A 144,179-nucleotide genomic window follows, 5' to 3' on the forward strand; every position below is an offset into this window, starting at 1 on the left:
ACGAGGAAGAAAAGGCTTAGGGAGTTATCTATTTGTATAGATTTACCCTCTATTTAATGAATAGACATTTCTTTCTCATGTTGGCCTTTATATTTCCCCGTCTCCTGCCGAAATCTTGCCTTGAATATCAAAGTATTAATGATAAAACTCATCACTTAACTTTACATTCCTCGCCGAATAATAATCTTGTAGAAATATTGTGAAGATGCATTTCGGGAAGATGCATTAATCTTCTCCACTACTTCATTTATTGCAAAGTCCGCAAGTTTCCCTTCTGCGAAGTTCAAACGTTTTCTTGCTTTTGTATACCATTCACTGTTTCCAATGAATCGGAAATACATCCATTATTTTAATGGCGGTGTGACAATTGGAGGTATCTCTGCATCAGGTGCTCGCTTCCACATGTTTCCATGTGGCATCCCTCCGACCTTTGATCTTGCTTTCTGCGGATTTCGAAGCGTCATATCGATCTAGGTCGTCGGTTGTCCTTAGCCTTCAACCGTCGTCTTAATAACTGAGGCTATTTAAAGCCTTCGTGGGTACTCTCCATCTATCCTGCCTTCTGCAAGTTAGATTTGCTAAAGTGTTAAAGCGACCTTTCGTCCTTCGGCCTGCTTCTGTATTCCTCGTACTCCAACAATAGCTCTATCAACTTCTGAACAAGTGAGTTTCTTGATTACTCATCTCTTTCCCCACTTCCCCCCTGAGTAAACTGCACAGTAGTTATACTTGGGGTTTAGTTATTTGGTTTTGTCGGAAGTGATAAAAAACTAGGGTTTTCCCTCTTGTTGTTGTCGTTTATTTCTGTACTGATACGGCTCGTTTGTTTGCATAGTGGCTCCCAAGATCAACCCGAACTTTATCAGAGCAAAATCTTGCAAGAAAATCGTTCCGTCGGTGGTGGTTAGGGCCAGTGCGGTGGTTTCAGCTAGTGAATCCTCCAAGCGTAAGGCGACTACTGCCGGTGAATCTTCAAGTCAGATTCCCATAGTTTCTATTGATGCCGTCCCTGCTCCTCCTTTGCCCGAAGTGATCGCTCGTCTTTCCCAGGAAGATCTTGATCACTCCATTGCCGATGGTGCTGCCGACGCCCCTGCTGGTGAGACTGTTGGTGCACCCCCGAAAGAGACTCTTCGGGCATCTGAGGCAACTATGTTGGCGTCTGATGAAGGTGTGGTCCCAGCAGGTGCTGCTCCTATTTCCAACTCCAGTGCTTGTTTGGCATCCTCCTCCTCTCCTTCCGAGTTGGAGGATTTTGCCACTAGGAAGCGCCGTCGGGTGACAAGTGATGCAGCTCATCCTTCTCTTGGTGTAGCTCATCCTTCTCATCCTTCGCCTGAATTAGTGTCAAACGAGTTTGACAGAGCGTTGGAATGGTGTACTGCTGCTCGAATGACTTCTGAGAGCGCAGTTCTTTCCAAACTTCCAGATGAAGTCTTTACGAAGTCACTGGTGATGTAAGTCTTTCTTCATTATCCTCTGATTCTGAAAAATTACTTTCTGCTCCTCGTTAACTCGGAAGTTGTTTGCGGGAGTCTTCTTTGGTAACTTCCACAACCAAGTGGAAGCGGTTACTAGGCTCGATGAGGTTGAGCAATGAAGTTTCTAGGCTTTGGGAAATCTCCGAAGCTAAAGATGTTGAGATTGCTCGCCTTCGGAATCTAGCTTGGGAGGTGGCAGGAGAAAAAAATTCGATGATTGGTCGTCTTCGGTTGGACTTGGATGATGCCGGGGAGAAGATCCGGCGACTGGAGCGAACAGTTGGAAAGTCGGGAGCCAAAGGATCTGAAACGTTACCGAAAGGCAAGCTGTCGTTCCTTTGCCCGAATCCCTTCCAACCGATGTTCGCAGAGCCTGCGTCTTCAAGTATTTACACAAGGTAAGCCTTTTGTTGATATGCTGAATGCTTATAACTTGCGAGTGTACCGGGATGGTGAGAATGAAGTATGGGAATCAATATTAAGGAAGGATCCTCATTTTGATACGACTCCCTACGGTCTTGTTTGCCATCCTGAAGTATTTACCGACACTGGGTATTCCTCCTCCCGACTGGACCAAGGATAAGATTGATCCTCCACCTTTCGATCCAGATATTATGCATTATCTGGAAGATTCTCCTGTTTATTCTCCCCTGGAAGAAGTCAATTATGACGAGCTTGTTCTGAATGCGAGTTTGGCCGAGGACCATGATTCTCCTGGACAAGCTGGACAAAGAGTATGAAATTGCGGAGGATTTTATGCATACCGAAATATTTTTGTAATCCTCACTTCTTCTCTTCTTTTCCTTGAATCCCCACCAATGGTTGACTCATATGTTTGTTCTAGCAAAGTCGCGTCGATCTTGTATAACTTCTTAACAGTCACATATGATGACTTTCTTTTTTGACCAAAGATTGTATCCAGCTCTTGTAATTGTTTTGATACTGGCCTCTTTGGATCTTTTGAAGAAATAAGAAATTAACTTTATCTTAAACTTTGCTAGCCACTTGAATCGTTGTTGCATTAGGTCTTAGTTGTTTGAAACAATGCCTTTACTTAAGGATTTCCGGAGAAATACAATAAGTCTGAGAAGGAACTCACTCGGGTTTTAAACCGATGCCTTTACTTAAGGATTTCCGGAGAAATACAATAAGTCTGAGAAGGAACTCACTCGGGTTTTAAACCGATGCCTTTAGTTAAGGATAATTCAAAAATTCAATAAGTCTTGAAGGAACTTACTCGGGTTTCAAACCGACGCCTTGCAAAAGGAACTCACTCGAATTTTCATCCGATGCCTCGACTTAAGAAAGTCCAAAAAATTTCCATAAGTGTTGAAGGACCCACACGAATTTTCATCCGATGCCTTATAGTTGGATCTTGTTCTTGAATGTGGTGTATGATGCCCCCCAATCAAAAGATAGTTTGTTGAAAGCCAAAAATTGCATTGATTGAGTTGAAAATGATTACATCGCGAACAAAATTGAAATCATCCTCAAGGATAAAACTTTTTGAGATGCCTAGCATTCCACGAACGATCCAACTCTTTCTGGGTGTTGATGTTCTTCAGCCTGTAAGCTCCTGAACCGACCGGTTTCACAACCATATAAGGTCCTTCCCAGGAAGGGTCCAATTTTCTTTGGTGATGCGGGTCGGAAGCTAGGGTCTTTCTCAACACCAAATCTCCGGCTAAGTACCGACGATTCTTCACTCGAGTATTATAATGAGACGCTATCCTTCTTTGATAATGTTGAGTTCGTGCTATAGCCTTTGCCCGAACTTCGTCCAACAAATCAAGACTATCAAGCAGTCCTTGTTCATTTGCTTTTTCCTCGAACTCACAATCCCATAATGTCCCCACCATTATCTCCACTGGTGCTAATGCTTCGGATCCATATGCCAACCTGAATGGAGTTTCTCCTGTGGGTGTTCGAACCGTAGTTCTATAAGCCCACAGTACATTATGAAGTTCTTCGACCCAAGAAGCTTTGTCAGCTTCGAGTCTTCTCTTTATTCCTTCCAGTAGCGTTCGGTTAGTAACCTCTACCTGTCCATTGCTTTGGGGATATGTGATAACTCTATGAAATAGAGTTAAGATTTATAACTTTTATACTTGAGATGGCTTGATTTAGGAGTATTTTGTCTTTGTTTTAGTGATAGTATTCATTAGGTGTTGTTTTATTTAGTCTCAATATGTTGCATTTTGTTTAGTTCATTTTTGTCACATTGCATGAATTTCCCTTCTTTTTATGGATGAATTTGACTGTTTCTCTTTCTCTTGAACATGTAGGTGAAGATTCATAAAGAACATGTCCTCTAACTTTGTTGTAGAGTTGTTGCTGCATTGCTACAACAACAGAGCAGAATATTCTCAGATCCAATTCAAATGGAATTGACCAAAAAGGGCTAACTTAAGTGACTAAATTCTTGTAAATACATGATGGTTTTCAGCCCTTGATCTCAGGAGGAAGGTTCTAATCCTATGGCCAGAATCTAACCTAATGATTGAAGACATTTATGGAAGAAAGAGAAGAGAGGCAAGGAGGAGAAAAGGGGAGATTCGACCAAGGGAGAATAGAGACTTGGCTGAGAGGAAGGAGGTAGAGAACGAATGCTGGAGCTCTTGTGGAAGCAAGGAGCTGCTGGAGTTGCTGATTTGTTGAAGAAGAAAGCTGGAGCTCATGTGGAAGCATTGAAGCCTTAGTTTATTCTTGTTTTTATAACTATATCTTCTTATATTCTAGTCTCATGTCAACTATACTTGGTTTTATGCATTTGAATTCTGTTATGGGCTAAATCTTAGCTGTGTTGGGATGATAGTAGTACCTAAACTTGAATTTTGATATGTAACTAATCATGTGTTCTTTAGTTTTATTGCAATCCACTTTATTGTTAATGAATTCAGCATGTTATATTGACTAATTTCAGTTCTTGAATGAATGTTATGATTTCATTAATTGGAAAATTAATGAAGTCTAGGTGTTTGTTGAATTGTGTGAGTTAGCATCATCTTTAATTAGGTTGTGTTAATTAGTAGGTTGGGTAGGAATACCCAATTACCTCACATTACCATTGATTGGATTGGGTTTAAATTGCATTCTTAATTCAATTCTTCATAGGAATATGCTGATGTTGATTTAGGATGCTAGCTTATGTGTATTGGAAAATACCATATTGCCATTCATTCCAAGTTCTTGATTTATCTTGGGGTTGTAGTATTGCTTTAGTATTTGTGTTTTAAAATTCAGGGGAAGGGAAACTTGATTCCTAACACACTTGTCACTCATTAAGTTTCTTCCATTGCTCAAATCTACATTTTAGTTCCTTAGTTTTCTTTACCTGTCATTTGGTCAATTAGTTAGACAAACACCAATCAACCTTGTTAATTTCATTTAAATCAATTTTATTTTTACATTGAAAGTTAAGGATATAATTCTCCGTGGGATCGATACTTTACTTATCATTTATTACTTGATTGCGATACGTATACTTGCGTGGTATCTCAAAGTTAAGCAACAAGTTTTTGGCGCCGTTGCCGGGGAATTTTGTCTTTAATAATTAGTGTAGAAGTAAGTTTTAGTTATCTACTGAAATTTCTTTACTTTGATATTAGTTTTCTTTTATTCTCAGGTGCTTTTACCCTTGTATGAACACGCTGCCTGATCAAGAGTTGGCACCCTTTTACATCGAAATAGAAAGGACATTTCGAGCTAGAAGAAGGGAGCAGAGAGGTTTAGCAGCAGGTCAAACAATGGCTGAAGCAATGAGATATGGGTTGAATAATAATGAGAATAATATGGCAGCTGAGGGTGATGATAGAGATAGGGCCATTAGAGGATATGTTGTCCCAAGGTTGCATGAGCTGAATCCAAGTATAGTAAGGCCAGAAATTCAAGCATTATATTTTGAGCTTAAACCTGTGATGTTCCAAATGCTTCAGACTATAGGACAGTTCAGTGGGATGCCAACAGAAGATCCTCATCTCCATCTTAGACTCTTCATGGAAGTAAGTGACTCTTTCAAGATACCGGGAGCAACTGAAGAAGCTTTGAGATTGAAGCTATTCCCTTACGCATTGCGGGATAGAGCAAGAGCATGGTTGAACTCCTTACCTCCACAATCAGTAGCCACATGGAATGATTTAGTAGAGAAGTTCTTGATGAAGTACTTCCTCGCATCAAAGAATGCCAAGTTCGAAATGATATCCATTGGTTTTCAACAATTGGATGGTGAATCTTTGTATGAGGCATGGGAAAGATTTAAGGAGCTCTTGCGTAAATGTCCTCACCATGGTATTCCTCATTGGATTCAAATGGAGACTTTCTACTATGGTTTAAGTGGACAAACTCGATCCATAGTGGATGCATCAGCAAATGGGGCTATATTGGCAAAGTCTTACAATGAAGCTTATGAGATCTTGGAGAGAATGGCCAACAACAACTACCAATGGCCAGCTGAGAGAGGTGTTGCAAATAAGAGAGTGGCAGGGATTTGTGAGTTAGATGCGAGGATGACTTTAACTTCACAAGTGTCATCCCTAACTAGTGTGTTAAAATCCGTAAACTTGCCTACAGCTGTACAAACTCAACAACATACAGCAATCTCGTGTACATATTGTGGTGGGGAGCATGTCTTTGATAGCTGTCCATCTAACCCAGAATTAGCTTACTATGATGGTAATTTCAGCAATGCCAATAACCCATATGCCAACACCTATAATCTTGGTTGGAGGCAGCACCCTAACTACTCTTGGAATGCTCAAGGACAGAATGCAAGCCCATCTTCCATCCTGCTTCGACCTCATCCACTTCCAAGTGCTCAACAGCAAGTGAACATTCAACCTATGGAACCCTCTTCATCAATAGAGCTTTTATTGAAGGAGTATATGGCAAGGAATGATGCAATGATTCAAAGTCAAGCATCTTCATTGAGAAATTTGGAGAATCAAGTTGGACAGCTGGCTAGTGCTTTAAGTAATCGATCTCAAGGATCATTGCCATGTGATACAGAAAATCCTAGATCTCCAGATGCAATAGAAGAATGCTTTGTTGTGGATGTCCTTGAAGAGCTGGTTTCCGAAGAGTTGGAGACAGAGTGTATTAAAAACCCACTAGAGCTTTCATTGGCAATAGAAATTGAACAAGTGGATGATGAAGCAAGTAGATATATGGATTTGTTAGAGGCAAGACCAGCTAAGGCATTGAGTGGGAGTAGATTTGAGTCTCTTGTATTATCTGAGCTTGAAACTAAAGCCCCTAAACCATCAATTGAAGAGCCACCTATGTTAGAGTTCACACCTCTTTCAAAACACTCTCAGTATGCCCATTTGGATGCAACCAAAACATTCCATGTTTTTGTTTCAGCACTACTAACAAAGGAGCAAGAAGATATGCTACTTGAAGTGCTGACGAAGTGTAGAAGAGCAATGGGATGGAGTATAGTAGAGATCAATGGGATCAGTCCTTCAGTATTAAAGCTTAAAATTTGGTTGGAGGAATGTTGCAACAGGTACATGAAGCATCAAAGGAGTTTGAGTCCAATTATGGAAGGTGCACAAGAAGAAATCATTAAATGGCCTTGGGAACTAGAGCATGCAGTGGATCAAGCATTATTGGGGAGCACCATTGGAGTGGGACAAATCTTCAATCATCCTTCAAGAGGCTTAAAAAGAAGGGAGGTCACTTAGATTTCATTATTTTTAGTTTAATTGTGTGCTAGTAGTTCATTAGGGGTTTAATAAAGTCATGGGTAGTTCATAATGTGTGATGAAAAAAAAAAAAAAAAAAGCACTGACAGATAATTTGCTGACAGGTGTCTTTGATGTGCAGGGAGTGTGGGGAACAAACAGAGAGTGCTTGGGTGTTTTGCCAAACGTATCATTAATTCAAACTGCTGAACATAGCATGTTTCAATATCCAACAAATTTCACTATCTTTGTTGTAGCGATGTAGCCACAATCCTACTACAAAGTTTTGATCCTCAACTACGGGTCTTGCATGTTATGTTAACACATTACATTCTCTGTTGAAACTTACATTCTGTGTTCGTTGCTATAGCAAAGCTACAACAACGATTAAACCACTCACCCGACTCGGTATCATCTCAAACCCAACCAACCCATCAAAAATACACTTCAAACTTCTATCAGACCATGCTGAACCCATACTGATTCGAACCAATTTCATTTTTTTTTAAAACCCTTCTAAACCAATACCAACCCAAACCCATAAAACCTCTCATTTCAAACCAAAATCAACGAAACACTCAGCTCACTTCGTCGACTCTCACGGCTCCATCGTCTCCTCCACTGCAACTCATCCTCCTCTTCTCTTCCATTTTCTGTTTTTCAAAGATTTTCACACCTCCATTTACCTACATTCACCCACCAAAGCAATCTTCTTCTTCACCGATAGCCCATCTTTCACAAAAACCCTAACTTTTTCCCCCATTCCATCCTCGAATCACTTCTCAGAGGACTACCGGTGCCGTACTGGGTTTCGGGCATGTTTTTGTGGTATTTCGACCTTCCATCTTCCCTACACCACATCAGCTAAGTGTTCTCCCCATTTCTTTTCTTTCATTCTATATTTTTGAACTTTCTGATTTGCTGTGTTTTTGTTGAATGTTCAATTTGTGGTTTGTGGGTTATGTGTTTGTTCGTATGCTGTCTTGGTGTCTGTTTTCGTTAGGGTATATGCAAAGTTTTTCATTTGTTTTAGGTGTTGTTTTGGAGATACCATCACTCGCACACACCAACACAGAATTTCTGGGTCATCATTACCCTATGCTCATCTCCTCTGTTTTTGTTATTTGTTTGTTCTTGCTATTTGTCTGATTAGTTGTAGTTAATTGTTTGTTATTTGTTTGCTTCTTTTTTTTTTTGTTTTCTACTTGTATAGTGTCTATGTTTTTGTTTGATATGGTCTGTTTTAGCATCTGTTGATTAGTTGTTTTTTTTTTATCTTCTATTGTTTTTGTTTTTGTTTAGTCTGTTTTTGTTTTTGTTTAGTTTGTTAGTGTTTTTGTTTGAATTCCATATTGGTTGTTAGGGGCCCACCTTGTGCATTCCCTTCGAAATGGCCCCTCAGAAGAAGAGCAGAACAGACCCTAGTTCTAGTGCTTCAATGGATGAAGATGCAGCTGCTGCAGCTACTGCTGATGATGAGTTCCATTCCTTAGATGATGATGATGAGGCCTAGCTTATTCAGGGAAGTTCTCTCTCTTCTTTTACTTAGTTTTCTTTTGATTCCCTTACTTTCTTTTCCTTTCTTTCGCTGTGAGGACACTGCTCCTCTTTAGTTTGGGGGTAAGCTTTGCAATTTTCCAATAATTGCATATGTGATCTTTATGATTATGGATGCTCCTAGTTGCTTAGTTTTCGTCGGCTTTCTTTTTGTTGTTTGTCCGGTTTTAGAGTAGCTGTTTTGGGTAGATGTTTTGTGTAGTTAATCTGGCTTTTCATGAAATTTGGATGGTTGTTAAGGAATGTGAATGTCAGTGCCTCTTACTCTGATTTTGTTGGAAATCTTAGCACAATTCTGCTATAATGATCTGATGTCTGCATTTACTCATGTCTGTGATGCCATATTATTGATGCACCAAGTGATATTTCAAGCTCTGGAGAACCTGGGGAAAGTTGGATCAATGTGAGAGTTTTAGGATTTTAGAATTGGTTAAATGAGAACTTCAAGACTTACACATTAGGGATCCCCATTTGGCTATTTCCAAGAACTTTGTACATTGTGAATATTGATTGAGGTTTGACCCATTCCCTTCCCCAAAAGAATAATGCTCCGCTGATTTGGGTTGCCTAGTAACCAGGAATATGCATGTAACCCATGTGTATTTTTGACGTCAACAGTGGCCTAAAATATGAGCATGAAAAATAAAAAAATATAAAAATATAAAAAAAAAAAAGAGAGAGAAAGAAAAAGAGAATAATGTTCCGCTGTTTTGGGCAACCTAGTAACCAGGAATATGCATGTAACCCATGTGTATTTTTGACGTCAACAGTGGCCCGAAATATGAGCATGCAAGGCATTCTTGTTTGTGATCTTGTTGAGTAACCGGGTATCTTCATCACAAATGAGCGATATTCGCGTAAAAAGGCAAGATGACAACATAAAAAAAAATATAAAAAAATAAAAAAATAAAAAAATTTCATAAATAATAAGTTTGGGGGTCAAATGCTCAAAAGAGTATGAAACAAGTTCTTGGGGTTGTAAAAAGATATGGATTCCTAATTAGTGGAGAGGTAATCATTTGGTCAACATATTAGATCAATGAACTAAACTTGATGACCATGATTCAGCTATACTAGGGTGATCTGGGGCAAGATCCTTAACTTTCACACACACACTTGAGAGCATCCTGATGAGTAAAGTATCACATCTAAGTGTTATTGGCCAGATGTGTTGGATTTGAAAATTTAGAAAAAGATTGAGAGGCAACTTCTGTCTAACACTCATCCTATTGCATGCTTAAGCCAGGTTATTTGCTTTTCTTTTCTTTTGATTTCCTCATGCTTTCATTAGTAGTTAGTTGTTGTTTTCATTTGTCTTTATTGCTCGAGGTCAAGCAATGTCTTAAGTTTGGGGGTGTGATAACTCTATGAAATAGAGTTAAGATTTATAACTTTTATACTTGAGATGGCTTGATTTAGGAGTATTTTGTCTTTGTTTTAGTGATAGTATTCATTAGGTGTTGTTTTATTTAGTCTCAATATGTTGCATTTTGTTTAGTTCATTTTTGTCACATTGCATGAATTTCCCTTCTTTTTATGGATGAATTTGACTGTTTCTCTTTCTCTTGAACATGTAGGTGAAGATTCATAAAGAACATGTCCTCTAACTTTGTTGTAGAGTTGTTGCTGCATTGCTACAACAACGGAGCAGAATATTCTCAGATCCAATTCAAATGGAATTGACCAAAAAGGGCTAACTTAAGTGACTAAATTCTTGTAAATACATGATGGTTTTCAGCCCTTGATCTCAGGAGGAAGGTTCTAATCCTATGGCCAGAATCTAACCTAATGATTGAAGACAATATGCCACTGAGGACATACGATGCTCGATCATATATGTTCCACAGAATTGCTCAAATTGTGGACAGTCGAATTGAGTACCATGGTCAGTGACAATAATCTTTGGAATCCCAAAGTGATATATGATTGATTCAAGCACAAATTTCTCCACTTTTTCTCAAGAATTGCCACACCGGTACTCGGCTTCTACCCATTTTGTGAAGTAATCAATTGCTACTATCAGATATTCCCGTCCGCCTGATGCCTTGGTGAATTTGCCCATGATATCAATTCCCCACATCGCAAAGGGAATGGGATTTAGAATTGAAGTCATAGTTTCCACCAGGTGCTTCGATACTGTAGCATGAATTTGACAGTTACCACATCGACGAACGTATTCCATAGCAGCCTCTTGGACCTTAGGCCAATATAACCCAAGTCTCAGAATTTTGTGAGCCAGGGCCCGTCCACCCATGTGAGCTCCACAAATTCCTTCATGAACCTCAGCCAAAGCTGATTTTGCTCCTTCGGGGCCTATACATCTCATAAGGGGTCCAGCATAAGATCTTTTGTATAGTCTCCCATTCTTAATGACAAATCTAGCTGATCGAATCTTGATCAACCTTGCCTCTATTGGATCCTCAGGTAATTTGTCATCCCTTAGGTACTCGATTATCGGATCCATCCAACAACGTTCTGCTTCAATATAAGAAATTTCTTTCTCATGATAACTTGGAAAAGTTATCTCTTCAATGTAGACCGAAGGGTCTAGATTCTTTTCCTTGGCATTGGCTAGTCGGGATAGCTCATCTACCACTGAATTTTCATTCCTCGAAATCTGAGATATCTTCAAATTCCAAAATTGGTTTTGAAATGCCTACACTATCTCTTGATATTTCTGCAAGCGTGGTTCTTTAATACCATACTCCCCCTGGACTTGGTTGACTATAAGTTGAGAGTCACTATAAATAGTAACATCTGCAATAGATAATGCTTTTGACAACCGAAGTCCCGCTATCGAGCCTCATATTCCCGCTTCGTTATTACTTGCTTCAAATGCGAATCTCAAAGCATATCGAATAATAAATCCTGCTGGACTTTTTAATAGAATTCCAGCTCCTGCTCCATCTTTATTACTCGAACCATCCACATATACCTCCCAAGTGGTTGGTATAATGGGATCCTCAATGGTGGGTTCCACCGGTGCGGTAGTTTCTACTATAAAGTCGGCTAATGCCCGAGCCTTGATTGCGGTTTCGGGCTTAAAGCTCACTTGGAACTCGCCGAGTTCAACCGACCAGGACACCATCCTTCCAGACAAATCAGGTTGTTAAGAACTTTACTAAGAGGAAAAGTAGTAAATACCTCAATTGGATGAGCCTGAAAATATGGCCTTGGCTTCCTGGCGGCCATCATGAGAGCCAGAGCCTGCTTCTCAATCTGTGAATATCTTGTCTCCGCATCTAGCAACACGTGGCTTACATAGTAAATCGGCCACTGTTTTTTATCTTTTTCACGAACAAGTACTGCACTGACCGCCGAAAGGGACGTCGCTAGATATAGCTGTAATATTTCCCCCTTCTCTGGTCTGGACAGAGTGTCCAAACTTAGGTACCTAGGATTCTCCCCTAGATCTACAGCTCTGCTAGAGCCAGTGGTGACCACACTGGGAGGTGAACCCTCCCCTGGTAGACTATATCCCTTGCTTAACTCCACTTTGGAGCCGGTAAAATACACCAATCAGTATATACAAGAAAATCAATTCACAATACTAATATCCAATTCTGAAAAAAAAGATTATACTAATCAAGCATTAATTAATCAAACTTTGTTTGCTAATAACATACAATATTCAGCAGCATTTATTCAATCAAATTGTTAACACAAGAGGCCAATACAAACCAAATAAAATGCCAATATTAACAACTGAATATAATAATGCAATTTATATATGAATTTCTAGCAATAATTATAAACAATGATTAATTAAGCATTAACCATATCAAAACTACTTCTCATACATAGGTTAACCTATTACAATTAAAAAAAACAAGTCATTCATAAAAGCCGAATGTATACAGACGTGGTATAAGGCAGCAGAAGCATATTTATATGATTTGAAAATTAAATTGCAATAACCTATATACCGTATGAGATCAAAGCATCAAATTATATGTAAAGAACATACATAAACCTAATTTGATATCATCTAAACACCTCTCACATGGCTCTGATGCCAATCTGTGATCGCCAATTGGTGTTAGACCATGCATTTTACCCTAATCTAAGCAAGAAGAAGACAAGAGAGATTGATTACGGAGTTCGGTTCTTTCGAACCTACATCTTTGGGACTCTAGATAGAATCCGATCCACTATGATTGTAAACAATTACAGATATCAGGGGAAAACGAAATGTACTGGAGTAATCGTATATGGCAACCATTTGAGTTCAAACCTCCATCGAGTCTCCCTCTCACTATGCTGAACAAAAGCCCTCTAGAATCTCCTCAAAGAACAGATTATAGAAGGAGATTCAACCAACAAGAGATAATCCAATCTTCACCGAATCACCCTCAAGAAAGCCATCGAGTGTTCTCCTTCCTTTGTTGAGCACTTTCTCTTTAGAGCGCCTTAAAGTTCACCCAAGAATGAAGATCAAAGATGAAGAACAATGATGAACCATCGCCATAGCCAGAATCGCCAAAGAGCTCAGAAAACCCAAATTGCAGAAACCCCGAATCTTGTTTTGCATACGAATGAATTGAACCAGCCAAAAAGCCTCATTTACAAGCAAGTGAACCAGCCGGTTCAATAGAAAACCAACTTAACACATGAAATACCCAGATTACTCCTTACACTGCGTTTGTTTGCTAGAATAAAGGTGGGGTGGAAAAATTCTTGAAAAAAGCAAACTTTTTCTAAAAGTGTATATTGTTTGGTTGCTTGGGGTGGGAAAGTGAGAGACAAGATTTCTTGAATCAAGGAAACTTGTTTGGTGAGGTGGCAGCCCAATTTTTCCATCCCAAGGCTTTTTAAAATCTCATAAATTTGGTGGAATTTTGTGAAAAAGTTTGGAAAAGTAAAAAGTGGGATTCACCATTATCAATTTTCTACAAAATTCTTTCTTTTTCTTTTATTTATTTTTTATCCTATTACATATGGGACCCACATGTTTGTTTTTTTTTTTTCCTTTTCCTCTCGAATTCATTTTGCAAACAAATGCAGCCCAAAAGAATAATAAAAGGAGAATGATAAAAATCTGAAACGAAATCTATCGATTGTCCACCCCATTGATGGATCACAGCACGAATCCATTTGCACGTCGTATTAACTCCCATACCTTGTTATGGTGTCAGACTATCAGTGTATCACACATCCTTTCCTTTGTCTTTCGCGTTTTAAACTATTAAAGCAGAGATTCTATACATGTAATGGCGGGACTTTATACTTGTAATGGCAGGCTCTTGCATGGACTGCTATAGTGAAAGCCGTTTCATCTTCGAGTAGATAAAAGTTCGCACCTGTATGTCTAATTGTGTTTTGTGCATAAGAATGAGGTGGGAGAAGTTGGAAGTGAGCCAGAGATCAACAGGAATTCCTCCGGAACAGAGTGGATCTATGGGTCTCCCGATTGAGTTCGTCGGGCCTGGAAGAAGATGGGGACATTCATGCAATGCTATTCATGGAGGGAAGCTGCTCTATGTTTTCGGTGGATACGGCCCGGATACCTGTCAGACCAACGAGGTTCACATTTTTGATACTGGTCAGTGTTGGAAATTTCAAAGCTGTATTGATTTTATCGTTTGTTTAACCTGTGATCTGTGCATTTTAGTTCTGAAACGGTAAAGGCTTGAGAGTTAAAGAGTAACAACGCCAGCCTTTTTTTGAAGGCTAGGTAGTTGTGAAATTTTAGAATAGAAGGATTCTCTTTGCTTCTTGTTGGTAGTACTATTTCTGTCTATTCAGAGTTTTATTTTTGGATTTTAGTGGGGTTCTTGTTGCCTTCATCTTCTTCAGGTGCCTTTTTTTTCGTTTTTTTTGTAATCTGTTTTGTCTTGCTGAGTTTCTGCTCAGTTACTACCAAATTTTCTGCTGAAGGGTTGCCCCTCTTTCCTCATGGAGGATAAAGGATCTTTGCATCTTCTGTTTTTGTTTCTTTCAGTGCCATTATGCTTGCCCATTTGGAGCTTCTTTTCTGTGTGCTGGCTGTTTTGTTTATCTCTTGTTTTTTGTTTGTTTGTTGTTGTTCTTGTTCTTGCCATTCTAACTTCTACATTTCCACAACATGCAGTCAAGCAGATATGGATTAGGCCAAATATGAAAGGCACACCTCCATCTCCCAGGGACAGTCACAGCTGTACAACCGTTGGGGACAACCTATTTGTATTTGGGGGTACTGATGGGAAGAATCCCCTCAAGGATTTGTTCATCTTAGATACTTGTAAGCTCTTTCTCAAAAGCAAGTTCCTGTACTACATTTGTATTGATGTAAAAATTTTAGGTTGGTTATAGAACCAGTGTTCACATAAACCCATAGAACAAAATTCGCTCGAAACTTGCGAAATTTCAACCAAAATTTCCCATTTTGGAAATCTCGAATGAAAAACTAAGGGACCGAAAAAAATCCAAGTTTTGATAAAAACCGTTGAAATTTTGTCGAAACTTGGTTCAACCTAGCTAGACCAGCTGGTTCATGAGAAAAAAAATTCCCAAATTTCGTGGGAAACATGGGAAATTTCGTAGAAATTTGAGAAATTTTTCAGAAAACCGGAAAATTTCGTGCAATCTGGGAAATTTCGTGGAAACCTGAGACTTCCTACGAGTTTTGTAGCTTTCCCAATTTTCAATTTTTTTTTTAATTCTTTCATGTTTCCCCAAATACCATGACAAATACCCCCTCCATGAGGACTTCCCTATCCAAATTGCGTATTCCCTCAGACTAGTTATCTTAGGCATGTTGATGACCAGACTTATAAAGTTGCAGTTGTCTATTACCTTGACAACCATAGGCATAAAATGTCATGTGATGTCTATGTTCGTTGGTTAGAGGAGAGGATGTTACATGCATAGTACTACTCAACTCACAAGATGGATCCACTGAAACACTCATTTTGGCACTGAGTTGTCCTTTCCTTTTATTGTCGGCTACTTTGTATTTGATGTTTTGTAGTTAGAGATTATATATTGAATGTTATGTACTTAAGTAGTTAAGTTTATAGTGTACTTATCAGACAACTCTTCATTGATGTTATGTACATTGAATGACATATCTACATTGATTTTTTTAGCAAAATGCAGCCAATGTGTTTTTTATACTCTAATTAGCTTAAATGCAGAGTCCCTCCCTAAAATACTCCCTAAAACCTATCGAAACTTGATGTCGAAACTTGCACAAAAAAGTCCTCAGTTTCCTCGAAATTTCCTAGTTTTCCATCTAGGTTTCCCATTTTCACCTGGTTGAAACTTGAATTTCCCTCGAATATTTTTCTATGCTGATAAACCATTATTTACGATTGATTTAAAAAGAAGAAGAAAATATTGACATATCGACTGGATAACTGGTAAATGTTTAAGCAGCTTATTTATATTTCATGTTCAATTGTAAATAAGTCTTGCAAATCATTTGTGTCTTTTCTTTGTTAATGTTCAATTTGATGGATGAAGTTGTGTTTGCTATTTGTATATAAAATAATTAGTTTCTTCACCATCTATTTTATTTATCATAATTGAGACTGAATGAGTTCTAGTATTCTTGTAGCTACCAATACGTGGACATGTCCAATTTTAAATGGAGAAGGGCCACCACCACGGGAAGGACATAGTGCGGCACTTGTTGGGAAACGGCTCTTCATATTTGGAGGCTGTGGCAAATCGTGGCAGAGTTCCTATGAAGTATATTATAATGATCTGTACATATTGGATACAGGTAAACTTATGTACGACAATCATTCTTCACACTTAATATGCTGAGTTCAATATTTTTGTGCTTTACGTTAAAAAACCAGCTAGTGCAGCTGGTAAGGACCTAGGCATGTTGCTGCAGATATGCTGCCATGGACCAACCCAAACACAATTGGGTGTCAAACCAAGATGAACTTTGTCCAATTTGAGTCATGGGTCAGTTAGAATTTTAGGAAAATATGTTATTTAGGGAAATAGTGTATTTGTTTATTTTATTGTGCTTATTTTATAAGTTAGATTCTTAGGATATTTGCTTTCTAACTACTTTTAGTTTCTTAATTTGAATTATTTCTTAGTTAGATAGATGGTGTTCTTTTAGGAGTCTTTTAATATCTCCTTTATATGTGGTGTAATCCTCCATTATAAAAGACAGATTGGAGATATGAATTGAGTTTATGACTTGGAGAGCCGGTGAGACTATGTTGCATGTGTACTCTTCTTCTCCACCTCCTTTCTAATGCAATTTCCCATTCCCCTTTCTTGTTATTTTTCATTCCTACTTTTTATGAAGGCCACCATGGCAGATCACTGGTAGCGTCTGCACTGATTTGGTATCATAGCCAAAGGAATCGAATAGCAGAAAATAGAAATAGGAAGAGGAAGACAGGAAGGAAGAAGAGAAGAAGCAGCCAGAAGAGATGCTGTATTGTATTGCATTAAGGTAGGTACAAGGCAGCCTTATAAAGGTCAAGAATACCAAAAAGAGAAGATCAAAGGAGGCAGTCCTTGGGATCTCGGGAATATTCTCTTAACACTCTCCCCTTTTCTCTCTCTCTCTCTCTCTCTCTCTCTCTCTCTTCTCTTCTCTTCTTCTTCTTCTTATTAGTGTTCTTCTCCCTCTTCCCCTTACTTCAAGTCTGATTCTTCTCAGATTGTCTTCTTCTCCCTTATCTTCTTTATTCTTCTTTCTCCTTCCCCATTAGTAACTCACACAGTGGAGCTTCCTGAATGGACATGGTTCACATTCTAAACTAGATAAAGACTGAAAAATCGGATCTAACTTCTTTAAACTTTCCAAGGATGGGTGACCAAGGTGGCAATGGATTTGATGAGGAGAAGTAACACTGGCACAGACAGCAGCAGACTTGGTATTCTCAAGTAAATACTACCCCCCTGACTCACGTCCCTTACCAATCGTCCTCTTCATTGCAAGATCCTGAAAAATATAAGAATCAGGGTAAGAAGTTACTGACCAATTAAAAGTTTTGGTAAGCTCACTTACAGAAATGAGATTAATGCTAAATTAGGAAGGTAGAGAGCTGATGTCAGGGACAAGATTTTGTTGGGTTGCACTGTACCAATGCCTTGAACTTTCACTAAAGACCCATTGGCTGATGTAACAACTGGAAGTAGATGGGGATAAGGATGAGACAATACCTGGTACTTCAGATGTATTATCAGAGGCCCCGGAATCTATATAATGCAGGGAAGGGAAGCAGCAGTGAGACAGGCAAAGGGAAGTAGCGGAGAGACAGGCAATCACATTACTTGACTAAAACAGAGTAGCAGTGGAAGAAGTAGGCTGTGAAATCTGAAATTGATTGTGCGAAGCTAGTTACTTCCTCGGTCATGATACCATCTTCCTCTCAGAAGTGTTAGACTGTCTTGGAGTATCAGTACTAGTCATTGAACAGCTGCTGCCTAGATTTCTCATGTAACATATACTCATATAGCATAATTTCTGAATATGACCTGGCTTACCACAATGGTGACACATGGGCAGCCCCTAGACAATCCAAACTAGTAAACCACCCTGTAGTTTTGTGCTGGTTCTAACCTCTTCCTATCCTATGGCCACCACCACAGCCAAAATTACCACCACGACCTCCACCATTCCCACCATTGGTGTTATTATTCCCATTTTGTAACCAAAGGGCTGAAGCTAGAGAGCTAGAGACTAACTCCAACTTGGACTCTTAAATAAAATTATAAACTAACTAACTTGATTGAAATTAAATGAAGAACTATTTGAACTTGAATTAAAAGGCCTAAATTGGATTATGATTTTATAATTAAGCCCTTCAAGGAGTCCATCCTGGGGTTTACCCAAAAAATAGGAGGAGTCCATCCTGGGTTTACTAAGAAACTGGGCAGAACCATACTAACCCTGCCCTGCTGAAATTACTCTTTGCGCTGCTTGGCAGCAAGCCTAGGGATTCCCTTGGGGCTTGGCCTTCCACCTAGGGTAGGTTTTGGGACCTACATCAACTCTTCCCTTCTTGATAACATTCATCTCTGAAGAATGGGTGAATATCACATACTTTTTTATACATATCTGGCTCAAGTCTCTTGTGCATGAATCCACATGCTTTAACTCCTAGGCTTATCCATCCATTTGACAAAGAAACAATGGTAACTTTGTCCAATTTGATAGTCTTATGCATGTCATAGAAGTTCCTTTGTGGCATCTTCATTGGGGGCTTTCAATTGGGGCAGATGCAAGATATGCTTAGAATCTCTTTCATCAGTATGATACCCTGTATAGAGTTAAAGATCAGCCATATTCAAGTTATTGCTGATGCCTATATTAGAGGGCAGCTCTAATGCATAGGTCTATGCTCCAATATATTCTCTTGGAGTGGACCTTGCTATTAACACTTGGTTGGTGTCTTTCTGGAATAACTCTCAACACCATTATGTCTCTAGGCTTGAACTGAAAAAAACCTTCTGTGCTTTTTTGCGTTAGGCTTGTAAACTTCAATATCGAGTGCTATCTGTCTTCTGAGATCTGCATGAACCTTTGGTTACCTAATTTGAATTAGTTCTTGCTAAGAGAAATGGTGTTCTTTTAGGAGTCGTTTAATATCCTTCATATGTGGTGTAATCCCCATTATAAAATACAGATTGGAGATAATGAATTGAGTTTATGGCTTAGGGAGCCGGTGAGATTGTGTTGCATGTGCACTCTTCTTCATCGCCTCCTTTCTAATGCGATTTCCTCTATCCCTTTCTTCTCATTTTTCTTCCCTACTTTTTGTTAAGTCCATGGCAGAAACTCCTAGGGTTTGCACTAACTTGGTATCATAGCCAAATGATCTGTCAATCAAATAGCAGAAAATAGAAACAGGAAGAGGAAGAGAGGTAGAGAAGAAGAGAAGCAGCAACCAGAAGAGAGGCTGTGTGGTATTGCATTGAGGTGGATACATGGCAGCCTTATAAAGGTCAAAAATACCAAAAATTGAAGATCCAAGGAGTGCAATCCTTGGGATCTCAACGAATCTTCCCTAACACTCCCCCCTTCTGTCTCTGTCCTCTTTTCTTTATCTTCTTACTAGTGTTCTTCTCCCTCTTCCCCTTCTTCAAGTTTGGTTCTTCTCAGATATCCCCTTCTTTCACCTATCCTCTTTATTCTTCTTTCTCCTTCTATTGTGTCCCCCATTAGTAGCTCACACGGTGGAGCTTCCCGATCTGACATTACTCCCATTCTAAACTAGATAAAGACTGAAAAGTGGGATCTAACTTCTTTAAACATTCCAAGGATAGGTGACCAAGGGCCAAGGCGGCAATGAATTTGATGGGGAGAAGCAACACTGGTCCATACAACAGAAGCCTTAGTATTCTCAAGCAAATGCAACCCTCCTGACTCACGTCCTTTACCAATCGTCCTCGTCGTAGCAAGATCCTGAAAAATATAAGAATCGGGGTAAGAAGTTACTGAACAATTAAAAGTATTGGTAAGCTTACTTACAGACATGAGATTAAATGGAAAATTAGGAAGGTAGAGAACTGATGTCAGGGACAAGATTTGGTTTGGTTGCACTGTACGTCTGTACCAGTGCCTTGCACTTTCACTAAAGACCCATTGGCTCATGTAACACTGGAAGTAGATGGGGACAAGGATGAGAAAATACATGGTACTTCAGAGGTATTAATAGAGGCCCCAGAATCTATAATCCAGGGAGGGGAAGTAGCAAAGAGAGAGGCAATTGCATTACTTGACTGTACCAGAGTAGTGGTGGAAGAAGTAGGCTGTGAAATCTGAAATTGATTCTACCAAGCAAGTTCTTCCTGGGTCATGTATAGTGTCATCCTCTCAGAAGTGTTAAGACTGTCTTGGAGTATCAGTACTAGTCATTGAATTGGCATACTGCTGCTGCCAGGTTTCCCATGTAAGATATAGCATAGTTTCTGAATATGACCTGGCTTACCACAACTGTGAACAAGGCTTCATGTCACATCCACCCAGCCGGTACCCTACTTGGCATACCCGGGTATGTGATCCACAGTTCAAGGATCAAGCATCGAGGGACCATGCCTCCCACATACGTGATAACACAATCATGAACAATAATAATCAAGGTAAAAGCAAATAAATAAAATATATCATGAATAAGATACGAACAGATAATCAGAGTGCGGAATAAAATGTTACCAAATGTATAAGTGTAATCAAAAGAAAGAGTTAGTGAGCGGAAGTCACTCCCTCAGTGGCAGCGGAAAAGTAGTAAAAAATCAAGTTAAGTTACAATCCAACATCTAAAGAGTAACTCAGTGAAAGTTAATTACATATCCCAGTGTTTAACAAAATCCAGGGGGTGGGGGACTAGACTAGGGTTTCCTCTACTCTAATAAGCACATCTTCATAAGTGTGGACGAAGAAAGCCCAACACGGCCGCTCCCTCACCACTGTGGGGCTAACCCTGGTACGCAATGTAATCCTCCTCGGCACCATAACCCTGATCTTCATAGTAGCTACCACCCTGAGGGTAGTATGTGGAATCATAGTCCGTCTTGTAGGTCGCACCATCGGAGTCTTCAACACCTGTGGGATAATCTAACAAACATTTGCACAAAAGGAATGAGTTCGAGAGAACTCAGCAAGGCAATAAATCCTTAATAGATAAACCATATGAAACAAGTCATAACATGATGCAATATGGCATGAAACACATGATGCAAGTATGATTCTAACTCTATGTATGCTGGTCTCTATGGTAGACATGCTTCAAGTCATAGCACCATACTTCTTTGGGTAGGTCGCACTCACACCCTTAACCATTTAAGATATCTTGGGTTACCGGTTGGTAATGGGTCCTGCATCCCTCTCGGACAGTCCATGGCTGGGGTTTCGGTCACCGCTCTCTCACATCACCATTTGGTCTAAGTATTGGCGCATGTCAAGGTAAAGCCTAACCCAATGCAAGTCATCTACTCAGTCATATCAAGTTAGATCCGGATACATCCATTCCTCCTCAACCATTTAAGATATCTTGGATTCCTTTCCGGTATCCTTCACATTAGAGTCAGCGTATTTCCTCTTAGACTATGGACTCATCAACCCTATTGGTTATCCACAAATAGTAGACGGGAAGCTCTCCCGTCCCCTCACGGATCATTTCACCGGTATTGAGTGTCCGTGAGCCCAAGTCTAGCCGTTTGCAACCCTACCAATAAATGGCTCCCACAATGTGATTCATGACCTCTCACGGATCATTTCACCGGTCTTGAGTGCCCACAAATCCCCATTGCTACCACGGGTCGTTCGGTCTTAATACCCTTCCGATTCGGGTCTGACACGACAAGGACATCCTAGTCATACTATTAGACAATCCTATGTATGTCATCCAATAATCCAGGAAAGTGTCGATGGGCACCTTCGGAGAACATTCCATACTATTCCCTCCGATGTCCAAGGACAAAAGCATCAATAGGACACTCCCAATCCCAAATTATACTTATCCAAACACATTCTTCATATCATCTTATCATATCCAAATGATACATCATCATAGAGAAAATAACTCATCACATCGCATAATCAAGTGTATAAATAAATAACAAGAATTAAAAGACATAATAAATGGGAGTAATTAAACATGTTGCTACTGTTACAAGATACCTACAGTAGTCATATGATGTCTAAATACAACTAATGAGTTAAGCCTATTAAGTTGTTAACATCAGTGTATAAATCATATAGTCTATGTTATAAGGGTATAACCGTCCTTACCTTACATTGTGATGATGATGATCCAAAATTCACACAAGGATGATCCAATGATGGTAATAAGACCCTAAAGAAACATAAATGAAAGATTAGAGAAGAAATCGGGAAAATCAGAGGTCGAACGGGTCAAAACGGCTAAGGTTACAGTTCAGCAGCATGTTTGGTCGATGGGATCGACCAAGGAGGATCGACCAAGACAGTCTCGGGCTGCATATTGGATTTTGGGGATTTTGGTCCGAAATCAGTCTTCTGGGGCTTGGATCGATCCGATACTTGGAGGGATGGTTAATAACAGTATATGAACACTACAAATCAAGAAATTAACACAATCTAAAGGTCTAATTAGAAAGCCCCAAATTGGACTGCTAAGTTCTATAGACAAGAATCAAAGCATGGATTGAAATCAAATGCATTTGCATTGGAAATGCATGAATTAGCTAGGGGAACTAATAGGAATTGGGTTAGAATCATATGTTAGCAATAAACATAGTCATAGCACACTATATACTTCAGTTTAGGACAAGAATGCATGAAGTTAAGAGGAGAATCAAAAGAATGCATATGCAAGGCTTGAAATGAGAGCATAGCATCAATGGACATGGGAGGGGATCATAGGTTAAGCAAGAGTGAACACTTGGAGTGATGGTTGCAAGGTTGCAGCATCAACTCCAAGGTTTCAATAGCAATAAAAGGAATAGAAAAGAATATAATAAAATAGAGAGTGAGAGTGATGAATCATACCTTGTAGTTGGTGATGGAGACAAAGAACAATGATTGACAATGTTTTGGGTGGAATCTTCTTCACCAATGTCAAGGAGGAGCTTTGGGGAACCTTCTCCACGTTCTCAGGTGTGGTAATGATTAGAATAGGGCTCAAAACACGAGGCTAGCATAAATAGGGTAGGGAATATTTTCGAAAGGAATCATTAACTTGAGTTTGGGAAGCTTTGGTCGATGCTCCTTGGTTTATGGCATCGTCCAAAGAGGATCGACCAAACAAGTTTCAGCAGAAAAATCAGTAATAGTTCAGCAACTTCAGATAGGGATTCGGAGAGCTATATGGGGTCAAATTGAGTGGGGTTTTCTTCTACAAGTCAATCAAGAAGTCTAGTTTCGGGAAATACCTTCGGATTGTACACGGGAGTCCATTAGGTACTTCAACTAATTCACCCTTCTTCGATGCGCAGATTCTCACGATGCGCAGATTCTCACTAAACATTGACAATGTACTCAAGTAAGGGGTATCATCGTCAATGTCCATGGGCTCGGACTCCGACACAAAATCATCAATCAATAGGGTCCACAAGGACAATTTCCATCACTTCGGGACATGGATCCACCCTAAGGGAAAGGTCGGACATGACCTCCTAAGGCCTTTAAAGATAGCAACATTGAAATCAAGGTCCGACTTCAAGGTCTAACATTGAACAAGCCTTTCTTTAATCCAAAACAAATAGGGTGTCCTGCCAGGTTTGGGCTGGATTTCACACTTCACCCCTGGCCAAAACCCTGGAGTGGGCCCCGAGGTCACTCCAAAGTGGCACACCAAGGGCTGGCCAAACCCTCGTAAAGGGGTAGTTTGGTCCATTCCAGCCCTAGTTACTTGCTGGATTTAATTTTTGAATTTTAGTTCTTGTTTTCAAAAGAGTCTTGATTAGTTAGGAGTCTTGTTTGATTTAGAGGTGAGTTCTTGAGTCCCTAGGAGTTTTCTTTAAAGGACTCTTGTAGTCTTTATTTAAAGGAAGAGTTCTTACAAGAAGAGTTTCTTTTCTTATTGATTGTTGGAGTCTTAAGAGTCTTAGGAGGAATCTATTCCCAAGGAGATTCTATTAGATGTTTGTCTCTATTTGGATGGCTGGGATTAATTGTAAGGGAGATCTTAAACTACAAAGGAATCTTACTTAGGTTGGAGTCTTTAGTAGGCTATAACTAAGCCTAGTCTTTCATTGTATTTTTGAAGTCTGATTATTTAAAAAATAATTGATTAAGGAGAGTGGCCTTGTTGAGGGGGCCATGGTTGAGTCAAGAATTGAGAGTCTTCTTCAAAGATTAGCACCTTCTTCAAGCTCTAGCACTCTTCTTCCAGTCTCCGGCAATTTCAAGAAACTACAGCAGCCTATAAGTCAGTACAGCAAGACCCCACCCCTCCCCTACCCTCCTAGACTGATCGCACCTACCCCAGCCCCCTTCCTTTCTTGCGCAGGCCCTAAAATCCCCTCCCTTCCTATCACAGCCCCTCCCTAGCCCTTCCCTCACCCCCACAGGCCTTCCCCAACCCTTTGCCTACCTTCCGACACCCTCCCTCTCCCTTTCTTTCCCTTTCGGCCCCTCTCCTTCTTTACTGACTTTTGGCATATCTGAAACAATAAAGGGGGAAAGAAGAAGAAAGAAAAAAAAAAAAAAAAAAAAAAAGAAAAGAAAAGGAAAGAAAAGAAAGAAAGGAGGAAAGAAAGAAAGAATAAGAATGAGAGTTCAAGATTCCCGTAGATCTTTCCCTCCCTCACAGATCAAACCCATAGTCATCCCAAAATGATCCTTAAGTCTCTCCAAACCCAACCGCAGATTTCCTTGGGTACTTTTTTTTGTTGAGTTTAGGTTTCCCCTAATTAATCAATCCATGCTACTTTGTTAAAACCCTAGCCCATCCCACATTTCATTGTTAACCAAATTCGACAACCCATTTAGTTTTGTTAAACTAAATCTTACCCAAACCTTCCCACAATAATTTTAGGAGCATCCTTGGTAGCTTAGATCATCGCATTGACTTTTGGAGATTAGTTGCTAAAAGATTCTTGGTAAATCCTAAATTTTAGGGAATTTCTCCAAGAAACCATAACCCTAAAGTTGGGTTTATATCAATACAGAGCCAGGTTGCTAGCAAGCCCTAGTATTGCTATGGATGAGCTATGAATCACCAGATAGTCGGAGCAAATTCTCAAAACCCAACAAGACATGTTAGTGTAGTTGCAAGATTTGAACATAAGGGTGACTAATTTGGAGCAAGCTAGGATTGGAGATTCCATACAGACATAGAAAAAAATTTGAGGGAAACTCAAGTTTCGACTAGGTGAAAATGGGAAACCTAGGTGGGAAACTGTGAAATTTTGAGGAAACTTAGGACTTTTTTGTGCAAGTTTCGACATGAAGTTTGACAGGTTTTAGGGACTATATTAGGGTGGGACTCTACATTTAAGCTAATTAGAGTATAAAGAATACATTGACTATATTTTGCTAAAAAAGTCAATGTAGATATGTCATTCAATGTACATAAAATCAATGTAGAGTTGTCTGAGAAGTACACTATAAACTTAACTACTTAAGTACATAACATTCAATATATAATTTATAACTTCAAAACATCAAATACAAAGTAAATGACAATAAAAGGAAAGTACAACTCAGTGCCAAGAGGAGTGCCTCGATGGATCCATTTTATAAGTCAAGTAGTACTATGCCTATAACATCCCCTCTTCTAACCAACGAACATAGACATCCCATGACATTTTATGCCTATAGTTGTCAAGGTAATTGACAACTGTAACTGTTGTAATGTGAGGAATTGCTCCTCTAAAAGTATATTATTCACAAGACTCCAATAGGGTATTTATAGTTACAACCTAGTTAAGCCCTATACTAAGTAGGAAAAGGAAATATAAAACAAATAGAAATAAAACTCTAGACTTATTAGGAAACATAATCCTATTCTAATTAGGAAACCTCAATCTATGTATCAACACTCCCCTTAAAGTTTGAGCATAGATATTTGTCATGCCTAACTTGCTCATAATGTAATTGAATATCTTCGTGCTCAAGCTCTTTGTGAGTGCATCAGCTCGTTGCTCGTTTGAAGTAATAAAGGTGATATGGATCAGCCCAGCCTCAAGCTTCTCTTTGATGAAATGTCTGTCAATCTCCACATGCTTAGTCCTATCATGTTGTACAGGGTTATGAGCTATGCTGATTGCTGACTTACTATCTGAGTATAATTGTATAGGAACCTCCAAATCTGTCCTAATTTCTTGAAGCAGCCCTTTAAGCCATAGTACCTCACAAATGCCTTGAGCAATCGCCCTAAATTCGGCCTCGGCACTGGACCGCGCAACTACAGCCTGTTTCTTGCTTCTCCAAGTCATAAGGTTACCTCCCACATATACACAATACCCAGAGGTAGGCCTCCTATCATCTAGACATCCTGCCCAATTTGCATCTATATATGCCTCAATCTTCAAATGTCTATGAGCTGAAATTAAAATTCCTTTTCCTAGAGTAGTCTTCAAGTATTTCAAGATTCGATATACTGCATCCAAATGTGAGGAATAGGGATCATGCATATACTGGCTAACAAGACTAACTGCAAATGTGATGTCAGATCTAGTGTGAGATAGATAGATCAACTTTCCCACTAATTTTTGATACCTTATCTTATCAACTGGTTCTCCTTCCTTTGCCTTCAAGTGTAGGGTAGGCTCAATAGGAGTCTCAGCAGGCTTATATCCTAGCATTCCAGTTTCCTCAAGAAGATCCAATGTATACTTCCTCTGGGATAGAGATACACCGCTAGTAGAATATGCCAATTCTAAACCTAGGAAATATCTTAGTTTTCCCATATCTTTGATCTCAAATTCAGTTCCCAAAAAAGTCTTTAATGCTGAAATCTCATCCTCACTGTTGTCTGTGATCACAATGTCATTCACATACTAAAAGTATAGTAGTGTGGCAACCATCTCTTTTAATAAACAAAGTGTGGTCTGCATTGCTCTGCTTATAGCCATTAGATATCATTGCCTTATGGAACCTTCCAAACCACGCTCTTGGAGATTGCTTCAACCCATATAAAGCCCTCTTTAACTTGCACACTTTCCTGTAAGTCTCTGTAGTAGAATACCCGGGTGGTATATCCATATATACCTCTTCTTGGAGTTCTCCATGCAAAAAGGCATTCTTCACATCTAATTGTTGTAAACTCCACCTTTTATTAATTGCACATGAAATAATAGTACGAACTATGTTCATCTTGGCAACAGGGGCAAATGTCTCCTGGTAGTCAATGCCATAAGTCTGAGTGAAACCTTTGGCCACCAATCTTGCCTTGTACCTTTCAACAGTTCCATCTACCTTGTACTTGATCACAAACACCCATTTGCACCTAACAGTCTGCTTTCCTATGGGCAAAGTCACCAAGTCCCATGTTTTGTTTTTTTTCCAAAGCTTGTATTTCCTCATCCGTAGCTTCTTTCCAGTTTGAGTGAGATAATGCCTCTTGCCAAGTGTTAGGAATAGAAGTAAAGGACAAAGAGGAAATAAAACATTGAAATTCTGGAGATAGAGACTGATATGAAACATAATTGGAAATAGGATGTTTGGTGCAAGTTCGTGGCTGCTTTCTCACTGTAATTGGTAAGTCCAAAGTAGGATTAGAAGAAGGGTCAAAGACAGACTCACCTGGAGGAACGGATTGTTCAGGGCTAGGAACCAAAGCTTTTGACGGGCTTGGTTCAGAAGGGGTCACTTGTTTTTTTTTGATAGGTCTTTAGGGGTCTAGTCTCCCCCTGTATATCATCCACCAGCTGTTCTTGTCCGGTGATTCCATCTTCCAAAGGAGGATCATTTGCAGGAATCTCAAGAGAAATATCAAAAGGAGGAATCAACATTGGAACCTCTTCACTAAAACTCTCCCCCTGAAGAGGTGTAGGGGGAAAAAAGGAATTTGTTCTTGAAACACAACATCCATAGAGACGAAAAAACGACGAGAACTAGGATGATAACACTTATACCCCTTTTGTGTAGGAGGAGGATAACCCAAGAAAATGCACTTTAACCCATGGGGATCTAACTTTCCATGAACATGGTGGTTCCGGACAAAGGCAACACATCCAAAAACCTTAGATGAGACTATAAGACTGTTGTACCTAAAAGAACCTTAAAGGGATAGCGTTGGTCTAAGACTCGGGAAGGCATTCGGTTAATTAGATATATCGCAGTAAGAATGGCTTCACCCCAAAACTGAAGAGGCACATGCATAGAAAACATGAGGGAACATGCTACCTCAAGTAGATGTCTATTCTTGCGTTCGGCAACCCCATTTTGAGGTGGAGTGTCGACGCAACTAGTTTGGTGTATGATGCCATGGTTTGTTAAGTAAGAAGGGAATGCGCCACCCAAGTACTCAGTTCCATTATCCGTACGAAGGATTTTGACTGTCACCCCAAATTGAATCCTAATCATATTATGAAAATTTTGAAAGCTCGAGAAAACGTCACTTTTTTGGTGAAGTAAACCCATGTGGTCCTTGTACAACAGTCAATAAAGGTAACAAACCATCTATGACCAGATACAGACACGGTCCGAGAAGGACCCCACACATCAGAGTGAATGACTGAAAAAGGAATTTTACTATGATTATCTGAAATAAGGTAAACATGCCTGGTCTGTTCGGCCAAAATACATGCCTCACAATAGAAATCATTCAAATTGCACATTTTAATCAGATCAGGAAATAATTTGGACAAAATAGGTAAAGGAACGTGGCCAAGACGACTATGCCACTATAACAAGGTAAAATGTGCAGGGGAGGTGGAATTAGAGACCGTAAAAAGAGCTGATGGGGATCCATCCATTAAGTAGAGCCCCCCTTTCTGTCTACCACTGCCAATCGTAAGCCTTGTTTCCAAGTCCTGAAACACACAATGAGAAGGAAAGAAAGTTATTTTGCAGTTCATATCACGAGTAAGGCTACTAATAGATAAAATATTAGCCGAAAACTTTGGAACATGCATGACATTAGATAAGGTAAGAGAAGGCGAACAGATAATAGATCCTTTCCCAAAGATAGGGGAGACAGACCCATCAGCCGTTCGAACATCATGAGCAATAGGGACAGATGAATAAGTATGAAACAAAGTAGATGAGCTTGTCATATGGTCGGTTGCCCCAGAGTCAATTACCCAAGAGAGATAAGTCAAATTGACATTGTGACAATCAAAAATACCTGTGGAGATTTGTGGATCAACAGAGGGATCAATGACAGAGGCTATACTCATATTGGAAGTCGGTACTGGAGAAGATGAGTCAAGTCTGGACATCAATTGGCGAAGGTGCTGGAGCTCATTTGAGGAAAGAGGTGTTGGAGTACTTAGGGTGTCAGAACTGGCTTGATTTGCAGATGTTTGATTGCTGCCCTTGATTCCATTTCTACCTCCATGGGAATTTGTTGGACGTCCATGCAACTTCCAACACTTGTCCTTTGTATGATGTTCTTTTCCACAATACTCACACTTTACTGGAGGGCGAAAATTGCCAGAACTAGATTTATTATTGCCATAACCAGCCACCAATGCAGATCTATCAGATGTTTGAGTGTGTACCATAGCTGTCCTTCGACTGTCCTCGATATCTACCATGGCATAAGCTTGAGCCAGAGAAGGGAAAGGCTCTCTAGAAAGGACCTGTGCGCGAATTTGATCAAATTCTATATTCAATCCTGCCAAAAAATTATAAACTCTCTGTTTATCTTCCCATTGTTGATAGGCAATAGCATGATTAGCATCTTCAGCATTCTTCGGTGTAAACTTTCCATAGAAATCTAAAGTCTGGTAATATCCTTGAAGAGTGTTATAGTACTGAGAAAGAGGAAGGTCCTTCTGCTGTAACTGATTGATTTTCCGTCTAAGTTCAAAGCATTGTGCATTATTCCCAACTCTGGAGTATGTATCTTTAGTAACTTTCCAAATAGTTGCCGCATTAGGAAGGAGGAGATAATTCTCTGCTATGCTAGATTCAATGGAGTTGATGAGAAAACCCATGACCAAGCATTCATTTGTATACCACTTGGAAAGTTGCAGACCAGGTGTGGAAGGTTTTGTAGAAGTCCCATCAAGATGGCCAGTAAGACCACGAGCACCAACAGCGAGGGAAACTGAACGAGACCATCTAAGATAATTTGTCCCATTAAGTTTCACAGTGGTTATCTGAAGCGAAGAAAACTCACGATCCTTATGAATAGAAGACATGGGAGACTCTTCAGATGTACTAGACTCCTTAGACAAAATTTTCCTAGACATACACTTAATCACTCAATATACATTTCCAGGATACCCGAAAAGAAAACAAACACGTGAATAACGATTTCAAAAAAAATTTCTACAGCACCTTTGTAAGATGAAAACAAAACTTTGCTCTGATACCATGTTGTAATGTGAGAAGTTGCTTCTTTAAAAATATATTATTTACAAGACCCCAATAGGGTATTTATAGTTACAACCTAGTTAAGCCCTATACTAAGTAGGAAAAGGAAATATAAAACAAATAGAAATAAAACTCTAGACTTATTAGGAAACATAATCCTATTCTAATTAGGAAACCTCAGTCCATGTTTTCAACAGTAACTTTATAAGTTTGGTCATCAACATGCCTAAGATAACCAGTCTGAGGAAATACGCAATTTGGATAGGGAAGTCCTGATGGAGGGGGTATTTGGGGAAACATGAAAGAAACAAAAAAATTGAAAATATGGGAAAGCTACAAACATGCAGGAAAAAGTCCCAGGTTTCCACGAAATTTCCCAAGTTTTCACGAAATTTCCTAGGTTTCCATGAAATTTCCCAGGTTTCCACGAAATTTCCCTGGTTTCCCACAAAATTTGGGAATTTTTTCTTCTCATGAACCAGCTGGTCTAGCTAGGTTGAACCAAGTTCGACAGGTTACGAGGTTTCGAGGTTTCGACACGTTTCGACAAAATTTCGACAGTTATGATCGAAGCTTGGGATTTTTTTTCCCGGTCCCCTAGTTTTTCGTTTCGAGGTTCCCAACGAAATTTCGCAAGTTTCAATGGAATTTTGTTCTATGCATATAGACACCACCACCTCCGGCACCAGTGCCTAGACTCAATTCACAGGTGTACGTACCCCATAGAGAAGAGAAATCAGTGGCACAAGGAGGTGTAGAGATGATGGAGAAGCTGAACATTATCCACCCAAGATTTTCTAGAGATAGAAACGAGCATACCAGAAAATACAGTTATGATAATCCCATGTATGACCATTATGATGTAGAAGAGGGACAACAAAGAAGGGCCCAAGGAGCACAAGCATCACTGGAGGACTATTTGAGGTACTATTTCAATGAAGGGAAAGACCAGAGAAGAGGCGTAGACCAGCATAAGGTCAAACTGGAGCAGAAAGAGTTCAATGGATCCCTAGATCCACAAGTTTTCTATGATTGGAGAGCAGCCTTGGATGACTACTTTGACTGCCATAATCTTTTAGAGGATAGAAAAATGCAGCTAGCCAAAACTGAGTTGGTTGGAGCTGCTAGAGATTGGTGGAGCACCATGGAGAGATAGCCGTACTATGAAAGCTAAGAACCTACCACTTGGAACCAGATGTAGAAAGAGCTCACTAAAAGGTACCTTCCGGAAGACTGCAAAGCCACACTACAGGAACAGTTCCACATGTTGGAGCAAGGTACCACTGTAGGTGCCTACATTCAACAATTCGACTCCTTAGCATCCAGGACAGGCACCAGAGAAAGCAAGCTCCAGACCGTGACTTTTGTTTATTTGATCTGTGTGAAATCCAAACTGATGTTTCCTGTTTGGCATCCAGTATGCATTTGGTAATGTTTCCTTTCTGGAAGACCAGTTCGTGTAAAACTGTTTTACATGTTTCTGTAATGAGACATGAGAGTCCATTCTTTGTTTGGAAATGGGTGTTTGATAAACCCTTCTAGAAATATTCGCAACTAGGACCACAGTATGGAAATTTCAGTTTTTGAGCAAGGGCATTGGGTAGGAGAACAAGGTAAAGGGGTTTGCGAGCAAGGGTAGGGTGGGGTGGTCTTTGAGAGACTTCCATCATTGGGACCATTCTATCGAGTTTCTGTCTCCCAACAGAACATGTCTTGCATATTCTGTAAATTCATCACTCAGACCAGATTTCTCACCAGTTGGTTCTCAAAGAACAAAATAATGAACCATTTTAACTAACACCTACCACCCCTTATTTTGTTCTCCGAGAATAAAAGAATGCCATAATTGTTCTCCAAGATTGTTACCACACGCATCCTCATGTTCCATGTGCTGTTCTTGAATAGAGTTGATCTGCAAAACAAGACCATATTACTGACCCCAATTTTTTGAATAGTTGACCTTATATTCCGTATGTTGTTGCTCTTTTTCATTCATATTGGTTTCAATTATTTTGGAGAAACAAAATCACCTAATATTAGATAACAATTGATGCTGATATGGTTATCCTCGAAAGCAACTTTCCAGCATTAGCTTTCTTTCTCATTCTTAATTTTTCTGATTCCAGTTTTCCTGTTAATCTGCAGAGAATTTAGTATGGCAGAAGGCTGTAACATCTGGAAATCCTCCTTCTGCACGAGATAGTCATACTTGTTCATTTTGGAAGAATAAAATAATAGTTATTGGTGGTGAAGATTCATCTGACTATTATCTGTCTGATGTGCATCTCCTTGATACAGGTGCTCACCTTTATGCCCTTTTCAGGTCAATATTGGTGATAAAATGTATAATTCATTTGTTAAGTTTTTTTTAGTGCTTACCTAATGGAACAGAGAGCTGTATGATTCAGGCACTTTATCTTCTACTAAGTTTAATTGTCAGTACTGTGTTTCAACAGATACTAGTTTAATTGTCATTACTGTGTTTCAACAGATACTCTTGTTTGGAGAGAACTAAGCACTTCAGGGCATATGTTACCTCCTCGCGCTGGCCATTCAACTGTTGCTCTTGGGAGAAACTTGTTTGTTTTTGGAGGATTTACTGATGCTCGAAATTTGTATGATGACCTTCATATGGTTAATGTGGGTATGTACTCATGACCAACTGCAATTCTCTTAGAACTAAAGTTGGGCATCACTATGGAAGTTTATTTACTTGTTACAACACATGAATTTGAGGGTAATGATCTATTTAGCAAACTTCATTTAGTTGGGATAAAGCTGGATTGTTGTTCTTGTTAGGAGATGCTAACTTGCCTAAGCCTTCATTTTTTTAAAACACATAATTCATGTGGATTCTATTTTCTAGACTCTGGGGGTAGCTGACTATACACTCCCCCTATCCATATCTTGGATACCTAAATCGGTAGCTAGGCCTATAAGCCCCGTATGGTGTAGACCCACACTCATCTTGCCTTCGAAGCTCATGGATCCCATCGAGTCTGCCAATCTAGCCACGTCAGCATCTGTTTGGCTTGGTGGGTGGAAATGGCCACAGGGCCCTATGGACTTTGGAGTAACCCCTAGACGTGGAGCCCCTGGTGATGTGAACTCGATTTTAGGGTTAAGGTTTCTTGGATGAATTCCCTAAAATTAAGGGTTTGCCCAAAATCTTCTGGCAACTAGTTCTAAAATCCTATGGGAGGGTTTTGGATTTACTTTGAGGTGGTTCAAAATTTATGGATAACTTATGGGTGGTTTTGGATGTTTGCGGATGTCTAAAAAAATTATGGGAGGATGCTAGATACAAGTGAGGATTTAGCTAAGTTGAAAGGGGTTGGTATTGAGATGGTTCGGGTTTTATCAAATCCCTGTGGGATGGTTTTTGGGATATCCAGAATCACCCAAGGGTTGAAAGAGAATAGTGGGGATCTATCTTGGGAAGATAAGGGTTTAATAGAATTAGTTGGGAATGGTTAGGGAAGGTTTTAGGGATAATGGAAAAGGGTTGGATCTATGGTGGGAGGTTTCATGTATTTATTGGATGCTAGGGCAAAATTTTCAATTCTTTTTTCTCTCTTTCTTTTCTTCTTTTTCGTTTCTGTTTTCCTGATCTTCTGCAAGTCAGAAAGAAAGAGGGGGCCAAGAGGGAAAAGAGAAAAATGGAGGAGCTGCATGGTAGAGGAGGTGTGGGGGAGCGGCTGAGGTGTGTCGCAGGGGGTAGGGGAGGTGATCTAGGGTGCTGGCGGGGGGGGGGGGGGGAGAAGGGATTAGGGGCTGCGATGCAGGGGGTGGGGTTTCCTAGCTAGCACGAGAGGGAGAAAGGGAAGGGGAGGGCTGTGATGGCTTTGGGAAGAAGGAGAAGGGGCTGGGGTGTATGTACTTGTAGGCTTCTGGAAGTAGAAGAAAGCTGCTGATCAAGATGCTGCAATTGAAGGCAAGAATACTTGAAAATCCACCGTGGCCCTCCCAAGAAGGACACGACCCAATTTCCCACAAGAGTTCTCAATTCTTTATTCAATGGAGATTAATCTTTACAATGATACGTTGGTTTATTTATAGCCTGACATCAAAAGAAGGAATCTAACTCTAATTGCGAGACTCTATTTGGACTCAATTAAAACTTAGAAACCAACTTAACTAGGGTTTCCTTCATAAGTTAGGATACCCTTTTACAACTAAATAACAACCACACAATTCAAAAAAACTCTTCTTAAAATAAAAGACCTAATTATATCTAAGATTCCTACTTTAAAGAAAGACTCGTTAGGACTTAAGAACTCCCTACCAACTCAAACTGAAACTTCCAAAAAAACCCGGACTCTGAAAATTAAAATTAAATTCCAGCAACTAATCTGGCTAAAATTGACCAAATACCCCTTTTAGAGGGTTTGGCCAGCCCTAGAGTGGTCTCAGGGCCCACTTTAGGGTTTCGGCTAGGGGTGAACCCTTGGTCCCATCACCTGATCCTATGATGAGGTATGCTGCCATGGTGCTCATCCTAGGTGGTATTGATGAACTGATGTAAACATAGGGACCCTTCTTGTCCGAAACTCTAAGTGGGGCCCTTAGGAAGGATCTAAAAAGCCTCTATAAAGTGGCTGAACCCTACAGGAGGGGTATTTTGGATGTTTTAGGCCGTAATTTACTTCTGAATTTAATTTAGGATTTATTTCAGAATTTTGTCAAGTCAGTTTGAGTCTAGTTAGGATTTCATTTGAGTATTTTACCTTAAGTTGAAGTTGTTTGAATTAGTATAGTTAGTAGTTGAGATAAGGGTCCTTTGTCTTATCTGACAAGAGTTTGCATAAGAGTCTAGTTTGAGTTGTAATTGGATCTCATTACTTAAGGAGATCCCAGTTTGAAGATTAATAAAATTGTTGAGTTGAGGATTGAGGTTCCCTTATTGGGTTGGCCTCGGTCGAGGGTTTGAGTCAAAATTCTGTCTTATTCAACATTCCAGCAATTTGAAGTCTTCAACAACAACCTTCAAGCCATATTTAAGCAATCAAGTAAGTTAGAGAAACATCCGGACCCCATTCCAGCCCCTCCCTCTCTGTCTGCAACCTTTCCCCACCCCTCCCCTTAGCCCGCGCAACATTAGGAGGCCCTCCCATCTCCACCGTAACTCCCCTGCCCCCATCCCCCTCAGTTAGGCCTTGACTACCTTGCCTACCCCATCACATACATCCCTTGTCCCTTCCCCCATTGTTTCCCGCCTACCCTAGCCATTCCCTAGTAGTTGCAGCCTCCCCCATCTCCTCCTCCTTCCTTGCGACACCAGATCCTAACCCCATTAGGATTCCCTGTTTCCCAGCCCCTAAATGCACCATTCTACTCTCATTAGAATCGTAGAAGCCTCTAGGTATCAGTCCTAACACTAGTTTCCCAAAAGCAGCCCTGTTTTCTGGGTTTTAGAATTTCTGCACTTTATCTTCTCCAAAATCTGCAGAATTTTGAGAAATTCTAGAAAAATCTTAAACACCTAAATTTCAGCCCCTACAATCTCAGAAACAGTTTCTGAACTGCAGAATAGTCACTTCATTAGTTCTGAACTGCAGGACAGCAACCCATTCCCAACTCCTAACCCTGGCTGAAACAGTCCTAACCCTAATTCTGAGTTTGAGTTCAAATCTCAATTCTGAGTTTTGAGATCCAATGTGATTCAGGTCTGAAATGCATTCTCCACAGTCTTGAATTGCTTTAGAAACCCTAGAAATTGCTCTACCTATTGCTGGAATTTCCTGGGCAGCCAGATTTTAGGGAAATTTAAGATTTATCCCTAACCCCAGATGTGTGGTTACATCTTGAACTATCTCCCCGGTGAATCTAATGGGGCTCCGCTGTGTTTCTGGTGGTGGAACCGCCATATGCTCTGGAAGTCCTGGACCACCACCACCACCACCATCATCATCATCATCATCATCATCAGCAACAACACTCTTAGCATCGTCACCACCATCCTCACATCACCACCACCATCATCATCCCTCTCCTTAGTCTGATTAGGAGGCTTGGTTTCATCCAGATCCTGTGCGTATGTGGAAGGCACAACCTCATTGTTGCGTGCGGGTGTCGTCCAATCCTTGGGAATGATACCAGCTGCCTCTTGTGCATGTACCCGATCGTTGTTAGCCATGAACTCATTGATGTCAATGCCCACCTACTGAGCAATATGTGGGTTAGGCCTCTCTCCAGGCAGGTCCAATACTGGCTTACCCTTGTCCCTTAGCTAATTGATGAGGGGGTCCTCATCATCCGAGTCCACCTGGAAGATATCCAAGAGATTGATGGTCTCTTGCTTCCCATCACCCTCCACCTAGCGCTGTACATGCTACATCTCTAATCTCATGTTGTAGTGGATGAATACATGGTCATTTAGGCATTGAGATCCCAATCTGTTTTGCTTATTTGAGTGGATCAAGGAAAAGGTGCTCCAATTCCTTTCACATCTAGATGTGGAGCAAGCCTGGGAGCATAGAAGAAATTTCGGTCGAAATTTTTCGACAATTTCAACCGAAATGCCTGCATTTTTGAAGACTGAAACGAAATTCCAATGATATCGGAAAAGTTATAAGTTTAGACTGAAATTTCAGAGATTTCGACCATCTCGACCAAAATTTCTACCATTTTAACATTCCAACTTGTTTTTCCTCGGTTTTTGTTGATTTTTATCCCATTTTCACCTAATTTCCACGACTCCTTTGCCTTCAAGCATGTCTTTTGCTCATCTTGTGCCTCCAAACACCTCCTAAGCCACAACAATTACAAATGAAACTTTTTCAGCAATAGAATGTGAAGCATGAGCCATACCCAACAGTTCCAAACTTCCCCTTTTTTAATTTTTGTTTTGTTCATGCCTTAAATGATCTTGTATTGCCTTGAAATTAATATATGTTTAGCCTAGGACTATGATCTATGATTGTGTTTTGTTAAACTTATTCTTTTATTATTTGTTACCATTTTTTCATTTTCTGATTTTAATATTTATTTTCTAAATCATGTATTTTTATTTTATGTATATATGATATATGGGCTTCAACTTAATATATGTAAGACACCATCACTTGGTCTAGTTGGTCATTTTATTTTGTTGACTTGTTGTATATGTAACCTTTCTATCAAACAAACAATTCATGTATCTTGATGATTTTATACTTGCATGCAATACATTTTGTACTTGTCGGAACCAGTCATTTTTTAGTGTACCTGAATGATTAATTTTCAATGGGTTTTTTTTTGGCAAAATACTAGTTCCATTGTATTTATTATGCTTTAAATAGGCAGGAGACAAGAAATTAGATGAAATGGACGACATATAAGGCCCGAAACCTAGGGTCGAAATTTAAAAAAAAATCATATGTTTCGACCGTAATTTCGGCCTTTTCTTGGGTTGAAATCTTGGTTTCGACCGAAATTTTTTCCTTGCTTGGGAGAGGACTTGATTGCCACTCTTTGAGGTTCTTTGCACTCCCACCATAGAGAACCCACTACTCAGCCGCATTATGACAAAAACATTAAGTTATTACTTAATAGATAATGTAATTTGTAAAATGTAATAATTCTATGGAGGGATGAAATCCAAGGAAGATGGGATGTGAGTGGTACCAAATCTTCCCTTTTTTGGACACTTTTAAGGTTTTGGGTATGGGATGGGTGGTTTTGATAGGCCATGGGATTCTCTGATTAGGTTTATTTTGAGTTGTTTTATGGCTTAGGGAAGGTTTGGGTTAACAAAGACCTTGATGGGTTGAGAAGGAAGTAGTTGTAGGGTTTTATCAAATTGGGATGGGCTGGGAAAGAGTTCAAAAATTAAAGGAATAGGATTAGGGATGCTGGCAGCAAGGGTAGGGAACATTTCTTGGCCAACCTTTCTTTATTCTTTTCTTCTTTTTTTTGTTTGAGCAGGAATTTAAGGGTTGTTCTGGGAGTTTGAAGGTGAGGGAGTGACTGGAGATGCTGGTCGAAGGGTTGAGGAATTGATTTATGGTGGTTCCTGGACTGGGGAATAAGGACAGCAAGGATCTTGAAGATTTCTTGATCTAAATTGCAGAATCTTGCTGCTGCAGGGTAGAGGGGGAAAAGGAGAAGAGAAAGAAGTTAGGGTAGGGGCTGGAGAGGGGTTAATACTTACTGGATTTCAGTTTCTTGATGGAGGAATAGGCTGGGATTACTTGCTGATCAGATCACAGGCTCCGGGAGCTTTCTTGGACTACCACAGGATCCTTCTCAAAAGGACCCTGCTTGATACCTCCTTGGCTGTAAACTCTTCATTCTTTTTTTCATCAATAACTGACTTTGTACAGTTGTAGGCATGAGAATTTATAGCCTTTACAAGATTCAAAAATAAGACCAACTTCTAAAAGACCTAACTTATTCTTGGACCCCTACGTAGACTAGACAACCACAACTGAATTAAAAGATTAATTGGGGGTTCTCTAACTGATTAGTAACCCAACAAAAATACATAACCAAATAAAAGAAGAAAAATCCCGAAAGAGGCAAAAATACCCCTAGGGGCTGCGTGCCGCTAGCCTCTTGCGACTTCTGTTGGAGGCCCTTTTGTTGTTCACATCAATTCTCCTTGGCTTGGAAATATTGATCCTTGATGAATGGGTGAAAGCCATGTATCTCTCGTATAAATCATGATCGATCTCTGTGAAGTTATCCGTATGAATCAATGTGCTCTCACTAGTGGCCTTGCCTTTCCACTTGACTAAGAGCGCATGGTATCAGGGTCTTTCGCATGGTTTTGAGTATGTAATCTAGTACTTGCTTGATAGTTTCTTGTTCAGGAATGGTGGGTTGGTGCAGTCGCAGCATATGCTTAATGTCTCCCTCATCTGAATGATGCCCCATGTGCAGATATAGATCTGCTACATTAAAGATATTGTTAATGCCCATGTTGGGTGGTAACTCTAGGACGTAGGCATTGGGCCCACAAGAGTGAGTACTTTGTAGGGCTCCATCTTCTTGAGGTGAAGCTTAGTATTCACCCGGTTGGATACCTCTCTGGATGAATGCGAATCATCACCATGTCTCCTGGCTTTAACTCTATGGCTGGCCTTTGTTGGTCTGCCTGGGTTTTGTATATTTTTTTGTTTTAAGGGCTTTCTTCCTACTGATGTCTGCATGTACCTCCGTGATGTGCTGTAGGAACTCATCTACTTCTATGCTTATCTGGTTTCAGCTGGTAGGGTTGTTAGATCAATTGGCCTTTGTGGTTGGATACCTAATAAAGCTTCGAAGGAAGTCTTCCTGCAGTCTGATTGACTAACTTGTTGTAGGCAAACTTTGCAATCAGCTGGTAGGGGTGTTAGATCAATTGGCCTCTATGGTTGGATGCCTAATAAAGCTTCGAAGCAAGGTGGGAGATCTCGCTATCGTGAGATAGCGAGACTAGATGGGATGCGAGACTTGAGAGATGGGAGATCTCGACTTGAGATCTCACCAATATTTCGGCGAGATCTTGCTGATGGTGCTTTTTCCACTTGCTTAGGGGCTTTTTAAAAGCCCCTATCTCGCTCGAGAGAGGCATATCTCGCCTCTCTCACTGCAAGGCCATTTTTGGCTGGAAAACTCAAATTTTGGCCGGAATTTGTTGGGGATTCAACATAGCAACATCATCAACTCATCTACAACAGAAGATTCAAGCATATTTCAAATGATTCAAGCCTGCTTCAAGTGATCTTCAACAAATGTAAGATTTTCCCCCAAATTTGATTTTTTTCAAAATTCAAATAGAAGGTTCTACAATGGGTTTATGAGTGTGGTATAAATATATGTTGATGATCAAGCTTTGATCTACATTTTCATGGAAAAAATTTTAATTTTCTGTTATTAATTTTTTTTTGAATTTTCGTATTTAAAAAATATATTATCTAAAAAATTAAAATTAAAAATTATAAATAAATACTTATGATATGAATGTGATTATTACTTATGTTAAACTACGTTTAGAGGGCTACAATCCCATGTATTAATATTTTGATTATCATGCTTGTTGTATTTATTTTTATATATTTAAATAATTAAATAAAAAATTATGAAAAATAATATTTTATTAAAAAATAATCTTTTAATTTTTTTAAATTTTTTTTATTTAAATGATGCTTATATTATGTAGTTTATTTTAAAAATACAAACATATCTGTTTGAGCATTGTATATATGTTATCTTAGAACAAAGTGTGTGTTTTGTTGTTTTATAAATTGTTTTTACATAAAATAATTATAAAAAATAATATGTTATTAAAAATTTATCTGTTTTTTTTTTTTTTTTAATGATGCTCATGTTATGTAGCTTATTTTAAAAATACAAACATGTTTATTTGAGCATTGTATATATGTTATCTTAGAACAAAGTGTGTAGGAAAGGTATAGAGAATGTAGGAAAGACCTTCATATGGTATTTATTGACCTAGAAAAAGCTTATGATAGAGTCCCTAGAGCGTTAATTTGGCAAGTGCTAGAGAAAAGAAATGTTGCAAGTAAATATGTAGATATAGTTAAGGATATGTATGATGGTTCGGTGACTAGTGTTAGAACAGTGGGGGGGACAAAGTAATGAATTCCCGATAACAGTTGGGCTACATCAAGGGTCAACTTTAAGCCCATATCTTTTTGCACTAGTAATGGATGAATTAACCAAAGACATTCAAGATGAGGTCCCCTGGTGTATGCTTTTTGCGGATGATATTTTGTTGATTGATGAGACCCAAGTGGGGATTAATACCAAATTAAAATCATGGAGAGTAGCTTTGGAATCAAAAGGCTTTAAACTTAGTAGATCGAAGACAGAATATCTAGTTTGTAACTTTAGTCATGATCGGGCAGATGATGAGGTGGTGATACTTGACGATAAAGAGATTTCTCAGAGTGATTGTTTTAGGTACCTAGGTTCAATCATAAGTAAAAGAGGTGATTTAGAGGATGAGGTTTCCCAAAGAATTAAAATAGGGTGGATAAAGTGGAGAGGTGCGTCCGGGGTGTTATGTGATCGGCATATTCCATTAAAGCTTAAAGGAAAATTTTATAGGATTGTTGTTCGACCAGCTATGATGTACGGTGCAGAGTGTTGGACTGTTAAAAAGAATCATATAGATAAACTCAGTGTAGCAGAAATGAGGATGCTAAGATGGATGAGTGGCAAAAGTAGGATGGATAATATAAGAAACGATCATATTAGAGTTGGTCTGGGAGTTGCTCCCATAAGTGATAAGCTTAGAGAAAGTCGTTTGAGGTGGCACGACCACGTTCAACGGAGACCTATAAATAACCCTGTACGGAGAAGTGATATAATCCATATTGAAGGAACTAGAAGAGCTAGGGGTAGACCTAAGATAATCTTAGGGGAAGTGGTGAGAAAGGATATGTATAGCTTAGGCCTTGTTTCTAGCATTGCCTCGAACAGAATTGATTGGAGGGTAAGAATCCATGTAGCCAACCCCATTTTGTTAGGACAAGGCTTATTGTTGTTGTTGTTGTTGTTAGAACAAAGTGTGTGTTTTGTTGTTTTATAAATTGTTTTTACATGTTTTTATGTATCTAAAAATTATTCTAATGATTATTTGGGAACATTCATGTATGTATTTCAGACTTTCAGTGCTGTACATTTGAATCTTAAATGGTAACAAGTGGGAGTGGCGGCATTGGTAGTGGGACTCAGGACATTGCTTGGCAACATGGGGATCCCCTGATTGCTGACAAGAAAAAATCCCGATGCAAGTATTGCCTCAAGATTTTGAATTCTGGTGGTTCAACCAGATTAAAGCAACATTTGGCTGGTGGCTACAAAGATGTTTCCAAGTGTCCCAAGGTTCCTTATGAAGTGCAAAAAGCAATTGCAGCAACTTTAAAGGGAGGGAAACAAAAAAAGGACAAGATGGCACAAAGCAAAGGGAATTTGAGGATACAGTGCTATCTAGACCTTTTATTGATGTTGATGAGGAGTCAAGCGACAATGAAGAGAGGAGGAGGGTTATGGGTGTTGAGTCACAGCTGAGTGGAGATAGATGAAGGCAGCAATGGAAGCTAGCAGACAATCCTTACATGTTGAGAATGTGAGGCAATATGAATAGACAAGGGGAGCAGGTGGTTCAGGGTTAAGGGCATCCATGCCACCTAGACATAGTTTTCAGGGAACTGAGAGGACCGAAAGGAGGAGGAAGACTAAACATTATGATTCCACATTTGACCAAGACCCCTCCCTCTTCAAGCATCAAGATATCTATCAAAGAAGCATTCCATATATGTTTGTTGGAGGTAAAGAAGGCAGTAGGGAGGAGGAAGCTAGGTTGGCAATCAGCAAATTCATGCTCTACAACAACATTGCAGCCTATGCAGCCAAAACACCATACTATCAGGGGATGATCAATGCAGTTGCTAGGGTAGGTGTAGGGGTTAAAGGCCCAACAGCTTGAGAAGTAATGAATAAATATTTACCAAAGGTAAAGCAGGACGTGGATGAATACATTGGTTAATTAAAGGAAAAATGGAGTATATATGGTGTTACTGTGATGGCTGATGGATGGACTGGTCCTACTAGACAGTCCAACATTAATTTTATGGCAAGCTGCAATGGAAAGACATCCTTCCTTAAGTTAGTGGATGCCTCAGATAAAATCAAAGATGTTGACTACCTTTATAAGCTTCTTAGGGAGGTATTCCTCGAGGTAGGGCCAAAGAATGTTATCCAAATTGTCACAGATAATGGTGCTAACTTAAAAAAAGCTGGTGAAATGTTGATGAGGAAGAAGAGCAGCAGGATCCACCTCTTTTGGACACCATGTGCAGCACATTCGATTAATCTTATGTTGAAGGACTTGGGGAAAAGAAAGTCAATCAATACTGTGGTTGAGAGGGTTAGAAGGGTAAGTAATTTTATTTATAACCATGGTTATGTGCTGAAGATGATGAGGAACCACTGTAAGGGTGATCTAGTCAAACCTGGATTGACTAGATTCGCCACCAACTATGTAGCTCGAAAAGCTTCCAAAAGAAAGTGGTGGGTCTACGGCACATGTTTGCAAGTGAGGAGTGGTTTAATTGGTGTGGATCTAGCCATCCTGATGTAGTACTAGCCCAACAAACCATTGTTGATGATTCCTTTTGGAGGCAGTTGAATAGGACAGTGGGCATTAAAGAGCCTATTGTGTTTGTTTTAAGGATGGTGGATTTGGAGAAGAAGCCCACAATGCCCCACATATATGCTGCCCTCGAGCAAATGAAAGAGTTGGTTGGAGCTGCTGCCCCTAGCTCCTTCAAATCCTATGAGAGGATCATCGATAATATATGGGAGATGCACTTGATGCATCCTTTGGACTTGGTTGGTGAGTCACTTTAAGTCTTTAAGTTTTTGTTGTATACTTTAATTTAGATTCTTAATTTGTTATAAGTTATAAGTTTATTAAGTTATAAGTTATAATTTATAAACAAGTAAACAACCAAATCACTAAGTCACTAACCAAATTTTTTATTTCCACAATGCAAGCTTACTACCTCAACCCAAAGTACCATTACAAGAACGATCTGGGGCTTGATGTAAAGTTGATGAATGCGGTGCAAGACGTGGTGGAGAAGCTTGTGTCAAATCTCGTCATACAAGGGACAATTAATGGAGAGGTGAGAACTTATTCAATTGTCACTTCAACTTCTTGCATTAGTGCATTAAGCATATACATAATAGAATAATTGAAGAATTGGTGTACAGATCAGGGAGTTTAGGGATGCCTCTGGGAGTTTTGGAAAGCCTTTTGTAGTTGCAACTAGGCAAAAAAATGATCCTGGTAAATAGGCCATTACTATAAGTCATTAAGTCTGTAACTCTATAAATGATAACTGATAAGTTATATAAATATAAAGATTTACTTGCCTAATGCATTCTTATTTTTGGTTATGCAGTTGACTGGTGGGTGCTATATGAAACTACTGTGCCAAATCTCAAGGACATAGCTATTAAAGTACTCTCACAGACTTGCTCATCCTCTAGTTGCGAGAGGAGTTGGAGCACCTTCTCGCTCATCCATAGTAAGGTACGGAACAGATTGGGGAGTAAGAGGCTAGAGGACTTAGTGTATGTGCATTACAACATGAGATTGAGAGTAGGGCACATACAAGATGATATAGATGATGACAATCGTGAACCGATTGAGTTGACTGATATATTCCACGAGCCCCCCCGCAGAAGATGAGGAAGATGATGTCATATATCAGTGGGTTAGGAATTGAGGTGGCCCAGTGCTGGATGGGCCAGGAGGGCAGCCGGATCCTACCACTGCTGCTGTTATGGGCCCAGATGCTGTGGCTGAGCACGTGTCTTCTGATGAGGGTCAGGCTGTTGTAGCAGCATTAGAAGGACCAACTGTACCATTTATGGAGCCACCTGGTCGACTTGAAACAACTGAGGTGACAACTAGTAGTGGGGATTCAGTTGATGCCAATGATACCAGAGGGCCAAGTGGCCCAAGTCAGCCATCAAGTTATGGAGGCAGTCAGGTTGGTCGTGTTTCTGGTGGAAGTCAGCGTCAACCAAGGGAGTCACCTCCACTAGGTCCGAGTCATCCGACACATGCGAACCACAGTTCCCCTATCTCTCGGACTTATGCTAGGAGTAGGAAGAGCATATCAAACCAGGGGCAGGGGCAAACGAATGATGATGTGAGCATGCATGATCTTGAATTGAACATGGGAAGCATGAGCCTAGATCATGGTCACAGTGATTCACAACAGCAGAGTTTGGACAGTTGGCAGTCATCGGGGTTCCAATACGGGGATCACAGCACCGGGTCAGATTACAGTGGGTATTCTTCTTATGGAGGTCATGCTATTCCTCAAGACATTGCACTTGGAAAGTACACATATGGGAGTGAAGGTGGATTGTTAACTGAGTGGTTAGAAACCCCTACCCACATACTCAACAACAATATGAACAACAACAACAAGAATGGCACTTTCACCCACCCACGATTGACGGTTATCTCAGAGTGCTATTCCTCCAGTATTCTGAAATGGAGACATATCAGTTCCATATAAACCGATATGTGACATACTACAGTGATGGGTTGACTTGGGAGTCATATGGCCATTGTTTAGAATCAATTGATGCAGAATGTTGAGTGATACTCTTAGTCTTGTAAGCATGGTGGGAGATCTCGCGAGATCTCGGCGAGATCTCGCGAGATATCTCGTTTTTCCACCTTGGCGAGACGAGATGGAGGTCGAGATCTGCGAGTTGGGATATCTCGCTCGAGATCTCGCCATATCTCGCCATATCTCGCCATATCTCGCTCTGGATCTCGCTGGAACTCTCAATTTTTGCCTTTTTTTTTGTGGATTTTGGCTGATTTTCATTTGCAACTACTCTTAGCACATCTACAACAAGGAAGATCAATCATTCCCTACTTGTCTTATGAATTTATGATTTAATGACTTATATAGAACTTCTAATGGTTGTATAATTATTTTATTCTTGAAAATTGAGATTGTGATACTCATATGGATGGAATTTTGATAACATTGAAGTTAGTTGATGCATTTGATATACTTGCTTTTCATTTATATGCTTTAAAAGTTCTATATTACATGTTGTATAACATTGCATTCCCTAATCCTATTACATTTCGGTTTCACACTATGGGTAGACTTAGAAATCATACATAGGGTTGTTTCTGACAAATCCAAGGCCACCAACATGTTCAAAAGGCCTTAAATAAGCTAAATACCAAGTTTCAACCCAATTGGGACCCTAAAACCCACCGAGATGGGCCACCGAGTTGACGCCAAAAAATTGTATATCTCGACCGAGATGGTTGAGATCTCTCTTTTTCAAGGTGGCGAGATCTCTCTCGAGAGCGAGATCTTCTACCATGCTTGTAAGTTGTAAGTTGTAATCTTCTAATCTTGTTACTCTTGTCTCTTGTGATCTTGTCAGTCTTGTGACTTGTGATTGTGAACTTATGGATTATGATTTATGACTTGCTAAAAGTTTAAAACTTCTTAATTCTTATGGTTGTAAAATTTTGAAGACATTTAACAATTTATTACTTTGATAGTTTGAACTTTGATCACTTATTGACTTGAATACTTGATGTGTAATGTTATCGTATTTGATACTTGATAGTTGATAACTTGAATTACTTGATATCTTTACATTACATGTTGTCCAACCTTGCATTTCACAGAATTTCGGTTTTACACATAGGGTCGACTTAGGGTTATTTTCTCACAAAACTAAGGCCACCAATGTGTTCAAAAGGCCTTAAATAGGCTAAATACCAAGTTTCAGCCCAACCGGGGCCCTAAAACCCACCGAGATTACACCCATTTTTTGGTAGATCTTGACCGAGATCTCGCCTTTTCTTAGTGGCGAGATCTCGCTCGAGAGCGAGATCTCCCACCATGCTTCGAAGGGAGTCTTCCCGCAGTTTGATTGACTAAGTTGTTGTAGGCAAACTTTGCAATGTCTAAGATTGTAGGCCAGGTCTTTTCAATCTCTAACAGGTTCCCTTAGCAAGTTTCTGAGAATTCTGTTTACCGCTTCAATCTACGTGTTTAGGGATGAAATGCTGCTGAAAATAATAACTTGGTGTTGTCATCAACCATAGTCTTCGAGAAGTAACTTATGAATTTGACATCTCTATCAGATACAATGGTACTGCGTAAACCATGGATCCGTACTATCTCCTTGAAGAATAATTTAGCTATATGCTTGGCATCATAAGTCTGTTGTTAAGTGGGCCATCTTGGTAAACCGATCCACCGCTACGAATATAGAGTCAAACTTTCCTTGGGCAAAGGGTAGCCTACGAACAAAGTCCATGCTGAGATCTTTCCAAGGTTGATGGGGTATTGGCAAAGGAGAGTAGAGATATGTATTCTGTAAAGTCCCGTTTGCAAGTTAACATACCTGACATCTGCTGATGACCATCACTACATCTCTGCGTATACGAAGCTGGTAGTACCTATGCATTACTTGTGCAGCAGTCCTTGCGACTCCAATGTGTCCTCCAAGTCCTCCTCCATGTAATTCTCTGATGAGATGCTGTTGAAGGGAGCTATTTGGGATGTAGATCTGAGTCCCTCGAAACAGAAACCCTTCAACCGTAGAGTATTGGGGATGTTGCCCTCCCTGTGTTATCTCTGCGTAGATGGTGCTGAAATCCTTATCTACTGGTTACCTCAGAATAATTTGCTGAATCCTAGAGGCTTCTGGGGACATCACTGTTATAGCTAGTACGTTCCGACTGTGGGCATTGGCAACTTTATTTTTCTTCCCTGCCTTATGTTGTAGATTGAAAGTAAACCCTTAAAGAGATCTCGCCCACTTTGCATGTTTATGGCTGATGGCCTTTGTGTATGGAGATGCTTAAGGGCTTTATGATCAGAATAGAGCACAAATTCTCTCCCTAGTAAGTAGTGTTGCTAGTGTTTTAGGACTCGAACAATTTCATACTACTCTAGGTCATAAGTGGAGTACCTGGCTTTAGCTTCGCTTAATTTCTCACTATAGAAAGCTATAGGGTGACCTTGCTGCATTAGAACTCCAATCCTGATTTGAGAGGCATCAGTGGCAACCTCAAATACCTGGTCGAAATTTGGCAACTTAAGGGTGGGGTCCTTGGTCATTTGTTTCTTGATAATTTGAAGACTCTGGTTGCTGCTGGGGTGCGTTCGAGTTCCCTTTGGGATGTTTTAGCGTAGCCTGTGAATGAAGCCATAATAGTGCTGAAATCTTTGATGAACCTTCGGTAAACGGATGCAAGGCCATTAAAACTTTGAACTTCTATGATGCTTTTAGGGAGGGGCCATTCTTTTATGTAACACACCTTTTCTGGATCAGCTTCAACTCCTTTGGCTGAGATGATGAATCCTAGGAAGATGGCTTTTGGCATCATGAAGGTACACTTCTACAAATTTAGGTACAATTGTTCTCTCTTCAAGATCTCCAAGATTTGCATTAGGTGGTTGTGCTTAACATGTTCTTCTGGTTCTTTGTGGTAAACCAAGATATCATCAAAGTAAACAACCAAGAACTTTCCTAGGAAGGGTTTGAGTACGTAAGTGCACCAAGACATCCTGATCTTCCCCATGACCTTCAACATAAGGTCGATACAATGGGCTGCACAGGGTGTCCAAAAGACACTGTAATCCGTAGAATGCATCATTATCTCACTGGCCTTTTTCAAGTTAAAGCTGTTGTCTGTCACGATCTGCACCACATTCTTTGGCCCCACCTCCTCTACCACCTCCTGCAGGAGCCTATAGATGTACTTGTGGTCTCTCACCTGACTGAATGCATCCACAGATCTCAAGAAGATGGTCTTCCTATCACAATACACTGTAAAGTTGATGATGAACTTTTTAGTCGGACTGGTCCATCCATCACACGTTATGGTGACCCATACGTCTCCTAGAAGGGCCTCATCCTTGCAGTTTAAGCCTCTGGCTCCTCCTTCTGCTATGTGATATACTTGTTCATCACCTCATGAGGGATGGGCTGAGGTAACTACGACTTGCCTATGCGGTCGTATCAATCATGGATTGATAATAGGGCCCTTGTGCTGTGTTGGTTGGAATGGTGTTGAAGAGCATTCATTTAGCCTCTGCTTCCTTCACCTCTCCCTCTATGTTCTTCCTTACTCCTGAGATCTTGGGCTGCTTCACTCCCTTCTTGCTAAAAACATCCGAATCCTACTCTAGCATCAGATCCTATCACCGTGCAAAATCTGCTGAGGGAGAAGGAGCACCCCTCTGACTCTGTTACCTCCTAAACATGCCAATTACACCACCTGACCCAGATGGTTTAGCTGTTGTAGTTCTAGAGGGACCAGCTTCTGCATTGCCTCTGGCCCTCTCCTGCTCCTAATGCAGCAATGCCTTGTAGTCTGCTGTCACCTGCCTCAACTCCCTGGCCTCATCCACTCTATGGACATTGACGGGATCAACGTCGTCCTCGTCGGAATCATAATCAACGAGGTATACAGAAGACCCCTCACACTCATCTAGTGCTCTGACCATTCTCTGCCTTCTTCCCTGCCCCCTTTTCCAACTCTTTGATTGTTTTTACAACATCTGCTGAAACATTGTTGCACACGACAACATCCTTTGAATTGTTAGTGAGGTGTGCCTTAAACCTACTGATGCAACCTCCCATCAACTTTTGACTGCAGAAGTTTACATTGTCTTTGCCTTATTAGTGTCAATATGCAGCACTGCCATGCAGGTTCTCCCCTCATATTGGGAGCAGCCTCCTACCCTTGCTCTCTACCCTTATCAATTTGTGAGCCACCCTCCCAGTGCATTTGTGATGCTGGTCGCCTCTGTTCCAAGACCTGATCACTGTTGCATACACAAAATGATTGCATTAGTCATTGAACAACATCAAATTAATATTTTTCAGACAAAGAAACAATCATGTACCTAGCTAGTAATTTTTCCCTTGCCCTTTTTTTTTTAAATATAAAATGATTTTCTTAAATTTTTCTGACAATAAAATTGACTGCCAATAGAAGAACCGACAATGAAACTAAATGGACAATACTTCGAAAAGACATAGAGAGCCATTTCATATTTTTCTATGATTTTCAAAACCTTTTCCCTACTTCCTCTATTTTTCCATAATTATTTATAATTTTATAAATATTTTATTAAGTTTTAAAAATAAAATAATTATTTATTGGGTGAAAAAATATTTTGACTCCCTGAGATTGTAGATCGGCCCAAGGAGAAGGAGTTCAACATGTATTTGTTCTATACCCATATATGACATATATTGTGTATATTTTTTTTACATTTTTTTTTATTTAGGTAAAATTGAAAAATAAAAAGATAATCCACTTTGTGAATTTTTTTTTTTGACACTGTGAGTTTCATAGATTGACCCATGGTGGTCAACATATATTATTTTCATGCCCATCCAACAACTTTCTAACATGCATTTTGAAAAAAATCTAGTTTAGGGAAGAATAGTATACTTCATAGATGAAAAACTCCAAGATTTGATTGAAACGATGCTCGATTCACCCAATGCACGCTTTTGTTGGCAAGATCCATGCAAGAACACTCGGAAAACGACGAAGATTGACTCCAAAATAAAAAAATTGCACTTGGGAGCACAAGATCACCCAAAACAGTCTCTGTCGAAATTTCGCTTGAAGTGGGGAATTTTTTTGACGAAATGAGCCTTTTATAGTGAATTTTGGTTGGAATTCTTGGGAGATTTTGTAAATATCACGAAATGATGTTGCATGTTCTCATATCATTCCTAGTTTTCGGTACTAACTGAAATGGCGAGATCTTAGGGAAATTTCACTGAAATCTCGCGAAATTTAGTACTAAGATTCAGAGAATAAGTGATTTGGGTTTGCAAAACTAGATTGAAAGTTTACATATTCCATATGGGACTAGGACTATGGTTCTCCATGTGACTCATGGAAATGATTACAACCTAGTGATTGGGTATGCATAACTTGATTGGAAGTTTAGGAAGCATGAACATAGATTCTCCTTGTGAGCATGAGCCTTGTCATACATCTTAGGGGTACTATGACTATACTTATGGTGAGCAGAGTAGTCATTCTGAATATAATGTCTATCGTCAATTCAGGATGCTGCAAACACAGTATGGCCATCTCTATGCAACACATCTTCTGAATCTGATTATTAATGTGAGCAAATTCCGAGCATTGGGTTGAGAGGAGGTTTGTCAAGTGATCACTTTGTATCCCTATACCTGTCTATTCAAGACTTTGGTGGTGGTACAATGGATTTGATGAGGATGACACATAGTTGTGTATGTGGACATGTATGATTAATTCAGGATGACACATAGTTGCGTATGTGGACAGGTATGTGGACATGTATGATTAATTCAGGATACCTACCTGGTGCCCACATAGAATATCTTGTTTCAAATGCTGAATGATGTACTCAGTTTCTGCAAATTCCACCTCCTTGTAAGCAAATCAACTGAAGATCAATAAAATTAAAGACTTCAAGTCATGGGAAGCATAGCCCACGACATGGATTGAGTGTTTAAGTCATTACTAGTATACATCTATGATCAAGGGTAAGATGAAGAGTCATTAGAAAAAATAAATGGCAACCGTTAGGAAAAGAAATCTTAAACAGGAAGAAAAAATCATGGATTTTTGAAGAATAGAGAGATATCGATTTGTATTTCCGCATGTTAACGTCTACTTTAAAAACATAGACCTATTTATTAATTGCTACAAATTTAAATAAAAGTTTATTACTAATTAATTAATTGAATAGGCAAACAGACATATTTACCTCATAAAATAACAAAATTTCTTGTTTATGTTAGCTTTAGAGGTACAGATAGTCCTAACACAATGGTGTAATTTGTCCAATTACTCAGTATGATTATACTAACAATATGATTATAATAATTCTTCTCTTTGATAATATTTTAGATAATATTATTATTCATGGTCAACATGAATTCTCTAAGCTTAAACGTAAGGGAATTCTCCGTTTCTATCAGCTCTTTGATTTGTTTGATAGAAACAGATTTTCGTTTTGGCCATCAGGCCATTAGACCTTCAGTTGCAGTTCTTACCAATAAATTGAGTTGTGGAAAGTTTGGTTCTTTGTCTAATAATACAAGGATAACAACTTTGTCCATATAGTCACCAACAAAATTTAGAGGAATGATTGATACTTGAATCACTTTTGGAGGCAAAACACATAGCAAAGTTGATCAAGGATATTGGGAAGGCCAATTGGCTTATCTTCATCCGAAACCTTGATTTCCTAAATCAGGAAATCTGTAATTGGTTTCTGCAGCTCACCCTTCAATAACTGCAATTCTTTTACCATAATTGTTTAAAAACTCAACCATTTAAGGAGTACAGTGCATGGACTTGTCATCCTAGTACTCATGAAACTCACAAAGAAGAAAATTACTCAATTTCTTTGGTGTTATCCAACAATTTGAATATATAAAGTCATTGATTCAAATAAATTTGTCAAATTCTTGAGCGTCTTGTTAAGCTAAGTATTTTTTTAATTCAGTTTTGCATTGATCTTCTTGACAATGTAAGAGATGTATTTAGCAATGCTCGATGGCTGAATCTCAACCAATTTCTGAGCTAAAATAGGAATTCTAAAATTAAACTTATCAATCTTGGAAAGAAGAGGATGTGATGCAAATAGCCTTGACTCCTCCTTCCTTGCTTCCTTCCTCATATGATTCATCGCCTTCTTGGTTTATAGAAATAAACAAGGCCGATGTTCACATCATCTGCAGCTACTTTCTCAAGCAGACCTCCTGGTGCCTTACTAGCCTTAGTTACAACAGCTCAGATTCTCTCACCAGTCCTGTCATTCTGTCAACTTGTTGAGATATGCTAATAGATTCACATTTTGGAAAATCAAGAGTTGCAGATAAGACATTGAGTATTATACTCTCCTTTGGAGTTATATTCTTCATAACAGTGTTAGAAAAGTATTCATATATTTCCTCTGGTAAACTTGTAATACCACGTAAATGGAAGCAAAAATAAGTGCAATCACATACTCTGATAAGATCCTTATAATATCTTGGAAAATTAATACAAAGTTGCAAGAATTAACAAGATAGACTCTGGTTTCTATGGTGCCAATCACCCCCACACCTCACAGCGGTGTCCCTCAGCCTACGGCTGCCTAAGAAAGCTCTCATAAAATATTCCATACCTCTCCACTCAATTGTCCCTCTATTTATTACCTTCAAGTAACCCTAATTCTCTCTCTCTCCTCCACATGGCCTCATCCTAGGGCCCTAACACTACCGGCCCCTCGAAAATCACCTTGTCCTCAAGGTGATAGAAAATATGAGGTGTGGTCTTCATGCTTCACAGCACATGCTTGCCACATAAATACTGGGTTTGGAAGATTCGAGCGTTTCTACCGCACGAGCAACCTCTCCAATACAGATTTGCGAAAAGATGGGAGAAATAGCATCAAAGCTTGGTGCGATACACTGGGTTTGGAAGATTCTGTCGTTGGCAATGAAACCAACGCCCAATGCGAGGCTGCAACTCCCTTGACGCCGCCTACTATCTGTTGCGATTTCGAGAGGTTGAAGATGAGGATTTCTCCATTTTGTGGTTCGGTTAGGCCTTGGTTCGGTAAGTGCTTGGTTCGAAGTAATCTTAGATGTGGGTCGTGGTCTAATTGGGTTATTTGGGTCCAAGTGGATAATGAGATATATTGGGTATTGTTGGGAGGAAATGGGCCAGGCCCATAGTGGATCTTTGAATCGGTGGGGTTCACACACTTAAACCCATGAGTAAAAAAATATAACCTGGGTGTTGGGTTAACAAAATGGGCTGAGCTTAATAGAATGAGCTGGGCCCATAGTGTTGCTTGTAGGTTGGTTAAACCTAACCACTTGAAATCAGGGGCTTAGAAATTTGGGTTAATGCAATAGAATGGGCTTGGGTTTAATGGAATAGGTTGGGCCCATGGGGGTTTCTTGGGGAAACTGACGGCCCAATCTTTGAACTTAGTTTTCTTTGGGCCTAAGTTTGATCCTTTGCATACCTTGGTTGGGCCGAATGGATAAGAATTTTGGCTCTTAATATGTGAACCAAATCCATAAATCGGTTTGAGTTGAGTCGAACCAAATCCAAAAACCCTAAAACTCCATCGTCTTCTTCCTTTCCTGCGAGACTCATCCACACCGGCTGCAATTTCCAGAATAAGACTTGCGATCAACAACTTGTAGTGACCTTCCTCTTTTACCGTCGATTGAGATTCTTCCTTCCCTTCTTGAGTTGTTTCCAGAAAATATTTCGCAATCATAACCCTCAATCCGAATAGGGAAACCGATCCTTGAAGATCTTCCCATGTAGGAAACTTGCCCCATAACCGCAACTCTGTCACACACGAATTCTGCAGAAAATCAAGTTGTCTCTGCTCTAATGGTGCCGACAATTCTTCTTCCATAGCTATTGCCATCACCCATGGGGGTTTCGCAGGAGATCGTGCTACCCAACTGTTGTTATCTATCTACAGACTGTGTTTCTCCCATGGTGGTTCTGTTAAGAACTCAACTGATGCCTCATCGCTGTTGATTCCCTAGGTCTGAATTGCTTTGATGGTGTTTACAACGTCAATTACTTCAACGTTTTCAGTAAACTTTAGAGGTTCAGCAGGCAATCATAGGTCTCCTTGTGCGTTAACCTTTTTTAGTTTCACACGATTAGAAGCCCTTCCAATCTTCTCACCTCCATTGAAACTGAGTTTCAAAGCTTCTTTGAAACTCGCCCAATCCAGTACTGACCACTCCCTCTGGTAGAGCCACTCAAGGGCTTCTCCTTCCAGATGTTGGAGAGCCACACCTAGCCACTGTTCTTACTCGATCTGGTTCTCCCAGCAGAGCAAAAGAACCTTTAAAATCCATCTCTGCACGTCTCCTTCACCAGAAAATGAAGGCAGTGCCATCACCTCCCTAGATCGTGAATGCTCTGATGCCAGTTGATAAGATCCTTATAATATCTTGGAAAATTAATACAAAGTTGCAAGAATTAACAAGATAGACTCTGGTTTCTATGGTGCCAGTCACCCCCACACCTCACAGCGGTGTCCCTCAGCCTACGGCTGCCTAAGAAAGCTCTTATAAAATATTCTATACCTCTCCACTCAATTGTCCCTCTATTTATTACCTTCAAGTAACCCTAATTCTCTCTCTCTCCTCCACATGGCCTCATCCTAGGGCCCTAACATACTCCCATTATTTTGAAAAAGGGAAATGTCAAATAGGAGAATCTTATAGCCATTAGAGTCAACCAAATTCCATAGGCACCTCTAGGTGGTTGCAAGTATGAAAGAAAACAGCATTTTTGAAAGATTGAAGGAACAAAAAAGAAAAAATCAAGCATCACAATTATTCTCATATTGAACAAAAATACACTAACCAGGAGTGTCAATAACATTGATGATCTTATCGAACAAAAATATACTCACCAGGCGTGTCAATAACATTGATGACCTGGCCATCACTCATTACGGTTGTTTGCAGTTCACAAGAGCTTGTAACTCCAGCAGGGCTTCTCATCGACTTGAATGCCGTACTTCCCAGAATGCTATTGCCCGTTGCACTTTTCCCATTGCCGGTGCATTCAACTAAAACAACTGTTTTAATCTCGTTAACCAGGACAATCAACTCCCAGTCATCATCTACCAAACCTCCACCCATTGTTTCCACAACAGAATGCCTGAAACAAAAAACATTCTTATCAACACAAAAAGGTGAAAAATATAAAAAGATTGAAATATGCCATTAAAGATTCATAACCGAACACAGTTGATTATTTTTTGCTCAATTAATGTAAGAGTATGAGAGATGTTATTACCAGAGCTTGCTGTCTCTTCTGTTGCAGAGTTGCTATATGTAGCTAAGTTTGTTTCATCCATCTGGACTGTTGTGGAAATTCTAACAGCAACTCTACAACTGGGTACAACTGGGTTTGAGTGGTTCTCCAATCTCATTATGAGGGGAACTATTTTCCAAATTACTTCGACTCTTGGGAGGCTGATGCACGCAAGAGATTCAAGAACACTGGACTTCTAAGATGATTGATTGCCAAGTATGGCAATTGTTGGAAGCTGAATGCCTTCTTGCATGACATTCAAGTGCTGAAAATTTTCAACCACGTACATCAAGTAGTGGCCTTATTTTGTCATCATAGGTTGTCACAAGTGGTGCTCGTGACATTGCCATGATTGAATCTCCCTTCAGTGGAGAGACTTGACAACTGAATTTGAAATTAGCAAACTTATCTTGCAGAGAACACAGAGAATCTGTAATGTTTTGATTTTGCTTCATTGGGCCATTGTGTGAAGAAACGGGAGGGATGAAAGAGATAAATGTAGCTGTGAGTTTATATATAGGATCGGAATGTCTCGTAGCCTGTAAGCGATTATTTGGTGTCTACAGAAAGGCATTAAGTGTGACCTAAATACGAAGTAGCAAAATGCCTAAATTTGTAGAAATTCACAGCTTTAATGGGTGAAGTTCAGTTATCAAGGAATCCCTTAGGCTCCCAAACGCAATAACTGTCATTGAGAAAAACAATCTGAATCTGAAGGATAAATTCATCAATATCTTACCTTTATGACTCAGCTTTCTTTATTTTCAATTAGATTGTATGGGGGGGGGTTTTAGTGGGAATATTGTGTTTTCTTTTAAAGGTAAACAATTATGTAGTGTATTGTTACATATATATTAATTAAATTCAATTGGTTAATGGATTGAGGTCGGTATTCCTAAGTGGGGGGTATTTTTTTCATCCTAAATCGTAAATAATAACAATTGATTCAATTCTAATACTCTTCACATTATGGGTTCTCTTTAGTGGAAATACAATGGTTTTTTTGGGAAGCTGAACAATCACTTCTCGTATCAATGGTATAGAAAAATCAGAAGGGGAGAAATTGAGAATTGAGAATTAAATTAATTCAAATAATTTCAAGAATTTTAATTGACTATTGTAGACACTATTTATTACTAACACAAAGGTCTAATTGATTGAATACAGAGGGGTATTGGAAGAAAACAAAATGTAGCCATGTCTCTTGAGTTCGTACTTTATAATAGTAGTATGATTTATTTATTTATTTATAATAAACCAAAATAGAATTATATAAGGAATATGACTTCTTAGTCTTGTTTAATTAAGCTTAACAAGAAACCCACTTAGATTAGGGCACTAATAAGTAGACACTTGAAGCAACTGGGAAACCATGACAAGAGGACTCTTCCTATCATGTTACATCATAATATCTGTTAGGGCCCTAGGATGATGCCATGTGGAGGAGAGAGAGTATTAGGGTTAGTTGAGGAGTGATAAATAGAAGGGAAATTGATGAGAGAGGGATCGAATATGATGGGAGTGATTTTGGGCAGCCGTAGGCTGAGGGGCACCTCTGGGTGTGGGGGTGACTGGCACCATTAAAACCAATTTATCAGTGTTATTTCTGGTATTTTTGTATTGATTTTGGGAGGTATTAGAAGGATCTTATCAACTAGCATCAGAGCTATAATGATGCTGGGAGGTGAAATGGCTTTGTCTCTGTTTTCTGGTGATGGAAAGGCGCAAGAATGGTTAAATGAAGTCGAATGTTTTTGCAAGCAACATCAAATGGCGTTGGAGTATTGGCTCATAATAGCTCTTCAGCATTTGGAAGGAGACACGATGGATTGGGTTTATGCAAGGTCTTGGCCAGTGTTTGAGTGGGTGAGTTTCAGAGAAGCCCTGCAAACTAGGTTTGGCGACGGCCAAATGACAGAGGGCAGTGTGATTTTGGACGACTACCAGGAAGGAACCATGGAGGCTAATGGGGTGGTGGAAATGGGAGTCCAGGCAAAAACGATTGAAAGACCGCCAAGTGAAATCACTGGAAACGATCGGTTGATTACCACGGTGGTTCCATGTCAAACTGAGAGGAGAGAGAAGAAGCAAATGAGAGTTTTGGGTATCGATGCCTACTGGATTAATGTTGGGGCAGCGAGGAATCTTGCCGTTGAATCGAAGGAGAGCTTAGTCGCTGCCGGTGGGAAACTTCAGGTGGCAGTTAGGGTTGCAGCAAATCGTCGAATAAGGAGAAGAGAAGGAGAAGGAGGCTCTTTCTTTCGAACCGCCTCTCAACCGGTTCATCGGTTTGGTTCGAGCTCAAAAAACCTAGAACCTCTTAAGCCCAGGTGGACCGATTACAAAGAGTGGGCCGCTAGACCCCCAAAGAAACCCCGTTGGGTCAAGCCCTCTCCATTAAACCCCAGCCCATCTTATTTCATCAACCAAATATCCAACCCATATTCCTTAATCCACCATTTTAAGTGCTTAGGCCTAACCCATTTAAAAGACCCACCATGGGCCCAACCTATTTCCTTAACCCAAAGCCCAATCCATTTCTTTTAACCCATGGTTTTAAGTATTTGGACCCCACCTCTTTTCCCCATCACTCATGGGCGTAGCCCATTTCATATTCCCAAAACCCAAGCCTTCTCAGCATTACCTTAAACCCAAATAACTCAAACGGATCAAGACCCACACCCAAACCAGCCTGAACCAAGAACTTACCAGAAAATGGTCCAACCGAACCAACAAGTTGGGGAACCATCGTCTTCAACCTTGCCGAATCAAGACGGACAGCAGGCGGCGGCAATGGATGTGCAGCGTTGTGATGGGCGTTAGTTTCGCTGTTGGCGACAGCAATTTGAAGACCAAGTGGGTGCGATTTGCTCCAACGACATTTGCACTGGAATTTCGGCCGGAGAAAACCACTGCTTGGCAACGTTCCCTCGGTTTTTCGCTGCAAGTGAAGACTCAACCCCAAATTTTCCATCACCTTGAGGACAAGGTGATTTTCGAGGGGCCGGTAGGGTTAGGGCCCTAGGATGATGCCATGTGGAGGAGAGAGAGTATTAGGGTTAGTTGAGGAGTGATAAATAAAAGGGAAATTGATGAGAGAGCGGATTGAATATGATGGGAGTGATTTTGGGCAGCCGTAGGCTGAGGGGCACCTCTGGGTGTGGGGGTGACTGGCACCATTAAAACCAGTTTATCAGTGTTATTTCTGGTATTTTTGTATTGATTTTGGGAGGTATTAGAAGGATCTTATCAATATCTCATAGCTCTAACAAAAATAGATAATAATCAGGTGAAAAAATATTTCGATTCCGGGATACTATAGATCGGCCTATGGAGTTCAACACATATTTATTCCATCAGTATATGGTCATCTATCACATATTTCCTTTACGTTTTATAGGTAAGAAAATACATTTTCCAAATAAAAGATTAAAAAGTAATACGTTTTGCAAATTTTTTTCTTCTAGATGGTGAGTTCGTAGATTGGCCCACGTTGTTCAACATATATTAATTTCATCATTATTGAACAAGTTTTGAACATTCATTTTCAAAAATACTAGTTTATAGAAGAATGGGTTACCTCACATAGGATTAAATGCTTCAATCTTGCTGTTGGAAGGCTTAATCTATGTCAATCACATGTTAACCGCTGGTGTTGTTGCATTTGCCCCTTGATGTGAGCAAGATCTAGTTCAAAATTGGGTTAAATCACATAATCCCCTTCCAGTCCTGGATTCGGTGCAATGCATATTTCTGATCACTATTATTAATTTTTTGGAAGTTCATCTTAAAGTCTGCATCTTGTAAGTATATGTTGATGCTGGCATATGTATAATCTTTTCTGCATTCTTTTCATGATAAATTATTCAACATTCAGGTTTCATTTGTTTAATGTGAAGTTATTCTGATTCCTATGTTGAGTAGTATAGGTTGCCAATGTTCTTAATGATAATAATTAGTTTTGTCTTTCTTTGTTTAACATTCAATTAGATACTGGAGTTTGGACCAATGTGATGGCTTCTGGACTGGGGCCTACTGCCAGATTTTCTGTCGCTGGAGATTGTGTGGATCAACGGAAGGGTATTCTTGTGTTTATAGGTGGATGCAACCAGGATCTTGAGGCCCTGGATGATATTTATTATTTGCACACAGGTGTGTCATTTCCTACATATTGGTCTCTAGTCTTGTTATTCATCTGAACTGAATCTTGAATTATGCGCTACTATTGCATCTATCAATAGAAATGTCGGTGGAAAATGGGCATCATGGACCAAGTCAAGAAAAGCTCTCTCTGAAGAAAGAATTGAAAAGGAAGTGCCAAGAACATTTCCCAGCAAGCCAGCTGATCAGTGATAAAAATCTTACCCAACAAGGGACAATACCTGATATGCATCGACCTATGCCTGTACCAATGTTGATGCCAATGCAAATGCGAGCACCAGTGTCAATTTATGGTCAAGCAAGTAAGCTGATTCACTCATATCATATTCTGTCTTTTTAACATTACAACCTTTTCAAAGTGCTTTCTTTTTCAATGTTTTGGGTTTGAGGTGGGGGGTATCTTGATTCTTGACACCACTGGCTGGCAATAATGTTTCTACTTTAACACTTCAATTGGATTTTTCCTGTATGTATTATTATTGGAAGTTTTTGTGAATTTGAACTGTACAATTTGGTCTTTTGGGATGTGACTTGTGTCTAAAAAGTTCGAAACACTAATGTGGTGGCTGATTGTTAGGAAACGGAAAATATGTAGAGAGAATGGAGTTGAAGAAGAAAAGAATTTGAGAGGCCTCACATTAATTGTAATGAACTCAAAGCAGTCTAATAAATAGAACAACTACAAGAACCTGGGCTGACTAGGAAACCAATGAGAAACATGAAGTCCAAAAAGAACTTGAAAAAAAGCCCCCAAACCATCTCAGGATTTAGCACAAGGCGCTAATCTCGAGACTTGGTTGTCTTCCCTTTTTATAAACAAATAGGCTAATTACTCTCTGGTACGAACATGACTTGGAGACATTACTGTGGTGTACATGCTGGTATGACCACTATCACTGTCTAGCTCATCATGCAGTTCATTCAACATATGCAAAATGGACAGTCATATAAATGTGTCATGCTATGCATGTCCTAGGCAAGCAAGTACTAGCATCACAATATGACATGAATGCATGACCAAAGGAACAATATAAGATCCATTACACATGGAAACCTAAACTCTCACTCACCACAAGTTATACATATCGTGTTAGGCCCACAAAACCACTGTTTGGGTCTCTCAATCACAACCCAAAGCTGTCTAGGATCTTTGTACACTAAATTGAGGTTTTAAGCTTACTGCTGTTAATGACATCCCATATGCAGCACTGTTTCATTGCTTGTACAGGGTCTACACCTTAGTTTTTGGGTCACCAATGGACTGAATAAACTGATTGTAGCATGATACATAATAATTCCAGACCTAGGGTTTCCAATGAAGGTCTCAATTTGGGGCTGTAAGCCCAATTCTTCAATTCTGAATTTTCTAAGGGTCATAGAGCCTTCTACAATTGGGCCTTTTACTCCTAGCAGCAAATGCCCCTGTTTTAGACTCAATTTCATACAATATAATTCTTTTTCCTCTTTTTATTTCTTTGATCAAATCCCAAATAGGAAATAGGATATTGAAGTATGCAAGGACTCTTTTTTCCATTAGGACTCTCTCAATAATATCTTTGTAGATTTGATTGATAATTTATAATCTCAGCCGTAGATCAAAAATTTGCTTATTTATCTCTAAAATATTTTGGAGTTGGCCCATAATCACATCTCTAGCCCATCATGCTCCAGATCAGGCCCATTTTTGCATTTGAGAATTTGAACGGATCTCTTGACGTGTAAAATTGCATGATTTATACCCAATACTCCAAATATTTGCTTAAATCTTGAAAGTCCTAAAATCTGCAAAAACAACATAAAACCCAAGGTAGCTCCACTCTAAGTGTGTAAAACGCATGCTTTATGCCCTAAGATTTCACACATAAATGTGCTCATCAATAGCAGCTGATTCAAGGTTGTGGGTAGGGTAATTCTTCTCATATTCCTTAAACTAGCGAGAGGCATAGACTACTACCTTATCACTTTGCATCAGAACACATCCTAAACCTTGTCTCGAATTATTAGAATACACTACTCCCATCAGTGCCATCAGGTAGAGTTAAGCCTGATGCTATCAGCCTGTCACTAACCTTTGTTTCAGTTCTTGGAAACTCTTCAGTTTTTGCATTCCTCAGTCCACCCAAATTTCACATTCTTTCTTGTAAGTCTTGTCAATGGTGCAGCTATATGGGAGGAATTCTCAATAGATCTTTTATAATATCTTAATAATCCTATGAAGCTTTTGACTTTATGGACATTCCTAGGAGTCTCCCAGCTTTGACTTTTCCTGGATTAACTTGAATTCCTTCCTTAGATACAACATGTCCTAAGAAAACTACTTAATGGAGCCAAGATACGCACTTGCTGAATTTGGCATATAATTGCTTCTCCGTTAATCTTGGCAGTACAAATCTTAAATGTTGCTTGTGTTCTTCTCTACTTCCGAATAGATCAAAATATCATCGATGAAAACTACCCCAAACTTATCAAGGACATCCTGGAATACTCTATTCATCAAATCCATAATGCTACAGGTGCTTTAGTCATCCAAATGGCATCACTAGAAATTCATAATGCCCATATCTAGTTCTAAATGCTGTCTTATTAATGTCACTCCTGGATTTTCAACTGATGATAACCCATCTGATGGAAACTGTTGGGCAATGCTGTGTCAGTATTGCCACATTAGCCTCCATTAGTTTTGATGATAACAAACATGAATTATTTATGGATATATTGAGTTGTGTATATTCATTTCAATATGAGAGCAAGTGGACCAAATCCAACTCAACGTTGATGCCAAACCCAATTCTAGGTCGAGACCAAGCCAAGATGGACATGAAGTTTAAGTCTAGATGAGCATGAAGAATGGAGTACAAGAAGATTTAATAACATCAACTCAAGCTTAAGCAATAAGACTTAGCAAATAAGGACTTAGGACACCTCCGTGCATATGTAAATGTAATTGCACTCATTTGCATCAAACCCTCGTGCATCATGTCATTAGATTGACGTAGGACATGTTAGGAGAGTGTATGAGGACATAGGATTGGTTAGAAGACCTTAAAAACCCTTAAAGTCCTATTTTGTGCCTTTTGTGTTGTAGAAGGAGCTTCGTCTAGCCCCAGATGGACATCCGTTTGGGCACAGAAGCTCAGATGGAGATTCGTTTGACCAGACAGCGATCCATCTGAGCTCTAACGGCTATTTTTAATGGCTATATTTTAATCAGACGACGATCTGTCTGGGCCAAAATTTTCCCGTTTTCTATCGGTTGGGGGTTGGGCTAAGGCATTTAAAGGCCATCTGTAGAAGCCCAATTCACCCCATTTGAAAGTAAGAATCTTGCCAATTGATCATCTACTCCCCAAATACTCTCAAGCTTTCAAATTGTAAGAATTGAATTGTATTTGCTTTTCACCTTTACTCCTTCCTTGAAGAACATACCAAGGCGTTTAAGCAAGCTTGAGGTGATAGAAGGCTATTGAAAGGTCATTGGTGGCGCATATCATTTCTATTTGGGCATACAACTCTCATTGCCTCACCCTCACACAAGGGGTAAAGTGTCACACCCCTTGTTAGGTAATATTTTTCAATCTATTGTATTTGGTTTTTTTCAATTCTAATGTCTAGGTAGACTAGAATTGGTTGAGAGTGCTCTTGCCCATGAACAAAGATTGTAGAGTGTGCTCTTGCCCGTGAACAAAGATTGTAGAGTGTGCTCTTGCCCGTGAACAAAGATTGTAGAGTGTGTTCGTGCCCATGAACAAAGATTATAGAGGGTGCTCATGCTTGTGAACAAAGATTGTAAAAGGGTGCTCCTGCCCCTTAACAAAGATTGTAAGGGTTTGATTCTCTACCCTTCGTATTGAAAGAGAATCATTAGTGGAATTCTCTTTTGAGGCCAAGAGAGTAGTGGTCATAGACTTGTAAAATCAATCCACTATAAAATCTTTGTGTTGTGGATTGTGTGTTTGCAAATTTGTTTGAGTTCAATTTATTTTGCTTAGTTATATTTAAATTTGCTTACTTAATCTTGTATTTGTAATCAAACCGAAAAATTGTTAAATTCACTAGTTGCAACCTATTCACCCCCCTCTAGGTTGCATTAACATAAACCAATGATAGAATGCGTGGGGAATTAGATCTTCCCAATCGTGGACACTTTTACGGTTTTGGAGTTGGATTGGGTGGATTTAGTAGGCCATGGGAATCTCAAATGGGCTAAATTTTGATGGTCTAAGGGATCAGGGGAGGTTTTGAAATTACCAAAACCCTAATGGGTTGAGGAGGAAATAATTGCAGGGTAGGCTCAAATTGGTATGGGTTGGGAATTCTCAGACAACTTCCTAATCTTTTCTCAATTCTTTCTTTTCTTTCTTTTCTTTCTTTGTTACCTTTTCTCTTTTTCTTCTTCCCTTCTTTCTTTCTCTTTTCTTCTTTTTTCTTTAGTGCACTGTCTCTCGTCATCTTTCTCCAACGCTGTTTCTTGTTTAACAACCATCCACCTAGTGGACCAAGACCAAATAGATTTTGGTAAGAAATCATACACATAGACAACACAACTTTAAACTAGAAATGCCCATGGCCTACCAGATTCCCCTACTCTTGATTCCATATAAAAAAAGGTTATAGAATATCATTACCAGTATTGGACCATAGATCATGGAAGCCCTTATCCTTTCTATTGTGATAAACCTAATAAGGGGTGTTTGAATGTTGACTCTTATAGGCCTCTGACCATGGCCCTATTGTTTTGTAGTTGGTACAAATCCATTTCTGATTGGGCTTGAAATCGCAAGCAAAGAAGGGATGAGAATCATGAGATCAAGAAGAAATTGGGTGTAGAAGAGGGAGGGATTTCTATGTCAGGTGCAGATTGGGCATAGGGCAGTAGTTGAGCTGGTGATCTGGCAAAAAAGAAGATGGGTGAAGGGGTGTTCCTTCACCCACCTCAATCAGTTTAGGGGTGGTGCTTTTGGGTTTCAACTTTCAACTAAAAGTAGGTAATTTCCGGTCTCTATCATTTTCGGAAAATGCAGTTAGTTTTTTTTTTTTTTTTTTTGAAAATACTTAACAGTTATCCAAGCACTTGATAATGAAAATTAACCATAGGGAGGTTATTGTCAGGTATTCTAGATAAAAGGGTAGGTACTTGTTATATGTCTGGTTTGAGATCTTGGTCTCGACCTAGATCTTGAATGGCCAAAATACCTAGATCTGGTAATTTTTCCAGGTGTAACTCGAGTGAACTCGAGGGCCATCTTGGTGGGTTTTTGGGGTCAAGTTGGGTTGGAATTTGGTGTTAGCCTAATTTAGCTTTCTAAACACATTGGTGGCTTTAAATTTGTGAGAAAATAAGTTTATAACGTGAGTTCCAACTCGACCCTAAATTTGAAACTGAAATGCTGAAATATTGAACATGTAGATTTATAAAACATGAAATACAGAATTATTATTTGATATAACTGAAAATATAAGGTCTAAAGTTAAATGATACATCAAACATATCTAATTGTTCACAATTCCACATATGACATTAGTCACATTACAACATCGGTGTACTAATAAGTTACCACGAGTACTAGTTAAAATGTACTATCTAAGTCACCAACTAGCTTTTCTAACATAAATTATAAACATGTTCAAAACATAAGTTTTTTCATGAAACTTTAGTTTTCGTTTTCTACAAACAAAATTTTTTAAATACTAAAATTCAAAAAATAAATTAATAATAAAGAATAATTTTGGTTTTATGAAATTGTATATTGGGGAAAGATGTTCAACACACATTTAATCCACATTCAAAAACCTAATGTAGAACATAGTCTTTTAAAAAAAATGAAATTTGGGAAGAAAACTCACTTTGCTTGAAGAATGGCTTCAAAATCACATAATCCTTCTTGATTACTTGTAGATGAGCTAAATGGAGGGTTGATGCAGTCTAGGGGATGATTCAAGCACTTTTATGGCGAAAAATCAGCCAAAAGTTAAAAACGGCAAAAGCATGGAAGAAGTCGAGTAGAGAGGGTTGAGTTGAGACGAGCCAAAATTTTCTATTTAGAATTGACTGGCTTGACTGAGATATTGTGTTTTCGACATTTCGCAAGCCAAGTCATCTTGAGGTCCCTTGAAAACTGAGATCTCAATGGGGATCTTGGCGAGTTTTGACAAGAGTTCAAACCATGGTTATATATGTCAACTACCAGGGGAGGTACTTGTCATTTATCCTAGTTTTGGCAAAAAATGGATTTCTTGCAAAGTGAAAATTTTTAAAAAATAGGATTAATAATTGTTTAAAGTGATTTTGTTGTTGATATGGAGAAAATATGATCGAATTGGTTCATTCTTGGTTCGACCCTCGACTCCGGTCGAGACGAAGGGAATCGACTCGCTTCCGAGGGAGCCGGGTTCAGGAGGTAGCTTGCTGAGGAAGAAAACTAAATCAGCCACAAGCACGCCCTAATCCGATACTTTTGGAGTAGGTTAATTAACCTAATGACGGCTAGCAGAATTCGACGGCTGTCACTCATCACTATCATATGGATAACCTTCAGATAACAGTTGGGTTATCCTAGGAGTCCTCTACTAGTCCAAACTAGTAGAAGTCTATCACTTAACGGATCTATCTGTTAAGATCCAACGACTATCCGAAGAAGGCTCAAATACATCCAACGAAGAAGATTCGAAGGTACACTCTATATAAGACATTACCTCCCCACAAAAGAGAGGATGGACGAAAACACTCAGATGCTTGCTATCTGAATCGTATTCTTGTTATTCATTCCTTAGCTCTGTGCTCTAGCAGAGCCGTTTGTGATTAAGTTCATCAACTGACTTAGCCTTCGGAGGTGGACTCCCCGATCCTAGCGGTCGGGCCACATCTGACGCTTTATTTTGCAGGTCATTCTCAGGAGATCTAAGGGCTGAGCAGATTTTGGACGCATCAGTTGAATATTGGAATTGGATGCTCTACAGCGTCGGAGAGTCATTTTATTTTATTTTCACCAATTAATTACATTATTTTATCTTACAAAATCTATAAAATATTAAAAAAATAGGAAATATGAAATATCAAGGAAAAGCAACCCATTTGCTGGAATACTTTTAAACGCATGTACTGTATATCAAAATTCAAATAGTGTCAAATGCATCACTTGATTGTACTAATCAATATTGGAAATTGTTAACAATTTGTGTAGAAATTCTTTTTATTAAGAAAATATATACTAAGGTTATGGGATTCTTTTGATTTAGTTATTTTATTGTTTCAGCAGCTAGACATTATGTTTAATACATATTAATACATTACTTTTCTATTAAGACTGTGAAGGTAGAAGTGTTGATGTGCAACACGTATTGTGGTGAGCTAGTGTGGCATAATGGAGACCTAATATATGCTGATAAAAAGAATTTCAGGGAAGATGCTCGATTCGGGAGGAGCCACTAGATTGAGCGAAATTTGTCTTGTTACCATAGTGATGTTGCAAAATGCACCAGCTATTGCAAAGCTGTCAAGTGCAGGAAGCTTAAAGACGGATGAGATGGAATGGAAGCATCAAGACTTTAATGAGGTAGTGATTCAGAGGGTACCAGTGGAGGTGTATGCAGCTGTCTCTGATGTTGATTTTAGACCTACATAGGAATTCCAATCAGGGGCTGATTAAGACAATTCAGCAAGTTGCTAACCGACAATTTTTCCATTTTTATAGTTTAACACAAAGTGAGTATGCCAGAGGAGTTGGAGGATTAGGGTCACTGCGATAGAGCGTGGAAGTGAGATGAAAAAGCATAGACATGGAGATTGGCAGAATCAACTTTTGATAGGAGAGTCCTTTAAATCCTCCATTTCTTCTATCATAGCTTTCTTCCACTAAGGATGATTGGTGGTAAAGATGGTCAAGCATGAGATGCTTTTGGCAAACTTATTGTTGTACTTTAACTTCCCATCTAATGTATCTTTGGGAAAATATTATCAAGCATTCTTGGTGCCATTGAAGCGCTGGCCCACCCTTTGAGAGTTGATGAATGCGTTCTTGCTAAAGGAGAAGGATGAGTTGGATGATTACATTTATACATTGAAGCCGTTAGAAAATAGACTTTAATGAGCCAAAAAACAGTGCAGAAATAAGAACAGAGAAGAAGAAGTGAGAGGAACCATAGCAAGACCTGCGATCGCAGCTAACCTTTATTTATAGCCTTCAATACTACAACTTGAGAGACAAGAAAGTTGTCCTCTGAAAAGCAAATAAAAAAATACAATCTGTGGAGCTAGCATTCTGATAGAACCCTACTAAAACTTCCCAAAATCCATACAAAAATGCAAGAAATAACAAGATAACACTGGTTTCTATGGTGCCAGTCCCCCCCCCCCCCCCAACCTCACGGTGTTCCTCAGCCTATGGCTGCCCACAAGACTCTCCAAACATTCGATGCCCTCTCCTCACTCTTCTCCCTCTATTTATTATCTCAACTAACCCTAACTAACCTTCATTCCACTTGGCCTCATCCTAGGGTCCTAACAACTGCCGGCCTCTCGAAAATCACCTTGTCCTCAAGGTGATGGAAATTTTGAAGAAGTTATAGCCCTCTGCTTGCTTGCCACAAAACTAGGCCATTGCAGTCCCTCACAAGAAATATATCAGACACTAAAGACGCATATGTTTGCCACATTTATTTTTCATCGCTATGTGGAGCAGCAAGAATATCACCACGATCAGCCAAAAGACTTCGCCGATTGATCCCTTGACGAGCATTGTCTAGCAATAGTATGGTACTTACGCAATTCTGATATCCCATTCCTAAACAAATCATCAGAGGAAATCCGCTGCTTTTGCAACGCAGAAATTTTCTTTTTTTTAAAAGATTTTCAATCTGTAGTCCCATGCAGAGTTTGTTGTGAAGATTGGCAATCCAAATCGCATTAGCACCCACTTCGTAGAAAATATGTCCTCTGGTTTCATACTGCCTCCCAATCGTTGCCGCTGCGATTCGTGACGCTGCAATCCAGGGTTTGGAGGTTGAAAAAGAGGTTAGGGTTGAGTAAATAGATCGTTTCCATAAATGCCCCTGTTTATGGTGTATGGCTAATGGGCTATTTGGTTTTTGGACCCTTATTTGCTTGGGTACTAAAGCAATTGGTAGATTGGGCCTGAAAATATAACACCTGATGGGCTGCTGCCAAGCATCTTTAACTTGGCTTCTTGAGGCCCACATTTTGAATTTTGAATTTTGAATTCGGGGCATGTTATTCAATTCGGCCCAGCTTAATAGGTCCTAATGCTTCTTTTTTTTCCTTTGGTCCACAGCCCATGGATTTGGTCCACAGTCCATGGGTTTATTACACAGAAATAAATAGCCAAAAATGGAAATGAGAGGAAGTGGGTTTTGGGTTAATGAAATAGGCCAGGCCCATGAGAGATAGTTAAATGGGGTAAGGTCCAAATACTTAAAACCTTGGGTTAAGATAAATGGGCTGGGTAATGGTTTGATGGAAGGGGTTTGGTTTTGGGTCATGAAACCGTAATGGGCCCAAATTAATTTTTTTGAATGGGCTAGGTCCAAACACTTAAAAGTGTGGATGAAGGTATATAGGTTGGTTATTGGGCTAATGGAATAAAATGGGTTGGGGTTTAAAGAAATAGGTTGGGCCCAAGAAGGTTTCTTTGGGAACCAAGCGGCCCAATCTTTAAACTTGGTTCGTGTGGGCCCTAAATGTGAGAATGGGCGAACCTGAGTTGGGCCAAAGTTATGGCTCTTAATGAATGAACCAAACCCACGAACCGATTTGAGGTGAACCGAACCAATTCGAAAAACCCTAACCTCCATCGTCTTCCCCTACGAACAGAATCAGCCGCCGTCGGAGTCCTCCAAGCCTCGGTCCTCGAATCTTCTCGAGGCTTTGGATATGGCAGCCATACTCGTGTGCATCAATCCGGTAGGCATGATACCTAAAACTCTATGCTCTCTCCGGGCAGGAACCACCGAGTAATCGACCGATGCGCATGTCACTGGTGTCTCCACGGTTTGGTCCCTAGTTCCACCACTCCAAGCATCCCTAAGTTCATCCGGTTGTTGTCCAAAATGAGTTACGCGCGAAGAAATCAAGCAAGGCCTGAAACCCCCAACAAACACCGGCCAACCGAAACCACTAACCCACCAAAGCCGAGAGCATCCAGCCAATATTACACCAATTTGGTGTGCGAAAATTGGACATATAACCACCAGCTCCATCACGAAAAAGTGAAAAGCATTCACCTCCCAAATCACAGCTGATGCCAACGATAAAACCCTACTAATACTTCCCAAAATCCATACAAGAATGCAAGAAATAACAAGATAACACTGGTTTCTATGGTGCCAGACACCCCCCCACACCTCACGGTGTTCCTCAGCCTACAGCTGCCCACAAGACTCTCCAAACATTCGATGCCCTCTCCTCACTCTTCTCCCTCTATTTATTATCTCAACTAACCCTAACTAACCTTCATTCCACCTGGCCTCATCCTAGGGTCCTAACACATTCTAACTCCTAAGATCTGCCCAAAGTAGAAACTATAGAAAAGGAAAGTCCCAAATTAGTAAAACAGAATTAGAAAGTATACTTTCCAAAACTCCTAAACCTTGTTCACCAAGTCTCCTACACCAAAAATAGAAGGTAATGCAACACATCCCTTAGAAGAATGCTCATAAGTAAGTTAAGCACCAAGGCGGTGCTTTTGCACATTCTTCAACAGTCGCCCTCAAGCTGGAGCAGCAAGTCTCTTATGCCCAACTTCCAACAAATAGTTTGAAAACTTGGCTTACAAAGCTTTAGTGAACAAATCCACTAGCTGGTCAGTTGAAATCACAAAGGGAGTCTCAATAATTTTCTTCTTGACTGCATCATAAACAAAGTGATAGTCCACCTCTATATGCTTTGTCCTCTCATGGAACAATGGATTACTGATAACATAGGTTGTAGCATGGTTATCACAAAACATTTTCGTAAGCGCAGTAATTGGAAATCCCATTTCCCCCCATAGGGAACGAAACCACATCAGCTTGGCAACTGTGTGAGCAATGGCTCTACACTTTGCTTCAGCACTAGATCGGGCAATAGTAGATTACTTTTTATTCCTCCAAGTCACAAGATTTACACCAAGGAAAGTGCAATAACCTATTGTAGACCGCTGATCAGTTGTAGACCCTCACCAATCAACATCAGAAAAAGCCACCGAATCCATACTCTAATTTGGCTGACAAATCAGTCCTTTCCAGGCACACTCTTAAGATGCCAAAGTACTGTCATTGCAGCATCCCAATGGGCCTTTCTAGGAGACTGCATAGACTAGCTTTACAAACCAACATAATAAGAGATATTAGGACAAGTAACGGTAAATAAGCTTCCCGATAAGACTCTTGTAACGATGGACATCCTCTAGCAAGTCACCATCGTCCACTCCTAACTTCAGCTAATGGTCCATGGGAATATCAGTAGGTTTAGCAAGCATACCAGTATATGTCAAAAGATCCAACACATACTTTCTTTGTGACAACTAACTCCTCATTTACTACATACTACCTCAATTCTCAAGAAATACTTTCGATCACCAAGTCTTTGGCTTGGAAAGACTTCTGTAAGTATGCCTTGATTGTATCGATAGCCCCAATATCACTCCTGAAAGAATAATGTCATCAACGTAAATTGCCATAATGATAACACCACCATCCTTTCATCTGACAAAGATAGAGTGATCAGAATAACATTGAACAAATCAAAGGACTCCACAGTCTTGCTAATTTTCTCAAACCAAGCCCATGGAGATTGTTTAAGCCCATATATGGCTTTATAAAGCCTACAAACATGAATATTGTCTTCCCCCGAGCGACATAACTTGGAGATTGTTCCATATAAACCACTTCATTGAGGTCACCATGTAAGAAGGCATTATTTATGTCAAGTTGAAATAGAGGTCAATCATAATTAACAGCTAAAGAAATCAACACACAGACATAATTAAGTCTAGCCATAGGAGAAAAAGTCTCAAAGTCGTCAAATCGTACGTTTGCGTATAGCCCTTAGCTAGTGGTGAGACTTGAGCCGTTCAACCGTACTGTTAGAATGATATTTAGCAGTATACACCCATCGACAATGGATCACATCTTTTTTAGGAGGCAAGTTTACCAAAGACCATGTATGACGAGATTGTAAAGCATCCATTTCCACAGCCATGGCAGCTTTTCAGCCAAGGTTTTTAAGGGCCTCATTATTACGGGTTGGAATACAAAATGGTAGATAGAGAAAGCACAAGATAACGGAAGTTGGGAGGTAAATGTGAAACAAATACATAATTAGAAACATGATAAACATTGTTTGAATGCAAAGTGCAAGTACGGGTACCTTTCCTCAAAGCAATCGGTAAGTCATCTGAAGTAGGAGTGGGATCTCCACTAGAAGAATCTGTTGGTAGAAAGGGTGAAGAGAGAGCTTCTGTGGGACCAACTTCAACCTTCGTTGGATTAGAACTGCCAGTATCAACAAGACTAACCATACTATCCACAATATGCTCCGCTAACTTATGTCACCTGTAGAGGGCACTATCGTTCGAAGGAACAAGAGAGGGAATGGGAGGAGCATAATTCGAAACATGGTTTTCATTAGATAAAGATGGACTAGTGTAATGTAGGGTGTCCTATAAAAAGGTCATATCAACCCTTACAAATTGTTTCCGATGAACAAGGTCATAACACTGAAAACCTTTTTGAGTACAAGAGTACCCTAGGAAAATACATTTAATAGGTCTAGGAGAAAGTTTGTCCATAGTATGTGGTATGTAACAAAACAAACACAACAAAAAAATTTGGGTGGAACTAAAAACGGTTCTCTATTTGGAAAAACAATTAAAAAAGGGGACTTTTCAAAAAGTAAAGTTATAGGCATTTGGTTAATTAAATGATCAACAATTAAAACTGCATCACACCAGTAACTCTTAAGAACATTCATCTGAATTAATAGAGCAAATGCAACTTCCAAGAGATGGTGATTCTTGCGTTCAACTACTCTATTTGTTGGGAGAGTGAATGAATAATTGGCTTAATGAATCGTTCCAAGAGAGTCATAAAAATTGGATATCTCATTTTGTACATATTCTAAAGCATTATCTGATCCAAAGACTTTTAACTGTAAGAGAAAAATTGAGTTATTATTTCATGAAGAGAAATTTTAACTATAGGCAAGAACTCAGTTCAATCCTTTAAAAGATGCAACCATGTAAGAAGTGAAAAATCATCCACAAAAGCAACAAAATACCGAAACCCATGCCTATTACTAACTCTACAAGGATCCTAAATATCTGAAAACAAAGACTCACTGTGATGGATAGAATGTGGAGGATAGGTGGCATAGTGGTGCTTCCCCAACTCGCACACCTCACAATTTAACCTAGACATTGATTTCAAAAAAGGAAATAATATTATTAATCTAGCTAAGGAAAGATAACAACAGTGCCAGTGGAAGGCATCTACACCATCATCAGAAAGAGCTGCAGTAGTGGCAGTATAGGCCAGATAGTAGAGACCATTCCTTTCACACCCTCCACCAATTGTCTTCCTAATGTGAAGGTCCTAAAAAATAAAAGAATTAGAGGTAAAATTTTTAGAGTAATTAAAAGCTTTAGCTAACTAGCTAACGTATAACAAATTAAAAGGAAAATTAGCAACATGAAGTACGGATGACAAAGTAAGGGGAGGTGTGGGGGAAACACTTCGAAAGCCTAGAATAGATGTAGATTTTTTTGAAACCTTCTTCCTCGTAGCCCATTTGGATTCTATACGTATTTTATTGTCATTGGTAGCTAACTTAGGGTGGCCTCTTCATCAGTTAGATGTAAAAAATGCCTTTTGGTTTGAAGATTTGGCTGAAGAGGTGCATATGGAGCAACCTCCTGGGTTTGTTGCTTAGGAGGGGAATTCTACTAAAGTAGGTTGACTACACAAGTCAATTTATGGACTGAAACAGTCCCCAAGAGCATGGTTTGAAGATTTAGTTAAGTACTATCTCAAGTGGGATTTTCCTAGTGTTATTCGGATTATTCTGTCTTTGTAAGAAAGTCAAAGTATGGGATTGTGTTATTAATTGTTTATGTGATATAATTGTTTCTGGTGGTGATAATGCAAGCATTGATGAAGTAAAGAAATTTATGAGTATCTGATTCCAGATAAAGGACTTGTGGCATTTGCAATATTTCTAGGAATTGAAATTCTGTAGAGCATTCGGGATCAGCCTTTCCCAACGGAAGTATGTGTTGGACTTGTTGACTGAAACTGGTATGCTTGGGCATAAGCCTGTGATACACCCATGGTCCCTCATCTCAAACTCACCAAGGATGGAGGAGAGGATTTTGCGAACCTTTAGAGATATAGACAGTTGGGGGAAAGCTTATATATCTTACTGTGACTCGCCCAAATTTTTTGTATGCCATATGGGTTGTTAGCCAGTTCATGCACTCACCTAAGAAGCCTCACTGGGATGTCGTGATGTGTATCTTATAGTATTTGAAGAAGGTTCCAAGAAAAGGGTTTGTGTATTAGAGGAATGCAAATCTAAAGTTGTGTGCCTATTCAGATGTAGATTGGGTAAGGGAAAGATAATAGAGATCCACGTTTGGTTATTGTACTTTCCTAGGAGGGAATTTGGTTACTTGGAGGAGCAAGAAGCAAGTCGGAGTCGCCAGATCCAGTGCTGAGGCAGAGTATTTGTGCTATGGCTCATATAGTGTCAATTTTTTTCTGGGTCAAGTCCTTTTTGAAGGAAGTTGGTATTGAAGTTGAAGAGCCAGTTGGGATGTTTTGTGATAATCAGGGAGTGATCTATATTGCTAGTAATCTAGTGTTTCAGGAGACGACCAGACACATTGAGGTTGATTTGCATTTTGTGTGAGACGTTATCATGAGAGGAGTCATTGCTACACCCTATGTTGCTTCTGCTGAAAAAGTGGGAGACATCTTCACTAAGTCCTTACCTGGTCCAACTTTTGTGGAAGGATGCCGCAAGTTGGGAGTTGGTGATCGACACTCTCCAGCTTGGGGGGGGGGGTGTTGTGATTCATGTGTGATAGAAAAGGAAAGTGGAATCGTGGAGATCAAGCTGTGTATGAGTCTTGGAGAACAAGCTATTATTGAATAAGAAAGTTTAGGTGGTATATAAAACTAGAAAGAGTTGATTTTGTTACAGAGTTTCTAACAGATTTAGTCTCATATTGTCTTTCCTTTTTGGAAACAGATTTAGGACTTTAGAAGGTTGGTTTTATTCTTGGAATATATCTAAATTAGTAAGATGGATTTTCCATCAGTTTTTGGTCTACTTTTAGGGTTGTAATTTTCTATTATAAATAAAGGCTCTTGAGGGTAGAGACAACTCTGCCTTCTCTTCTCTTCTGGTTCTTCTGCGGCTGCGCTTCAGTGGAAAGTGCTGGTTTTCTTACACCAGCAAATTGGGTATGAATGCACCAACTTGAGGGTTAGTGTCGTGATTCTAAGTGAAGGTTAGAATTGTCTCTAGGATGCTATTTTGTAATAATCCCGCAACGGGAATTTCATTTCTTTCTGTACTCTTTTATTATTATAAATAAAGACTGACTGTGTCTCTCACTCTCTCTGACACAAGTCAGAAGTTCTCGAATCATTGAACAAATTCTCATCTTATCCGTAAAAGACTGAAGGAACATTCATTGGCAGAATTACATTAGTCGGTATATAGTCATACACATAATCAGTATCAACCACCAATTTGATTGTTGCTTCCACAATTAGGAGGGATTTTGTCACCACCAATAAGAGGTGTCTTGTCAGAGCCATTTTGGATTAGGTGTTTCCTTTTCCTAGTCATTGGCCATGTCTTATATTGTAAGTTAAATACCTTGAGCTTGTTAAAATTGAATTCTTGGTTACTGTATAAGATAGGTTATTGACAAATAAAGACAACAACCAAAATAGGCAGGGAAAGAAACACACAACAGTAAATAAATTTATAAGAGGAAATCACCTGTTTAGGAAAAACCTTAAATACACATTCAGTGAAGACAACTGCAACTTGAGTTGATGTATACATGAATGCACTTTCTTTTTTTTTTGGATACGAGGTTCATTCGGGCCAGCTTCCGCGCATCATGATTTCATCGTCAAGGGAGCTTTTATATAATTAATGCCGCCAAATTGGTGCGAACCCAAGACCTCCCCTAAGGAGGTTGGGCCTTTAACCGCTTTACTAACCCATCATTGGCATACATGAATGCACTTTCCTTAAGGTAGTTGCGCACACCTATTGTGCATAGCTGGTGACCTTGCGATCTCACTTCTAAGATACAATTACTCCCAGTCTCTGATGGCTGGCACTCAAAACAATTCTTCTCGCAGAGAGTGACTTAAGATAATAACATCATTAGGAAGGAATGAAAAGAAAAGAAGTTTTTCTATTTTAAGACCATTTCTTTGGTGAACAAGTAACAGAACACACTCTAGTTTTTCAGAATCTCACACTCACAATGTCCATTTTTTGAAATAGGAACTGATACAGAAACAATATACTTCCAACGCCCATTCCGTTCAGGAATCTATAGGCGCATGAATTTAGTTGGGCTGTACAAGTACCTGTTTTTATCAGTGCTTCTCTATGTGGAGGTATGTGGGTTGGGCGGTGCTAGTTCGACTTGAATCTGAAATTCAAATTCAGATTACTAAAAAATTAATAATTGACCCTTAAACCCACACCTGTACGTGAACTAGGCTAGATCTGTCACAACCAAGGATCAAAGTCTTGGTTTCGACCAGGCCAAAAACCAAGATGAGTCGGTTTCGACTGAAATTTTGGTGGAAAATTGGAACATTTCGACCCAAGTTTCAGAAGCAGGTTTTGACTCTTATATGATATGTTTTACACCTGATTTCTTGCCTCCTACCTACTTAAAAGCATAATGAACACAATGGAACTCGTGCTTTGCTAAAAAAACCACTGAAAAGTTGTCATTCAAGTATACTTACAGATTAAAGGTTCTGAGAAATACAAACTTTGTAAAATCGGACAATACAATTGGACGAATTGTATTGCATACATGAATTGTTTGATGGAAAATTACATATACAATAACCAAGAAAGAAAATCCCAGGCTTTATTTCCAAGTTGAGCCTAGTTGGAAGGGGTGGATCCATCCTTTGTTTATAGTAGTGCTCTGAATACTAGATGAAAGCTTTCCATGACATGTTATGCCTAGAATCGTCCAGAAACTGATTCATTGTGTTTATATAGGTGAGATCATCAACATAGTGTAGATATCTCATCCTTGGAAGTGTGTTACAAGGGAAAATACTCTGTACGACACCCGTTCAAGCCATCAACAAAGCAAAAATAAAGACCATTTAAGCCATCAATGAAGCAAAAGTCAAAAAATGGGAATTTTGCAACAAACTTTGCAAGAATCTTCCAATATCCCTGAAGGAGCAAATGGTGTGATTATAGGCAAAGGAGTTACTGATTTACGGTGAAAAAGAGGTTGAAATCACAAATACCAACAAAAAAATGGTTTGGGGTCAAAGCTCAACGGGCGAAATCTGGTGGAAGCTGTCGAAACTAGTGACATCTTGTAGGTTTTGAGGTTTTAAGCTGTCGTCTCTTTTATTAAGAAACCTTTTGTTGATTTCGACCGAAATTTATTCAATGTTCAGACCCCACCTTCAATGGGTTGGGTTCCTGTGTGTGACTCGATGTCACATGACATTAACATTCCCTTGGACCATCGATGTAGTACCATAACCATACAATCAAACCATAGCATATAATCATAGGCAAAGAAATTGAGAAATAAGATATTCAAATACTATATATAAATACAGGAGTTTGATGTTATTACGTAGTGTGAAATTCGAAATTTCGGAATCCTTTTTATTTTATTTTATTATATTTTATTATTAATTTTTTATTTATAATTTTGACCCTTAATTTTGGTTGGTTTTTGGGGTTACTCTACATTTGTACCCTTGTTTTTGGTGTCCAGGCTAATTAGAGGCCAATAAATACACCGGGAGTGTTATTTTTGCTTAAAACCTAACCCAAAGTGGTGCTCTTGATCAACAAATGCAGCTATATGTGGGCAAAACTGAAAGTTTGATCATAAATTTTAACCAATGTAAATATGGATATGATGCAAGAAAACTACGATATTCATTAAAATGCAACAAAAAAGACAACTAAAATTTGATATATAAGTAATCAGGTACAAGTGTAGAAGTCAGTAGTACAAGGTTAAAACAGTATAAGTGTGTAACATAACAGTTGATGAATGAATTATGAATTACAAATTTACAATACACATCACACCTATAAATATCCTAATGATAGTTGGTATGCGTGGTGACTCCATCGTCTCAACCCCGTAGCCTGCCCCCGTGAACGGAGGACATACTCAGCCCATGTCATCGAACCCATATAGTGCTCCATATGGTCAGACAACGGCCTTCTGTAGGTAGCATTATCCTCATAAAATAGCCAACCCATCTTAAAGAAAGTGTCATAAGGGTAAAGATTGCCACAATGAAATTTTGGAAATTCCACTAAAATTTCATCTGAAATTTAGACTTTTTTGTTTCACCTAAGGTTCAGTTTCAGTGGGGGACTGAGATATTGCTAAAATTTTAAACTATGATTACAAATACCTATATTGTCTAATTTAAAGAAAAATTCATTAAACTACAAATCCAGAATAATAAATAAGAATGTTCCTATCTAAATAAAGGCAGCATCCTAATTGACCAGTTGTGATCCATATGAACATGCATAGCATGCACACAACATATCGTGCCCATCATCTCCCTAGTTGTTAGCTACCTCTCCGCCATTGCCCTTGTATCCATAAGCCTCTTACTCCATAGAGGCATCTAAGAAGAGAAAATATGCACAGGTAAGTTCCACTAAACTAATGAATAATTACAGTCCTATATGCCAAGACATATTATGCAATATTAACTTATGCGAGCTAACATTTACTTGTCACATATACAATGTTAGGAACCAACGCCTTATAAATTCGGCTTCACTTTAGGGCTAACCCCATCTTATAAACCCTATTGAACCACCAGTTCAGTAATGATGTATTATTGTTGGATGTGGTCCTCACAAGTTCGGCCTATGCTTTGAAAATCCACAACCAACAGGATAAGTGTTCTCTCACTAATACTCACCTCTTGACCATCACATGTTAACCAACTCCTTTGCCTTGGCTATGGCCGTGACATGGGGATATACCTAGCCATGCAATGGTGATCTACTCATTATGCTATTTCAACTACGGGACACTAGCCTGCACATCGGCCTTTGCTTTGGGCTAGCACCTCCGAGAACCCTACTATAGTACCTTAGGACCCCTCACTGTGTCGGCTTTCACTTGGAATGTCCCTTGGTAGCTCACATCACTTAATTCACTCAGCACCTTCCATCATTCATATCACTCATAGCTAACACAATGATGGGGACATCACAGCACACCCACCCATCACTCGTTACTACTAGAGGTGGAGGCGAAGGAACCTTTCTATTTGGTTCGGCTACTAGAAAGGGTCATCTAGACCCTTAGGATCGTGGTCCACGCCACGTCTTTTTTATTTTATTTATTTATTAGTATTAGTAGTCATTGGGATTTTATTTTATTGAATGGGGTAGATTAGGAAAGTTTCTATTTCAGTTGGTATTTGAGTTATTCTCTTTTCTTTATTTCGTAAGGCTTTTTTAGGAAACCCATTGTACTTTATAACCAAGCATCAAGGAATCATGGGATTATGATGAATTAAAAAAGAAAAAAAAGGCTTCAATGGCTACTCTCTCTCTCTCTCTCTCTCTCTCTCTCTCTTTCTCTCGTGGCGGAACTGCTTCTCTCCTCTCTCTCACAAGCAAGTCCTCTTCTCCCTTGTGATTCCTTGAGTCTGAGAAAACCCAACATTCTTTTCCTTTATCCAGTCAGCATTCTTCTTCCTTGCATTCTCCTTTCCTTCTTCCTTCTTTTACATTTCTTTTCTACCTAGAACTAACTTGCGGTAAAATATCGCCGAGACTTGGCGATATTTTTCCGTTTCGCTGTACGGTGACACGAAATACATGCCTAAAATGACATTTTCTAAACGTCGCTGGAAAATCAGGCAAATTGGCGAAATACCGGCAAATCGCCCAAACTTCGCAGAACTTGCAAGGAACAACAATGACTTCTCCTCTTCTGAGTTGCAGACTTGCAGATCGCTCTCTTCCGTTAGATTTTTCCTTGGAACCCTTTTGATTGTCAACATCTCAACAAAATTGGAAGCAAACCCAGAATATGGAAACGTAAAGAGCTAAAAAAAAGGGTAGCTTAAGGAACGTAAAGAAAAGATTTGGTTAGTAAATCTCCTGTTTGTGACGAGGTTGAAGATTGAGGAAATCGACGAGGGAGTAAGGTTGAAGAGAGCAAGATAACTACTGCTGGTAAGAAATAGGAGATCAGAAGGACTACCGTCTTCGGAAGGTAAAGCACTCTTCCACCGTTAGGGGATGGGATTTGTTTTTCCACCACTAGATGATTCCACTCCTGAATTTTCTGCACTTGCGACAACACTTTCACCTCTTGTTAGTGTTGGAGATCCCACCAGAGTGTTCCAAGAACGGCCGTGATTACCAATTCTTTGATTCTTCTTCTCCTTCCTCTTGTGCCTTTCTTTCTCTTATCATCTGTTTCTCTCTTATTGTGAACCACCATTTGCCGCTGCGAACATTCTTCTCTTTGTACTCCGTTCATCCTTATTGCTAGCGAAACCCCATTCTGTTGTTGACGAAATACCGTCGACATATTGGGGTTTTGCCAGAAGGCGAAACCCTGACACCAGGCGATATTTCGTACATTGGGTAGAAGTAATCTGCCTAACCGCCTCTTCTTCTTTAGTCAGCTCTTTCTTTTTTCTCATAAACCACCTACAGAAGAATTGTTTTTATGTTATCCTATTTTTCTTTCTAAGCCTATGTTCTGTCTCCTCTTTTCCTGCGCACCTCATGGCAGTCCTGCTGCTTCCGCTTCCTTTTTTTTCTGTTCCTATCGACAGTCCGCCCTGCTGTCTCTTCTTGTTTCTTCTTTCTTTCTGCATCCTTTCTTCTCATATCCTGGCCCTCTACTTTTTTCTGTCAAGAATATTATTAGCAGAATTGTTTTCTGCAATTTTTGGAGTTTTTTTCATGGCGCCCACTTAAGTTGGGCCTAAATTCTTACTGCCCACTTAAGTGTGGAATATATCAAACTGACCACTTTTTACTTTTTTTTTTCAAAATATCAAGTTACACACTGTTAACTTTTTGTTAACTTTGAAATTGAAATGACCATTTTGCCCATGGAGTGAAGCCTCCTTCCTGCGGAACTGGATTGTTGATATCGACAACTAACTGAAGAAGACAAAAGATGTCTAAGTTTTGATTTTTACGAAACCTCAATTTTTTCAAATTTACAAAAAAACTCCCTGGGCAAAATTACTTTTTTGAGGAGATTCGTTTCGACTTTTTCAATTCCCAAAGTTTGTACTCTGCATTTAAGAGGTAAAGCTAGAGTTGGTACAAAGAAGTGAATTATCTGGAATACTTCGATCAGCGCAGACCTAGACAGGATTCAAGCTCTGCCTGATTCTATTTCAAATTGGCCAACTGGACTAATATGATTCAGACGACTTGTGGAAGTTCTGGAATTTCAGGCACTAAAACTGATTTGGGGATCTAATAAACTCTCCCTCCTCTCTGGTTCTGCCTGTCAATTCCTTGGTGGTGCCAGTCTTGTTATTTCCTGTCCCCCAAAAAACAAGCAGAACAATTAAAGAGGCTCCTTTCAGTAAGCCTTTCTGGGGTGCTCAAGTACAGTAACCAAGAAATTCAGCACCAATATAATACAAGGTAGGCCCTAGAATGTGGAGATGAAGACTGCCTTGATAGTCCTTAACAGTAGAGTACAAACCCTAGAAATTGAAAAGAGACGAAAACAAGTCTCCTCAGAAAAGTAATTTTGCCCATTTTTTTTTTGTAAATTTGAAAAAAAAAATGAAGTGAGGTTTGGTAAAAATCAAAAGTTGTATTTTCCTTCGCCGCATGGGCAAAATGGTCATTTCAATTTCAAAGTTGACAGTGGCTAACTTGATATTTTGAAAAAAAGTCAAAAGTGGGTAATTTGATATATTTCCCACTTAAGTGGCTGTCAAGAATTTAGGCCCAACTTAAGTGGGTGCCCATGAAAAAAAAAAACTCCAATTTTTATTCTTCTAATCCCTGCTTACCTTGTTTCTCCTCACCTTTCTCCTTTAGATTAATTCACCTCACTATTTTGTTAAACTATTATTTGAGGCTGCTGGTTATATGCTTTGTTATTAATTCCTTTTGGTGCTTGGATAGATGTTAGTGTTAGTTGGGTTGGAATTAGATTTCAGAGATTGAATATAATACTTAATCCCTCATTGAATTAAAGGTCAATTGTATGAAGCTCTATTCCCCCTTGTCTAGTTTTGTGGATTGAATAGATAAATCTAATTTGTTCTTCCCTAAGCCTAAGTTTTATCTTGCATGTTATTTATATATTTTTTTGTGCTGAAATTTTAATTCCGTTGTTCTCTTAGTGTGAATTCAATTTTGTGATGTGCAATGTGAAATCCAGCCCAAACCTAGCCAGGACACCCTGTCTGTTTTGGGTGAAGAAAGGTTTGTTTAATGTTTGACTTTGAAGTTGGACCTTGATTCCAGTATTACTATCCTTGAAAGTTTGAGGAAGTCATGTCAGACCTTTCCCTTAGGGTTGATCCAATGTCACAAAGTGAAGGAAGTGGTCTTTGTGGGCCCCCTCAGTAGAAGATATGGGGTCTGATCCAGAACCCATGGAGTTTGTTGATGATGCTCCATACTTAGAAGCATTGTCAGTGTTTGGTAAGAACTGCACCTTGATGATTAGGAGCTTAGTTGATGGACCTAAGACCCATTTGGACATGGTTTGAAGGTGCCCCTATGTGCTAGGAAGGTTGTATGTTGTGTTGGGAGAAGCCCATGAGGTTTGGACTTGAGTTGGGCCTCCAATTCCCTGTCTGGGCCTTGCTGACCAGCTTGGTCGACTGGTTGGTCGATTGGGCCAATCGACCAACAGGTCCAGCAATCTAAGAAAATCCTCTGTTTAGGGTTTTTCACTTTCTATTCAAGTAAACTTCATGTTTCTTAGTATCCTCTGCCTCCACAACTCTCAGAGAACGTGGGAAGACTCTCTCAAAGCCTTCCTTGGTGAATTCGAAGAACCCTAGCAAGATCTAAAAGTTCCTTCTCTCTTGTTCATCTACAAGGTTGGTATTCTACCTCTTTCTTCTCTGATCTCTTCTCTCTACTGTTCTAGTTCATTGTCTTGATTGTGGAGAAGGTGTACACTACTGTAACCATGGTGGGAGATCTCGCGAGATATCTCATTTTTTTGGCTTGGCGAGACGAGATGGAGGTCGAGAGCAGCGAGTTGGGATATCTCGCTCGAGATCTCGCTATATCTCACTATATCTCGCAATATCTCACCATATCTCTCCCTGGATCTCGCTGGAACTCTCAATTTTTTCCTTTTTTTGTGAGTTTTGGCTGAATTTTCACTTGCAACTACTCTTAACACATCTACAACAAGGAAAGATCAATCATTCTCTACTTGATTTATGAATTTATGATTTAATGACTTATATAAAACTTCTAATGGTTGTATAATTATTTTATTCTTGAAAATTGAGATTGTGATACTTATATGGATGGAATCTTATAACATTTAAGTTAGTTGATGCATTTGATATACTTGCTTTTCATTTATATGCCTTAAAGGTTCTATATTACATATTGTATAACATTGCATTCCCTAATCCTACTACATTTCGGTTTCACACTATGGGTTGACTTAGAAATCATACATAGGGTTGTTTCTAACAAATCAAAGGCCACCAACGTGTTCAAAAGGCCTTAAATAAGCTAAATTCTAAGTTTCAACCCAATTGGAACCCTAAAACCCACCGAAATGGGCCACCAAGTTGACGCCAAAAAGTTGTATATCTAGACCGAGATCTCACGGAGATGGTCGAGATCTCTCTTTTTCAAGGTGGCGAGATCTCGAGAGAGAGCGAGATCTTCTACCATGACTGTAATTACCTATTCTTTGATATCCTTGTGTCTTAGATTGAACCCCCATTTACTCTATGCATTCCTTGAAGCCATATGGTGAATCTCCTTGATTTTCCTTGTTTCTAAATTGGTTTTGATAGCATAATTCTTTCTTACTATAGTTTTTCCTTTCTAATCAGTATTAGACATTCTTATTCTTAGTTTTCATTGCTGATCTACTGTATTCAATGTCTTTGAATGAATCTACATTCATTCCATTGATGCTTTGACTTTCCCTTATGTTCCCATGTTCATTGGTTAAATCACTTTCCTTTCCTATCTAAACAATTTAACAGGTGGTTGACTGTGGAAGGAAACCCTTAGGTAACCTCCCATGTGAGAATAACCACATTGATTATGTTTGTGTTAACCTAAACCCTTTCCAATGACTTTCTTGTTATCAAATTGCTAAGCAAATTATTCCCTTTCATCTTGTGAACCTACCTTGGGTTATCTTGAGACCCAATCTAGATTAACCTTCATGGGAGGATATTCAATTGGAAACCTTAAACCTTTATTAATTCTTGAATCATCTCAAAGCTTTCTTGACATGGTTAGTACTCTTTTATTCCCTAGGGTGAATCCTTATTGCACCCTAGCCTTTCCATGAGAGCCATGGGACATAAAGATTAAAACCCTAAATTTTTGGTTCAAATCAAGAACCTATATTTTGACCTTTACTTGATGCTTTGACCTTCTTAGATAGTTCTAATATGTTCTAGGAAGCTCCCCTTCGAATTTTGGATCAATCGGACTTCAAACGAAAAAGTTATGACCTATTCAGTGTTTGTTGTCGCGTACTGTTTCAGTTGGTCGATTGGGCCAGTAGACCAACCAATCGACCAAGGCAGTCAGTAACTCCAATTTTGCTCTGTTTCGACTCCTATCTTTTGGATTTACTTCTTATAACCTATACATGTTTTGTCAAGCTTGTTTAGGTGATTTTGGAACTGTTCTCTGATCTCTTACTTGAAGATTATAAGTTCGGATTACGAAGTGAGTATTCCAACTCACAACATGCCTATTTACATGTCTTATTGTATTATGACATGAATGCATGACCTAGCTACTGATGTTTTAGCTTCTTTACATCATGATACTTCTGCAACTACAGTAGTGTATTCATATGGTTATTTACATATTGGAATTGATGTTATAGTATGTGAATGTGATTTGGACTATAATATGAATATGAATGTGAATGTGATTTGTGTGGAATCATGATGTGATGTGAATGCCTAGGTTGTGGTTGTGGAATGGGGAATGCCCTATTGGCATTTCTGTCTTTGCACATCAGTGGAAGTGGTATGGGACGCTTTCCTATGATGCCCTTTGACTCTTTCCCGATTACTTGTTGACATACCTAGGATTGGTCTAGTAGTGTTTGGCTAGGAAACCCTATTATATCAGACCCGATTCGGAAGGGTATTGAGACCGAACGACCCGTGGTAGCAATAATGAGGATTCATGGGCTCTCAAGACCGGTAACCAACCCGTGAGAGGACGTGCATCACATTGTGGGGGCCATTTATTGGTAGGGTTGCAAATAGTGGACTTGGGCTCATGGGTGCTTAAGACCAGAATCAATCCGTGAGGGGACATGAGAGCTTCCCGTCTGTTATTTGTGGATGACCGTTAGGGTGGATGAGTCCGTAGTCAGGGACTATGCTGACTTTAGTGTGAAGGATACCGGAAAGGATCGCCAGGGGCGAGGAATGGACGTATCTGGATCTAAGTTGATATGACTAAGTAGATGACTTGCATTGGGCTAGGTTTTCCTTGACATGCACCAGTACTTAGACCAAACAGTGATGTGAGAGAGCGGTGACTTATACCACAGCCATGGATTGTCCTGAGGGATGAAGGACCCACTACCAAATGGCGTTGTGTGATGAGACCTTCCTAAAGAAGTATGGTGCTATGACTTAAAGCATGTCTGCCTATAGAGACCAGCATACATATATAGAGTTAGAAGCATACTTGCGTATACTATTTCATATCATTGCATATATGGTTGCCTGTGAATGCATGTGAAGATGCTTATTGTGTTTGGTTTACTTGCTAAGTTCTTTTTGAGCTTACCCTTCGGGGGACTTGTTCTTAGATGACATTGTAGGATCGAAAGAGAACTCGTGCCCCAATACGGAGGACCTTTCCGTACATGTTATAGCTCCGGATGTCCTTGGACAAGGTAATGAACAGCGAGGCAGCCAACACTCGGATTTGGACTGCACTGATGGCTCCTATTGATGGCAACCGGCATCATCTTATTCGCTGATGGGATCGTGCGCTAGATGCTGATCTGAAGCTTCAAGAGCATGACCTTAAAGCGAAGAAGATGAAGACTGAAGAAGAAGAAGAGCCGATTGAAGATGTGGATTAGATTCTGTTGTTTCTTCTATACTTTTACTTTACTTGTATTAGCTTAAAGCTTAACCTTAGATTTCGATCTACCTTCCGTATATGTTTGTGGAGTATATTCCCGCTATACTCTACAGTTGTCTTTTGATTGAGTATCTTGTTATTCCGCACTCTGATATTCTTTAGTGATCCTTCTGAGATACTTTCTTGACTTTTATTAGTAATGTATTGGAATACAATGATTTTTTCTTGCTTTTGATTATGTTATTGTGCTAAATGGATATGATCGTTCCTAAACTTGATTTTGGGCTGTGGATCACTTCCCTGGGAAATCCTAATAGGGTATAGGCTGGGTGGATTCCGGCGGGATGTGACAGTGCAAACCCCTCCTTTCATTCCTTATAGTGTCTTAGTTGGCTTAGGATCCCGTTTCTTGTAGAATACCCTAGTTTCTAAGGTTGTCCTACACCAATCTAGTATTAAAGCATGGTTAGAATATTCTTATTCTTATTCTTATTCTTTTTTATTTTGCATTTTAGAGTCTAAAAACCTTTGCATCAAATTAGTATTTTAATTCTTACCAAAAAGTTGGTAGTGTTTTAGGAATCCTAGGTTGTCCTTGCCGTATTTTTTTTTTAACATACATGATACCTAGTGTCACATCCACTCAGCCGGTACCCTATTTGGAATACCCGGAGGTGTGATCCACAGCCCCGAAGATCATGTTTAGGAATGATCATATCCACTTAACACAATAACATAATCAAAAGCAAGAACAAATCATTGTATTCAAGTAATTTAATAATAAAAATCAAGAACGGATCTCAGAAGGATCACAAAAGAATATCAGAGTGCGGAAAACAAGATACCAATTAAAGACAGCTGTAGAGTATAGCGGAAATATACTCCACAAACAAAGCGGAAGGTAGATCAGATATCTAAAGCAAAGCTAACTATTATAATTAAAATAAAAGGTCTAGAAGAGTAGGAGAAATCTAGTCAACATATTATGTCGGCTCTTCTTCTTCAGTCTTCATCTTCTTCTCCTTAGGGTTGTGCTTTTGTAGCTTCAGGTCAGCATCAAGCTCACGATCCCATCAGCAAATAAGACGATGCCAACTGCTGTCAATAGGAGCCGTCAACGCAGTCCAAACCTGTGTGTTGGCTGCCCCACTGGTCATAACCTTCTTCATCGATTTTCGGAGCTACACCAAGTAAGGAAGGGTCTTCCGTACCGTAGCATGGGTTCTCTTCCGATCCTGCAAAAGCATCTAAAAACAAGTCTCCCGAAGGTTAAGCTCAAAAGAACTTACCAAGTAATCCAATCATAATAAACATCTTCACACACAATCAAAGGCAAACATAAATGCAATGATATGAAACAATATATGCAAGTATGCTTCTAACTCTATATATGTATGCTAGTCTTTGTTGGCAAACATGCTTTAAGTTATAGCACCATACTCCTCTGAGTGGGTCTCAAATCACTCTCCCTCAGCCTTCTCGGCATCTTGGGTTCTCCGTTTGGTAAATGGGTCTTGAAACCTTCCCGGACATACCTTGGCTAGGGTTTAGGTCAACACTCTCTCACATCACCATTTGCTTTGAGTAGTTGCGTGTGTACAGAGTTAATCTTAGTCCAATGCAAGTCATCTATTGAGTCACATCTACTTAGGGTTAGATATGTCCATTCCTCGCTTCCCGCGATCCTTTCCGGTACCTTTCCCACTAGAGTCACCATCTCCTTCTCGGCTACGTAGACTCTTAACGCTATTGGTCATCCACACATAGTAAATGGGAATCTCTCGTGTCTTCTCATGCTTCCCGTAATCTCGAGCACCCACGAGCCCAAGTCTACCACATGCAACCCTACCAATGAATGGCCCTCACAATGTGATTCATGTCCTCTCATGGGTTGGTTACCGGTCTTGAGCGCCCATAAATCCCCATTGCTGCCACGGGTCACTCGATCTAAATTCCCCTTCCGATGGGGTCAGATATGACAAGGGTTTCCTAGCCAAACACATCTAGACATGCCCTAGTTATGTCAACCAGTAGTTAGGGAAAGCACCAAGGGGCACCATAGGAAAGCGTCCCATACCACCTCCATTGGTGTCCAAAGATAGAAACGCCAAAAGGGCATTCCCCATTCCACAACCACAACCTAGGCATTCACATCATACCATGATTCCATACATATCACATCAGTCCAAATCACATTCAGAACATTAAATCATCAATTCCAATATGTAAATCACAATATGAATATGCTATTGTAGTTGCAAGAGTGATACAATGTTAAGAAAGTGAAACAATAGTAGATAACTCATGCATTCGCATCATATCAAAACAATGTATGTAAATATGCAAATTGTGAGTGGAATACTCACCTTGTATTCCGAAATTATAATCTTCAAGTAAGAGATTAGAGATTAATTCCAAAATCACCTAAACAAGCTTGAGAAAACATGTATAGACCATAAGAAGTAAAGTAAATCCAAAAGGTATGAGTCGAAACAGAGCAAAATTGGAGTTGCTGACTCAGTGGGTCGATTGGCTAGCAGCCTGACCCAATCGACCTAATGAACAGTATGGAACAACAAACCCTAAATTGGTCATAACTTCTTCGTTTGAAGTTCGATTATTCCGAAATTCAAAGGGGAACTCCACAAAAACATACTAAGACTATTTATGGAAGTCTAAGCATTAAGAAAGGTCAATGAAATAGAGTTCTAACAAAACCCCTATTAGGCTAAAACCACATATCAACACAGAAAGGCTAGAATGAATAGGGATTCATTCAAAGAGGTAGAAGGCAGTAGATTAGTTATGGAAAATCGATAAGAAACAAGTCTAATACAAATTAGAATGGAAAAATACAGTAGGATTGGATCATGCTATCAAAACTCAATCAAAATCAAGAAGAATCACCATATGGCTTCAAAGAAAGTATAGAGTGATGAGGATTCACTCTAAGACAAAGGAGATCAGAGGTTGGGTCATTACAGTAGTGTAATACCTTCCTCATAATCAAAACAATAAGAAACAACAATAAAGTGAAGAGATTAGAGAAGAAAGAGGTAGAATACCAACCTTGAATGAGAAAAATTTAATTAGAAACTTGGTTGAATGCTTGGGGATCTTCAATGGTTTGAGGAGGAGGCTTTAGGGTTCTTCCCATGTTCTCCAGAGGTTTTAGAAACAAAAGAGGTTGAAAATCACGTAGTCTCATTAAATAGAGCATCAAAACCCTAAACAGAAGATCTTAGCCAGATTCTATCATCGTGGGTTGATTGTTGGGTCTACTGGCCCAGTCAACCCACCAGTCGACCTAGGCTGACAGCAAGCCCAGAAATAGGGATTTCAAGCTCTAAACCTCTAAATTTTCGATGGGGCTTCTCCCAACTCAACAAGCAACTTACCTAGCATTGAGGGATGCCTTCAAACCATGTCCAAATAGGCTTCAAGTCCATCAACCAAGTTCTTCAACACCAAGGTGCAATTTCTTCTCCAAATCAGACAAGGTTTCCAAAAAGGGAACTCCATCATCAATCTCCATGGATTTTGATTCAAACATCATGCCTTCCACTGAGATGGCCCACAAAGTCTTCTTCCTTCACTTCGGGTCTTCGGATTTACACTAAGGGAGAGGTTTGACTTGACTTCCTATTACCTTCCAAAGATATCAACACTGCACTCAAGGTCCAACTTCAAGGTCAAACAACAAACAAGCCCTTCTTCATCCAAAACAGATAGGGTGTCTAGGTTAGGGTTTGGGCTGGATTTCACACTTAGTGCATGAACACTCGCAGTGGTAGACCATATCGCAGCATGGACCCTGCTTTGCACTTAGCAACCATACTTAAGGAGACACAGATCGAGTTATGAGCTAGTAGAGAAGCTCGAGAAGCACAAACTAGCAGCCTCCAAGCCAAGTAGGCCTCGAGACCCTTTCGATAGGCTTACCATTGTGGAGACAACCCTCCCACAAATCACTAGGTAGACTATCCCCATTTTGCATCCTTACACCGAGGGTAGTGGTTTGGAATTCCCATCTATACAGGGGTGATGATGACTTTGAGCCCTATGATAGAGGTTTCAACTCCTAGAGACTGATTAAGGTAAAGGCACCATCCTATAATGCTCAGATAGATGCCAAAATCCTACTTACTCGGATTAGGCAGATGGAGGTTCTTTGACTTTTTTGATATGCCAGAGGAGCTCTGCTTTAGATTTGCAATATGAAACTGACTGGAGCAACATTGGACTTCTAAACTAACCTAGAATCTCAAGCATATGACTGAGGACAAGAACCAATGTCTACCTAGGTTAAAATGTAAGAAAGGCTCAAGGCATAGTTCTTACTTGTGAGCTACAGGTTGCTACTCTTGAATGAGATAAATGCCCTAAAGTAAGGGAGGCTATCAGTCACTGAGTACGTGGCTAAGTTCAATGAGTTGAAGATCAAGAACCGTACTCGTGAGGACCGGGAGCAGACCTTATCTAGATTCCTAACTGGACCCACACTGAGATCCTGTTACACATAAAACCCACATGGTGTGTGATGTTCCCCAAGCCTTTAGGATAGCGTTGGAGGTTGAGAAGGCCTTGAAACCCTCCTTCCAGAGGAGGAACAACCCAAAAGGGGATGCAAACTACAAGAGGCCTCAACCTTCCACAAGCGCCCCCAAACCACCCAGTAACCCTTCCAAGTGACCTGACAAAAAGGGTAAGGGTATCTTGGGATCTAGCCTAGTGGGGTGTTTCAAGTGTCAAGGTATTAGACACATTGCCAAAGAGTGCCCCAACTGAAATATTTACATGGGGGATTGTGAGGATTGTGGACCTAAGGTGATTAGAGTGATGAGTATGAGGATCATCCCCAAGAGGATATTTCTAATGAGGAGGTTCATGGAGAGGTCACTACCTCTAGATTAGGATTAGTGAGACATATTGCCCTGCAGACTCCATCCAATGACGAGCTTGAGGCTATTGATATTTCTTGTCAAGGTGTAGTGCATTGTATGATATCATAACCCAAAGGTAGTGAAGAAGACTGACGCTAGACAAATATTTTCATCGTTTATACTTGGTAGCAGGGAAAGAATTGTTGAGTTGCTATTGATAGTTGGAGTTGTATGAATGTGGTGGCACAATATGTTGTTTCCTACATTGGGCTTAAACTTTAGTCACCCAAAGCCTTACAAGGTTGCCTGGGTTGATCAGTCCACCATTCCCATTAGGTTGAGATGTTTAATCCCCCTACACTTTGTAGGCTATGAGGATAGAGTTTGGTATGATGTCTTGGACATGGATGCCGCCCCCATCATTTTAGGTGACCTTGGATCTATGATTTAGATGTAACTACTTATGAAAGATCCAACATTTGAGTGTTTGAGCTCAATGGGAAGAAAATTAGGTTGATCCCTAGTGCCCTTAAAGAGATTAGAGTCCCCGAAAACAAAGGAAGCACTGCAAAACAAGCCCCTAAGAAGACACTTAACATCCTGAGTCAGAAGAGCTTTGAAAGGGAGTGTAAGAAAACACGTTATTTATGCCCTTGTTGCCAAACAGGGTGATATAGAGACGTCACGCCTAATCACTGAAGAACCCCGGGAAGTGCAACCGTTATTAAGGGAATTCGAGCAGTTGTTCCTCGAGGAACTTCCAGATGAGCTACTAGCCATCTGTGACATTCAGCTGGCCATCGACCTAGTTCCAGGCTTATCCCTGTTATGCTAATAGGGAATCACTAGTGGAATTTTCTCTAACGTTAGACAGGAGTGAATGTAAATTCAGCTGAAACGAACCACTATAAATTATTGTGTTACTTATAGCTATTTAATTGTTTTTTATATTTAGATTTAGTTTTTAAACATTGAAAAGAGGCAACTATCCACTAATCCAATAACTCAACCTCTTCTTCTTCTTCTTCTTCTTCCTCTTTTTTTTTTCCTTTTGGTGGCAAACTAGCTGCACCTATTCACCCCCAAACTTGATTCATTTCTAGCAGGTAAACCCCTAATGTCATGATTTAAACGGCGAACCCCCATCCATTAAACTCTTTGAGATTGTCTAACTTATTCATACCACTGGCTCTCTGTGTTTGGGTTTTGTTTTGTTTTGTTTTGTTTTTTTTTTTTTTTTCATTTTTTGGGCAGGGGAAGGGCGGTGGAGTTGGTGGTGGTGGTGGTAGGAAGGTGGGTGGGAGGGTGTTTAAGACCAGTTAATTTATTCACTGCAATGCCTCTGTGTGTGTGTGTGTGCGACTTCGGTAGTTGTTTGGTTCCCATGCTCATTTGGTTGTTGTATTGATGACCATCGTGATATTTTCTTGATTCAAAGTGGGTAAATTGTCCAGGCCAATTAAGAAAATTTAAACCATTGTTGCCTGATCCCAATCTATTTACTATTTAGGAACTGGTCCATTGTTTTTGTAGGAGTGCTTTTAGATTGTTCAGCAGTGTTCCTAAATATTTTCAGCCTATATCCTGAGAGAATTATATTTCTAAGCTGTGTACCTGATGAGTTGAATTATGATTCAGGCAAAGATAATCTTTCATCCAATGAACTAGAGTCTTCTCAAGAGAAGATATTTGAAGCCAAGGTTACTGAAACATTCTGCTATGGATATAAAATTGAAACCATTATCGATGGGAAGCTGCTTCGAGGATTAATATTCTCTTACCCACCAAGCTTTTCTCAAGTAGCTGATGACTGCCTCAATAGGTGAGAACATGGTTATTTTGACACTCTTTTTGTAGCTTCAAATGCTACTAACTCCTTTTTTTTATATATATATTTTTAATCTATTTGCAAAAATTGCTTCAATGGCTCTTCCTACATGCACATCAGGAAAAGAATGCCCTTGGAGGCTGGTGGTGCTAAGTTGAGTGAGGGCTATGTAATCAAGCAAGATGCTGTGTATTGCAGGCCCATCAATGATGTCCAAGTAAGGAGATCTAAATAGTGATATCCTATCAAAAATGAATCTTGTTTGTTGATTGAACAATTCAAGGCTTGTTGAAGTTTTCCAAGCCCTTTTAATTTGTCTTAGGCCCCTCTTTTTCCCTCTGAAGTCCCTTGAACTGATTTTCTTGATAGTTCTGTTGATTGGTGACTGGTCTCAAGGTGACTTTAATCCCTACCTAGCACCTTACTTAATCATAGCTTGCTGGAGCTTGCTAGCTCGAGCATTACCAGATCCGTCTATTTGCATATCCACAGGTTCCAGTCTACCATAACCATGCCTTGAATCTTGACAATCCCAAGACTCTTGAATCTGTCTATTCCCGAACTCTGTTAACACATGTTACACTGCATATAGTAATGAAGTTCTTCGAGTATTGGTGCGGTGACTTAAAAACTGCCTATTTGGACAGTGTACTGTCAATCTAATCATAATGTGAACAGCATTTTTATTTTTGGAGGGTGGGAAATGGCAGTGACATTGACTGTGAAGCCTTCTGTAGTCTCTACTTGAAGAGATCATCTTGTTTATTCATAGCAACAGCAGTCCGAAGCTGAAAGATCTAAAAACATCTGGGTCCGCTATTATTCATTCCAACTTAGTATCAAGGTCCAGACTTCAGCTGAATGGTTCTAAGTTCTAACCAATGTTAGTGACCGATCTCAGCAAGTGATGCTACTGAATAATTAAAATCGTACTCCCTTAAGTGGGTGTTCTCTGCAGGTCCTCAGATCTCCAAAAGCATCAACGGTAACTTTGTCAAACGTAAAAGGTGACAGAAATCATCCATTGAATTGAAACAAAAGGTGCAAACTATGACATTTCATCTCTTATATCTGTACATGCGTGCTTTGCCTTTTTCTCTTATAAGTCCTGGTGTTTTCCTTCCCTTTTGGAATGTTGACACCGTTTGCTCTACCAGGTTTTGAGGCAGCTGGGCAGCGTCACCCTGTAGATGTGTCTGTCTTCCTGGATGAATGTAAAGCCGAATGCCAGTGAGTCCTTTCGAGTGGTCCTAAAATATTACAACTAAGAAACGAGGTAAATCATAATGATAGGATGGTTAATCATGGCCGGTTCTGGATTGGACTGATGACTGCATCAACTGTTTATTCTACTTCTTTGGTTCTTTTAATTGACAGACCCATGAATTGTAGAAGAATGATATTGATGTATCAGGTCTGTATCCCTGGCCTGTTTGTAGTAGGTTGCTTGATGATGATTTATTTTTGAGGACTGCAATGAATTCATGGAATCGGTTGCATATATAGAATTTATTTCACTTGCCAAATGAAAAAGATAAAAAAAATAAAAATTTAACTTATTTCTTGCATCTCTCGTTCCATCCAAATCTGGTACGTCAACCCACAAACACAAAAGCGCAAGCATCAATGTGTGATGAATACAGTAGCACAGATCAGTGTGGTTAAAGCTTAACAACATAATAAGCTTGGTTACTTATGCAAGCCTGGAGACTCCTTAATATACCGTGATCAATTTGGGTTAAAATTTTAAAGGCCGAATACTCCCCTAACTCTTTGCTCTTTGACCCCGGAATTCAATCAAAATGAGGATCAAGGATTTGAAATAGTATCATCACAGTTTCGTCTTTCTTGAAAGACTAGATTATCAAACGAGTAGGAAATGGTATCTCAACTTTTTTTCTGGACAGATCCTTGGATACATGGGATTTCATCCCACTTCTTTTCTTGTGACTAAAGGGCATGTTTGGTTATATGAATTCAGAAATTTTAAATCTCCAGATTCATAATTGGAAATTTATACTTGTTTGGTTGTGTGAATCTCTAGATTCACTTCTTTTTTTTTTTTTTTGTACGAAGGCGCTTTTTATATATGGGAATAGAGATATTACATATGCCGCCGGTAGGAGTTGAACCATGACCTCTCCACTGAGAAGCAGGTTTCTAACCAGCCTACTACTCCATTGGTTAGAGATTCACTTTTTTACACTAAAAACGTGAATATGTAGGTTTATGGGTTTGAGGTGAAATCCAGAGTTTCACCCCTATTATAAAAGGGCTAAACATTTGCGCATTTATAAAATCTCTTTGACAGAATTCTCTGAATTATAGATTTTTGATTAGCTAAATAGTTAATTTTAGGAACCATGACTCCACGGATTTGAAATCTATAAATTTAAAATCTCCAGACTCAAGTAATCAAACAGGCTCTAAAAGTGGTAAATTGTCTACCTTCATCTCTGACTTTCTCTGAAACACCCAATGGCAATCTGATGCTATTTCACAAATCTTGCCTCCTCACTTCGCCCATGCTGTAGCCAAAACCGCTTTGTCAAATTCTCAGACCCTCTTGGTTTTTTTATACCAACCAAAAATGGTCAATTTTCTACTAAAAAAAGCTGCGAAAACCCTACTTACGGAAATTTCTTAGGACTATCAGAAAATGGGGAATTTCTTTTGGAATTTAAAACGCAAAATTTCCCGGTAGTCACAACTCACAAGTTGATCCTACGTGTTGCTTGCCAAAAAGGAACGCACTTCTCATTTATTTGTTCTTTTATTACAAACGGACAAAATCATATATGGGTTGCTGGTCACTTGGCCTGCTTATGACTTAGACCTGTAAACGGATCGGATTTAGCTCGGATATACCAGTATTCGAATCTAGAAGAAATTCAGAGAAGACAACTGAATTTGAATCCGAAACTTTATCGGATATTCGATAATAATCTGATCCAATAAACTATTTGATTATTGATTGGTGATTGTCATTTTTAAAATTTTTTTATTTCCAATTTTTGGTTTTCAAATACTGGTTTCCGAATCCAATTATCATATTTTTTTAGAGAAAAGTGTTTAATACTTTACTCTAACCGGATAATTTTTTATTTTCAATTTTCCGGTTACCAATTATCAATTTCCAAATCCAATTATCATCCTTTTCAGAGAAAAAAAAAATGTTGAATACTTTACTCTATCTGGATATTATCTGATTCGATAAGCAATTATCTGAATCTGAATTTGGTTACTTAGCGGACGGATACGAATACTTTCTGGTAAGAAAAATTCCGGATACAAACACCCTTAAATGAATATAAATGCAAAATTGAAGGTGGATTTCAGCTATCCATTTACAGGTCTACTATAACCTGTTTCAACTCAATACAACCAATTGTCTTGTGTACTTAACTTTGCTTACTGCATAACTAGGATGTTTCTATCCTTAACAGGGTTCTCAGTGTGGTTTTTCAAATTATTTATTTTTTAAATATCAAATGAAAAAAAACATTCAAAACCAACCAGTATTACAAGTACATAATGCTATGGGGTCTACGTCCCCTAAAGCTATAGTATCATTTGAAAAATGACCTGCTTGGCAAGGTTTAGGAACCAACCAACAAATTTGATTGTGGAAACACAAACATCAAAGTATTAGATAGCAATTATTTCTCTCCGCGTATGTTGGAGCCTCCTCCTTAGGCCATGGGTGTTGTAGAGGTTTGTTAAGCATAGCAACAATCTCTAGGTTTGCAATCTAAACCGTGGACCACCTCACGTCGGTCCACTTTGAATGTATTAGTACCTGCAGAACACATTTGAGCAAGCCAGAGAAAAGACACCTTGTCAGGCTTGAGCCCATCTCTATATCAATTTTGCTTTAGTAGTGCCTCATTAATGCGCTTGACCGCCAGCCATCCGATCTAATCGGACGGCTGGCATCATCCTCTCATTAAATTAATGAATTTAATTCAAAACCCACCTCATAAAGCGTGTTTTCTCAGTTCGGTTCGGTCTGATGCAAACCCAGCGATCTGTCTAGGCGGTTCGAGTGGGTTAGTATAAGATTGATTAATACGTTTTATGAGGTATTACATAACCAAGCCCTATACATATAGACACGAATCTGTAATCGTATAAACAACCACGTTCAAAATATTTTGAAACTACCCAAACGGGCTCCCCTGTTCTTCACCCCGCCCATTTCATTTGACATTTTTGGGGCTCTGAACCAAGATGGAGAAGAAGAACATCAAGAGAAGCTAGCAAGACAGCCATTCAGCTCTTCGTTTTCTTTTCAAGTTGAGACCTGTTGCAGAGGGAGAAGACAAAGACGAAGACGTTCATCGTTTTCTTCTTTGCAGAGAGAGAAGACGAAGACGAATTTGGGGGTTGCAGCTTGAGACCTGGCGTGCGTTGCAGGTGTACTTACCCTTGAACATGCACTTGCAGAGCAGCTCTACAAAGACATTTTCAATCGATATCTTCTGCCCCAACTCTTGTTCTAGGTCAACCTCGAATCCTCTTGTTGTAGGCGAACCAAATTATTCAGGTATCCATCATCTCTCCCAATCTCTTTTGTCGATTTTGGCTAACATTTTCACTGCATTTCCTTGTTTGAGAGTGGATGGTTTGGTTCTAAATCTGATAATGGTTCTAAGTCATTTTGTTTCTTCCATTGTAGAGTCCAATATTTTGGGATTTATAATGATTATTTGGTCCAGTATATGGGAAATAGAAATACTACCCCTCATCTCATGGCGTGAATACACACACAAAATTTTTTTTCCTTCTAGAATGCTTAACTTCAAAGATAGCCTATCTTTTTCTCTATATGAGTTTGCCACTTGTACAGCTCTCACATTAGTTATATGATTATGGTGGAAAAAGAAGAGCCGAATGGTCCTCTGCTTCTCTTTTTTCTCAAATTTGTTTCAAGCTAATTTAAGATCAGATGCGAAGATTTTATTGCAGCATGTGGATAGACTCTATAGCCTTTGGTCTTGTTTTGTTCTATTATCAGTTGTTTTCAAGTATTTTGTAGCAGTTATGGTTTTATATAACTTTTTTTTTTGGGGGGGGGGAGGGGGATAAATGGCTTGGCATACAGGATTGGTCTCCATAGATTTTCTTTTCTCTTTTGTCTGTTGATTATGAAGTTAGTTTCTGCAATTCCCTTCTCATCATGGAGATGAAGGAAGGTCAACCTGTAAGTAGATCTAATCGAAAATGTCTTGACGTAGTCTAGTACCAGATGATGCGATCTTCAATGGGTAGCTGGGGGATTGGAATGGCAAGAATTTGTTGACCATATGTCTAGGCCACCAAGTGAATAGGAGTCCCCGGTCCTAAGTATGAGAATGACCGTCAATCAATTGAGCCACTTTAGAGGGTCCATTCCTTGGTAAGGGATAGCAGCCCAGATCAGGCAAACTGTCAGGAATCCAATTAGAAGTCCAAGGATTAATTTGATTGCCATTTTTGACCTGTATGAACATGCCCTACTTGATGAGATCCCACCCCTTTAGAATAGAGCGCCATCCCCATGAGTCTATCGGTTGTGGTTGCACTTCCAAAAAAGTGCAATGTTTGCAATATTTGTGGTGCATTAATCTACCCCACATAAAATTTTGAAAACGAAGTAATTCCCATGCCTTTTGAGACAAAAGCATCAAGTTAATTGCTTGAAGGTTTCTAAAATTCAAACCACCTTAAGATTTTGGAGAGCAAAGAGTGTGTCAGTCCACCATGTGAACGTGTTGCTTTTCTCCATTAGACCAATAAAAGGACCGCATAAATTTCTCAATGTCCTTCAGAGTTGTCGAAGGCATCTTGAAGCATAACATGAAATGAGTTGGTAAGGCGGCAAGAGTATATTGCATAAGGATGATTGCTTTCCCCGAAGATGATAAGATTTTAGTCTTCAACCGTTGGAGCCTCCCATTAAGTAGAGCTAGAAGAATATGACAATGCTTTTTCTTTAACTTACCTAAAAAGAGAGGGAGGAATACCCAAGTAGATATCCATTATTTATGTTGGCGTCATATGAAACCGGATCGAAAGATCCCTCTTCCGATTGGCTGGTGTACTAGGACATAATGACCTTTGGTTTTGTTGAAATTCAGCTCCTGCCCCGATTGAGAGCAATAGTTTTGAATAATCTAGCTGAAAGTTTGAGCTTTTGCCTTTGTAGCTAGACCAAATAAGATTAATTCATCAGCAAAAGCAAGATGTGATACACCTCCATGTACTAGTTGAATGCCTTTTAATTTCTTCTATTCCATAGCAGGCAGCTCTAAATGCAAGGTCAATAGTTCAACACATAGTATAAATAAATACGGTGAGAGATGATCCCCCCTGTCGAAGTCCCCTGGTAGGACAGAAGTTGCTTGCAACCGATCCATTAATAAGAAGGGAGTATTTAACTGTTGTAACATAGAACATAATCCACTCAATCCACTTAGGAGAGAAGCCATATAAATGAAGGGCCTGCTGAATGAAGTTCCATTTCAGGCGATCATATGCCTTGCTCATATCAAGTTTGATTGCCATAAGACCTTTCTTTCTTGTCTTGTGTCGATTGATCTTCTTAAGAATGTCATGTGCAATGAGAATATTGTCTTGAATGTGCCGACCTTTGACAAAGCCATTTTGTTGAAAGGAAACTAGATAAGGGACAATATGTTTCAAGCGATTCACCAAAATCTTGGAAATGATTTTGTAGCTCATATTGTAGAGACTGATCGGCTAAAATCTCCTACTGTGTGAGGGGAGTCTACCTTAGGTGTAAGAGTAATGAAGGGCGAGTCTGCGCTTTTCTTCGATATACCATTGCTCTGATCTGTCCTCCAGGTTCACACTTTCATGCACAACAACAAAATTCCTTAGAGCCTTTTCTTTGAGCTCCAACTTTTTCACTGTTTCTTATTCCAAGATCTTAAAGAAGAAGATAAAGATGATAGCTTGCCAGAATATATGAAGGAGATACATTAACTGGCACTACCCAACACTGAATAAGAAGGTCCAGATAAGATTCTTTATGAGTCCAGAAGAGCTCAAACCTGAAAGGATGCCTCTGTTTTCCTTCCTGTGGATCCACCCTTAGGAAAAAGTGCCTTATGATCAGAATGAGAGATAATAATATGGTGGATAGTAGCCTCTAGGAATTTAGAAAACCATTCCATGTTGCATATAACCAGATCCAGTAATCCCTCAATCCGATGAGCATTTCTGTGTTTATTTGACAATGTAAAGTTGCTTCTAGTAGAATGGAGTTTGAGCATGCCAAACTCATTAACAAAAGATTGGAATGGAGCTAAGGATACAGAAGTTAAAGGCCTATCCCCTTGACAATCAATTGGCTTAAGATATGAGTTTCAATCTCCTCCAATGGCCCATGGTTGGTCAATGAAAGATGCCAAGTTTGAAAGCATTTGCCACTGATACTTTTGAATGGATGGATTCGAACTTAGATACACACAAGTAAGATACCACAGATTTGTCCTAGATCCTTTCGATCCAAACTGCATTTTTTTTTGTGCATATATACGGTTTGTGGTATTGTAACAGTTCCAATATCTGTTATTGCATACTTAAAGAAGATAAAGACACTTATTAACAACAATCATTTACTCGTCCAAGCAATCCGAGCCTCGTCAAAGCTGGTAGCTTTCCTTAATTGATTTGATTCAGATTTCTCCCTTTCCTGCTTCCCCAGATTGAGAAACGGATTGGTCTTATTTATGCTCATTCAATTGGTCCTTTGCTTATCTATTCTTGTGTTCTAAAGATTGTCTGTAAAACCCAGCCCTAACCTTGACCCGGAAACCTTGTTATTTGTAGGTCCAGTGACCCGAAGTAAAGTAAGAAGTCAGCTTTGGGCCATCCCAGTAGAGGACTTGGTGTCTGGCTTTGAATCCATGAAAGTTGATGATGAAGTTCTATTTATGGAAACTGAATCTTGATGAAGATCTGATTAGTTGATGGACTTGGAGTGCTCTCTATCTTGGTTTGAAGGCATTTCTACCTAATAGGTAAGTCACTTGACTTGTGTGCAAAACCCCTTTAGGATTGGATTTGATCTGGGCCTTCAATTCCCTGTTTTGGTCTTGCTGTCAGCATTGGTCGACTGATTGGTCGACTGGGCCAGTCGACCAATCCACTCGACCAATGAGTGTTGTCTTTGGCAATTAGGTTGTTCTTGCTCTATTTAAGTCCAATCTCGAGTCCACTTCGTATTTGCTGCCTCCAAACTCTCTGGAACGAACCAAAGACCTCTGCAAGTCATCTCCCTTGCATCCTTGGTGTTTTATTGACGGATCTTCGTCGAAACTCTTCTTTTTGCATCAAAAGGTATGTCTACTCTCTCTTCTTCTCCTCCATCTTTGTTTTTCTTTCCTTTTTGAGTTGAGACAGTAGAAGAGATGCTGCATTCTCTCGTTGCAAACATCTCTCGAACATGTTCTCATGATCATCCTAAGGATTTGAGGCTAGAACAATGATCTTAACCAAGATCATTGCAAGCTTTTGAAGGAATCATGATCAAACCATGATCTAATCTTGTTAAACATCTGATTTGAATTCTGATCTCTTTGGATCTTCTATGATTGATCATGTTAGTAGTTAATTACTGTGTTTTCCTTCCATGATCCATAATCTATCAATTTCTAGTTGTTCTCTTCTACTATACTATGTGTTCTTCATGATGCATGATAGTTACATATATGGTAGGTTTTATTTCCTTATTTAGATTTATGCTTCTAAGCCTTGTTCCTTGAAGATCTAAGTATGTTTTCATGATACCATTACCTGAAGCAATGATCCATCCTCCTATTGTTCTTGTCTTTGATTTCTATTTCGAATTCATCAAGATCCATGGTTGATCTAATTATGGTAACTTTTTGTTTCCTAATTTGGATCTTGATATCTTGATTTGATTGGTGTTTTGAGGTCCCCTATATGTTAGAATACTACTGATGTAGTTTACCCTTGATTAGTACCCTTTTGAACCACCAAATTCGGATTTCATATCTTAAAACTCTGTTTTTTTTAGGCTCTCGTCTCGCATTGGTCGATCGGGCGACCAGTCGACCAATCCACTCGACCAATGAGTACAGCAACTCCAGAATTTGTTCTGTGTTGGATGTTTTGGTATCTTTTCTGTTAGGGATCTTTCCTAATATGTTGTATATACTTGTTTAGGACCTTCTTCTCAAGTTTGCCAAGATCTTACTTGATTTCTTAGGATTCCTTTGCGAGTTATAAAAGGTAAGGATGGTTATTTCCTTAATTACATAGATAGCATGAATCTAGTTTCTATATTTGAATATCATAGATATGATTCCTAAATTAGATTCTTACAATGATATACTACTGTTGCATAACTTTGATTACAGTAGCATTACTTATTCATATTGAATTGATTCATGTATGATTTACTTACCAATTATATACAAGTGATTGTAATTATTGATTTCTTTCCATATATGAAGTTACCATATATGTGATGATATGAATTGATGCATGTGTATGCTTAAGTATGGTTTGGAAAGGAGAGGTGTCCTTTTGACACTTCTGTCCTTGGACTACTATGGGAATATTATGGGATGTTTCCGGAGATGCCCTCTGGACACCTTCCTAAACTGTTGGATGACATATCTAGGATTGTCTATTAGTGTTTGGCTAGGATGTCCTGTTATGTCAGACCCTAATCGGAGGGGTATTGAGACCGAACGACCCGTGGTAGCAATGGGGATTCATGGGCGCTCAAGACCGGTAACCAACCCGTGAGAGGACAGGAATCACATTGTGGGGGCCATTTATTGGTAGGGTTGCATATGGTTAGACTTGGGCTCACGGGCGCTTAAGACCGGTAACCAACCCGTGAGAGGACGTGAGAGCTTCCCGTTTACCATATGTGGATGATCAATAGGGTTGATGAGTCCGTAGTCGGGGACTATGAGGACTCTAGTGTGAAGGATACCGGAAAGGATCGTCGGGGACGAGGAATGGACGTATCTCGGATCTGACTTGATGTAACTAAGTAGAAGACTTGCATTTGGCTAGGTTTTACCCTTACATGCTCCAAGTACTTATACCAAATGGTTGTGAGAGAGTGTGTTGACTTAACCCCCGCCAAGGTTTGTCCCGAGGGATGAAGGACCCATTACCAATCGGCTGCTCAAGACCGGTGAAATGATCCGTGAGAGAATCCAAGATATCTTAAATGGTTGAGGATGTGAGTGGACTTTCCTAAAGAAGTACGGTGCTATGACTTAAAGCATGTCCGCCAATAGAGACCAGCATACATAGAGTTAGATTCATTCATTCATTGCTTGTCTCATATCATATTGCAATTATGATTGTTCGGAATCCCGCCATTTATGTTATTATGGATTTTAATCGCCTTACCGAGTTTCTTTGAAACTCATTCCTTTATTGTACAATGTTTGTTAGACTATCCTGCAGTCTTGAGTATTATGACGGTCCCTATGAAGAAGCGCAAGGCGAAGAGGCATATCTCCGGGAAGGTGATTGCGGTTACCACAATTACTCGAAGATTCCGCGAGTGGTTATGCTCCGTACGATGCTTAGTCCGACCATTGAGTGGAAGCGTCCTTGTGCCATTTATGAGATTTACACTTATAAGGATGTTGTCTATAAAGTGGAGAACAATTTAGTTACCCAATGTACTTGCTACTGGGATTAGATTTTGTCTATTTTATTCTTTTAGAGCTACTTTTCCGCTGGTTGTAAAGTGGCATTTTTGCCTCACTTTACTTATCTGTTTGACACTCTGATTATATCTATTATTCTGATTCATTTATGATTCATTCTTTCTTTATTGGATCTATGGTTTATCTTTCGCACTTTTATTATGATTGTTCATGATTATGTTATTGTTTATGTGGGAGGTTGATCACTCGATACCTGATCTTCGGGCTGTGGATCACACTCTCGGGTATGCCAGATAGGGTACCGGCTGGGAGGGCGTGACATTGTCAGTGACAACGGAAAGAAGGTCAAACGCAAACACATTTTCACTAGAATATTACTCAGTTTTCTGCTTATAGGAAGAGGGAAATGAATTTGCATTTCCAGTCCTAAGGGAATGAGGACGAAGCCAGAGGTGGACTTTTACTTCCCTATGTTTTAACTTGGGGGTGGGGGGGGGGTGGGGTGGGTGGAGAGGATGAATGCCAAAGCAAGGTGTTGTAACTAATATATCCATTACCGGTTTATACCGATCAAACCAACCTCAACCGGGTTCAATTGAGAGATAAAGGTAAGATGATCAAAGACGTCCAAAAAGGAGCGATGATCTGATGGTCATGATTGAAAGAGTATTATAAGTGGGAAAGCCAGTATAAAAGCGAGGGAAGATCCGTAAGAAGGTAAGCCTCTAGAATCAACCAAAACTCTAAGCTCACTCTGATTGAACTCCATTACTAGCATTTTAGAAGCTCCAGAGAGCTCTGTAAACACCATCGACACCATACTGACTAGATCGTCGGAGACGAGACGCCGATCAAGATGATCGGCTCCGTTTCTTACTGTGATTCTGTTTCTTTCAGGAGTGAGAGGTTGATCGATCGAAGAGCAAACCAGATCGAATCAGATCTGAGGAGTTTGGTGCGGAAAACTACGGTTCAAGGCGATCGGCAGAAATAGCACCAACATTTGGCGCCATCTGTGGGAACTCAGGTCAGAACAGAAGCTATGGCTCAATCACCTGAGCGAGAGGAGGAATTACCGATAGAAATGGCGGAAACAAGCCAGAGGGAGCCAAGGAGAGTAAATCCAAAAAGAAGAACGAGAGAAGTGGTTCCGATGCCGCAAATTCCAGTGATGCAAACTCGACAGAGGCAGAGAATGCTGGAGGATCATTCTCCACCTCGTCCAACTAATCAGTTTGAAAGGCAAGAGAAACAATTAGTAGATACATTGGCGACATCTCATCCAAAGTTAGATCCAAATATGATCGCTGAGCGATTTGAGAGCATGCAGCATCAAATACTGGAGACACAAAATCTGATGAGGACTTTCATCAAGCAGATCGGAGTACATCCTGAGGAAAGAGTTTCGGTTTCGTCAGCTGGAAGATCTCGAACTCTTTCCCGAGCAAAAGCGACCTCTGTCCCAAATTCTCAGATTCAAAAGTCAGGAGGAAGCCGAAGGAGATCATTTATGAAGGAAGGATCAGGAGAAAGTGCAGATCCAAACTATATTCCACTAGAGACTGAAGATCGAGAATTGTCCAGAGATGATCAATTGAGTCATATTTGGAGCAAAAAGAGTAGAAGCGTAGCGGATTGGAGAGATAAGAAAGAAACAGGAAAATCAGGAGATTGCAGATCTGAAGTCTATGGATCGGAAATCAGTAAAAGATTTCGCGTCCTCGATGATCAGATTCAGCGACTGGTGAACAAAGATGGCGGAGAAAAAGCTGAGGAAATAATGAACCAAAATCCATTTGCTAAAGACATTATGTCAGCACCATTGCCGCGCAATTTTAAACTTCCGACATTCACAATGTATGATGGAAGCACAGATCCAATGGAACACTTGGCTCAGTTCAACTCTGTTATGATGCTAGCAGGTAACTCTGATATTTTAAAGTGTCGCTCATTTCCATCTTCCTTGAAAGGATCTGCAACAACCTGGTTCTTCAGCTTATTACCAGATTCCATTAAGGATTTTAAGGATTTGACAAAAGTATTCTTGTCAAGATTCCAAAGTAGCATGAAAAGTAGCAAAACTGTTGATAATTTAGCTGCAATCCGTAAAAAATCGGGAGAATCAGTTCGAAATTACATGAAGAGATTCAATCAGGAATCAATTCAAATTAAAAATTTGAATGAGGCGGTGGCATATGACGCTATGTTCAGAGGCCTAACAGATGAGCATCTTCTGGAATTCCTGATCATGAACAAGCCAGCGAATAGAGCGGAATTGACGACTCGTTGTAATCAGTATGCAAATATGAAGGACATTCTCCAAGCAAGAAAAGAAACTGACAGCAGTGGAGTTAAAAGGAAAGATGATGGAGTTGTGAAATCTGATCAGAGAGATCAGAGAGAGCGAAGGAATAGCAGGAGTTTTTCAAGAAATATTCCTGATCGTCAATACAGAAGGGACATCCCAAAACCATTTCAAGAAAACTACACTCCTCTCAACGCAAGAAGATCGAAAATTCTGATGCAAATTCAGCATCAGGGATTTATGAAATGGCCATTACCTATGATAGCAAAGGCGGATGAGAGGAATCCGAATAGGTTCTGTAGATATCACAAAGATCATGGTCATGATACTGATGACTGCAAAATTCTGAAAAATGAAATTGAACGACTGATTAGTCAAGGAAGATTGGACCAATATGTACAAAAGAGAAATGGGGGCAACAAAAGAAATGCCGCTGATCAGCCGAGAAGGTGGAACAATCGAAGACCAGCTAGAGAAGAACAAGCCAAGGGAGATTTTCAGTACAACTAGCCAGAGGAAAATACTAAACAACAGGAAAATCGGCAGATTCAACAGAAGCAGTCCCTCGTCATGACCATCCTGGAAAGTTTGGACTTAAATTCAATTTCAAAATCTAAGGCGCATGCCAGGTATGTGAATACTGTCGAATCTCATGTTACTCCTAGAAGAATCAAAATGATGAAGGAAATAGTCTTCACGGAGGAAGAAATGGAAGGAATTCAAGAACCACACGATGACGCCATTGTGGTGGTCATCGAGGTGGCAAACAGAGATATTCATAGAGTTCTGGTAGACACAGGATCATCTGTAGACAACATGTCTTACGAAGCTTTTCAACGATTGAAGTTGGATACGGTCAAGATAAAACCTTGCAGCACAAGGCTATTTGGATTTTCTGGAGAGTCTACTTCGGTAGAGGGGACTGTGGAGCTAACAATAACACTTGGAACACATCCACAAACGGTAACTACAGTTACTAAATTTTTGTTAATAAAAAGTCTGTCAGCATACAATATAATTCTCGGGAGACCAACGTTGAATACTATTGGTGCAATAATTTCGACAAGACATTTGAAGGTCAAGTTCCCAATAGAAGGAGGCATTGGAGAATGCAAATTAGATCAGAAAACTTCAAGGCAGAGCTATACAACTTTTTTGAAGGATTCAAAAGCACAAGGTAAGGCACTTGCCTTTACTGTTGAAGTTACGGATAACAGGGATGAGGAAAAAATTCAAAGAGGTGAACCGGTAGAAAAGCTGGAAAAAATTTGTTTTGGTTTGGAGAATCCAGAAAAAGGGACCATGATAGGAGCTGATCAGAACAGTCAGGACAAGGAGCAATTGAAAGAATTTCTTCAGAAAAACGCAGATGTCTTTGCCTGGTCAGCACAAGACATGCCAGGTTTAAGCAGAGAAGTGGCAGAGCATTGTTTACGGATAGATAAATCTATCAAACCAGTGAAACAGAGACGAAGGAATTTCTCGTCAGAAAAGCATGATGCAATTAAGGTTGAAGTGGACAAGCTTAGGAGATCTGAGTTCATTGAGCAAATCGAGTGTCCAAGGTGGCTAGCAAATGTGGTAATGGTGAAAAAGCATAATGGAAAATGGCGAATGTGTGTAGATTACACTGATTTAAACAAGGCATGTCCCAAGGATTACTATCCTTTGCCGCGAATTGATCAGTTAATCGATGCTACATCAGGTCAGCAAATGTTGAGTTTTATGGACGCCTATTCTGGTTATAATCAAATTCTTATGAAGAAAGAGGATTAGCCTCACATGGCATTCATGACCAATCGGGAAAGCTATTGTTATAAAGTTATGCCTTTTGGGTTAAAAAATGCTGGTGCAACATATCAAAGGGCAATGAATAAGCTGTTCGCTGATCAGATTGGAAGAAATATGGAGGTTTATGTAGATGATCTTCTTGTAAAAAGTCAATTTAAATCTGATCATCTCGCAGGTTTAAGAGAGTGATTTGATGTATTGAGGATAAATGGAATGAGACTCAATCCTGAGAAGTGTGCATTTGGAGTTTCATCTGGTAAATTCCTAGGTTTCATGGTCACACAGAGGGGTATTGAAGCAAATCCAGAAAAAATCAGGGCTATCTTAAATATGACGGCTCCTAGCAGTATGAAAGAAATTCAAAGCTTAACAGGAAGAGTTGCGGCATTAAGTAGATTTATATCCAGATCAGGAGATAAGTGTGCACCATTCTTCAAGGCGTTGAAGAATCTAAATGCACTCAACGAATTCAAATGGTCAGAGGACTGTCAGAATTCATTTGAAGAGCTGAAGAGGAGGTTGATCAGTCCACCAGTTTTATCTCGACCAAAACCCGGAGAGAGCTTGCAGATATATCTATCTTCTTCAAAGGCGGCGGTAAGCGCGGTGTTAATCCGGGAGGAAGGTACTGTTCAAAATCCTATCTACTTTGTAAGCCACACATTGTTAGATGCAGAATCTAGATATCTGGAATTTGAGAAACAGGCTTTCGCCTTAATAGTAGCAGCCAGGAAGTTCCGACCCTATTTTCAGGCTCATCCAATTATTGTTCTTACTAACTGGCCTTTAAAGAAAATACTGCACAAGCCTGATTTGGCGGGGAGAATGGTATCATGGGCAGTAGAGTTAACAGAACATGATATAGATTATAAACCTAGAACTGCGATAAAGGCACAAGTTTTGGCCGATTTTATTGCTGAAAGTATTTCATCACCAGAGGAGGAAAAAGATTCTAGTAAGGTGTCTTCTGTGGACCTTACATGTAGATGGGTCAAGTCATTCGCAGGGATTAGGAGCGGGAGTGATTTTACAAAGTCCGTTCGGATTTGTAATTCAAAATGCACTTCGGTTTAATTTTCATGCTTCAAACAATGAAGCAGAATATGAAGCTCTTATTGCAGGGTTGCGATTAGCCAGATCTCTCTGTGTTCAAAGCATCGAAGTAAAAAGTGATTCTGAGCTGGTGGTCAGTCAAGTCACGGGAGCGTATGGTGCGAAAGATGATCGAATGGTCAGCTATCTTAAAAAAGTATCACAATGTAAGGAGTGGTTCGCACAATTCTTAGTCACAAGGATATCTCGAAATCAAAATAATGAAGCAGATTCTCTGGCAAAATTGGCATCTGCAAAGTCTGTTTCTATTCCACAAACTGTATATTATGAGGAGCTAGATATTCCGGCATATTCAGAGCCAGAGATAATGGAAATTGATGCAGAGATATCTTGGATGGATCCTATTATACAGTATCTGAAGGATGGTATTCTTCTTGAAGATAGGGAAAAGGCCAGAACTGTGAAAAGAAGAGCTGCCAGGTTTATTCTAAAAAATGAGTTATTATATAAAAGAACAGTTTCTGAGCCACTTTTGAAATGTTTAGGACCCTCTGATGCTCTTTATGCCTTATCCGAGGTTCACGAAGGAATCTGTGGAAACCACTTAGGTGGGAAAGCTTTGGCGTATAAAATTTTAAGACAAGGATTTTATTGGCCACGAATGCAATCTGAGGCGATTGAATATGTAAGAAGGTGTCATCAATGCCAGATTCATGCACCAATTCAGAACCAGCCAGCAGAGCAGCTAACATCAATTCTTAATCCTCTCCCATTTGCTATGTGGGGTATGGATTTGTTGGGACCTTTTCTTGTTGCAACTGGAGGGAAAAAGTTTGTAGTGGCTGCAATCGATTATTTCACGAAATGGGTAGAAGCAGAAGCCTTGGCAACAACTACCACGAGTCAAATTGAAAAATTCTTTAGAAATCATGTCATATTCAGATATGGCCTACCAAAGATTCTACTGACTGATCACGGACCGCAATTTGATAATGAAAGATTCAAGGAATTCTGTGCAGACTATCATATTGAGTGCAAACACTCATCTGTGACATATCCTCAATGCAATGGCCAAATTGAGGTAACAAACAGAACACTTCTACAGGGGATAAAAAAGAGGCTGGATGAAGCGCATAGTTTGTGGATTGATGAACTACCTCATGTACTATGGGCGTATAGGACTACGGTCAGGACCCCAACAGGTGAAACACCTTTCAGACTGGCATATGGGTCAGAAGCATTGGCTCCAGTGGAGGTGATGGTGGGATCAAACAGATATGAGGGATTTGATCCAATAACTAATGAAGAAGGACTGTGGGCGAACCTCGAATTTTTAGATGAAGTCAGAGAAAAGGCTTTATACCGTAATATGGAATATCAGAGGAGAACAGCAGCGTATTATAATGCTCGAATCAAACATAAATCTTTCAGAGTAGGAGATTTGGTTTTGAGAAAAAAATCAGCATCAGATCCAAGGAACTGTGGAAAGCTTTCTGCAAACTGGGAAGGGCCATATGTGGTAACAAAAACTGTGAGCAAAAACACATATTGGCTGAAGGATTCTCATGGAAGTTGTTTGAAACGACCGTGGAATGTAATTCACCTTAAGAAATATTATCAGTAGAAAGAATTTTCTGGTATTCTTGGAGAAAGCATTTTATTAAACGTGGTCATCCAAAGTTTCTTCTTCATTATTAATCCAAAGGACATTTATGTGAACCAGTTCTTCTGATCAAGCCATTTCAACGCTGATCCAGGGTCATTCTTTCTGAGGATGATCCCGACTTTCCGAAGTCAGGCCCAAGTGGTCAGCCTTACGAGGTCACGTCATGCCTTTTCAACGCTGACTTAGGATTACTCCTTCCGAGGGTGATCTCGACTTTCCGAAGTCAAGCTCAAGTAGCCAGCCTTCCGAGGCGTGATTATGCTAGCTGATCCGGATCATTCCTTTTGAGGGTGATCTCGACTCTTCGTGAGTTAGACTCAAGTAGCTAGCCTTCCGAGGCCTGGTCATGCTTTTTGAAGTTGATCACGGATCATTCCTTCCGAGGATGATCCCGACTCTTCGTGAGTTAGGCTCAAGTAGCCAGCCTTCCGAGGCCTGGTCATGCTTTCCGAAGCTGATCACGGATCATTCCTTCCGAGGGTGGTCCCGACTCTTCGTGAGTCAGGCTCAAGTAGCCAGCCTTCCGAGACCTGGTCATGCTTTCCGAAGCTGATCACGGATCATTCCTTCCGAGGGTGGTCCCGACTTTACGTAAGTCAGGCTCAAGAAGCCAGGTCATGCTAAGCTAATCACGGATCATTCCTTTCACGAGGATGATCCCGGATTGTTCCTTCCGAGGAATGATCCCGACTTTCCGAAGTCAGGCTCCAGTAGCCATCTTTCTAAGGCAGCATTCGGATCAAGTACGACGGAATTAATCAATAAAATAACTCAAGGATCATGTTACACCGAGGACTATTAATCGCAGTTCAAAGATCATATCAGGTATTAAATCAACATCTCAAGGTATCTGATCAGGTATTAAAGTTCCTTTCAAATACTTTTTCATCAGAAGTATTTCAGTAGAAGTCAATTTACAAAGTTTGATCAAAGATGTATACATCTAATCAATTATGAATTGGTTAGAAGATGATAGTTAACATTACGAAAGATATTATTATGTCGAAACTAAGAAAAAATAATAACAATAGAAGGAAGGAAGAAAATTTCATTCATATAAAAGTTTGACAAGTTAAAAAATCTCATATGCAAAAGAGGTAGGCAAGAAAGAAAAAGGTAAGTTCATAAAGAAAAAAGAGTGTTTTCTTCATATTTGTGGTTTTGTAGATGGATCAACATCTGTAGCATTACCAGATAGATCAACATCAACAATATCATCAGCAGCAATATCTTCATCTCCTTGAGCAGGTAAATTATCATCATCATTGTCATCTGAACCACTGGCAGAATGATCTGGGCCAGAGCTGGAGGAATCACTCATATCATTGTCAGAATCATCTTCTGATGAGCAATCAGAGCTGGGATATTTCAAATTCCTAAGATCAAAAAAGGTTCTAGAAGGCAGGAATTCTGGGGATAACAACTTGAAATCTAAACCAGGATGAATCTTAAGGATTTCTGAAAAAATTTGGTCAGAGCAATCCTTTACCATATTCTTGCAAAACCCTAGGAAAGTTGGATTATCTCCAACTTCCTTCATTGAGGAGGTAACTGAATTTAAGACTATCTGGTTTTCACTTTGTATTCTTCTCTTCTCAACTTCAAACTGTTTCCTCTTTGCTTCTAAGTCTTCATGCAGAATTTTAAAGTTTCATCCAGGAGAGCATGAAGGTTTTCTTTCTCTTTAGAAACCAAATTAAAGGAAGCATCGAGATTATCCTTTTCTGCTGTTATTTCATCGAGTCTTAACCCCAAATCATTATTTTTATCCTCCAAAGCAGACTTCTCCAGCAGAATTGAACTGAAAGCTTTCACATGATATTCTTGAGCCAACTCTAAAGCTGTATTTAGCTTTTCAATCTCATTAAACTTTTCCTGGAGTTCATTCTTTTCCTTCTCAATACTTTGTGACCAAACCAAGGCTCTGGTTAGCTTTCCTTTAAAATCTTCTCTTTCACCTGTGGCAATTCTGGCCCTGTCAAGGGCATCATCCTTTAACATTTTAAGTTGAAAAAGCTCATTCCTATGATTCAAAACGGCTTCTCTCAACATAGAAACTTCTTCCTGCAGATTCAAGACAATGGTCAGAGCAAATTTCATAATCAGTATGCAAACTATCAAGATCATTCATCAAATCTATCTCTCTGAACTCAGCTGCTGTTAATTTTCTCTCTGAAGATCCCAATTTTCTTCGAAGATCCTGTACCTCATTAACCAATTCGAAGTTCTTTTTGATCAGTTCATCATTTTCCTGAGACAAAGTTTTTTCTCTCTCCAATACTTCAGAAAATGCATTGAAGGCAGCCCCAAAACATCTGTTGATCAATCAATATATATATATATATATACATTAAAAACAATATAAATAACCAAATCAATAGTAAACTAATTCTAAATAAAAGAAAGGGAAAAAGGTCAAAATCTTACCCCCACCCATGAGAATAAAGGTCAGAATCAGACATCTCTTGCAGGATTCTGCCTTTTGTGCCCCATTCTCTAGCAGCCTCCCAATTACGGCTGGCCGTATGATTTTCTTTTAAAAACCACTCAGGGTGGAAAGGATTCCCGGAATCAGCATTGCTCATGGTATCATCAACCTGGTCAGGGGCTGGTTGGAGATCAGCTATCTCAAGAATATTCTAAGGATTAACATTTACTGCAGCATCATTTGAACCAAGTCGCATGATGATATTTTCTTGGTTTTCATGACCATCATGAGGGTCAATTACCATGAGAGCTTCAGGCGGGACAAGATTATTCTCTGGTAGAGCTACTTCATGAATTTCCTGGGAAATATTTTGGTTATTTTCCTCCAAAGGAGGAACATCTTGATCACTTTTCTCAAGAGGGGGAACATCAGTATCTGGGGCAGCAACAACATCAGTATCTGGGACAGCAACATCCAACATAGGGATGGATAAAGGTAAAACGGAAACGAGATCTTACTTGATTTCTTAGGATTCCTTTGCGAGTTATAAAAGGTAAGGATGGTTATTTCCTTAATTACATAGATAGCATGAATCTAGTTTCTATATTTGAATATCATTGATATGTTTCCTTAATTAGATTCTTACAACGATATACTACTGTTGCATAACCTTGATTATAGTAGCATTGCTTAAATTGATTCATGTATGATTTACTTACCAATTATATACAAAGTGATTGTAATTATTGATTTCTTTCCATATATGAAGTTACCATATATGTGATGATATGAATTGATGCATGTGTATGCTTAAGTATGGTTTGGAAAGGAGAGGTGTCCTTTTGACACTTCTGTCCTTGGACTACTACGGGAATATTATGGGATGTTTCCGGAGATGCCCTCTGGACACCTTCCTAAACTGTTGGATGACATATCTAGGATTGTCTAGTAGTGTTTGGCTAGGATGTCATGTTATGTCAGACCCTAATCGGAGGGGTATTGAGACCGAACGACCCGTGGTAGCAATGGGGATTCATGGGCGCTCAAGACCGGTAACCAACCCGTGAGAGGACAGGAATCACATTGTGGGGGCCATTTATTGGTAGGGTTGCATATGGTTAGACTTGGGCTCACGGGCGCTTAAGACCGGTAACCAACCCGTGAGAGGACGTGAGAGCTTCCCGTTTACCATATGTGGATAACCAATAGGGTTGGTGAGTCCGTAGTCAGGGACTATGAGGACTCTAGTGTGAAGGATACCGGAAAGGATCGTCGGGGACGAGGAATGGAAGTATCTGGATCGACTTGATGTAACTAAGTAGAAGACTTGCATTTGGCTAGGTTTTACCCCGACATGCGCCAAGACTTATACCAAATGGTTGTGAGAGAGTGTGTTGACTTAACCCCCCGCCATGGTTTTTCCCGAGGGATGAAGGACCCATTACCAATCGGCTGCTCAAGACCGGTGAAATGATCCGTGAGAGAATCCAAGATATCTTAAATGGTTGAGGATGTGAGTGGACCTTCCTAAAGAAGTACGGTGCTATGACTTAAAGCATGTCTGCCAATAGAGACCAGCATACATAGAGTTAGATTCATTCATTCATTGCTTGTCTCATATCATATTGCATTTATGTTTGTTCGGAATCCCGCCATTTATGTTATTATGGATTTTAATCGCCTTACCGAGTTTCTTTGAAACTCATTCCTTTATTGTACAATGTTTGTTAGACTATCCTGCAGTGTACCGAGTACTATGACGGTCCCTATGAAGAAGCGCAAGGCGAAGAGGCATATCTCCGGGGAAGGTGATTGCGGTTACCACAATTACTCCGAAGATCCCGCGAGTGGTTATGCTCCGTACGATGCTTAGTCCGACCATTGAGTGGAAGCGTCCTTGTGCTATTTATGAGATTTACACTTATAAGGATGTTGTCTATAAAGTGGAGAACAATTTAGTTACCCATTGTACTTGCTCTTGGGATTAGATTGTGTCTAGTTTATTCTTTTAGAGCTACTTTTCCGCTGGTTGTAGAGTGGGATATTTGCCTCACTTTACTTATCTGTTTGACACTCTGATTATATCTATTATTCTGATTCATTTATGATTCATTCTTTCTTTATTGGATCTATGGTTTATCTTCCGCACTTTTATTATGATTGTTCATGATTATGTTATTGTTTATGTGGGAGGTTGATCACTCGATACCTGATCTTCGGGCTGTGGATCACACTCTCGGGTATGCCAGATAGGGTACCGGCTGGGAGGGCGTGACATCCAACACAGGGATGGATAAAGGTAAAACGGAAATTTCATTCACACGATCCTCGGCAACAACATCCAAGGGAGAGACAGGAACATCAACATTTTCATCACATAATTGATCAGCTATTTCCTCAATAATACCACCTGCAGCATGTGTTAATATGTCTTCAGCAATTTTCTTCAGATGGTCAGAAGAATAGTCAAATAAATCCTTACCTTGACCTTCGTCCTCAACCATTTTTTCTGGGAAGACGGAAGTATCATGAGGAATTTCTTCACGTGGACTATCTTCAACAGTGGGAACTTCTGTGGGGGCAGTATGAATTTCTTTTCTTCTTTTCTTCTTCTTCTTTGAGCCAGACGAGCCCTGGTCAGAAACTGGACCTGTAGACCTAAGTCTACATCTCAATGTATTGGAGGTTCTGGAGGTCCTCATCTTGGGACCAGGGGTCTCACTTGCAACTGTTTTCACAATTTGCACATTGGCATCTTCTCTGATGGCACTTTATGGAGCCGGGGTGGTTTTCTTTTGATCAGGGGAATCTCTCTTAGCAGTTTTTCTTTTTGAAGGATGACGGGCAGTGTGTTTTCTTTTCTTGGAGGGTTTAATAACCCTAGAATCGGATTTCTTTTCCTCTGAAACACTTCTTCGTAGATCGGCAACATTAAGGATGGGACGAGCAATTACTTCTGATGGTAAAAATATATGATAATGAGTAAGGATTACAAAAAGAAAGAAAGGTATACAACAGTTATTATCTTTACCTGGAAAAAGGCCGTGACTAATGAGACCTGCATCTGTCTTCAACTTGGCCGCATCTATGGGAGTTCCAGTCGGAATCATACTCCAGGTTATTCGGTCATATTCAGTAAGCACAGGACGTACTTTTAGAGGAGATAAGGATTCCAAGGAATGAAGACACCATCGAGACCGGAAGTTTGGATTTGGAATGGCGCAGAAGAAGTATTTTTCCCGCCATTGCTTGTTGTCATGGGGAATGGAAGAATCAATGAAAATTTTGGATTCTCTTCCCAGTTCACCCACAATGCAGGTTCTTCTGGAAAAGTGAAGGTATCCGCGTTCGCGGGATACTTTCAAGGTGTAATAATTTCTGAAGAGGTCAACAGATGGGACACGATTCATCTGGAGAATAAACGCAAAAAAACAGTAAACCAGTCTCCAACTATTTGGAGTAAGCTGAGAAGGACAGACATGATAATAGTCCAATAAAGATTGAACTACGGGAATCAGGGGGATTCTAAAACCTGAATCAAGGTGATCAAGGTAGATGGTGATAACACCTGGATCAACTGAGTAACGACGGTCGGAGGAGTCAGGAACCCATACTCTAGCATCAGAAGGAAAATGGTAACTTTCCAAATAAGAATCCAGGTGGGATTTCTTTATTTTGGTGGGATACCACTCGGGACCAGCATGCTTTGGGTCCATTTTTTCTCTGGACATGTTGACAGAAGTATAAAGAAGGATGGCTTCATCGTGAGCATACGAAACAAGTTTCCAATCTGAAGGATTATGCTGAGAAGAGGAAGTACCAGACACGTTTTTCATTTGCTCGCTGCTTGGAGGTATATCAGGTTGGGCAGAGGTACTGGGTACTGAAGGATTGGAAGCAGGATCCATGGCGAAGACAAGAAAGGAAGAAGAAGAAAACTAGAAAGGTAAAATCTGAAAAAGAGTGATAAAGGAAATAGCAGATAGGTATGTTTGATGTTCGCAAAGAAGAACAGAGTACGGAAAGGAAAAGGCGACAGTTGACAGATATATATAAAGAATGAGAGAGGATTTCTTGAAAGGAGGGGGAAATACACGATGGTCCAAAATCAATGGTCATTACCTTTCGTAACCGACGTGTGGGATCAATCGACTAACGTATGAAAATAGCAGTTGAAAAGAATGAAGATGATGTGTGAAAGGGCAAGGGAACAATATGATGGTAATGCATGGGAAAAAGACGAAATTAGTGATCAAGTGGCGGTAACATTAAGGAAGTTAAAAAGTTATATTTGAAAATTCATAAAAGGTCTGACAAGACAGTGATTTCAGCCGGTTTTAAGATAACTTGGGGGCTGAGTACAGTAATATAATTTCAACCAATACAAAGGACATGATTTCATGAGGGACATGGTTATAAGCAGATTTTCAAGATAATGATGATATGATATGATAACTCGTCATCAAGGTTTTGAAGAAATCGAGGATTACCTGGGGAAAAGGCGTAATAGCTGGACAAGGAATACTGTATGATTTTGATGAAAAGGATAAAACCTGCTGATCAGAGTCTCATTTAGATTCAACCTGATCAGCAGGCTTGGGGGCTTATGTTGTAACTAATATATCCATTACCGGTTTATACCGGTCAAACCAACCTCAACCGGGTTCAATTGAGAGATAAAGGTAAGATGATCAAAGACGTCCAAAAAGGAGCGATGATCTGATGGTCATGATTGAAAGAGTATTATAAGCGGGAAAGCCAGTATAAAAGCGAGGGAAGATCCGTAAGAAGGTAAGCCTCTAGAATCAACCAAAACTCTAAGCTCACTCTGATTGAACTCCATTACTAGCATTTTAAAAGCTCCAGAGAGCTCTATAAACACCATTGACACCATACTGACTAGATCGTCGGAGACGAGACGCCGATCAGGACGATCGGCTCCGTTTCTTACTGTGATTCTGTTTCTTTCAGGAGTGAGAGGTTGATCGATCGAAGAGCAAACCAGATCGAATCAGATCTGAGGAGTTTGGTGCAGAAAACTACGGTTCAAGGCGATCGACAGAAATAGCACCAACACAAGGTTATGAAGCTTAGATAAGCAGAAGCAATAAAAACATATTGGATTTGTTGATATGCATTCTCCATCAGCTAGAGAACCAGAGTAAGACAAATTTCTCCAGCATGGGAACTATAGAAAGGGAAAACAAGTGTGAAATCCCGACTTTTCTATTAGCTTTGGATATCCAAAAGTCCGGAAATGAGCAAGTTGGAAAGAAAAAATTATAAGAAGCAGAGATGAGTAAGAAAGAAACAAGTCTTAACAATGATAATAGAAAAGAAAAAGGTGTGAAAAACCCTCCTCCCAATGAAAAAAGTAAAATCCAATTTAGTTAGACAAATTGAATATGCATTTGAGAACCAGAACCACACAGATTTCTCCAGCATGGGAACTACTAAGGGGGGAAATAGTGAAACCTTGACATCACTATTAGTTTTGGGATGTCTGTAGATCTTCAAATTAGCAAGTCAAATGCAAAGAAAAACAAAAGGAGTATAAGGTAACACAAAGCGGCGTGAAAACCCTCATAGCAGTGAAAAACTAAAATCCAATTTAGTTAAATAAAGCTTTCAAACGGTGGAGGAAATTAGCACAACATTCTTACTTCAATGGTAAGACAACTTTGAATGATTTAAGCTTACACAATAGACCAAGCTATACCAGAGATGAAGAAGATACAATTCTGACATATTCAGAAATCAGATTCCTTTAGAGTCTATGACAAGCAGAAAACATAAGATTAGTTTCAACCCGCCAATACACAAAAATCAGCACCACGAAAGATAGAGTTCACACTGCTTGTATATACACATTATCTATCAGAACTTACTACTAGATAGAACTCTATGTAATACCCAATTCAAAGGACACACTGACTATTTAAACGAGAAAAACACAGAAATTGGCCTGAGAAGATGAAAACTATAATTGCTCGATTTGAATAGCTAAATTTGCTCAAGAATGTGATCAAATGGTACAAAAAAGTATGTCAAGGTAAATTTTAGCATGGTATTAGATAACCATCCATGGAATACATCATCTCTATCATATGATAACAAATTAAAACTTTCTACAATTACCAATAATCCTTACAAGAACATGTTCCATCTTTGAAATGGTGAAAACGGGTGACATCTCTCAGTATTATTTCTCTTCCCACAAGCTTAGAGATGAACTTAAATGCCAAATGGTAGTCAGTACATACTTTGAGGTTCTTCATGATCCTCAGAGTCGTTTTCTCAGGAGTACTCATAAGCCCAAATGCAAGTGCTAGCTTCTCACTGTGATGGCTCAGTATCTGTTCCTTCAACTCTTCTTCTAGATCATGCAATACTTGCTTCAGTGTCAGGGATGAAACCCATCCTTTTTATCTCTTCCCATAGCTTTTCGATCACCTGATAGATTGCACCTTCTGTGGATGGACTCCATCTTCAACCCCAAAAACATGAACTTTATCCTTGATCTGAATCCAACTAAATCCTTGATCTTTCTTTACACCTCTATCTTTCATCAACTTTCGGATCCTAGCAGCATCAGCCCATCTTCCACAAGTAGAATATACATTGGCAAGAGCAGAATAGGTCCCACTGTGTTCTGGGTCAATACTCAGCAAATTCTAGCCAACTCTACATTTTTATGAACCTTGCAAGAAGCTAAAAGTGAACCCCAACCTATAACATCTGGTTCGATAGGCATCTTCTCTATGACTTCTTGAACTTCTGGAAATAACCCAGCACAACCAAACAGATCAATCATGCAGGCATAATGGCTTTGGGTGGGTTCAATCTTGTGCACATTCTGCATCAAATTAAAGTAGCTCCGACCTTTTCCTACTAATCCTGCATGGGTACATGCAGATATCACTCCGACATATGTTATATGATCAGGTTGAACTCCAAATGTAAGCATCTTTTCAAACAATGCAATGGATTCTTCTTCCAGACCATGTTCAGCTAGAGCTATGATCATAGAGGTCCAAGAGACAATATCTCTCTTCCAGTGGATTTGATTAAACACATGCGTGTCCCCTTCAATGGTTCCATCTTTGGCATACAAAAAGCCATATGAGTGTCTTTATCTTCTTTAAGGATGCAAGTTTACAAAAGAGCTGTATTAAAATTGTCGAGTTACTTAAAAAATCAAACAATTGCCTAAGCAATAGTATCTGTAGATGTTATACTTTGTCTAATCAATACAGAGATACCTACCATATGCTTTGCTACCAAACTGATATCCCTTCAATTGGTGTTCCACCTGCAACATATACAGTCAATTGAGAATGCTCGTCTTCTCTCTTTAATATTGTTTGTCGTAGTGGGTTGTTGTATTTTTTGACCTTAGGAAGATGGCAATCGTTTCATGCTTAGAATGCTCGTCTTCTCTCTTTAATGTTGTCTCATCCTTAGAATTATAATTTGTTTTGTTATAGTTTACTTTCATTGTCATAATATGTTGTTTATCTAATATGTTTTTTCATTTGTGCAGCAATTACAGTTGTACTAGTACTAGTGAAATGGGTCGTAAGGTTGCAGCAAAGGGAAGGCCAAAGGGGAAGGGAATGGCGAAGGATAAAGGAAAGAGAAAAGCAGTCTTCGAAGCTGAGGACAACTGGTTCAATGATGATTATCCCCAATGCGATCCCAAAAGGTTAAAGAAGCAACCTATAGCAGAAGGAAGGGAGGTGGACATTCTTTCGTTCGAGGCTGTAGGTGTAGCAGCCAAATTTAGACAGCTTGGGTGGGAAAAAAATACTTGAGGTAAATACCAAGTGTTATGAGTACCTAGTGAAATAATTTTATAAAGATTTGTTTGTCGAAGGAGTTGAGGGAAAGATTGGAGCCTACAACAAAGTTAAAGGGGTGGAAAAACCCTTAGATATTCGTACGCTAGGTCAGATTCTACAAATCTCAACTGCAGGAGATTATGTTTTCTGGGAGCCTAAGAAGAAGTTCAAGGACCTGATTAATGTGGATGTCACATTTAAGGATATAATGGTGAATTATATGGGTGACACCAGGCACGTGAAGGTGAAGCAGCTGAAACCACTTCGGCACGCCATTGCATACATCGTGCAACACAATGTTGTACCTCGCAGTGGTCACCATGAAAGCTTAAATTCATTTGAAGCTTACGTGACCTATTGCGTGCATACAACAACGAAGTTGAACCTATCGTACATCATTCTGAAAATGATGCAGTACGCGAGATTGGCACCTAATCGTGCTCTCCCCTATGGCAAACTCTTGACACACATTTTTAACCATTATCATATTGATTTGACAGGGGAGGATTGTGAAGCGGGGAAGAAGAAGAAGAATGATGCAAAAATATCTGCCTCTAATTTTCATTTTGGAAAACAAGTGGCAGATGTAGGAGCACAAGGTGCAGATGTAGGAGCACCGGTTGCTGAGGGCGTTGAACAGCAGGATGGAGCTAGATTGTCAAAACTTGAGGAAGAAATTGCTCTCCTCAGGGGTGATGTACGGTATATTTGTCGGCGCTAAGATCAAATTGCAGAAAAGTCGCAGCTTCCGGATCTTTTGGAGCACTCAAATTCTTCATCAGAATCTTAGTAGTTTGAGTTGCTGAATTCTTAAATGTAATGTGAATGTTATTTGGAGGGGCTTGGAACAATAGGGTGAAGAATGTGTAATTAAAGGGTTTGAACCATTTTTTTGAACAATTCAGGCATTTTTTCTAAATGTATTGTTATTTGACTATGGATGTGTTAAATAGATTTACAATATCAGTCATTGGTTTTAATTGGTGAACAATTTCTATGTCACATATTTCTTATCTTTTGTTATTTCAGTATGTGTTAATGACTATGAATATGATCGAGTGGAGAAAAAGGAACTTTTTCTATTCATATTGCCCTTGAACTGACTATTGTCTCCATTTGTCTTTATAGGATATCGAAATCACGGCGATGCCGATCTGGGAAGAGGACTGGGCAAGGGGCTGTAACAATAGCTCTGTACTTTTGGCAGCCATTCTTTGCATTTGTTTTGCTTGTTTCTCAGAACTGAGTGTTTTTTGGTTCAGATGCATTGTTTGTTTTGTAAGATGGTATTTTGGTAGTTGAGAAAGGTGATGTTGTCAACCTACTACAATTGGATGCACGTATATCCATTGGGTGTGTCTGGAACTGTATATGTTTTTGTATTCATTGTTTATACAAAAGTAAACCATCAAAATATATATGGTCATTTGTTTGACAATTGTCTGTTATAGTGACAAGCTAGTTCGTGTCCCCTACTCTATATATTGAACTAAAGTTACTTGTGTAAGCACACGGTTGAACATCTTATACTCAATTTACCAAACCCTTCAGGCAACAGGGTGAAGAAAATCAAATGCATTTAGCCATTGTTTAGGGTAGAATGAGGGCTATTGGTATGATGTTCTGACAGCATACCAGTTAGACTAACATTTTAATGTATTCTTCTGGGTTCAGTGTTGAAAAAATTTTGTGTTTCTTGTAACTGTTGCCATTGTGACTTGTTATAGTGGTTTGTAAAATATTGTTATTGCATTGGGACTTGAGAGATGATATGAAGCTTGACCATTATTATTGAGTCTCCACTGCTGGGCATTTCAGAAGCTAATTTATGTTTCCACCCTTGTGTTTGGGAAAGCATCAACTATCCTTTTGCCATGGAAGCGTGTGTTCAAGATTACTAATTCTCAGGTATTACATTTTTCATCATCACGTGATGTTATTCGTAAGTCTCTTATTGTATTTTGATCTCTTTATTAATTTTTAGAGCTGCATTTGGTATTCAATGGTCATATTTCTCTTAACTGTTGAAGTTGAAGGAATATGTTAAATCACTTAACAAGGCCAATTAATGAACATCTCTTGTACCATACAATTTAACAATTTTTTTTTGGGGGGGGGGGGGTTGCTAAGTCTTTTATACTAACCTAGTTGCATGCTGCTTTTGATCTCATATTTTTATTGCTACTAAAAAGCCTTAGTTTTTTCATTGATTTTTAATTTTTAGCTTGAGGTTGCTGTTCGGGACAATGCCCAGATACTCTATGAAGTTGAATTCAGTTGGCAGAGGTGATTCATTGACCCTTACTGTGATGAATAAAGTTCTTGTTGGTTTAATTTTATTGGCTGTTGCTGTAGCGAAATAAAATTAATTCATTCATTCTATTTACTTTCAGAAATAAGAGATCAAGCATTCCAAGAAACCACATCAATATTATATTTGGCAAAACCTTTGTTTTACTACTCTGTTATTCGATTAGTTTGTTTTTTCGGCTAAAATAGTATGTACAACAGTAATGTTTTGGTTTATAATTCTAGTAAGGATCTGTTAGCTTGGAGTCTACTATGTCTTTTATTACCACAGTACAATCTGTAGGTTTCTTTACCTTCTAACACAGCTTTACTGATGCAACTTATCCGGGATAGTCTTGAGATATATGTGGTTTTCATTCCCAGGGACCTTGGTCATCGCCCATGCCCTCATATATTATTTCTTTTTATTTGGATGAAGTCCTCCTTTCATGTCACCGGCTATAGTATCAGTGATTTCTGTTAACCGCATACCTTATTATAAGATGCTATCTTTAGCCTATTGAGTGTATGCAACGACTCATTTCAACTGAATTTATTGTGGGAGTGAACAAATTATGCATTTGGTTGCATCTCTTAACTAGTGCTGCTTTCTCCATGTGGTGACATTTTGAGTTGAAAAATCATGACTTGATATGCAGATATTCACCGATTTGAATGTAAGAATTTCAGTGACACAAGTAAGTTTTTCATGGTTGATCAACGTAATTTTATTTCCCCTTACGCAACAGTTAGATCTCCCCTTAATGCTAGAATAAATCGAAATAAGAATATGATCATAGTTTAAGAAGAAATCATAAAAATCATGTTAAGAATGAATGAGATGATCATGGCATAAGAGAATGAAAAGAGATTGTAAAGATATGACTACAAGGTTGCAGCATCTTCATCATAATCTCAGTTCAAAGATGAGAGTGATCATGGAAAGAATGAATCAAGAATACAAAAGATTGAATACTAATCTTTAATTGAAGAACAAGAGAGAGAACTATCAGGAAGGATTATTATTATTATTATTATTATTATTATTATTATTATTATTATTATTATTATTATTATTAGTAGTAGAAGATTCATCCAGAACAAAAATGGTTTTTTCCCATTTTAAACCTAACTGAGTTAGGTTCATGGTGCTTAAGTTTGTAATAAATTAAGTTCCAGGGGAATTAAAGTCTGCTAGGTAAATGAAGTTGCCCCTAACACAATACTTCGTGAATTTGAATCCTACTAAGAGTAAACAAAGTCAGCATCTGAATGGTTGAAAGATAGTTACCAAAGTCATTTAAACTGAATCACAGCTTGAAATCGAATGATTTAAAAGAAAAAGACCAAAATTAATCTGTATGAGTGGACAAAAAACAGCTAATATCGTCTGCAACACTGTACTCAATGTTCATAAATATTAACCTATTATATATAGGTTACCATAGGAGACCAAACGCCCAACAAATATGGAATACGTAATAAAACATGCTTATTTTCTGCACTTCACATACACCAGTTTCCATATACTCAAGAACACCCAGAAGAATTTAGGCTAACATTCCATATATTCATAGAAAAACATGTGGAAGGATAAGGTAAATCTTACCTGTTAACTGAACAAAATATTGTGAACAACTTTTACTCCGTTTGAAGAAGCAGGAAGTAAGAACTGCAAGGAAAGATGGAAGAACCAAAGTTTTCTTTGTGTAGAGGGTTTATTCTTCTTCAAAACCTTGACACCAGATACCTGAAACGTTTGGTCTCAAACTAGGGCTTCTTTCTTCTGATTCATCATTCTTCGTCTCCTTCAATATGGTAACTGGGAATATTTCAACTCCTCAACCAACTCCTTGCTGCTTCCAGGGCAGTAAGAATTCTGCAATTTTGGTGAGAGTTAGGCTACGATTCAAGTTGATCATTCAAATGGAGAAGGAAACATGAAATGAGCATTTTTTTTGTTGTAAATATGGGCTAGGCCCAGGCCCATCTTAATCACCATTCAAGTTCAATAGGTCTCAACCCAGTGTGAACTCTATTGAGCCCAAATGTAGTCCAGGCCTGCTCTCATTTTCCCTCATCAGACTAGGCTGGCCCAAGGTGATTCGATCCATTTGTTTTGGCTTTCACTAACCATGATTTATCTTGCATAAACCACTAATACAATGTTGTGAACCAAATAAAGGCGCGAAACTGGGGAACAAGTTTTCACCTCTAAAGCAGAACCTGCAACTTTTGTCTTCATTTTCTCTAGAATCAAATTTTCGTTCTCTCTCTGTATAAGCACACAAATGATTTCTCTTTCTCTCTTGAATCGATTGAAGCACTGGTTTTGGTTATATGACTATATTTGTCTTCGTTGAGGCAAAACAGTTCGTTGAAGCTATCTGGTTTTTCATGTCTCACTCTCAATTTGGAAGAAAGTTGTACGCAAATAACTCTCTGAGAATTTGTCTGCTCTCACGTTTCTCCCTCACTATTCTTCAAGTACCCCTCAAATCGAATCTGAGTATTCCATTTCAGCTTCAGATTTGAAGCAGCGCAAGACTGCAACAACTCTGTGCTGGTGTTTACCTCAACTGCTGCACCTGGTGAGTCCGATCACTTTGTTTCTGTTATTTCCTATAAGGAGTAGCTTCGTTGTGAAAACATTAATTATGGTTTGTTATTGAATACATTTTATATATGTGTATCCTATTTTCTTGATGTTGAAAACACATATACGTTTGCACCTACTTGTACATTGTCCAGATTATTTTTGGACCATTTTGTTATGTTATACTTCCCTATGAATCTCGTTATGACCTACAATTTATATCTCTTCTGTGTGAACACAGGTGTAAAATCCGGCCTTATCCTAACCCTGACCCGGCCCGGATTTTATACTGGTTGCAGTCCGAAGACCCGAAGTGGTGGTAGAAGAGACCTGTGGGCCCTCTTAGTTGATGATTCGATGCGAGAAGCGGAGCCTATGGACATTGACGATGATGCCCCTTACTTGAGCACATTGTCAGTTTTGAGTGAGAATCTGCGCATCGACGAAGATTGGATTAGTTGAAGACCTTCCCGGAATCCCATGATCAATCCGAAGGTATTTTCTGAAACTAGACTTGTTGATTGACTTGTAGGAGAAAACCCCACTCGATTTGACCCTGTATAGCCTTCCAAATCCACTCCTGAAGTTGCTGTCATAGCTTGGTCGAGTGCCTGGTCGACTGACAGTCGACCAACAGTCATGAAATCCTCATGAAATCTCTTCCCATTTTGCCCCTACCTTCTTGGAACTCGTGAATGAGGACCTAACCTAATCATTGGCACTCCAGAGCTCGAGGTTGGACACTCTCTTGGGCTATTCTTTGAAGTTTGGGAAGATCTTGACTCTAATCATTAGTGTATGTGTTAATCATCAATCCAAGGTATGATTCTTTCTATCCTCTTCTAATCTATTCATTTCCCTATCATTGATAATCTTGAGACCATGGCTGAAGTGCTGCAATCTTGCAAACACTCAACCATGAGTTTCCCCTCTCCAATTCCTTAAACATCTTCACTCATGATATGCTATGATTCAATTAAGATTAATTTCACTTCATCACTTTGATTCTATTCAATCTAGCCTAATTGATTCAAATCTGATATGTAATTGCATGATAAGCTTAGACTATATTGAAATTAAGACTCTAACTCAATTCTTATCCTTTATTTGATTGATTCCTACCATCCTTTACAATTTCTATAAATTCCATTTTGATTCTTGAGGATTACCATATAGAACCTAATATTTCGAATTGAGCATTTTCGATTGAACCGTTGGATCTTCATGAAAATTGGTGTGCAATATCCTCTTACTGTTATAAACATGCCTTCCAAATTTCATGTCAATCGGAATAGTGGAAGGGCAGCTTCTGATCACATTTCCCTTGCTGCCCAGAAGTTAACAAGTCTTGGTCGACTGCTTGGTCGTGACGATCGACCAAGCTCGATCAACCAAGAGTTGTTAAAGCCCTGTTTTCAGCCGAATTGATCCGTTTGAACCCCGATTTGAATGTTTTCTTCTCTGATGTTGCTTGTATGTTATCTAGGGTGTCAACACTGACTTTGGAACCATTCTTGGTGATCCTTGAATTTAATTACAACTTGATTAAGGTAAGGACAGTCGTTAACTTAAGTATGTTAATTACATCAACATGCTTACATTCTGGGAAGTTAATGATTATGTTAATACGAGTATTTCCTTTACCATACATGACTGTTAAATGTTTCTTAACAGTAATACAATGTCATATATTATTTAGAACATCATGTTCAATTATGCTTTATGAATTTAAATATGATCAATCATGTTATGATATACATTGTTTATATGATGAATTATTGATTCGAGTATGATATGATGAGATTGAGCTTGTGATTGATTACGTATGACTTGGGATTGGGAGGTGTCCTTTTGACACTTCTGTCCTTGGGCATCGGAGGGAATAGTATGGGATGTTCTCCGATGGTGCCTATCGACACTTTCCCGAGTCATTGGGTGACATATATAGGGTTGTCTAGGTGTATGGTTAGGATATTTTTCGTTGTCGTATCAGACCCGAATTGGAAGGGTATTGAGACCAAACGACCCGTGGTAGAATATGAGCGAGAGTACTCAAGACCGGTATCCACTCCGTGAGAGGGCTTGAACTATATTGCGGATACCCGAAAGGGGCCATTTATTGGTAGTGTTGCATATGGATAGACCTGGGCTCACGGGCGCTCAAGACCGGTAACCAATCCTTGAGAGGATGTGAGAGCTTCCCGTTTACTATATGTGGACGACCAATTGGGTTGGTGAGTCCGGTGAGTAATATCCATGACTCTAGTGTGAAGGATACCGGAAAGGATCGCCGGGGGCGAGAAATGGATGTATCTGGATCTGACATGATATGACTGAGTAGATGACTTGCATTGGGCTAGGCTTTACCGTGACATGCGCCTATAGTTATACCAAACGGTGATGTGAGAGAGCGGTGACTGATTCCCCAACCATGGTTTATGAGATGACCTTACCGAACTTCCCCGGGTAGACCCAAGATATCTTATGATTGAGGGGGAGTGATTGACGACCCAAAGGAGTATGGTGCTACGGCTTAAAGCATGTCTACCTTAGAGACTAGCATACTTAATATAGAATCATATTTCATTTTGCCTCATATCATATTTCATCGTATGTGAATTATATCGAATGGACTGTGTATTATGAAACGACTTGCCTTGCTAAGTTCTTTTGAACTCATTCCTTTTTATGCAATTTGTTAGATTTTCCTGTAGGTACTGACGATCTTGATGGCGAGTCCTACAACCAGAGCTATGATCCCGCATACTACCCTGTGGGTGATGGCTACTATGAGAGTCAGGATTGCGGTGTCGAGGAGGATTATAATTCGTTCCAGGGTTAGCCCCACTCTTGTGAGGGAGCGGCCACGTTGGGTTCACTTCATCCATACCTACGAGGAAGTCTTCATTAGGATAGAAGAAACCTATGTGTAGGCCCAATTTCCCTGGATGACTGTAATCATTGGGATCTTCTCTCTCCAGTTTTTATGGATTTATTTATGATACTGTCTGTAACTAAACTTAATTTACTGCTGCTTCCGCTATTTGTGAAGGAGTGACTTCTGATCACTCCTTCTCTTTGAGATGTTATCACTTTGAAGTTGATATTTAAATGTTTCCGCACTCTGATTATCTATGTTGTCTTATTCTTTTGATCCATCTATTGTTTCTGTATACATTGATTATTTTGTTCATGATTATGTTATCGTGTATGTGGGAGGCATGGCCGCTCGATCTGGATCTTCGGGCTGTGGATCACATCCGGGTATGCCCAGATAGGTACCGGCTGGGTGGATGTGACAACAGGAGATGTTTGGTTTTAATTCTTTGTATGCCCGTTTGGTCTATTAGTAGGAATGTTTATACTTCTATTCGACTAAGAATATATGATACGACTTTCTTATATATTCCCAACTTGAAGAATGGATATTCTTTTTTTCTTTTTATGTTATCAAATTCGTGGGAACGAGAATATTGTGTTAAACCATTTGTACAATCTATTCTACTTGGTACATCTTAAAGACAGATTTTACTCTTTGTCCAACCCGTTCTTGTCTACTACTAAACATGGTTGAATGGTTATATTGTAGCTGAGCTACCATGCTAAAGGAAATTTCTCATATTATATAATTTGATATTTTAAATTCTCATTCATTTCCATATGTATTGTAGACATTAGATATGAAAGCGAATGACTTCTATAGTTTCCTGGTTTTGGGTCCATATGTACTGTGTAAGTTTTGGTTATTTAGTTTATTAAATCCATTTGTGATAGGATGTAACTTTGGGTCCGTTGTCTCATCGATTTGATTACTTATGAGTTTGATACAACGGGAATTTTGTGTTCCCGGATGTTGTCATCTCATAATGTACCTTAAGGCTTCATCTTTGTTGTTGATTAATCTTTAATATTCGTAGCATTCCTAACTTTAATTATTGTGTCTTTGTGGTTAACTCTCAAAGTTTCATCAGACATGGATGACAATGTAAGACCTCGAATAGGCATGGAATTTAAATCATTTGATGAAGCGTATGACTGTTATAATAAGTATGGGCATATGACTGGGTTCAGCATTCGGAAGAGTTATTTACACAGGAGCACGACAGATAAGAGTGTCATTGTGCAATTGTGTTTCGTGTGTAGTAAAGAAGGATACCAAACAGAAAGAGAGGTGGAAGTCAAACTACATCGTCTTGATACTAGAACAGGCTGTTCAGCAAGGATGATTGTAAAAACAGATCATGAAGCATGATTAGTAGTTGACAAATTTTTGGATGACTACAACCATGTTCTTCATATTGAACAAGCTGCACATTTGTTGCGCTCCAAGCGTGCAATATCAACTAGCCAAGCCACAAAAATAGAAATGGCAGACAAAAATGGAATGGGAACAAGATTGACATATAATTTGATGGGTTTGCAAGCAGGGGGCAATGAAAATTTAGGCTTCACAAAGAAAGATTTGCAAAACTATTTGAATAGCAAACGGCAACGTGATTTGGCATATGGGGATGCCGGTAGCTTGATGCTTTATTTAGACAATCAATGAAATCTAAACCCTGCATTTGTGTATTGTGTACAGATGGACAGTGAGGATAAGTTGACAAATATATTTTGGGCTGATCCACATATGCAATGTGATTATCAACTATTTGGTGATGTAGTTGTGTTTGATACTACGTTCTGCACAAACAAAGAAAATAGACCGTTGGGTGTGTTTGTGGGATTTAATCATCATAGGACGCTGGTTGTATTTGGAGCTGCTTTGCTTTATGATGAGACAACTAAGTCTTTTGTATGGTTATTTTGAACATTCTTTGGAGTCAATGGTGAAAAGAAGCAATCACAATTTTCACTGACCAGGACGCTGCAATGGCAAGGGCACTAACTGAGGTTGCACCTCATACACGCCATGCATTGTGCACTTGGCATCTATTGCAAAATGCAAAGAAACACCATGGATATTTGATGAGTGACAACTCACAGTTCTTCAAAATTTTGAACAAATGCATATACAACTATACAGAAGTTGACGAATTTGAATATGCATGGAGCAATTTAAGAGAAAATCATGGGGTTGTAAACACTGGTTGGCTAGATAGAACATATGAAATAAGGGAAAAATGGGCATGTTGTTACATGAAGAACTGTTTCACACTAGGTGTGAGGAGCACACAGTTGGCTGAAAGTTTGAATGCTGATTTGAAACAATGTCTTGGACGCAAACTTGATCTTCTAAGGTTTATGAGACATTTCAAGGATGTTGTGGAGGCAAAACGTGCAAATGAATTGAAAAAAGAATTTGATGCACGGAATGAAGTTCTTGGGGTTGCACATTCATTGAAACTATGTTGATTCAAGCTTACCAGTTATATACTCTTAACTATATTCAAAGAGTTTTTGAATGAGTTTGAGTTGGATACTCACGCTATCAACAACAAGAACCAACCCGCAAATATGTATGTTGAATATGTGATTATGAATGCAGATGCGACTGGTTTCTTTACAAGGAAAGCATACAGAGTATTGCGTAATATAGTAGAAGAAAGCCTAACATGTAGTTGTAAGAAATTTGAGAGTGTTGGGATCTGTTGTGCCCATATCTTAAGAGTGTTCAATTATCTCCAACTCCTGTGCATTCCGATAAAATATTTTTTGTTGAGATGGAGAAAATCAGCCCGAGATGTGCACCTACTTGACGGGACACGAAGAGAAGGGGATGCAAGGTTTGAAGCTGATGGACAATTAAGTTGCTTATAGTGAAGTAGGCTGATTACTCCATCATTTTTGAAAGTCATTAACCAAGCATGTGAAACGGGGATTGGTTATAACATACTATGTAAGCATCTTAATGGGATTATCAACGATCTCGAAGATGTAGATGTTGAGCATCATAGTGACCATCCCTCCGAACAAAATGGTGAAGCATACCGAAATTTACAGTTAAAACCAAAAGAGTCTCACAAAAGGAGATCAGGGAAAAGAATCAAGCCTTGGCATGAAAAAACTAAAAAGAAGAGGTCTGTCAACCTAGTGGAAGGACAGGGCTCCATTCAAGTAACATTGCCAGAGTCTGATTATTTGTCAATGTTTGACGGCTATAACACATGGTCAACTCAGGTAAATTAATTTCATTTTCAGCCAAACATGACATTGTTCATTTATTTTACCTCATTGCACAATTAATCTTACCTATGTGTTGTTGGACTATACAGCACGTACCTTCCTCACAAAATCCAGTTCAACTTGGTGCAACTACCGATCATTCTTCATCTAAGGTTACTGTGGACAAGTGAACATCTCTTCTTTGTATTGCTCATTTATCTGAATTTCAAACTAATTCTTTGCATCTATTTTGTTGTTGGATTATACAACATGTACCTTCCTCCCAAAATTCAGTACATCTTGCTGACGTATGAGAATGCAGAACGAGTCTCTCAGTTTCAAATTGCTTAGGAGATACATGGGTTTATCATATTGAAACAATTTTTATTCCCGAATATTTTGTATAAGGATAGTGGTACTACTTTGTATCAAACAATGAGGGACATTATCTGTATCATTGAAGGATATTGGTTAAAGACTTTTGATGATCTTTCCACTCCATGCATTGTTGAAGACATATAATTGTGTTTTGTTTTATTTTGACTTATTTGAAATCATAAAACTTTGTCTTAAGAAAGGGGTTTGAATTTTAGATCTCCATATTTGACTCACTAATGTGATTGTGGATATGTGAAATTGGTGCAGTTGTGTGATCATTTATCCGGAATGGATGGATGCTATTGTGAAGACGGGTCGTCTACACGTACGGAGGAACCCAGTATCCATTATGTTACTGTGGACAAGGGAGGATGTTGCTGCTGACTTCAAACACAACAAAGCACGTACATTCTAGAGCTTCAACGATTAATGACAGTTAAAACCAAGTAGAGGACATGAGGTGAGATTGCTGAAAATATATGACGACCCACTACGCAATCCGTTCAATCTGGCTGCTGCAAGGCAAGACCCTACTCATGAAGTGCACAATCAATATGTGTTGGACCGACCACAATGTTGTATCATGTAATTTTGTTATTATGTGTTTGAGTTTTTTTACTTTATTGTTAGGTACTTTATTCAATAAAACTGTAAACGCCCTACGTTCAAAGTGGTTGGGTATTACTGATAATTTCTTTGAACAAAAAGTACTGTATCTATGTGAAATAATCAACATTCCTATGCATATATTTTGGAGGGTTGTAAGTACTTGTGAAAACAAATTCTAACCCCTTTAATATTTTATATTGTAGACATTCAATTGGTTAATTTGTAGGCTTGGTATGTAAAGTGATTATTCCAATTTACCCAAATTTACCAAAATATATGAAGACTTGGTATGTGTTAATGCACAAATATGAATGCAAACTTGTATAAGGGAATGGTTCCTTTTTAAACAGAACCAACCCGTTTCATCTCTGTGAACACAAAGACCAAACGGGCTCTGTCCTTTTTAAACAGAACCAACCCGTTTCATCTCTGTGAACACAGAGACCAAACGGGGTCGTTCCTTTTTAAATGGAACCAACCAGTTTCATGTCTGTGAACACAAAGACCAAACGGGCTCGTTCCTTTTTAAACGGAACCAACCTGTTTCATCTCTGTGAACACAGAGACCAAACGGGCTCGTTCCCTTTTAAACGGAACCAACCCATTTCATATCTGTGAACACAGAGACCAAATGGGCTCAGTCGTTTTTAAACGGAACCAACCCGTTTCCTCTCTGTGAATATAGAGACCAAACGGGCTCGTTCCCTTTTAAACAAACCAACCCGTTTCATCTCTGTGAACACAGAGACCAAACAGGCTCGTTCCATTTTAAACGAAACCAACCCGTTTCATCTCTGTGAACACAGAGACCAAACGGGCTCGTTCCTTTTTAAACGGAACCAACCCGTTTCATGTCGTTGAACACAGAGACCAAACGGGCTCGTTCCTTTTTAAACAGAACAAACCCGTTTCATCTATGTGAACACAGAGACCAAACGGGCTCTATCCTTTTTAAACGAAACCAACCCGTTTCATCTTTGTGAACACAGAGACCAAATGGGGTCGTTCCTTTTTAAACGGAACCAACTGTTTCATCTCTGTGAACACAGAGACCAAAAGGGCTCGTTCCTTTTTAAACGGGACCAACCCGTTTCATCTCTGTGAACACAGAGACCAAACGGGCTCGTTCCTTTTTAAATGGAACCAACCCGTATCATCTCTGTGAACACAGAGACCAAACGGGCTCATTCCTTTTTAAATGGAACCAACCTGTTCCATCTCTGTGAACACAGAGACCAAATGGGCTCGTTCCTTTTTAAACGGAACCAACCCATTTCATATCGTGAGCACCAGAGACCAAACGGGCTCTGTCGTTTTTAAACGGAACCAACCAGTTTCATCTATGTGAACACAGAGACCAAACGGGCTCGGTCCTTTTTAAACGGAACCAACCCGTTTCATCTCTGTGAACACAGAGACCAAACGGGCTTTGTCCTTTTTAAACGGAACCAACCCGTATATTCATAGTCACCCAGAGACATACAAATACGTTTTAAATAACAAAATACATAGAAATACGTTTTCAATGTGAATATCAGCTGCGTTAAAATGGGAACATGACCTGTATAAATTTCTAATCATAAGCCCCAAATAAAAAACAAGGTTAGACAGGAGAAGACGAAGCATTCCATTTGGTGTAGTAGAAACGAGAAGAAGCTCTAAAATTGGTTGCAGATCTTCATGTCACAAAACATGAACTCTGTAGAGTTGAAAACTTACGTTTTATACTCAGCGTTTGGTTGAAGCTCCGACGGAGAAGAAGAGAAGAAGCCTCAAGTTACAGTGATCACATTCATTGATACTCTGTGATATTGAGGTATTGTACACTGGCATTCATACTCTATTAACGGACAAAAACGCGTTTCTGCAGTTCCAAAGTTTTTCTGGTAAACGTATATTTTTGCTCTACTTTTACTCTTCATGAGTGTTGTGTTCTTTTTGTTTTGTCGAGTATTATGCTATGGTTTCGACTGGAATCGTACCAACAAAGACTCCGTTTGATCTTTCAAACCAATGAGTTTGGATCTGCCAATCGAATACTACGAGTAGCACTTCAATCTGTACCACTCCTTGTATGATGTGCCATTTGCGTGTAATGAAAGTGATACACTACAATTGCAGAAGAAAACGCCCTAGTTTGGTATTTGGAAGACAAACTTAATCTGGCATGTGGATAGATTCTATAGCATTTGGAACCCATTTTGTTCTATTATGACTTCTTATTAAGTATTGGGTACCACTTATTGTTGGCAAACAGGGTTTTCTAATAAAAATTTTTTTGGTGGGTGGAGGGGGAGAAATGGCTTGGCATACACGAATACTCTCCATACATCAAAATTTTCTCTTTCCTCTGTTGATTATAAAGTTAGTTTCTGCAGTTCCATTATCATCATACGAGTTCCGTTTGGTCTGATATCTTTCCTGCCATGAAACGCAATTGTTCTCCAACAAGGGATTTACTGAAGCTTTATAACTAACTGTGATATTTCAAATCTACTTGTATAATAGGACTGTGGTTTCATTTGTGAACCTCCGTGTGGTTTCAGTAATTCTATACTGAACTTGATTAATAGGTGAGTCTCATATTGTGAGTTTGATGTACATCTCTACTGGTTTACATTATTCTCATGACTACTGCTCATATTGTCATTTACCCTAATTTCAGAAGACGCTCTGATCTTCAAGAAGAAGAGGAAGACAAGGTCAAAGAGTAAGCTTGGAATCGAGCCGTACGCAGTTTAGTTTTGACTGAGTGAGAAGCTTCTGGTTTTGGAGTCTGTCAAAGTATCATTTAATATTTCTGTTTAATCAGTAGTATTTTATTACATGCTTAACTGTTTTGCTACAAAATTCTTGCAAATTATCTCTTATAATACTTAATTTTTAGGTTTCCATTCGGTAGAAGATTATATTCTGTACTGATCTTTTATCGAGTCATTTGTTTCCAAACTCAGTTATACAGCTTGGTATTGTTGAACACAATAGCTTGTGTTGAAGACAACTTGTTATTTTACTAATACAAAAAAACATGTTTGGTAGAAATGTGTCATTAATTGTATTTCCCTTTTCCCTAAACCTATGCATCTTGCAAGAGAAACAGTTTCAGGTTGCTTAGGAGGGTTGCGTTCGGATAATAGGAACCCTAGGCATTGTCCATAACATGCTGAATTCCATGCAATGGGGGAGGCAGTCGTTGAATAAAAGAATAGGTTGAAAGCCCCTAAAAGTCACATTGGGTTATTGGGTTTGTTGGTTCAATGCTCGAGTTAATACAATTGTTCCTCTTCTGCATCAATTGTTTGAACTCAACAGTCATTCTCAGTGGGGTTGCCTATCTGTTAACTGTTGGCCAACTGACACAGTTGACTGCTCGGGCCATATACTCCTCCCGGGTACTATGCCTGTAATATCCAGCCCTATTCTAACCTTGACCCTGACCCGGATCCACTGTTGTATTCAGGTCCGAGGACTTGAAGAGGTGGAAGAAGAGATTTATGGACCATCCTGATTGATGATCATGATTCGGAAACCGCGCCCATGGACATTGACAATGATACCCCTTGCTTAAATGCATTGTCAGTGTTTAAGGAAAGTCTGCGCATCGGAGAAGATTAATATGGTTGATGTACCAAATGACCTCCTGTGCACAATCTGAAGGTATTCCCCGAAACTAGACTTCTTGATTGAATTGTGGAAGAAAACCTCACTCAATTTGACCTTGTATAGCCTTTCAAATCCCTACTTGAAGTTGCTGTTCTAAACCTGAGTTTTCTGCTGAAAACATTTTGGTCGATCATTTTGGTCGATACCATCGACCAAAACCATCGACCAAAATGTCCCAGTCTGCCAAGTTAATGATTCCATGGAATATTCCTTTTCTATTTAATATGACCTCGAGCCTTGAGCCTTTTGCAATCATTTTTCTCACCTGGAAACGTGGGGAGAGCTTCCCAAAGTAGCTCCTTGGTTAGTGTGAAGGGTATCTCATCAAAGACACTTAGTTTATCATTGATTCTTGCCTTCATCTTCTACACTAAGGTATGACTCTTCATTCCACTCTCTACCCTACCATTTTCTACTCTTTTCTATTGTCATCTTGCTGATGGGACATTTGGAATGGTGCTGCAACCTTGCAACCACCACTCCAAGTGCCTACTCATGCTCAATCCATGAGTCCCTTAGCCATTCATTGATGCTAATGCTTATATCTCATGCCTAGCATATGTATTCCATGATTTACCTATTAACATCATACCATTTGATATCAAACTGAGCTATAAAGTGTATTATGTTCATGTTTAACATTGCCATATTATTCCAATCGAATTTCTATTAGTTCCTCTAGCTATTGCACGCTATTCCTCATCAATGCAATCAATTCCAACTCATGCCATGATGTTTATCACTTGAACTTGATAGCTCAAATTGGGGCTTTTTAATTAGACCATTGGATTGGGTTAATTCCTTGATTTATAGTGTCCTACTACTGTTGTTAAGTATGCCTCCAAGTTTCAGATTGATCCGAACACCGGAAGACTCATTTCGGACCAAAATCCCCAAAATCCACTATTCTGCCCGAGGACTATTTTGGTCGATACCATCGACCAAAACCATCGACCAAAGTTGTTGCTTGTGAGCAACCTTGGTCAGTTTTGACTCAAATGACATCCGATCTTCCCGACTTCTTTTCTAACTTATTATTGATGTTTGTTTAAGGCCTTAACACTTCTATTGGACTATTCTTGGTATTCTCAATTCATCATCAACTCATCCAAGGTAAGGATGGTTATATCCATAAACATATAAGTCATCAAATATTGAACTAGGCTTTATTCAAAGAATGAAGTCCCTAAATTTCTTTCAATCATTATGATACTGATACATATGTGTTAGAACAATAATATTTAAATCTTTATACATTTGTTGTGTTACTCTATCATTTTGATTTGCTTATGTTTATAATGATTTGTTTCAATATCATGATTTGAGTACTATTATGAATATGCATTGGATGCATGAGAAATGATGAGATTTGATGTGTGATTGCTTACGTATGACTTGGGATTGGAGGGTGTCCTACTGACACTTCTGTCCTTGGGCATCGGAGGGAATAGTATGGGATGTTCTCCGATGGTTCCTATTGACACTTTCCCGAGTTATTGGATGACATACATAGGAGTGTCTAGTTGTGTGGCTAGGTTCATCCTTGTCGTGGCTGTAAAACCCAGCCCTAACCTTGACCCAGAAACCTTGTTATTTGTTGGTCCGATGACCCGAAGTAAAGTAAGAAGTCAGCTTTGGGCCATCCCAGTAGAGGACTTGGTGTCTGGCTTTGAATCCATGAAAGTTGATGATGAGGTTCTATTTATGGAAACTGAATCCTGATGAAGATCTGATTAGTTGATGGACTTGGAGTGCTCTCTATCTTGGTTTGAAGGCATTTCTACCTATTAGGTAAGTCACTTGACTTGTGTGCAAAACCCCTTTAGGATTGGATTTGATCTGGACCTTCAATTCCCTGTTTTGGTCTTGCTGTCTGCATTGGTCGACTGATTGGTCGACTGGACCAGTCGACCAATCCACTCGACCAATGAGTGCTGTCTTTGGCAATTAGGTTGTTCTTGCTCTATTTAAGTCCAATCTCGAGTCCACTTCGTATTTGCTGCCTCCAAACTCTCTGGAACGAACCAAAGACCTCTGCAAGTCATCTCTCTTGCATCCTTGGTGTTTTCTTGACGGATCTTCGTCGAAACTCTTCTTTTTGCATCAAAAGGTATGTCTACTCTCTCTTCTTCTCCTCCATCTTTGTTTTTCTTTCCTTTTTGAGTTGAGACAGTAGAAGAGATGCTGCATTCTCTGTTGCAAACATCTCTGAACATGTTCTCATGATCATCCTAAAGATTTGAGGCTAGTACAATGATCTTAACCATGATCATTGCAAGCTTTTGAAGGAATCATGATCAAACCATGATTTAATCTTTGTTAAACTTCTAATCTGAATTCTGATCTCTTTGGATCTTCTATGTTGATCATGTTAGTAGTTAATTACTGTGTTTTCTTTCCATGATCCATAATCTATAGATTTCTAGTTGTTCTCTTCTACCATACTATGTGTTCTTCATGAAGCATGGTAGTTACATATATGGTAGGTTTTATTTCCTTATTTAGATTTATGCTTCTAAGCCTTATTCCATGAAGATCTATGTATGTTTTCATGATACCATTACCTGAAGCAAAGATCTATCCTCCTATTGTTCTTGTCTTTGTTTTCTATTTCAAATTCATCAAGATCCATGGTTGATTTAATTATGGTAACTTTTTATTTCCTAATTTGGATCTTGATATCTTGATTGGATTAGTGTTTTGAAGTCCCCTATATGTTAGAATACTACTGATGTAGTCTACCCCTTGATTAGTACCCTTTTGAACAACCAAATTCGGATTTCATATCTTAAAACTCTGTTTTTTTAGGCTATCGTCTCGCATTGGTCGACTCGATTGGTCGATTGGACAGATCGACCAATCCACTCGACCAATGAGTACAGCAACTCAGAATTGGTCTGTGTTGGATGTTTTGGTATCTTTTTCTGTTAGGGATCTTTCCTAATATGTTGTATATACTTGTTTAGGACCTTCTTCTCAAGTTTGCCGAGATCTTACTTGATTTCTTAGGATTCCTTTGCGAGTTATAAAAGGTAAGGATGGTTATTTCCTTAATTACATAGATAGCATGAATCTAGTTTCTATATTTGAATATCATAGATATGATTCCTAAATTAGATTCTTACAATGATATACTACTGTTGCATAACTTTGATTACAGTAGCATTACTTATTCATATTAAATTGATTCATGTATGATTTACTTACCAATGTTATAAAAGTGATTGTAATTATTGATTTCTTTCCATATATGAAGTTACCATATATGTGATGATATGAATTGATGCATGTGTATGCTTAAGTATGGTTTGGAAAGGAGAGGTGTCCTTTTGACACTTCTGTTCTTGGACTACTACGGGAATATTATGGGATGTTTCCGGAGATGCCCTCTCGGACACCTTCCTAAACTGTTGGATGACATATCTAGGATTGTCTAGTAGTGTTTGGCTAGGATGTCCTGTTATGTCGGACCCTAATCGGAGGGGTATTGAGACCGAACGACCCGTGGTAGCAATGGGGATTCATGGGCGCTCAAGACCGGTAACCAACCCGTGAGAGGACAGGAATCACATTGTGGGGGCCATTTATTGGTAGGGTTGCATATGGTTAGACTTGGGCTCACGGGCGCTTAAGACCGGTAACCAACCCGTGAGAGGACGTGAGAGCTTCCCGTTTACCATATGTGGATGATCAATAGGGTTGATGAGTCCGTAGTCAGGGACTATGAGGACTCTAGTGTGAAGGATACCGGAAAGGATCGTCGGGGACGAGGAATGGCGACGTATCCGGATCTCGACTTGATGTAATTAAGTAGAAGACTTGCATTTGGCTAGGTTTTACCCCGACATGCGCCAGTACTTATACCAAATGGTTGTGAGAGAGTGTGTTGACTTAACCCCCTGCCAAGGTTTGTCCCGAGGGATGAAGGACCCATTACCAATCGGCTGCTCAAGACCGGTGAAATGATCCGTGAGAGAATCCAAGATATCTTAAATGGTTGAGGATGTGAGTGGACTTTCCTAAAGAAGTACGGTGCTATGACTTAAAGCATGTCCGCCAATAGAGACCAGCATACATAGAGTTAGATTCATTCATTCATTGCTTGTCTCATATCATATTGCATTTATGTTTGTTCCGGAATCCCGCCATTTATGTTATTATGGATTTTTAAGCGCCTTACCGAGTTTCTTTGAAACTCATTCCTTTATTGTACAATGTTGTTAGACTATCCTGCAGTACCGAGTACTATGACGGTCCCTATGAAGAAGCGCAAGGCGAAGAGGCATATCTCCGGGAAGGTGATTGCGGTTACCACAATTACTCTGAAGATTCCGCGAGTGGTTATGCTCCGTACGATGCTTAGTCCGACCATTGAGTGGAAGCGTCCTTGTGCCATTTATGAGATTTACACTTACAAGGATGTTGTCTATAAAGTGGAGAACAATTTAGTTACCCAATGTACTTGCTACTGGGATTAGGTTTTGTCTAGTTTATTCTTTAGAGCTACTTTTCCGCTGGTTGTAAAGTGGGATTTTTGCCTCACTTTACTTATCTGTTTGATACTCTGATTATATCTATTATTCTGATTCATTTATGATTCATTCTTTCTTTATTGGATCTATGATTTATCTTCCGCACTCTTGTTATGATTGTTCATGATTATGTTATTGTTTATGTGGGAGGTTGATCACTCGATACCTGATCTTCGGGCTATGGATCACACTCTCGGGTATGCCAGATAGGGTATCGGCTGGGAGGGCGTGACAGTGGCAGACCCGAATCGGAAGGGCATTGAGACCGAACAACCCGTGGTAGTGTATGGTTGGATGGGCGCTCTAGGCCGGTAGCCAATCCGGTAAGGGACATAAACCATGCTACGGATACCTGAAAGGGGCCATTTATTGGTAGAGTTGCATATGGATAGACTTGGGCTCACGGGCGCTCAAGACCGGTAACCAATCCGTGAGAGGACGTGAGAGCTTCCCGTTTACTATATGTGGATGACCAATAGGGTTGATGAGTCCGAAATTCGGGATTTCGCTGACTCTAGTGTGAAGGATACCGGAAAGGATCGCCGGGGGCGAGGAATGGACGTATCTGAATCTGACTTGACCGACTGAGTAGATGACTTGCATTGGGCTAGGCTTTACTGTGACATGCGCCAGTACTTGACCAAATGGTGATGTGAGAGAGCGGTGACCGATTCCCCTTACCATGGTTTTGATGACTTTACCGATCTTCCCCGGGCATTCCCAAGATATGGAAATGGGAGAGTGACTGACGACCTAGAGAAGTACGGTGCTATGACTTAAAGCATGTCTACCTTAGAGACCAGCATTCATAGAGTTAAGCTCATATCTGCATCATATGTTCCATATCACATTGCATTATTATATGTTCTGAATGTGTATGATTTCTAATTATGGAATAACTTCCTTCTTTGAGTTCTTCGAACTCATTCCTTTTGTGCAAATGTTTTAGATTACATTCAAGGTACCGAAGATTACGATGGCACCTCCTATGAGGCGGACTATGATTCCACATACTACCCTCCGGGTAGTGGCGTCGGTGAGGAGACGTATATTGGAGCCGAGGAGGATTATTATTCGCACCAGGGTTAGCCCCACAGTTGTGCGGGAGCGGCAGCGCTGGGTTTACTTCATCCGTACTGTTGAAGAGACTACCATTAGTATATAAGAAACCCTAGCATAGTGCCCCATTCCCCTGGTGTATTTGTGGAACCATTGGTCTTGTAACTAACTTATCTTGGAGATTGTCTTTTGACACTTAGACATGTATTTGACGTTATCACACTTCTTTTCCGCTGTTCTGAGAGAGTGGTTATCATACCTTCTCTCACCCTTATGATTATGCTTTAATGTTATTGCCTTCCGCACTCTGATTTATTTAGTCTTATCTTATTCATGATATTTAGTATTAATTGTTTTTACCATTGATTATTACTGTTCATGATTGTGTTACCGTGTATGTAGGAGGCATGGACCTCAGATCATTGATCCTTGGACTGTGGATCACATCCCGGGTATTCCAAATGGGGTACCGGCTGGGTGGATGTGACAATGCCGGTGTCCGCCAAGGGGTGGACTCTCACATTTGTTTTTCTACAGACCCCCCAGTCCAGCCATCTGTCCTGACTACCTTTGTGAATGTCATGAATGTGGATCTGGATGAACCTAATAAGCCTGTTGATGAGGTCTAGGCTGGAGTAGTGGCCAAAGAGAGGATAACTTAGGTTCAGGGGGATTCGGCCAAAATTGCTCTTGGGAATTTATAATCTGATTATTATCGTTGATATGGAGTTTGTTGCAAACGTTTTTGTCGTTCTGTACTTCTTTGTTTTCTTTTGCTATGTTTCTTCTAATACTTTTTTTTTGTTCTTGTAGTGGCCAACAAACTAGATATCAACGCTCTTCGGGCTGCTGATACTGGTTCTACAAAAGAGGAATTCGCCCTCAAGATAGTTATGAATGCCACCATCGAAGGAGGTAGTCCTATTTTTCAAAATCTGATGTCCAACAAAGGCGCTGCTGCAGGTCCCGTTGGGGGTCCTCCCGTTGGTGGTGTAAATGGAGGGCACTACTGAGGACTCTGTCTCGGCCCCTACAGTCTTTGTTCTTGGATGGACCTTAACTTCCACTAATACTATGATCACGGACTCCAACGCTGCCCGATCTTGGATTCTTGAAGGAATGATCCCGTTTGATCGTCACCGTCTGAAGAGCATTCCAGACGTCAAATTTATGTCACATTGTTATAGGTAATTCCGTCTTCCGAATTCCGTTTTTCAGCTCTGTATGTATTCAGGTAAATTTTGTAACTTGATATATCATACTTGGTTCAGGTACTTATCGGGGGGAGCACATTTCATAGGAGAGTTGTTAAGTCGATTTGAGGAAAATACTGATCAACAAGGAGAAGCTGAGAAAGCTTTCGCATGAACTCAAGCTGAGCTTTGTGACATGAAGAATTATGTTCAGGGCATGAAGAACCAAGAGGAGGAAAAGAGGCAGAGAGTTCGAGAGATGTCAGCAAGAAACTCAGCCCTTGCAGAAGAGCTTGCCCAAACCAAAAAAGACCTGGAGGAGGTTCAAAAGGAGAACGAGAACTTTGCGAGCAGGAAAGTCCATATGGAGTCCCTCCTTCAGCAGCTTCGTTCGGAACTGAAAACCTGGAATGTACATACCATCACTGCTGACGATGTTCCCGACTTAGTCCAAAAGCAGATTATTACTTCGTACTTTGGCACTCCCCAATTCGAGAAACTTCAGACTCAACTCTCCCTCAGTTCATATCGTATGGGTCTTGACGATGCTTTTACTGAGGTCCTGAAACAAATTGATATTCCTAACCCTAAGATGTTATCTGGGATGTTG

The 144,179-nt window shown here is 39.4% G+C and overlaps 1 protein-coding gene and 1 non-coding gene across 5 annotated transcripts; one reads left to right on the forward strand and one right to left on the reverse strand.

Moving 5' to 3' along the window:
* Window positions 1-5,665: 5,665 nt before the first annotated feature.
* Window positions 5,666-5,772, reverse strand: LOC149011252 (small nucleolar RNA R71). Its single transcript, XR_016174849.1, has one exon. It is a non-coding gene; the product is annotated as a small nucleolar RNA R71 (small nucleolar RNA).
* An 8,004-nt stretch (window positions 5,773-13,776) lies between these two features.
* LOC149011253 (uncharacterized) lies at window positions 13,777-95,112 on the forward strand. 4 transcript variants are annotated; one of them, XM_089161285.1, is made up of 11 exons: window positions 13,777-14,261; window positions 14,790-14,939; window positions 16,257-16,424; window positions 32,736-32,888; window positions 33,082-33,234; window positions 59,956-60,117; window positions 60,207-60,428; window positions 93,202-93,385; window positions 93,512-93,608; window positions 94,334-94,432; window positions 94,549-95,112. In XM_089161285.1, the coding sequence occupies exons 1-10, from the start codon at window positions 14,024-14,026 to the stop codon at window positions 94,400-94,402; spliced, it is 1,596 nt and encodes a 531-aa protein (XP_089017411.1). In that variant the 5' UTR covers window positions 13,777-14,023; the 3' UTR covers window positions 94,403-94,432; window positions 94,549-95,112. The 4 variants fall into 4 exon arrangements, 3 of the variants coding, with proteins under 3 accessions (XP_089017411.1, XP_089017410.1, XP_089017412.1); XM_089161284.1 differs by having other exon boundaries at window positions 94,350-94,432; XR_016174406.1 differs by lacking the exon at window positions 93,512-93,608 and having other exon boundaries at window positions 94,350-94,432.
* Window positions 95,113-144,179: the final 49,067 nt, after the last annotated feature.

Source organism: Hakea prostrata, chromosome 7 (genome assembly GCF_041222555.1).
Source record: "Hakea prostrata isolate BN-2017 chromosome 7, UWA_Hpros_2, whole genome shotgun sequence".
Classification (NCBI taxonomy): domain Eukaryota; kingdom Viridiplantae; phylum Streptophyta; class Magnoliopsida; order Proteales; family Proteaceae; genus Hakea; species Hakea prostrata.

Excerpts from the sequence above, each read along its gene's own strand:
- LOC149011253 (XM_089161284.1), top strand. The coding sequence starts at position 14,024 with ATGTCTAATTGTGTTTTGTGCATAAGAATGAGGTGGGAGAAGTTGGAA. Across the intron at positions 33,235-59,955 it reads CCTTCATATGGTTAATGTGG|ATACTGGAGTTTGGACCAAT; the intron begins GTATGTACTCAT and ends ACATTCAATTAG. Across the intron at positions 93,386-93,511 it reads GCTGATGACTGCCTCAATAG|GAAAAGAATGCCCTTGGAGG; the intron begins GTGAGAACATGG and ends CATGCACATCAG.